The sequence below is a fragment of the Odontesthes bonariensis genome, chromosome 4 (genome assembly GCF_027942865.1).
Source record: "Odontesthes bonariensis isolate fOdoBon6 chromosome 4, fOdoBon6.hap1, whole genome shotgun sequence".
Lineage (NCBI taxonomy): Eukaryota > Metazoa > Chordata > Actinopteri > Atheriniformes > Atherinopsidae > Odontesthes > Odontesthes bonariensis.
The window spans coordinates 30,416,439-30,539,601 of NC_134509.1; the positions used below are offsets into that span (position 1 = coordinate 30,416,439).

At 41.1% G+C, this 123,163-nt stretch overlaps 6 protein-coding genes and 1 non-coding gene across 17 annotated transcripts in view; 4 read left to right on the forward strand and 3 right to left on the reverse strand.

Annotated features, from left to right (window-relative positions):
- Positions 1-2,487: 2,487 nt before the first annotated feature.
- On the reverse strand, positions 2,488-10,239 carry LOC142379407 (uncharacterized). The gene is made up of 5 exons (XM_075464561.1): positions 10,147-10,239; positions 9,080-9,724; positions 8,507-8,593; positions 6,469-6,660; positions 2,488-4,069 (listed from the first exon to the last, which is right to left on the reverse strand). The coding sequence occupies exons 1-5, from the start codon at positions 10,217-10,219 to the stop codon at positions 3,882-3,884; spliced, it is 1,185 nt and encodes a 394-aa protein (XP_075320676.1). The 5' UTR covers positions 10,220-10,239; the 3' UTR covers positions 2,488-3,881.
- Positions 10,240-12,759: 2,520 nt separating this feature from the next.
- trnar-ccg (transfer RNA arginine (anticodon CCG)) lies at positions 12,760-12,832 on the reverse strand. The gene has a single exon. It is a non-coding gene; the product is annotated as a tRNA-Arg (tRNA).
- Positions 12,833-13,201: 369 nt separating this feature from the next.
- LOC142378915 (importin subunit alpha-1-like) lies at positions 13,202-30,102 on the forward strand. Its single transcript, XM_075463899.1, has 10 exons — positions 13,202-13,647; positions 13,734-13,874; positions 14,828-14,916; positions 16,943-17,211; positions 17,588-17,682; positions 21,523-21,786; positions 22,414-22,647; positions 22,866-23,048; positions 25,894-26,043; positions 29,721-30,102. Exons 1-10 carry the CDS (start codon positions 13,582-13,584, stop codon positions 29,805-29,807), a joined length of 1,578 nt encoding a protein of 525 aa, XP_075320014.1. The 5' UTR covers positions 13,202-13,581; the 3' UTR covers positions 29,808-30,102.
- A 948-nt stretch (positions 30,103-31,050) lies between these two features.
- On the forward strand, positions 31,051-86,573 carry LOC142378914 (E3 ubiquitin-protein ligase SMURF2-like). 2 transcript variants are annotated; one of them, XM_075463896.1, is made up of 20 exons: positions 31,051-31,457; positions 50,781-50,819; positions 52,203-52,311; positions 58,260-58,393; positions 63,092-63,157; positions 63,537-63,621; positions 63,756-63,839; positions 65,512-65,723; positions 67,948-68,032; positions 68,766-68,924; positions 69,806-69,862; positions 77,018-77,231; positions 79,934-80,037; positions 80,146-80,260; positions 80,618-80,796; positions 81,573-81,710; positions 81,859-81,979; positions 82,118-82,319; positions 82,671-82,746; positions 83,440-86,573. In XM_075463896.1, exons 1-20 carry the CDS (start codon positions 31,406-31,408, stop codon positions 83,537-83,539), a joined length of 2,331 nt encoding a protein of 776 aa, XP_075320011.1. In that variant the 5' UTR covers positions 31,051-31,405; the 3' UTR covers positions 83,540-86,573. The 2 variants fall into 2 exon arrangements, with proteins under 2 accessions (XP_075320011.1, XP_075320012.1); XM_075463897.1 differs by having other exon boundaries at positions 69,809-69,862.
- A 706-nt stretch (positions 86,574-87,279) lies between these two features.
- Positions 87,280-101,683, forward strand: LOC142378916 (uncharacterized). Of its 8 annotated transcripts, XR_012769634.1 has the most exons (8): positions 94,894-95,071; positions 96,433-96,506; positions 96,678-96,765; positions 97,012-97,515; positions 99,899-99,989; positions 100,090-100,165; positions 100,254-100,720; positions 101,371-101,683. XR_012769634.1 is itself a non-coding variant. In XM_075463903.1 (7 exons), exons 4-7 carry the CDS (start codon positions 97,180-97,182, stop codon positions 100,501-100,503), a joined length of 753 nt encoding a protein of 250 aa, XP_075320018.1. In that variant the 5' UTR covers positions 87,280-87,523; positions 96,452-96,506; positions 96,678-96,765; positions 97,012-97,179; the 3' UTR covers positions 100,504-101,333. The 8 variants fall into 8 exon arrangements, 7 of the variants coding, with proteins under 7 accessions (XP_075320018.1, XP_075320017.1, XP_075320021.1 ...); XM_075463903.1 differs by lacking the exons at positions 94,894-95,071; positions 101,371-101,683 and adding an exon at positions 87,280-87,523 and having other exon boundaries at positions 96,452-96,506; positions 100,254-101,333; XM_075463902.1 differs by lacking the exons at positions 94,894-95,071; positions 101,371-101,683 and adding an exon at positions 94,778-94,868 and having other exon boundaries at positions 96,452-96,506; positions 100,254-101,333.
- A 485-nt stretch (positions 101,684-102,168) lies between these two features.
- LOC142379150 (centrosomal protein of 95 kDa-like) lies at positions 102,169-105,890 on the reverse strand. The gene is made up of 8 exons (XM_075464284.1): positions 105,882-105,890; positions 105,552-105,702; positions 104,695-104,864; positions 104,538-104,612; positions 104,232-104,384; positions 103,729-103,875; positions 103,559-103,630; positions 102,169-103,138 (listed from the first exon to the last, which is right to left on the reverse strand). The coding sequence occupies exons 1-8, from the start codon at positions 105,888-105,890 to the stop codon at positions 102,962-102,964; spliced, it is 954 nt and encodes a 317-aa protein (XP_075320399.1). The 3' UTR covers positions 102,169-102,961.
- A 15,420-nt stretch (positions 105,891-121,310) lies between these two features.
- LOC142378917 (uncharacterized) overlaps positions 121,311-123,163 on the forward strand; it is a 4,913-nt gene continuing 3,060 nt past the window's right edge. For 2 of the 3 annotated variants that reach the window (XR_012769635.1, XM_075463907.1), the window contains exons 1-3: positions 121,311-121,834; positions 122,558-122,776; positions 122,879-122,950. Coding sequence is in view for 2 of the 3 variants with exons in the window: in XM_075463907.1 (XP_075320022.1) it covers positions 121,547-121,834; positions 122,558-122,776; positions 122,879-122,950 (579 nt within the window). In the remaining variant the exon portion in view is untranslated. The remainder of the gene's footprint in view (positions 121,835-122,557; positions 122,777-122,878; positions 122,951-123,163) is intronic. The other variant, XM_075463908.1, reaches the window with a different exon arrangement.

Here is a 123,163-nt window from a genome sequence, read left to right on the forward strand (position 1 = left end):
TGAAATCATCTATGAGCAGCCAAATAAAACATAATGGAGGTGGTATGGTGCTGTGCGACCGCTTTGCTGCCTCTGATACCTGATGCTCTGAATATATCAAAGGAACGATGAAATCAGAAAATCACCAGAAGAAATTTAACATCAAATTGCTTCACTCAACAAGTTCAGGAGGGCTGCAGTAGATATTGAACATCGGCAGCTGTGTGGAGCTCTTTTATTTCTTTCTGAATTTGCAGGGAACCAAGTGAGGAAATCTGCATCACAAGAAAGTTTTGTTGATGATTTGGCAAAAATCTTTGGCGCATTATTTTGGATCTCTTGTTTGCAGTCCAGCTTTGTTTTGCAAGTGCTGGTGAGAAAGAATTGCCACAGTCAAAACAGAGTAACACAAAAGAGAGGATCATCTTTGTGTGTCAGTGTGGCTTCTCTGCTCAAAGTGAAAGAATTCATTAAGAACTTTATGTGTACTACAAAGTAACTGCAATCTAAGTGTACACTGGTATGTCAACTGCAAAACAGGAGGACATGACAAAGGCTCCGTCCGTAAAGACTCTTATGTTTCATGGTTGTGTGATGTGATGGGCCCGATTACAGATTTTTGGGCAGGAGGCAGGCAGGTGAAGAAAGAAATAAACTTTCATTCAACTAAAAATAAAACCTTATGTGCAGCAGTTGAAGAGAAACCAAACCACAAAGCACGGCGAGGCAGCGAACAGGACTGGACTCACATGGAAGGAACAAAGTAAACTAAACAAAGGTGCAGAAAGAAAATGGATTTCAAAATGAAAAAGAAAAAAGGAAAGTTGAATAAAGAACATGGAAATCCAAGAAAACACTGAAAGTAAGACATAACAAGAATCACAGACCATGGCACCAGGGGTCTGATGCATAAACAACTGATCGCTGATCGCTTTAATTCAGCAGGTTTTTTTGTTGGCTAAAATGAGTCCAAATCAGCTTCATCCTTGTGCGTATAGTTTGATTGTGATTGACAAAAGTAAACCATAAATGCAGACAGCTTTATAAATCTATTGAAAAGTTGCGCATATGCCTTTCCGCATGCACACAGTTTTAGTCCTGAATCTGCACAGTTTTGTGCATCTGGATCCTGGTTGGTAATAGGTGGTGCTTACGGCTGCTTCTCATTGGGCTGGGAAGTCAGAACTCTGAACAGGGAATAACGTCACACTCGAGTTGACCGAGTTATAGTTGTAATTTGTGAAACGAGTTGGAACTGCTGTCTTTGCCTATGACTTAAGTCAGCTGGGATTAACCACACAAGCTAACAACAAATTATCGTTCTATTTTGTGCAAGCAGAACAGTGGCAGTATGTTAGAGGTTGAACAGTTACTATGTGTGCGACTGATTTTAAAGCAACACAAACTCATAGAAGTCCTAACAAGCAATTTATTGCTGCAGCTCCTCCAACTTTGCAACTTCGTAGGACGTTCCTTTTGATTTTATCCCACTGGGAACTAGAATTTCAACTTCAAAAAGGAACACACTGTACTAACTGAAATACTAGGATCTATTCTGTATCATATGAAACAGTTGCATTACAAAGCAAAGTCTCGCCTTAAGACTTCTAGATCATGATAGAAATGAGCCCATGTTATATGAAGCATTACATTTTGACTGAGCCAAGTTGCAAAAAACGACTTATGAGCTGAAACAATCAGAGACTAGAACAGCATGAGTATGGGGGGGGGAGTGCACTAATTGTTGCTCTGAGGCAGAGTGAGTTAATCTGACCATGCACAACAAGTTTAACCTTCATCTTAACTTCAGTGTCGGTTCAAGTGAAACGATGAGCCCTGAGGGAAAAGGTCATGACCCTTGTACATTCTAAAGCTATTACTGGGATCAAATTACTGAAATGACACCTCCAACATCCTCCAGCTTTGATGTGTCACTCCCCTCTCCCTGACCTCCACCTCTTTAAGTCCCCACTCAAACCGCTAAATGGATCCAGAGATTCACATGGATGCTGAGATGACCACAAGCCCACAGTCGTTTGGGAGCTTTCACACAGGAAGCAACTCTGAGATATTCCCACCTAACCTCCTCCTCCTCCTCCTTTACATCCTCTGCGATGAGGAATGTCCTCCCGCTGCGATAGTGGCCACAGTGTGGAGCGGGCTCCTGTTTCCTGCCCACATGCATCTGTTCCCTCCAGCGCTGATCCCAGATAGAGGCTTCATCGAGCCTGGGAACTGACCAGAGCTGAAAGACACGCACGGGGGAAGAAAGAGGCTCAGCACAGGCCTGTCTGGAGGCCAGGCTCAAAATATGGCAGTGAAACTCTGATTGTAGTGTCCCACTTTGGGGACTTCTTCTCATGCAGTCACTGAGAATGATAACAAAGATAATTGATTCAGTCACTGAGTGGACGCATAGGACTGCGTGAGTAAGCGGGCTGCTTTAAAGTTAAATAAAATCTTCACAGGGCAGTTGAGTACAAAACAAACACATTTTTATTGAGTTCATATTTAGCAAAGCAATACAAATGTTCAGTGCAAATCTTTTCCCTCTCATAAGAAGCATGAGTTCACGGTGGTACTACAATCAAGGCAGGGATTTTAGATCAAGCTATTCCCTTAGACAGACATTGTAGTTCTTGTCCTTATTTTACATAACCTCCTTCATTTGTCCTCCACATTGCTCCCACCTCCCACCTCTCTCTGAGTCTGCCTACATTTTTCAAATACCCACTTCTGAGCGCTGGCCCTCACAGTTTGTGTGTAAGCAAGAAAACAGCAAAAGGAGCTGTGACGGAGGCACTTCTTTTAGAGTCCAGGTGTGTAGAGGATCAGATTCCTGCGATTAGATTCATGGCTCATTCCCAACAAAACCACACCTTTTACTCCTCGTTCATTCAGCAAGGCCCCATTTTAGATGTCAGGCATACATTTCATCATGGACACATGATTAAAGTCAGGAAAAAAAAGGCGCTCTCATGACCAGCAAGGGTCTTTTGCTGCGATTATGTCCCCTTTTTTCTCCCCTCTTCTTTTTCCTTTGCTGTAATTTGTAGCTACTTTTTCAAGCCCTTAATAATGTATTTCCTCCACACTAATATCACCTGCAATGTCACCATGTACGTAACTGTATATCTACTAAAGTGTTCTGGTATCATGTTGTTTAGGAAGCAACACTGATTTTGTAGAGAAATCCGAGGCATATTTAAAACAAATTTAAAAAAATTTAGAAACTAAGTTTACTTAAAAGAAAATAATATTTCCTGGAAAGAAAAATATGTAGGAACAATATTTGTTCCGTTTTTTCAACACAGTGTTACTTTGGATTTAATATTCACATAATTAAAGCATGTTTTATAACTGGCTACTCATATTAAAGAAAAATAAGCCAAAGATCCTCTGTCACTGTGGTAATAAAGAGACTGATTCTGAGACTTATTTCAAATGCACAAGTTACAAAAGAAAGAAGACTAAATGCTTCCTTCTGTAAACTAATTCCATATTTCATGGAAATGTATGTGCTGCAGATGAGCCAAATTTCCTGATGACAGTGTGCCAGTGTGATGACTTCAGGGACTTCGTGAACCAGTCATGAATGAATGAGGAGTTTAAGAGGAGTTGACATGTTTAGAGGAGCCTCAGATGTTACATCATCATCATCATAAACAATCCTTTCAGCTGAAGCTGCTTTTATCAAAAAGGTCACAATTCAGCACTTTGGGAACCTGGATGAAAGTTGAGCCAATATTATGATACATAACGGGAGTCCACATGAGAGAACATCCATGGCTTCTGTGACGTGTCCTCTGTCTTGCACAATACTGAGGGGTTAGTTAGGATCAGTTGATGTCAGCTGCAATGTCTCTTCCCCCGCAGCAGGGGGCGGTAGTCCTATCTCTGGTTCACCTACACTTGGACCGAGTGGCCTCCAGAGCTTTCTGGTGTCTCCTTTTGTTAAACCTCTTGACGTAGTTGTTGCTTCGCAGGAGGCCGTCTCCGGGCTTCAGTTTGCTACCCAACAGGCTCAGGAGGTCACTGGGAAGGTGGCGCCTCCGGTGGTAGATCTGACCCATTACAATGTATCTGGTACCTTTGGAACAAAGAGAGAAGGGATGCTGAGGTGAGAGGAAAAAATTAAATGTTGTTGAATTTTTGTCTGAAATAAACTAATCTGAGAGATCTGAGAAATGGAATTCCCACAATTCCTGTTATAGCGTTATGATGCCACTTTGGGGTTCCACATATTTAAGTGACAGTGTGGAAAAATCTGCACTGTGAGCTGCTCACATACTTTAGTGTATGGAAGCCCATTTATGAGTTATCTCAAAATTATGAGATACTAAGAAAAATTATGAGATAGCCAAAGTCAAAGCAAGTCAGTGTCTTAAAGTAAAACTACACTTTGATGTGACACATGGGGGGTCGTAAGTAAGTACAAATGACAAAATGAAACAGTGTTGATTTTACTGTGTTAGGATGAGACATTAGATTAACGTTGTAGATTAACATGTGGCCATTTTCTGTTCCTAAATCGAGTCTGAATGTGGCAGGGAACCCACCAGAATTGATCACAGCATCCATAAAGTAGCCAGCAATGATCTTACGGTCGTTGTAGATTTAACTTACAGACTAAAAATGACGAAGCGAGATGTTTTCTTCAGTTCAGACGTACTTTAGTTATTAACAAAAGGAAAAACATTCAGCGTGCGGTTTTGGCGAGTTACAACATGGCTGCCTACACACCTAATTCCGTCATGTTCACCTTCCTGCTCCTAGAACATCTTGGGTAATGAAGTCCATTTTAATGTAACTCCAAATAAATGAAATCTCCTCTTAACCACATATTCATCACATGAACTGTTTTTTATCAATATTAATGTTTACTTATATTTCAACTTGTATGAACTTATCTATTCTTCTCAAATAATGTCTTTGCAACAAATAAATTCTCAACAGTCGTTGTTTGTTTTGTAAGCTTCCAGCCATATCTTCCAGCCATCTTTCTGGAAAATCCACCGATACATCCACTGATTGCAACTCCATATGGCTTAAGCTTATTGTAGCCATCGATGTGCCAGACATAGTTTGGACCACAGCTGTGGTAAACACGCCTTCACAGCCTGTTTCTTGACCTCAGATCGACACCTTCACCATCCAGTAACTGTAGTAATATTTGCACTGTTTCTCTGTCTGTCACAATTCCATGTAACCAACATTTTTGGTGCATCCACCTGTAGCCATGGCACTGACCAGATGTTTGCAGTTGCTGTTCAATGAAAGTTGCCAACTTACTATCTCATAATTATGAGATGCTGTCTCATAAGATACTATCTCATAATTTCGACTTAGTATCTCATACTTATGAGATAGTATTTCATAATTTTGACTTAGTATATCATAATTATGAGATAGTATCTCATAATTTTGAATAGTATCTCATAATTATGAGATAGTATCTCATAATTTCGACTTACTATCTCATAATTTCGACTTACTATCTCATAATTTTGACTTAGTATTTTTAAATTTCTTTTTATTATGTGGCGGAAATGGGCTTCCGTATTAGTGAGCTTTGTTCTGCTATAAAAAAAGAAGAAGACAGGACTTCTGTCTTAGACAAAGATGTGTTTTGTGATGAAGTAAAACTGTTAGCTTCTGTGCGTCGTTAGCCTTTTGGAGGAGTGCACATTTGTCCACCTGCATTAAAAAGATGGGTGATACCTGTGTGAAGGTATGAAACGGCTCTAAACTACACTTTAATCCTAAAACAACCCATAGCACAATGGATTATATTCCCCTCATGCCGCCAGGAGGGGTGGTTAGTTTAGTGGTCACTCCAATGGGCTGTATTTAGGGAAATACAATCCCATTATACTTCACTCCTATAGGGAGTTATTATTATTCCTGAATAACCAGAGGCTGCAGTTTAAGGACCACAAATTCTAGGACAGCCACTTCAGAGGAGTACGAATTAGAAAGAGGTCACGCTATGAACTACCATGACTTTTAATAAAACAATTTTAATTAGCTTTGATTGGCTTTGGACATTGCCATGTCTTTGTTTGAGTTATAAATAATAATTTTTTCCCTTATACGTAGCTTATTGTTAGCTTTGATGTTAGCTGCATTGTTATATCCTTATTTGTAAGTCGCTTTGGATAAAAGCATCTGCCAAATGCATAAACACATAACCATATTAACAAGGTTAGGGCTTAAAAACATCACACTCAGGACTAAAATACATTCTTTGTGCCACCATCATCTTCACACTTCACATGCAGTTTCTGTCGTGACCACTGGAGGTTGCATGTCCTTTGAACATAATTAAAGGTTTTATAGGCTGTATGGGGTTGTTTTTTGGAGGACGCCACTTTAATTTAGACTGTTGCTTATCTTATTTCCTACTAACCCAAGTCTAAAGGCAGATCTTATGTCTATAAAATAAAATAAAATAAAATAAAAACTTCTGAACGGTGCTTTAGCACTCACCAAGTTTGATATCAGGGCAGGGCTTGCTGCACTTGAAGGTGTCCAAGACCAGAAGGCGTACTTTGAAGAAGAAGCTGTCTGGGGTCACATACAGACGGCTCATCTTGTAGAAGCCGTCACTGCTGACCATAAGTGTAATGAGCCTTATTCCTTTACGCAGCACATCGATGTCATGGACAATCCCATTGACAGCTGTTACACAAGGAGAGAAAAACATGATCCAATGTTATTACTTGAAGATAAAAGGTAAATTTAAGAAGACATACCACTGTCATATCTGTGGAGCTGCTTATCTTAGCTCAGCATGAAAAAACAGGAGACAAAAGGAAACAGCTAGCCTGGCCCTGTTCAAATGTAACAGAAACCATCAACCAACACCTCCAAAACTAATAATTTATATGTTTTTATCTTATTTGTTATTTTCACCATTTACAGCGTGTTTATTTGTGCCTTTTTGCCTCTCAAATAATCCAGCAATTTTAAGTTGTACAGCAGAAATAGTTGTGACTGCTTGTAAACACATTGGCGACCTGTCCAGGGTGTACTCTGCCTCTTTCCCAGTAGCAGCTGGGATAGGCTCCAACCTTCCCACAGCCCTGAACCGAATTAAATGGGTATGGAAAAGGGATGGATGGATGTTTGTAAAAACAACATTAAAACTCAGCACAAACAGAGGGACGTTTCAGCATCAGCAGAACTAATTTCGCTCGTCAATCACGCACCTTAGACCTCAGTGAAAATGTAAAAGACCCTGGACTGGCATAATCTTTCGCCTCCTTGAAAAAAGCCCCTGACCATTTAGGTATTGGATACTTTTAGTAGTTTCAATTGTCATTAGGCTTCAGGTCGGAAGTCATTGCTGGTCAATTTAGAAACGGGCGATTTTCTTTTTCCTTTTTGAACAAATTCTATTCTCTGTTTTATGTGTGCTTTAGGTAGTTATCCCTCTGAAAAACCAAAGACCGTTACCTCAAACCCAGTTTTCCAACACTAGATAACACATTTAGCTTTAAAAAGCTGCTGTAATCCTTTGATTTCACCATTCATTTTATACATTCAGTGCTTCAAGTACCAGTGGCAACAAAGCAGCCTCACAGCATAAATTTCTGGGGATCATCGTGTTGCCTATGAACAAAACTGATGCACCACATTCCCATGGAACAGTATTTTGTTTTCTTCTGTCCATTGAACTAATTGTGTCCAGTGAAAATTTTATGTTTGTAGGTTTCATTGCATGATATAAAAGCCTTTTTTAAATTCTTTTTATGTGATTGTATTCTTCAACTCAACTATTCATACTCTACAATATTTTGATTAATTTGTATTTAACTATTGCTTTATGTGTATCTCACAGATAACTGTGACTGTTTGCCCTGGCTGCTCATTTCAGTCTCATAATATATTTACTATAATATTTACTATGGACTACGTGCATCAGTGCACATGCAGAGTACTTTATCATTCTGAATTTTAAGATTTAAAGAGCCTTGTTTTTCTTTTTTAGTTTTCAGTGCTGAAGAATGCTAACTGTTTGATATAATATGGACCACTCAGCATGCGCGTAATTTGCACGGGGGTTACGGGGGTCATGACCCCCTCAAAAATCAGATCCAGCTAATATACCCCCCCCCATATCATCAAATCAAATCATCAAAAAATATAAAAAAATTCTGTAACTTTTGTTTGTTTTAATTTATTCATTCATTTCATTTCAAGATAGTATCATGTTTTAAATAATCTGTAATGTAACCCCCCCCCCCCCAAACCGACTACTTGGTATTACCCAACCCAATTTCTAAATCAGCCTAAATCAGTAAAAGTATCACAATGTATTTCTAACACAGGAATGGCAAATTAGCGAGCAAGAAAATGATTAAATGAATAAATAAATATGCTGCGAGTTTAACCCCCCCAATGGTAGACCCAAAGTTACGCCCTTGCCACTCAGTACAATAAACAGGACCGATCCACTGGTTAAATCCCTCACAGTTTCTGGTGTGTTTGCGTCTTTGACAAAGTCTGTCTTTGTGCTACGTACCAAACTCGCTGTAGCAGTAATATTCCTTCTCATCCTTCTCCTTCCTGCACTCACTCATGCAGAAGGCCTCGTGCGTGAAGTCGGACTCTGCGGAGAAGAGGAAAAGGATGAAGGGATGAGAAGGACACAGCGCTTTCTCACTCTCATTCCAACCACCACAGAGTTATAGTTGCATTAGACAGTTATTCGACAATCAGGAGGACGAGAAAAGTTTGATTTTACTGTCCCTTACACGTCCACATTTTGGTATGTTGTTGTGCAAACTCATTTCGTCTCTTTGTATCAAACAAATGCAGACTTGTTTTTCTTAAATGTACAGTTGTATTTTATATTCAACAAATCACAAAATGAAAAACTGTCATTCTTATTGTTTAAAGGCCAGAGGCCACATATGCTTTCGGGTTGAAATGATGTAAAACATTCAATATTTTTCCTAATGGCTGAAGTTTATTAACTTTAAGATATATTCCCAAAAGGGAGGTGTATGCAAAGATCCAGTGACAGATTTGTGGTCAGCTCTGTAATGATATTCAAGTCAGAGTTCAGGATCTGGAAACAACACTCCCCCCATACCTCGTCTCAGGATGTCGAACTGGAAAAGCAGGCTGGAGGAGCGCCTGTTGAAGACCACCGGCGGGCGGCTGTTGTTCCATGTTCCTGTGCTGATTCCAGACTGGTACAGGCTGGACTTTCTCGATCGGTTCTCCTCTGGGTCCTGCCTTCGGTTTGGGGGATCTTTCCGCGGGGAGGCGGCGGGTTGTTGCGGCTGAGTCTGGGGCTGTGTGTGGGCTGGAGCCCTGGATCTGGAGTTGGGGTGTCCCTCTGACTCACCCTGCTGAGGGGGGCTGATGTGAGCCTGGGAGTCCTGCTGGGTTTTTTGCGCTGTGCGGTTGGCACCTGCAGCTCCTGTCAGCTGGATTTTGGGCAGCAGACCCGCAGCATCTCCTCTGCTTTTCTCGCTGTTGTGCTCCGTCAACCGGTCGATCTTGGGGCCCTTTTTGCTCTTGTTGTGGTGGCGAGGGATGGGCGCCAGGTCGCTGTGTTTCGGCCACACAGCAGAGGGTAGAGGGTGGAGGTTGAATTTGGACTCAATCTTGCTGCTTTTCTCCAGGAGCTCATTGATGGGCAGCGAAGGCTCTTTAAGCAGCAGCCTGCTCTGGTTGTTTTGAACAGGATCCACAAAGCTGTCCTGACCCTTTTCTAGAACAGTGTACAGCTCTGTAGTTAAAACAGACGGTTGCAGTTCAGTCACACAGTCTGATATAACTCTGCCCCTACAGTGAGCACCAAAAAAATGGGTTTCAGCTACTCTAACCCCAGATCATCCTGAAACTGTGAACCTGTTGCGTGAAAAAAGGGATGAAAAAGTCTTTGATGGTTACTTAAGAAATGTGTATATTATCCCTTTGGAATTAATTTTATAATTAAATTGTTTTTTTTTTGGCGTGAATTATCACCGACTGATCCCCATTTTTGCTAATATGTTTTTGACAAATATCCCCCAGTGTCCAGCAGTTAATTATAAACCGTAACATTGGAGAACGTTGTCTTGATAACCGGATAAAAAACGCACAAAATAGGTGCAAGAAAACAAAATAAGAAGACAACAACAACAACAAAAAAAAACAAACACCACTCACCGTTTACAGCATGCTCCTGTGTGACATGAAGAGGAAAGACCAGAAACAAAAGGATCAGAGTAATCCCTGCCATCCTGGATGCTCGCTGTTGGACGCACTGCACGGTTTGCTGCAGAGTTGGGATTCCTGGTGTTTATATAGGAGCGCCCAGGGAGCGGGTGGGATGGAAAGGGAGGTGGTGGGACGTACCAAACATAAAATAAACACTTTGACATCACTTTCATTCATACGCGAATTATAAAATAATTCAACAATGTCCACTGCGTGAGAGAGATGGAGCTGACATTGTCTGCTGTATCGAAACGGAATCTATCCACCTTTTGGTATCAGGTGTCAAGCTAAACGTTCTCAATCTTCTGTTTTGGCAGCCATGCTTGGATCGTTTGACGTTTAAATAACAGCAAAGCATTTTTACTTCACAGAGCAACAAGTTCTGAGCTGTTCCCAAAGTTTAAAAGGGTAAATTTGGCCAAGCTGCATTTGGAAACGCGAGTCTTTTCTGCCCCCTGGTGGTCAAGAAGGGGAACTTCAGCACAACTCGTATCTGTTTACGCTGTAGGTAAGAAGATTAAATTGTCTCCGATATTGTTATTTACACGTATCTTTTTAATCAACAATATTTGCTTATCTCAAAAAAGACGATTGGGTTTGAATAGTGGTATGTTTGTCTCTTCACTTGACAGTCACAAACAAGGCTCGGTGGGTTTCAGCTTTTTTTTATTTAACATCTCGAACATTTAATGTTAAATTATAACATTCCCTGACGAGCAGCTCTCTGCATATATCCATTCCTTGCGTCCATGCCCCTTGCCCCCAGGCCTCAAGGGAAATGTAGTTCCTAAACAATAACAACACTAGCAATAATCATCCTAATTTCATCAAATCAACAACGAATTTAGATTACAGCAATGTTACAGAAATTATTCTTGTTCAGTAAATTGTAAAACACATTTTTAACTGATACAATGAGACTTCCGGCAAACAAGAACAGAGACAGAAAATGATGAACAAAAATTGGTGCGTAATTATTTCTACAGTGGTCAGGTCTTTTTTTATATAGCACACACAAGAACAATTGTAGAGCTGTAGCTAAAGCTACAAGTACTGTGAAATATCACTGAATTATTCAAATAACAACAACTATTGGTGTTAAACTGTGAGGATATTTAGTAGTTTTTTCACAGTACTCGCTGGATGGTAACTGTCAACTGTCATTTCATTCATGGTTTCAGAAACAGTCTTCAGGAAAAAAAATGCATGTGATAGAGTCACTGATTTGTATTCATTTTTCTCTTTTTGTTGGTGTGCGTGTGGTTTCCTACTTTTTTGGTGATTTTTTTTTAGCTTAATTAGATGTAGGCCTATCTGTTTATTTGTTTTCATTTTACAGAATCAGAATCCTCCGAATCTCTTTATTCGCCAAATATACAACGTAAACAGGAATTTGACCTGGTGAAACAGCGCTACAGAATATTAAATAAAAGTTAACATAGCAGGACGAGTAAAAAAGAAGTTGTGCTTTTGAAAAAAAAAAAATGAATACAGTTGAGGTGGGATGTGTACAGAATGATTTGACCGGAAATATATACAATGTTTACATCACTGTAATGGATGACAGGAGCTTTTTTACAGCATTAAAGACAATCTGAGATTAAAGCTGCAAGCAGCCTTGAGCGGGACCGAGCCTGTGTGCACGTCGAAGCACGCACTGGACGCCGATCATATATATATGAATGCAAGGCGTGGAATTGGTCAAAAAATGCACCAAAACGCACCTCCCATCCAAAATGGCCGCCTTCTTGTGGACGTGGGACTAGGCGGCAAGAGACTTGTGCGTCTGGGCATCATAGACAGGGGGGAGAGGAGACTGAGTCATCTCCCTGAAATGAGTTTTTGGAACTTGGGATGTCTGCCAATGCAAGAGCCATTTTTAAGTATCGTAGGGGGCGCTACAGAGTCAATGAGCGACTCCCCCCCAAAAAAGTCCAGATTTTTTCATGTCGTCGACTGGCAGGTGGTGCTTGCAAAATTTCATGAGTTTTCGAGTACCTTTTGCAAAGACTAATACTGTAATAATAAGAAATAATAACTCCTAAAGATACAATAGGGTCCTTGCAGTTGCACTGCTCGGTCCCTAAAAATAAGAGAAAGATAACAAAGCAGAAAATAGATTTTATGACAGTGGTACAAAATTAGTTATGATTTTAAGTTGCTTGCAAATGGAAATGATAGAGAAATAAATACAGTGATAAAGTACATATATCCATATGTTACATAGAGAGGTGGTAAACTAAACAAACATGTCTTATCATAGGTCCCTTCGAGTCCTTTGATTGTGTTTCATAGAGCAGAAAACAACTTTAGAAGAAATGCAAACCTAAACCAGTTTTCTTCCTCTTTCCCCATTGCTGCTGTTTGTTCTTTCACATGCTTTAGCTACTTTCAGAAACAATATAATGATATTGCTTATGCTTCTGTTATGGGACTCTTTACTTTAAACAGTATATGTAAGGATACTGTGCCCGAATTTGTGTAGTATGTAATCGTACAATTTAGCAGATAAATTTACCCTTGAAACAAGTCGCAGTAGCGTCCTTAAAAAGACGTTAAATGCGACCCAGATGGGACTCGAACCCACAATCCCCAGCTCCGGAGGCTGATGCCTTATCCATTAGGCCACTGGGTCATTACGTAGTGATTAAATACATATCTGTTTTTATATTTTAAGAAAGGAACCACGAAAAGAGGTCTATGAATGCGATTACGAGAAAATTACTCAAACCCAGGACTATTTAATCATTAGTTCATGGAAATTTCGGACGGCAGTAACAGCCCTTAAAGAGAAACAGTAAAAAAAACAGCCAACGAGCACACTTTCTTTATCTCGCGATAATATAGGCAGTTGCCTTTGACAACGGGCTTTTTATTTTTTTTATTTTACCTTGGGCGGGCCTGTAGGCGGGTCTTATGGTCCATTTGACCAATCAATAACCAGGAAAGAGGACGATTTATGGTTAACGTAACAATTTTCTTTTTTCTTTTTTTACAAGAACCCAGTAAGGTAAGAACGTAGCACATGTTTTGTTGCCCTGAGACTTTTAAAAACATATCTGTTGCTATATTTAAGACCACATTTGCTTAACCGCGTGTTATTTAATTGATATACTTTTTTTTTACCATTCATTTGAACGAGTTTTTATTATTTGCGTACTCAGTCAGGTTCCGTTTGGACCACATGGAATTAGATAACCGGCTTGACTAAAGACTCCCGTTCAATTTACTAGCTTACCGCCTGTTAACTAGCATACGTGAAAAAAACAAAACAAGGGAAACTAGTGAAAGCAACCGTTGCTTCAGCCGTTTAAGTCTCGTCGCTTCGGTCAACGGAGATCATTCATAACGTTTGGAATCGACTGACTTGCTCAACGGTCAGGAATGTCAGCTGGCACCGACAGCGGAGCTCGACTCAACAAGTTCAAAAACAAAGGAAAAGATGCCAATGTAGGTTCTGTCAATAAAACAAAAAGCCACATTAGAGAGATAATAGAGTTAAATGCGCTAATTTCTGTGGATATTAACATCTTCAGGAGCTAAGGCGAAGGAGAGCGGAAGTCAACGTAGAGCTCCGAAAAGCAAAGAAAGATGATCAGATCCTGAAGAGGAGAAACGTTGAAAGCTTTCTGGACGAGCCAAGCTCCCCTCTTCAAGAGAAGGATCCCAACGCAAAGGTAGCCCCCTTTCTCGCTGTTTCCTTCATTTGGCTGGGATACGTAACAAGACCCTTCTCAAATAAATACAGCTGTTTTTTTATGTGATTTCCATGTGTGAAACATTTGATGGCTGTGAATGAGACCCCACAGCCTGCCCTGCATGCTAACATGTCTGCACCCACCAAAGCGGGAAAGCAGATATAGGTCAGGCCTTTCTGCACACAGTGGCCAAAGGTCACTTACAATCTTGGTGCAAACTGAAGTGTCTGCCAAATGAAATCTGTGTGGAAGAAACTTACTTAAAGGGATATGCCACCCCCAGGCCAAATTAATCCCCGCATTCCCGAGACATAAATAAGTGTGTGGGAGCGTTTTCCTGGCGACCCAGACATTGTCCGCATCTCACAGCACTGACCACTGCTTGGTTCCTCAACTGCCGACTTCCTCAAACAAACCAGCGTGAAGCAGCCAGGGGGTGGGGATTCCCAATGAGGTAGCGGGGAGTGTGCTTCGGCTGTGTTTTCTGCACCGGAAACTAGTTCCCAAACCGAGATGAGCAAACCAGGCCTTCCGTGTAGATTTACACAGTCATTTGCACTCGATGTGAAAGTACACCACTCACACAGTAATTAGAAGGTAAATCAAGTAAATTAATTCACGTTGGGCGAAATATTTCGATTGGCGACGCTAGCATGGAGGTATTACGCGAAACCAAGCAGTGGTCAGTGCTGTGAGATTCGGACAATGCCTGGGTCGCCAGGAAAACGCTCCCACACACTTATTTATGTCTCGGGAATGCGGGGATACACTTAATTTGGCCTTTTAAGGAATGAAAATTACTGTCACTTTGTTCTATTGATATATATTTGATCTGTACAATCCTGAACATATGCTCCACTCAGTGTTATTTTTAACTACACTTTGACTCAGGTTTTCTATGCAGTAATCACTTTTGATTTATGTTTCCATAGCCTCTTCATCACTGGTCTGTGGAGGATATTGTCGGGGGTGTAAACGGACAGAATCTAGATCTTCAGCTGCAGGCAACACAGACAGCCAGGTAAAGAATAATTTTGTATGTTCTCCAACTTCTTCAAACCTGATGCAACAAATGTGTGCATTTAACTTCGCGCATGCTGCTTAAACACTTTCAAAACCTTAAGTATTTCTTTATATCAATAAACATTAGGATAAAGTCAGCATTTTATAATAACAAAAACAAACAAACAATGGTTACATCTCCCAAACGGTTATTGATTTAAGTTTGTAGCTTCTTCTGAAACTGAGAAATAAAAGGTTTGATTGGACATCTTTGAGTTTTTTTTTCCAGAAAATACTCTGGTTTCAGAAGGCTTATAAAACAAAACAGAAGGCAATATAATGCTATGAATCTTTTCCGTGTTATTTCTCAGGCGTTTTAAGCTACACAGAGCTTAGGAAAATCAGAGACTTAATGTTGACATCTTGCTCATATTCTCACAAAGATCAAGCACATTCTCTTATTTTGTGTTCCTCGATTGATGCCATGGGGTTTCCCAGATGTGTTGTGGGATTTTGCTGATCAAAATTAACTCAAGATGCAACTATAAAAATACTTTTATTTACCATATTAACACTAAATTTCCAAAACAAAGATGCATTTTAAACTTATAGAAATGGATGTAAAACCTTCTCTCCAATACAACTCCAAGTCGTTAATGCAAATGGTTGGAATTTTTTAGGTGACACCTCAAAGATGAGAATTTATAGTTAGGAGGATAACTAAATCCATTAAGGGTAGAATAGACACAAAAAAACACTTTATGAAATTAAGAATAAGTGTTGGTAGACGCTATTGTGAAACTTTAGTGTCTCGAGCCCTGAGCGGACATCAGCTGCCAGCAGAACTTGGCAATACTAACATGATGGGAGGTGAGGAGGCACTTGGAAAAAGAAAACGTCCTTTCCACGTAGTATAAAACTTCTATTCAGAAGAGTCGGCGATGTTAACCAGTGGCAGCAAGATTTTGTTGGATTGTGCGAAATTAGCCGCATTCTTACAGAGCAGTTCTAAGAACGGTCTTCCTCGAATTTCGTTCTGATAACTGTCCTTCCCCAGGGGAACTGTTTTAGTCTGCATTCGCACATGAGTCGGGACCTTGATAGAGACTGATGGGACGCAACCATCTGCGACAGTGACGTGTTACTTTTGCGCCACATTCAACAACAAAACAAAACCCGCGAAAAATAAGTAGAGAAGAAAAAAACACCACAAAGAAGCTAATGTGGAGAGTGGGGAGGCCACCATGTTCATGGTCTGCATGATGGTGATATTAATCATGGACGATCACATCAGGCGTCTAATATCGAGGCTGGAAGAGCACACAGAGAGAGTCAGGATCGAGCGCAGGCCATACTTCTTGGTTTCATGAAGGAAGGAGAGCAGAGCGCCGCAGACAAAGGAGACAATGTGTAAGTTTAACTTATTAAACACGCGCAGGTTGTGTCCGTGTCATATGAGGAAACATTTCAGCTGTGACAACATGACAAGGGGCGTAGCTACCGACCACCAAACACCTCCGTCAGATGTGTTCTATAGAACCCTGAAAAGACCTGATCTCGGAGAAGGAGCTAAATGGTTCTCGGAACTGAGGGCCGTGGTCCCGAGTTCCTGTATGTCCTAGTGTGGGGAAAAAAGGCCCCATTCCTGAAAAGGTTATAGGAACTGCCAAAGGTTCCTACAGTGCGAATGCAGCTATAGTCTGACAGAGGCAAGTAAAAAGCGGAGCTTACTGTAAAATGTAAGAAACCTCAGGCGGTAGGGAGAACACTCATCCTATTGGCTTGTATTTAAAAAAAACAACAAAAAAACCCCAAAAAAAACAAAAAAAATTCAGATGTAATAACAGTAAATGGTGTGCTTTAAAAGTGCCTTTTGTCTGAGAATAAAATCAATAGAAGAATTTAGTATTTACCTATTTATTTAAATAACAAATAGACCTACTGATATAAGTGGGGTTGTACAGCTGCTCCCAAATGTGTTTCATAAAGAAATATTTGACAGTCACTTCTTCAGAGTCTTTTCTTTTCTCTCTCCTCATTTCCAGAAAGCTTCTTTCCAGAGAACAACAACCACCTATTGACAGCATTATTGCTGCTGGCCTCATCCCGAAGTTTGTCAATTTTCTGGGACTGTTTGAATACCCTCCCATCCAGTTTGAGGCAGCTTGGGCCCTAACTAACATCGCTTCAGGTACCTCAGACCAGACCACTGCTGTAGTAGAGGGAGGGGCCATTCCAGCCTTCATCAGATTGGTGACATCACCCCACCAGCACATCAGCGAGCAGGCCATTTGGGCCTTGGGCAACATTGCAGGTATTGTACACTGACAAAACTCAGGATCTCTTTGTAGTTCCTACTAAGTATGAACTCAGAACCATGTCTGCAGAGTTGGGTCAGGACATTGTCTTTCACAGGCAATTACACACCAGGAAATTGTGTAGCCTGAGTACAGTACAGTACAAGGCAGGACATGATGTAAAAGCGTAACCCTGTAATGGGCTGGAAAAATGTATTTTTTCAGTGTTTACACTACCCGTTAAAATCTCAGCCAAATAATGTAATTGCGGTAATCATCTGAAGTCACTCACTGCACTCACAATTTAGTTGCTGTGCACTTTGGTTTATAAGCATTTGTACTGTTGATTAGAGGTAACTTCAAATGTGTTTTTTTTTTTTTCCCCAAATTTAGGTGATGGGCCCAATCACAGAGATTTGGTGATCAAACATGGTGGACTTGAGCCACTCCTGGCCTTGGTGTCAACAGCCGATCTGTCTACATTTCCTGTAGGTGTCTAATAGATATTATTGTGTGTGCTATTGCTTATACACTTTAATATTTCCTGGCCCTACAGCCATGCTATCTGTTCTGTTCAGATGTCCACACTGTCTTCACCCAAAAGACAGATGGCTGCTTAAACCTAACTTTAAAATGCCACAAAGTTTTTGTTGTAGGGAAATGAGTTGGATTTGAATGCTTTGTTAATTCCCCCCAGTGTGTGTATCTGTGGGTGTAATTAGATCTGGGGGGTATTCCTAGAAGCTGGCTTAGCGGAAAGCCTGGCTTGTTTTGCTACTTCTGGCTAAATTTAGCGAGAGTTCCGTTTCATAAACGTGGCTTATTTGAACGCCCGCTGAGTAACCATGGTAACTTATGCCGCTGAACTAGCCTGCTCTCGGGCAGGCTAAAGTTGAAGCTTAGCTTAGCTGCAACTCAAAAAATGTCCGACCAGCTGAAACAGACTCCCGAAAGAAATGTTCACCTAGAATTCTGCGCTCCCGCAACTCATGTCTTGTCTAAAAAACAAAACAAAAACTGTGGTTATCATATCACCACTTTCACTGTCTCGAAAAATCAATCAGTCGGTGCCAGTGCAACTAAAGAAACGCAACTATACACACGTATTGAACATGGAATTAAATGAGAGAGAACATGGTATTCATTCAAACTAATCAATACCTAACAAACATCCAATCTACACCCACGTAGGACCCGATGGGGGACAGGTAATAATGTTAATGATGCAAATTATTGACAGCTCCTTTCAAAACAGTCAAGGACACTGTACAAATAAGATATTAGATAAAACACAGGAATTAAAACATCATACCATATTAAAAATACACAGAACGGAGCAATAAATGGAGGTAAGCAAAGTTAAACGGATGGGTTTTGAGTTAAGACTTGAACAGAGGGAGAGTGTCAATATTGCGAATGTCGGGGGGGGAGACCTCTGTCAGGCTGCTGCTCCACATTTACAGTAGCCGAAAATGTAAAACAACCTACTGGCTGAAGTATTTACATTAAGTGCATCATCTCCCTCAAGCTTCCCTAATGTTATCGGTGCACTACACTGTACCCATGTACGCATCCAAGGCAAGGCAAGGCAAATTTATTTGTAAAGCACAATTCGTACACAAGGCAATTCAAAGTGCTTTACAGCTACATAAAATCACAAGGTGGCAATAAAATCATTCTAAAAAACAAAAAAATCATTGATTAATTAATTTAAAAGTGAAGAGTGCAGATAAAATACTTTCAGGTGTCAGATGCACATCTAAATAGAACTGTTTTCAGCCTGGATTTAAACATTGTCACATTGTCCAGGCCCCTGCTGGACCCGTGGAGGCTGACTATATAAACCGAAAATTTTTCCATATCCTAAATGTACAGGTACACTTGGGGATAATTGTCCATAGACTCTGAACTGGATTTCTCATTTTGAAAAATACCACATCAACCACTTTGAGTAATGCTGAGCAATGTTACATTTATGCCCTGTGAAAGCTCATCATTGACTCCTATCCTCCGAGCATACAGATGATCTGTGATGGAGGTCATTTCATTTCCAACATTGAGGCTAAATGGCCGGGATCAGTTCATGATTCTAGGATGTTCCAAGCATCCTCACTGGCACAGAGGTTTGCACAAGGCGCAAGAATTTTACTTACCCGAAGGAGTGTACTTTTGAAGTAAGGTGTATATAGCATAGACAGAATTTTGGTAATGTAATGAGAGGTCAGGTGTAGAGGTCATCTTAAGGAATTTAAAGTGCTCGTCATACTTTATTATAGATAGCCATATAAGGCACATATTGCATCAAATTGCCAAGTCTTAACACATGTATATCCATCCAACATTTCTCTTATTCTGCAGGAGAGTTCAATGGTGTCCTGCTTGGGGAGAGGCTATGCATGCTGGCCGTACCTCCTCACGCCATATCCTGATCCAGGAACAAGGGCATGCACATGCTACAACAAGGGCATGGATAGAAATGACCTTTGGCCAAATTAAATACAGGTTCATTGCTTAAAGTTCTCAGGCACCATGGCTGACTTCTGACCAAGCCATCTTAAATTTGATAGTTAATATTTTATACATTTTGTCTTGTGGAGAACTTTTCAGGCTGAAGTCTTTTCTTCGTTGAGTCCCTGCAGGTTCCAGTGCCTGAAAGGACTCAGTTTCTCCTGACACAGTGAGGGACCTATACAGGGACACATTTCCTTTGATCCTTATTGTTGTGACCTTTGAGTTAGAACTTCTTTTCATAATTTAGCATCGACACAGTAGCAGTTTAAGTCGGAGCAAGTGTAAGAAGGCTAAATGGACAGAGATGATTTATAACTTTCCACACGTTTAGGTCATGGCACCCCACTGTGAATATAAATGTAAAAAACACATTTCTAACACGTTGCATGAACCGTACAATAATGACAAGTTTGAGTTCAAGTTGTGTTGAATTGTTTAATTATTATTACATGTTTCTCAAGCTGTGGAGAGAAAACAGAATATACAGTTCACAACACGAAATTCTCCTTTATCTGAATTTATACTAACATCCCTCTCCAGTTTCATAATCTCTGGCTTGTTCTTTTTTTATTTTCAGTTTCGTCCATATCTAGTTTGGTGCTCTCTTTATTGGACAAACACATTTCTTCAAAGGCTACTTACCACTCTGAAATACTTTCCTGTACTTTACCTTCACCTGCTGCCAGGTACGCTTTTGGCTGTTAAGATTGATCCTGTTGAGATGTAACAGTGAAAAAATAATATCTGGGTCACACACACAGGATAATATAGTCACAAAGTATGATGATGCGTGTCGATTATTGGGTTATTAATAAAGTGAGCAGGGCCAGTATATTTGTGCTGTACATCTCATACAGAGACAATTCAGCATGCTTTATGTAAACAAATTATAACACAAAGAGGAGAGCATAAATACATGAGGACAGTAAAATAAATGTCTAACAATTGAAACTTTCATAACTTACTCACTTAGTCTGTCCGCAGTTGTTTGCCATGCCGTTTCTTCACTTTATTGATCGCAGCTGAATTACCATTTCTGGTGATGACACTTTTAAAATCCTCATACAGCTCCATCAGCATTATTTGTTCAGCTGCCGAAAAAATAACAGCGCTTGTCTTGCTCTCATTTTCACACAGATCTCCGTTTTTCCACCATCCACTTGTCAGGGCTTCTTACGTTCCTCGTGCACTCGCACTTAGCTAGGCTATGTAAGCCTCGCTTGGATTAGCCTCACCGAGATGCAGCTAAAATGTCTTCGAGGAACGACTTGAGGCTTAAATGGGAGATGGCGCTAGTTCAAGCGACGCTTTCCGGCTATAGCCTGGCTTTCTTTAGCTACTTTCGAGGAATACCCCCCCTGATTCCAGTTCCTCTATTGTTGGAAGGATTGTATTTGTAAATATTGTTATCTGACTTTCAATGCAGAAATTGCTTCTGCATCCTGTGTTATTTTGTAAAAAGATCTGAGGAACAGGTTAATATTTCACTGATTGCTTATTTTGTTTATATAATCAAAAACCTGACCAAAGACTTGGTCTAAGAAATCGTCACAACTTGGTGACATGTTTTAGTGGCGGAGGTGTGAGACTATTGTTAACTCTTCAGAACATATGTAATTTTGCATTGAGTAGGACAGAACAGTTCTTCACGACAGTAATCCTGAATGCACAAGCTGAATTTGAGCTCCAACCCTAAAATGACCTTTAAATCTTTTGGTCATTTCTATTATTAACAGTTCTGAAATGCTGATGTTTGTTGAAAATTGTACTTATTCTGTTTGCTCTAAACTATCACAACTTTTCACGTACTGTATCAGCCTGGCTACCTGCGCAATGTCACCTGGACCCTCTCCAACCTCTGTCGGAACAAGAACCCACCCCCTCCCTTGGCGGCAGTGCGAGAGATGCTTCCTGCACTGATGCACCTACTGCACTACGATGACAGGGAAGTCCTGGCTGATGCCTCTTGGGCTGTGTCCTATCTGACCGATGGCTCTAATGAGAGGATAGAGGTGGTGGTGAATGCTGGCCTGGTGCCCCATCTCGTGCAGCTTCTTGCCTGCGGAGAACTCTCCATCGTGGTATGCCGTTGAGTTTCACAACCCCTTAAGACTGGATGCTATATACGTATGCATGTTTGTTTTCTCTCTTCGTGACAGGATGCAATGCATGAGCCCAATGTAACCTGATCAACTTTAATATGTCACTGTTTTCAAGACCGTGTCTCTAAATAACAGAAGAGTATTTTAAACAAATCTGATGAACTTTGGGGGCTCAGTTGATTTAAAATAAAAGCCAGTGGTTTAGGCTGTCAAATAGATTTTCACATGCTGGGAAATGAAGGGAAGAAGCGATCATTTACATTTCAAAGTTACAGTTTTCAAACATCATTCAGGTTTCAGAAGGATTTCATACATAGAAATTTTGTTGTGAATGGGGTTAGTTTCAGTAAAGGTGACTGAAAATGCAGTTATTTCATTGTTTCCATTGAATTAATTTAAGGTTTTATTAAATATACACCAATTAATTATTCCTGACAGTTATGCCTGTTATTGTGATTGCGTTTAATGAAAGTTTAATACCCGTACATCCAATCATTTTGTGCTGTGTACTTCCAAATATAATGTCTCAGCTTGAATTGCACGTTGTTTAAAATGATATATATATCAAATGCTCAAATAATCAACTTGCTCTTTTCCTCCTCTTAGACTCCCACTCTGAGATCACTTGGCAACATCGTGACAGGAACAGATGAGCAGACCCAGTGTGTCCTAAATGCAGGTGCCCTGGCAATGTTCCCCAGCCTTCTGCGCCACCACAAGTCCCACATCCAGAGAGAAGCCGCCTGGGCCATATCCAACATCACTGCCGGCAAGGACGTCCAAATTCAGGAAGTTATCAATGCTGGCCTGGTACCCATCCTGGTGGAGCTCCTCCAGCAGGTCAGAGCACAGGAGTAGATAGAATACACAGCAGGCTGATTAAAACACATCAAATGAGAAGGCAGACCATAAAAGGTTATTTTATGTCAGTGATAAAAGTGACGTTAATTTGAAATCGTTTCACGGTTCACGAAGGCTCACCTGATGTACCCCCATTATTTATCGTATCCCTCCATACTTTCCTCTCGCCTCAAATCTCAGATATTTTCTTTGTTTAGGGAGATTACAAGACCCAGAAGGAAGCAGTGTGGGCTGTGACCAATTACACTAGTGGAGGAACAGTGGATCAAGTGGCCTACCTGGTCCATTGCAATGTGCTAGAGCCTCTGCTCAAACTATTGACAGTCAAAGACAGCAAGATGCTCCTGGTCATCCTGGATGCAATCTCCAATATTTTACAGGTACGTTGGCAGTTACTGTAGGCTCTTTGCATTCACTTCATTGTATTAAATATGCATGTGTTATAGTAAATGAATGTTGCATGGCATTTGCATTTTGTTATTGTAGTTGGCAGTTTTAATGTAGTTTTAAACTGAAAAAAATGTATATACAGTTTGTAATTAAACTGAAGATGTCCTCATCGCTAACGACCAACCAGAGCTGTGTGGCCTGATTTGTCTTGTTTTGCGATGTACAGATTTTTTTTGGGCAGTAAGTATGCTGCCATCAGCCAGTAAAAGTACCAAACCAGGTTACTTTTGCTGCATGTGGACCAGAAAGTGCAGTTCTCAGGGTTCTTTTGAGTTTAGCTAAGAACAGTGTACCTTCAGGGGCTTTTTCTCTGGTTACATTTGCACATCAGATAGAAACACTGAAGTGACGTGACCGAAGACGTTCATATATTTGACAAATCATCTATGTCATCTGGACCAGTAATTGTACAACTGCGCTGTCTAGATGCATCACTGTATAGTTAGTTCCAAGATAGTTCTCATCGAGTTGGGTAGAATGAACTACTGTTAACCAAAGTTTCTATACTGTGTGCCCAAAAAAAGGAGGAACTGCCTCTTGTCAGGAAGCAGCTATTTCTGACTCTTCCTGTCAATATTAATTAAATGTAACTCTAGTTTGACTATGTGTGGTTAAGCTACATTTGGACCCCAGGAACCTTTTCCAGAAACCCCACAAAACTTCATACAAATGTGTGACATGATGTAAATTGAGGTGAAAAGCGCTTCCTCGTCTCACTGTTTAGTTTCCTGCTGTGGAGACAGTGATTGTGATTTTATAAAAAAAAAAAGAAAAAAAAAAAAAGCAGGGCTTTACAACACTGTAAGATGAATCTTCAGGTGTGTCAGAGTGGTGACACTCTAAGGCAAAAATAAATATACATGCGATCCTTTAGAAATGGATAAGATTAAAAGATTTTCAGTGAATTCCTCCCGGTTTAACTGTCTGTGTAGGCTGCTGACCGGCACAACAATGAGGAGAGATTTTCACACATCAATGGATTTAACTAACCTAATATAGCAATATGTAACTTAGATTTGATTATGTTGTATTTCCATGGAGGTCTGAGTTGAAAAATGTTCCAAGTTAATGGTGCTTTTGTTTGAAATGAGCCTGTAACCTCCCTGACTTTTGGCACATCCACACAGGTTTTGTGCCTTCGAATGCAAACACTGTGGTTTCTGTGGTTTTATTTACTGACTGCCTCTGTGAAATAGGCAATTGGTCTTTTTTTATTTATTTATTTTTATTATTCCAGATTCACTTCTTTGTTCTGTCACCAGGGCACTGCCTTGTATTTGTTTTATTTCCATAACGTTCACTTGAACACCGCTGCTTCCTCCCTTTCTCTTGCTTGTTGAACTGCAAAGAAGGGGAAGTTTGAGTAAAACATTTTGCTTCACATGCATGATGAGAGATGAGTAACTTGGAAAAACATCTGACTGAGAAACGCATTCGTTGGAAAAGTCTAAATATGTTAGTCTTGTAGTTAAAGTATTTGTGTGGTTTTGGAGTACTGGTGTATTCTAAAATATTCAAAACTACTTTGGAAGTCAGCTCAAGAAGGTGGACAACTGTAAAAAAAAAAAATATATATGCAGTTTCAAAGGCAGTTAAATTGAAGTTATACACGGGAGTCTGTCATGCACTAAAGTTTAAGGGCTAATGGACTATTGCCCTCAAATCAAACTGATTTTAACAGATTAAAAGAAGTCCTCCAGTAAACATTCTACTGCAGGCATTTATTGGAAAACAGAGATAAACACTAAGAGTATCTGAGCTGTTTCAGAATTTCATTTCGGTCAGAAATTTAGGGCGTATTCAGACCAGGAAAGTCCGATAGTTCACTTGCTTTGGTCCGAACCTTTTTTTTTTTTTTTCATTTTGGTGCGGTTCGCTTTCAGACTTTACATTTCAGTAAACGGACCAAAATATGTCAACAAAGCCACGCGCCCTGAAGTCGTTCAGCTATTGGTCAGAATCGACACGCGCAACACAAAGTGCTAAGTTCAAAAGTGAATGTAGTCATGGACGCTTTCCGTGCCGTTATTGCTTTTAATATAATCAAAACTATATGTTTATGAGTGCACTCCAACATATATGATATGTGGGCATCTGCCCAAACGTCCACAAGAGCACGGGTCTCCTCTTCGGCCCACGTTTGTCCCCTACTCATTTTCGGTCTAGAAATATTATTTTCGGTCTTTCGTTAGCTTTACCACAGCCGGTCTAGTAATTAGAAGAACGACGCTCTGTTCTGTTACCTAGCAGCAGACAAACGACGGATGCTCCCGAGGTACAAAAAAGCAAAAAGTCTGGGATTAGGTCCGGTCTGCTTTCACACCTCCAAAAGATCCGCACCAGGGTTCGTTTGATCCGGACCGAGTCCGACCTTTCAGCTCGGTCTCGGTCCGCTTGTTTGGTCCGGACCAGAGTTCGGTGGTTTGTATTCAAACCATCCCAAAAGGTCCGGACCAAACGAGGTAGGTGTGAATACGCCCTTAGAGATGGCTCAAGGCAAATTTTTTAAAGATGACTAAAAGTGGTTTACGAGGTTCACACACACACATTGATACAGCACATTAGAGAGTTTGTATACCCACTAAACACACAAGTTTACAGGCCAAGCGATGTGTCAGGGCTGACATGGGGTTCAATGTTTTGTCCAAGGACGCTTCAGCTCGTGGACTGAAGATCCTGATTGGCCCTCTGATTATTGAATCATTGCTCCACCTTACACAGCTGCCAATTTATCATTTGAACTATGGCTCTAACATTATTTTTGCTTTTTTACAGATGGCACAAAACACTGGTGAGATAGAGAAACTGTGTATAGTGATTGAGGAGTTGGGAGGACTGGACAGGATAGAGGCACTACAGTCTCATGACAATGAAGCTGTCTACAAGTCGTCCCTCAACATTATCGACAGATTCTTCTCTGAAGAGGTAAGTTTTTGCTAAGATTATCTGCAAAAATTTGATAACTTTAGTCCAGTTTATGAAAGTTGGCCAATGAAAGAAATTTGAAGAACAGTTTGCATAAAATAATAAAAACTAGATTTAGGAAGAACTTATAAGTCTTGAAATATTGACAGTGATAAAAACTTGAATGTAGAGTCGTTCATATATGTAACGTAAAGTACAAATTGTTGAAGGATTTGTTTGGGGAGGGTCGGAGGTAATACTTTGTTCTTCTCGTGTTCAGAGCCTGGTTGTTCACCTGCAGAAAACGGAACTGATTGGAGAGAGTTGGAGAAGGATTAAACATGTGTTTAGGGTTTAAAGTTTCACAATCCATAGTGCAATACATAACGAACAGGTGACGAGGCATAGATCAGAGCAAGGATGTGAAACCGTTTCTAAAGCTTCAAACTGGTCCATGAAAGAGCCGGTGTGGCTGCAGGTTTTTGTTCCAACCCTGCAGCAGCACAGCTGACTTGTTTCATTCAATCAACTGAACTGTCTGCACTGAAGGTCTTACCAGTTGGTACAAAAACCTGCAGCCACACCGGCCCTTTCAAGGATCAGTTTGACACCGCTGGCTGAGAACGTTTGGAAGAGCACTGACTGATTGCGAATTGGAAGTTTCCGACCTATTAAACTGATATGGCCATCCAGTCAAACTGAGGACAGGAGCTAGAAGGTCTTTGATAAAGAACATGAACCAGGACCTGACAATCTAAACAGAATTGTGTCATAATCAGGGCTCTAAATTAACACCCGCCAACCCGCCAAATGCGGGTGAAAGTTATTTTTGGCGTGTATTAAAAAGAACTCACTAGCCGGCTTTGCCGATGATAAATGAGGAACTTTACCATCTATTTCGCGGGCGCGAGCACAGTTTCTATGGGAACGCATCCACCGAGGCTGCCGTACTAGGGGAGTGGGTCACTCTTGGTTTGGAAATACGATAGACGCCGGTGTTCAGTCGATTTTTTTCCTACTTGTCGAGAATTGCTACTTTGTGCATGTGCCGAGCCGATTTTCTAAGTTTCGTTTTCACGCCCATAATGTTTTGCTACCCTGCGTCTGATTATTTTCTCTTTTGGAAGACATGCAAAGTAATAAAACACTTATCGTATTAACAAGCAGTTAGCTTAACATGCACAAATGGGGTGTCATTCACCATTTGATTTTTGTATTTGGGACACTTCTGTCTTTATTTAGGTGACTCTGCTCCATCATTGTGAATGAATGCATTGGGGGAGCATTATTTGACAGCGTGTAATTGGTACAAATACAGACGCAAACACTAACAAAATGTGGCGATGGTTGGGACAGCCGGCCCAAAAAAAAAGAGAAAAGATATGCCTGCCAAAGGAGGGGAGGAGGAGGATATTTTGAATATATTGAATCTGGCATGGTGACAGTTTGTGCACACGCCGGCCACACTTTGTGAGAAAAGGGAAAAATGGAACTGATTTAGATGGATCCGAAGACAGTTCAGAGAGCTCGGACGATGTTCACAGTATCCATAATTCCATAATTAGTCTCTGCACATAGTTTTGTGTTTACTTTTGTGCATTATCTGCACTAAAACATGGTTAGAAAGTTGTTAAGTACGGTATTTCCATTTTTGTAGATTCAGGGTTCACATGAATCAGTTTTAAAGTTATTTCTTTATTTTTTTTTTTATGTACAAAAAATGTGACCCTGAATAGTATGTGAGGGTTGAGGAGTAATGAAATGTTAGAATAAGTTTTGTATGTACAGTCAATTATTCATACCCCTTGCAAATTTTGACTTAAATGTACTTTTATTCAACCAGCAATTTTATTTTTGACCGGAAATGACACGGGCATCTCCCAGGAGATAATACGATGATGTACAAGAGGCATCATTGTGGAAAAAAATATTCTTCCGCTTTTATTCACATTTGAACAAAAAGTGGCATGTCCAAAATTATTCATACCCTTTGCAAACTGTCACAGTCTATGGGAAAATCCAAAGTTCTATACCATTCCAAATAGTCCAAGCTGTTTTAAAGCATCCTAATTACCCTGATTCATTGGGAACAACTATTTAATCAACTCAACAGGTGAAAAACAGCAGCTCTCTGCAGTTGGCTTGTGGTCATGGCTAAGACAAAGGAGCTCACTAAGGACCTGCGGCTGTGCATTGTGGCCGCTCACAAGTCAGGAAAGGGCTATAAGGCCATATCAAAATGTTTTCAACTTCCAGTGGCTACAGTGCAAAGTATTATTAAAAAATACAAGAAGTTCCGCACTGTGGAAAATCTCAGAAGATGTGGTCGGAAGCCAAAAGTGACACCTGTGCTGGCCAGGAGGATAGTGAGAGAGGTGAAGAAAAATCCAAGGATCACCACCAAGGCCACCCTGGTGAATCTTGGCTCTGCTGGTGGCAACATCTCAAGGCAGACAGTCCAACGGACACTGCACACTGCTGGGTTCCACAGACGCAGACCAAGGAGGACGCCACTTCTCCAGAAAAGGCACACAAAAGCCCACTTGACCTTTGCAAATGCTCATCTGGACAAAGAAGAAGACTTCTGGTGTTCTGTTTTATGGTCAGATGAAACAAAAATTGAATTGTTTGGCCACAATGATGTGTCCTTCATTTGGCGTAAAAAAGGAGAAGCCTTCAACCCTAAGAACACCATCCCCACCGTCAAACATGGTGGTGGGAACCTAATGTTTTGGGGGTGTTTTTCAGCCAATGGACCAGGGAACCTGATCACAGTAAATGGCATCATGAAAAAAGAGCAATACGTCAAGATTCTCAACAACAACATCAGGCAGTCTGCAGAGAAACTTGGCCTTGGGAACCAGTGGACATTTCAGCACGATAACGACCCAAAACGCACAGCAAAAGTGGTGAAGAAATGGTTAGCAGACAAAAACATTAACGTTTTGCAGTAGCCCAGCCAGAGTCCTGACTTGAATCCGATTGAGAATCTGTGGAGGGAGCTGAAGATCAGAGTGATGGCAAGGAGACCCTCCAACCTCAAAGAGTTGGAGCTCATCGCTAAAGATGAATGGGCAAAAATACCAGTGGAGACATGCAAAAAGCTGGTCAGCAATTACAGGAAGCGTTTGATTGCTGTAATAGCCAATAAAGGCTTTTCTATTAATTATTGAGAAGGGTATGAATAATTTTGGACATGCCACTTTTTGTTTAAATGTGAATAAAAGCTGAGGAATATTTTTTTCCACAATGATGCCTCTTGTACATCTTTGTATTATCTCCTGGGAGATGCCTGTGTCGTTTCCGGTCAAAAATAAAATTGCTGGTTGAATAAAAGTACATTTAAGTCAAAATTTGCCAGGGGTATGAATAATTTCGGGCTTGACTGTACATAAGTTTAATTATTTTAATTGGATATACATTCCCAATTTCACTGTAAAATTAATTTAAAGCTTTAGTTAATAAATTTATGAAATGAATTCAGTGGCTCTCATCTGTCTCTTTTGCACGGAAAAATATGTGGCTAGTGGAAATTCTGATTGGCTGGTAACTTCAGAAACTTACTAGCCACATTGGCTGGTGATCAAAAAAGTTAATTTAGAGCCCTGGTTATAATCCATGTTCATGAGGCCATCAACAAAGCACACTGAGTTGTGTAATCCTGAAATGCTTCTCCTCTCACCCCCTTTGTCTTCCAGAATGAAGAGGAGTCTCTGGTTCCTGAGGCTGGTGCAGACTGCTATGCCTTCCACATCCCTGAGGACCAAAGTACTTTCAAGTTTTAACATGTGTAGTTTTCTCTTTGTAACATAAAAGGAATATCCTCACCCGGTTTTTGTTTTCTTCTGTTTTTGTATTTTTTTTCTAGACATTTCAACTATGTACATAACAGTACAAACACAAATATCCATGTTTTAAAGAACTATTTGTAAATAAATTTTATTCATTTATAATGTCTTTGTCCCATGTTGTTTGTGATATAAATAGACTGGAGACAGTGACTCATGTTTAATTTGTTTGGCGAGAACAATCAGTCCTTAATAATGGAGAAATAAAACTTGATTCCATGTCTTTACTGCCACTAGGTGACACTGTGCTCATTCTTTATGTTTGCATGTTCCATTTGAGAGATCCTGTGTCTATAATGGTGTTTGTATATCTGTTTTCTTTAAATAAATGGTAGTTTATACTTTACCAGTCAGGTATAACAGACATTAGATGTTACATGAAGACATGTATCATGGCTGTCAGTCCATTTTACATCGGATAAATTATCCCTAAAGCAAGTTTGATGATAACCTGTTTTGTTTTTAGCTTTAAAGGATTAAGCTAATAGTAATATTAATCAGTAGCTTTTTTTTTTATTTTCCCTACAACAAGCAATACGGTATATCCTCTCAAGGGAAATGTTGCAACCCTAATTTAGCTTTAATTTAATCTGTATTGCTTTTGGATAAATGTTTACAAACCTTGTAAAAATGTCACCAAAAAATGCCACTCTTTGGTATTTAGATGACAGGTTTTAAGAGCCCTTTTGTGACCATACAATTATTGTATATAAATATAAATATATTGCCCAGAGGGTCACACATTTTGATAGCTATAATCCCAAACTAGTGTTAAGGTCTTAATTTTACAGGACCGACAACTTAAATGACAGTAGATGATCAATGGTTCAGTTTCTTTATGTCACAGTCAAGAGGGCCACAAATTCCCCAGATCAATATTTGTGACCATATGGTTAGACCATATGGTTAAACCAAATAAACATGTTGGAAAAACTACCAAAATAAACGCACAAATTACAAATGCAATAATTTCCTGTAACTGGAAATCTTAATGAGGTCACGGCTTCTGTATAGTGACATATAGTGGGTTGTGAAAAAATCATTTCCTTATCATTTAAGTCCTTGTTAGCAACGTAGAAAGCGTAAAGAACAACCGACTCGCGCTTTAATTTGTAACGCCCGTACCGGATGTGCCTTTGTCCCATCTGTCTTCAGTAGCACAGCCTTTACAGTCATCGCGAGCAACTTCAGTTAGAGCAGCACTAGCAGAGCAGACGCCTGTTCGGATGGGGGACAAACCGTTCACTTGGTTTCTGTCCGTTCTCGTGGCACGATTTACACGTGGCAATGTAGTTATGATTTTTTTTTTTTGTGGAAAATGGGCTCATATGGAGAGTGTTTTTTTTCTAGTGATGTGATTATGATACCATCATGTTGCATGCACAGTCAGCGTGATTTGCTATGGTGATACCACAAGCTAACCCCAAGCTAGCACAGGGATTGTTTTGGGAGATACCTTTTTGAAAAGCTCATAACGCTGACACATGAATTAGACACCCATTGTGCATTTTCATCAAGGTGGAATACAATAGGGAATGTCGAACCAAGGAGCTAGGAGAAATGGCCCAGTAAAGCTGCGGTTGACAGGTAAGCAAATTTAAACCCCCTCTTACGCCGCTCAGTTATGCTAGCCCTTTAGCGTGCAAGCTAATCCTTCTCAGTAAAGTCTAGATTGAGAAAGCCAATGTATTGTGCGATTATACTAGTATTTAGCACGTACATTACTGCACCTACATTATAACTGACGTAGATGCTTTGAATCTAACTCAGTACGGCTAAAGCTAACGCACTGAGCAGCACTGAAAGGCATTAAGTGAGCCTTCCTCGTTAGCAGACATTAGCTGTGACAAAACCGCTGTTTATGTTGTTAACTCAGCTGGCCAACCCTTTTGCTAATGATCAATTTCCTTACAACTTAGTGAATATATATCTCTCCATCTAATTAAGACAGAAATCTACATCATTGTTCTGAAAGCAAACGGTAACATGTCAATTGATTTACAGTAAATGTATATTCTCACAGGGCAAACATTTTCCATATTTCCCTGAGGAACTGTGCTATGATATACCAGATTTTTTTCTTATGTGACTTATGTCAAATATAGAATTTGTTGTCTCATTCTTTATGTTTTTAACTCATAACTGATTACAAATCACAGTTAAGTTTGTTTTTATGGCTACAACATTGCTGCATAACTTTTACCTCCCATAAGCAAACTGATGTTCTATCTTAGTTACAAATACTGTAGCCTAACTATTTGAGAGGTAGAGAAATGCTGTAGAGAGAAATCAGTACTCAGAAATCTGCCCAGTTGTCTTTCCTTCTTGCCCGCCTAGGGTGTTTCTCCCCCCCCCCCCCCCCCAAAAAAAAAAACTCCATATGGGGAATGGTTTTAAATGGGCTGCAGTGGTCTTCAGGAGGAATTTCAAGAATGTGAAACCTCAGAGTCTTTTCTGATCATAGACCCATTCAAAGCGAGATTCATATGATTGTTAGAATGACCAGAATTTCTGCTCGCTCTTACAGTGGAAACCAGTGACTTTATGGCAGGCTTTACATTGGTGTTTTGTTGTGGCTGATTTTTATTTGTGTTTGAGCCTGTGTGCATTTGGACCTAACACTGCATACTAGTCCAGTTTCACTCTGTCTGCTTGGTGGTCTCATAATTGCCATGTTTTTTCCTCCCCGTTCCTGTCAGAGAGAATCGGGATTAGCTGAACTCTAAAGATATTAAGGGATTTGGAGTAGTCCTTACGCTTGATAACTGTTTATTTAGTCTTGAACTTTATTTAGTTGTTACCTCAATTTTTGAGACGATATTGGCATGAAAATGATTTACTTGCATTACTTGATGACTATACATTAAAATAATTTTTTTAATGTGCCTGTGGGCTCATTCGTTTACCAGTCTTCTTTCCTGCTTGCCACCATCCTTGCTGTCTGAGCCAGTCAAGCCAAAGTAAAACAGTGGTTTTCAAACATGGTCTTTAAGTTGAAACTCTAGCATAATTTTCCAAGATAATCCTCTCTCAGGGTTGGGTCCAATCTGTCACCAGTAATGTTTAACCCTTTTTTCCAACAGTTGAAAGTCATAAATGCAGAGGCTTTGGCCACAAATTTAACTTATTAGTGATGCATCACAGATGAATGTTTTTCTTTTGTTTTTGTTGTTGAATTATTGAAAATGCTGCTGCAAACTGAAGCTCTGTGTCGGTTCCAGGTCAATTTTAAATCCTCCAAAGTTGTTTTTCTTTTAAAAATTCTCGTCAATCTGTCAGTTGAACTTGATCTAGATTGGAGTCACAAAGTTAGAAATGTGTCCTTCCTTGTGTTACCCAGCATCTCTGGGATCCTCAGCAATGTCAGAATTTGCGTTGGGTGGTCTTGCGCTCACTGCAGGATTTAAGATTTTGATGGGATTCATCTCCTGTTTAGCCAACCGACACCGTTTCTCAGAAAAGCTTTTTGCAGCTCATCCTCATGTTTATCAAGGACAGCTGCTCTTTGATGCTTTAATTGATAATAATGATATAACAAAATGGCAAGAGTTTGTTGATACGAAGGATATGCTCTCCCACAGAGTTTCCTGGCGAGATTAAAAATGAGAGCAATCTTGATTTATGAGAAGCGTTACGCCAACATTGCAGGGTGCAAGTAGAGGCGTCCTTCTCCCCACTCACTTCTCTGTGCTGTATTAGATGGTGTGATTTACTGAAATCGAACAAGGTCGGGTTGTTTCTCATCAGTTTCTTTCACTGGATAGAACATTGAGTTTCCCAGAGATGAGATGTAAAAACATATGTTAAAAAAAAAAAAGGGATGAAACTATCTCTTCCCCCTTAAAATTCATGGCTACACCGTACTGTGAGGAAGGGACTCTATCTGCGTCCATTAGCCTTCAGTTGGCATGTAGCAAGCAAAGAATGAATGGAAGCCTCATTTTAGCATTATCCCTGTTCTGTGTGAGCATGAAACACTCAGCCAGACAAGGAAACCGGCATGTGTATGTATATATTCTTATCTTCTGTCACACTATGCGTGTACATGTCTTTCCTATTCTTATATTTGGGGATGCTAAGACTGGAGCATGCGTGTGCTGAATGGGGGAAAGCCAGGAAGCTGGTGATCAAGATAGAGATCCTGCCTTAGTTCCAGGCACAGCATTGCCACCAGGGCAGAGTGCATTTCAGGGGTGTTATCAGAGACCACTGTCTCAGCATTCCACTGTCAGCTTTTAGAAAAAAACACTTGTGCGTGTCAGCTTGTTTGTATGTGCAAGTTCAGTTTTTGTGTTCTTAAAATAGAAGACAGATGCACACGTTTTCACACACACAAAAAAGGCATTGTCAGCGCCCTTCGATACGAGCGAACAATGTGTCAAAGAGAACGCACCATTGTGACGCAGAGGAACCAACAGGCGTTGTCAACTTTTAAGTTGTAATGTTCATACAGGTGCTCGAGGTAAATCTACGTCATGGATAGGTTGTACGTAAATGAGAATGTGAGTAAAAGTATGATGAAACAAATATCGGTCATTTTAAAGAGCAAATGCTCGTCTATTTTGGGACTGTTTGCTTGATAATGTTAAGCAGCAAGTGGAGGAAAAAAAATACACCTTGCACCTCATCTTTTGGAAATATTTCCGTGTTTTGTTTTTTTATTTTTTTGTACCCAGTTGTGGACATTCTTTCATTGTTAGTTCAGTTTCATTTCTCAAAATCAGTCTTATCGTCTGTTTCTTATTTGTTCATCCTCACCTGAAGTGGATTAACTTGGTGGCATCGATTGTGCTTTATCAACACCCAGTAAGACGTAAGAAAAATGTGGAAAACACATGCACAGCTTTTGTTGATTTTGTTACGTCTAATTTACTCCATTAAGTCCATTGAGTTTTGGCAGTTTAAACGTTGGCCAGAGTTGGTGATTATGATTCACAAGCGCGCAGTAATTGTAAGTCAGACAGTGACGTGTTTGTATCGTTAATCTCTACTTTAGGAGCGAACAACGCTGTGGTTAAAAGTGCAGTTTGACCCTGTCATTCTGATTAATTCTAATTAATGGGCACTGCTCAGCATTTCTGATTATTAAACGAGCTGCCTGTAAGATACTGTGCTGTTCCAAAGATTTTTCACTAAATTAATTTGAGTTTGTGCCTCTCCACATGCATCTAGTGTAAGATGTGCTTTTGCCTACCTGTTCACTTTCATTCTGCTCACCTCTGGCTTTCCTCTTTTTGGAATCAGACTTCCTCATTCACTTGAGTCTCTCCTTTTTTTTTTTTTTTGTCACTAACCTCAACAAGGTGAGATAGTGTATTTGTATCATTGTGAGTGTGTACATTCTTGTCTGTTGTTTTGCATTTCAATATTCAACATTTTCACTTGATCTTTCGAGACAAGCGAGTAGCCCACATGGGCAGTCAGTTTACTGCTGCTTTCAGCTCTTCTGTTCTCATCTCTCTTTCCATTGGTTTGTGTCATGCTCACTTTCCTTTAATACCTCTCATCTCCTTTCTCCTTGGAAACACCTTTCTTTTTCTGTTGAGGTCCTCCTCTCTTATTTCTTTACTCGCATATACCAAACTCTTATTTCATTTAAGTACTTGAACTGTCTGAGCGCCTAAGCAACTAAAACCAGTGTTCCTAGTTAGAAACTATTGACAGTAGTTTCAGTTTCACTTATATGTTGGTCTTGGATTAAAGCTGCAGTCTGCAACTCTTTTTCAAGCATAATGCCTGGAACTGTCCGGGGATTCTGAAAGTAGTACATGAAATACTCCAATACAAAAAAAATGAGTTCTCTAGGTCCCCTATATGTCCCGCTAGGTCCCTCCAAAGCCAGCAGGTTTGTTTACAAAATTGCAGACCGGACCGGTAAAAGGTAACCAATCAGGTTTACGAGCTGGGCTCTGCTGCCTGTCAATCACCGATTGTGCACGCGCGATACAAGGTAGGCTCGTCCCCACGCCTATTTATCTAGACTATTGAACTTCATTACGGGCTAGTCTACTTACTGTGTCTTCCATGATCGCAAATGACAGGTGAGTTGATGAATGAGGAGTCGTGTACGCGCATCTGGCGTGCACGTAGACGTGCACGAGTTCTCATGTGTTTTGATGGGGCGGGACAGGAAGTTGAATAACTTTTTATTTTTCGGTTAAAAAATAAGCATTTCTTGCATTTTGCGACTACGGAGGTCACCGTTTTCAACTTCAAGCGTTCTGATAGATCATGTAAACTCTTAAAATGCCAAAAATTAGGACTTTATGTATGACAACAACAAATCCTGCAGACTGCAGCTTTAACTTCACAACTATGAAGTATTTATGAATTTAGTCTCGAGGTGACTCCTAACATGATTGCACAATTAGTATATTGTCGATATACTGTATGTCCATGTCTTTTGTGCTGGATATTTGGAGCTGACATTTAAAGTTTAAAACGTTTTGAAGTAACTATTCATTTTATAAACTGATTTTATTTGTGTTATTTTAGTGATATATAAACATGCGGATGCAACTACATTACTTCATAAAGGATTATGAAAAGTAAAAAGATACATTTTCAGACAGTTTTTACTCCTCTAGGTTATTAAAAGTGCTGGTAGAAAGGAAAATTCTTAGTTCAGAATAATCTTAAATTAAAGGATGATATTCGCAACTGTAGTTCACTATGTGAGAAGCCCAACAAGAAAGACTCCTGTGCATTAACAGCAATGCCTTATTTGTTTATCTCCAATTATGGGTTTATAAAGCAAAAGTAGTCACTAAGTGTGAACTAGGAGGTGACATCAAGGAGGTTACATGGCTGATTCGATTTGTTTTTGTCTCTTTGTAAGCAGGACAAGAGGTAACTGATTAACTTGGGTCCAAGACTGTTTTATGAATTGTTCTTGTAGTTAGTTCATATAATACATCGAGGCCACTATGTAAAATGCAGCTTGTGTGTCAAGAATAAGGGGTTTAGTTAACAAATTTGGTTTTGTTTGCAGTTATCAACTTGGCTGAGCCAGTTCCCTGTGAACCTTGAGCTAAATTATTCAATAAATGAAATAAAAGAAAGAGAAGGAAAGAGATGGTGCTTCGGTACGTGTCTTTAGCTGCATGTCTGCATGTCTGCTTGATCTTACCTCTAGCGCCTGGGGTCACTGTGTTGTGGTTCGATTTTGTAGTTCAGCACAGAGCTTTGTACCCAAACTTCCTCCAGCTCTGTTTAGTCTGCATCGCTGGCGTATATCTCAGTTGACCGCACACACTACACAGGTTCAGTACACTCATTTAGCGATCACATGTCGTTTGTCATCGTATGGAAATGTTTATCCAGTTCACGCTGCAACTGGTTCAGCGATATTTATCATTTCTGGTATTGGTGAATCTGAAAGGGATGTATAGCAGACAACGGTAGTCACGAAAGAATTGTGACACATTTTGAAAACATATTCTAAAGCATGAAGTAATCACTGTAACTATTGTTCTTTATAGATATGCGTGTAGTTTGATGTTGATGATTTATAAAAAATAAAAAAAAGCAATTGTTTCTAAACTATAGAGTGAAAATAAAGGTAGAGCAGGGTATGCTGCATTTTTTAAATCTTTAATCTACATTTAACTGTTGTTTTATCGTAATCTTTTATCTGCGGGGAGGCTGCAGGCTTCTGGATGCTTGGGAGAGAATGGGAACCAAGTTTCTGCAGAAAAGCTACTTGCGTGTGCTCTGTGAATTTTTAGCTGTGTCACTGCTGGAACGCAGAAATACTGTTATCTTTATTGCCATGTCCAGAATTTTCTCGTCTTAATGGATTTATTGCTTAATGTTTAGGAATGTAGCACACAGTCATGTTTTGGAATCTATGTTGTGACACTCCTAACGACCTGCTGACTTTGTCTCTATTCTTAAATTGAACAATTCAAATAGACGAATTAAGTGTTGTCTAGAATCCCCGTGACTCAGCAGTGCCGTTACTGACAAAGCTGTCTTTATTTAATCTGCAATATTATGCAGGCGATAAACCAGTGCAGTAATCAGTCCAGGGTTTATCTTGCCAATAGTGGCTCAAGTACAGCTTTAGAGTTGCTACAGGGGTAATGCTTAAGCAAAGGTTAGGCTACACAGTTTTCAGCATCATCAGATTGTTGTGCACACAGCGAGGTGTGCTTGTGTTGTGATCGGGAGTTTGGAAGTCTCAGTGGGTTCACACTACACAAAGGATCAGCAGCAGGGCGTCACACTCAATATTTCATTATGCCAGACGTAACCCCCGACTCATCTGACTGATCTCTGTAAAGCAGCTTCTGCTGTCATACAGACTGCTCCCTCTGCCGTCATTCATGTTACAGTAGGATACAAGCGGCTCCGAGCGATGAATCTAAGAGTTCATCTTCACACGTTCGTCTTGAAGTTTAACCAAACGCTGCTCAGTTTCCTGAGTCCAAGCAGATTAAGCTTTATTCACTATGGTTTGTTGTATTCCTCTTCCAAAAAAAAAAAACCTCAACTCAAGATCAGACCAGAATGATTAGATAAATCATTTCCACTGAAAATGACAAATTGAGGCACTCAAGGCATTTTAGGCACTGTCAGCAAAAATATGGCACATGAAATAAGCTCACGAAGAAAGGAAATTTAAAAAACAAACAAAAACAACGCTAACCTATAACAACAAGATATGCACAAGAATGATTATGCCTCGAGCGAAATATCCCATTTTTGGTTATGTCTGTACAAAGCCACTGCACTGCTTTTGATCTAGCCTATTCTTCAAAATAACCTGTAAAACCCTTCTCCTCTTCTGTTGTTAGAGAACCTTTAGTTTAATCTGCTTTTCAAATTACTTTTGAACTTGGTGGTATTGTACTTCTGAGCAGGGAAATGGAAAGACTGAACACCTTGGTGTTGCATAATAGCCTTTGACTGGAGAGAAGGTGGGCTTCAATATGCAGAATACATTAAACTTTCCAAGTGGTTCAAGAGGATTTTCCTGCAGATTATGGAAGAGAAATATCACCCCTCTGTTTTCCTGTGGCTACAGCATGATATTTCTGACAGCCACAGGGAATTATTAAGGGGGTAAAGCGCCGACTCTTTTAAACAAACAAAACTAATTTTGAACATAGAAAAAAGCGGAGTATCGGTCTACAGACACGATGCCTGAATTTTTAACTCTCCAAGTGAGTAACTAACCAGTATTTTTATTATATAGTTTTTATTTTTTATATGGTTTAGTAACCCATTATTTGAGATGATCACACTTATTTGTACAAATCCTCTTCCCAATTTGCCAAACTTGAATGGCACCTACATAAAAACAGACAAAGTATAAAAGTGGTTGTTAAACTATTATTTGCAATTACCTACTTGTCACATGAAATTTCATGATCATACCAGTCTTAATTGTTATTTACCATTTCTTTTTTTTATTTGGTCTTCCATGCTCATATTCAAAGACCTGTACAATGAATTATCAGAGTGGTAGCAATTAGCTAATTGTTGCAGTTTTAAACTGCACACCCTCCTGGTGTTTTCTCTTTAGTCTTTTTTTACTCTTTCTTTCTTTCTTTTAACAGGATGTTCCTCATCTCTCTGTCATTTCTCTCTCTTCCTTCCTCTCCCTCACTCACCCCCGGATCTAGTCCAGACAGCTGTCAGACGACTCTAGCGGTGTGGCTCCAGTTTGGCGTATTTTTTTTCTTTATCTGTTCTCGGCTTGTGATATGTGTGCGCACACACATTCGCATACTTCCTGTAGCGATCCTTCACCACAACAGTGTACTTTATGTTTGTTTAAATTTGTTTGGGGACTCTTAAGGAGTCCGTGAGGGGGGGTTCCAGGAACCCTCAGGGTGATAATAAATCCAGTTTTAATCACTTAAGTGTCTGAAACGTTGCATAAAAATATTGACAGTATAGATCTCACTTTAATAAACGTAAATAGTTTATATACCACTTACAATTGGATCAACTAAAAACATTGTACTACATGTATTTTGACAGTGTGCAGCATCCACAGAACCTATCATTGGAACTGAATGAGGATGGAAGATTAGACTCTATGGATCACACTTTCCTCCCCCTCACTCTCCTCCGGCTACTGTTCCTGAGGTCAGACTGCCCACCTCCATGTGTCTGGTAGACTACTCAACGTGTCCACTGTACAAAGACATGTGCATACTCGCACCCACCGCCTTTCATATTCCATATCCCCCCTCTCTATCTGTGTTTTCATTTTAAATGCGGGTCAAGAAGTCAGTCAGAGGATGTGAATGATGCAGTGGCTTTAATCATGGAGATGAGGATCTACTAACTCTGAATAACAGGTCCAAGTACAAAGATCCTCAGGTAAACGGAGATGATTCAGTCTTTGCTTCAGCACTATGGCTGCATGATATATCATATCAGCATCGTAACTGCTATGTGGAGATGTGCAACAATTACATTTCAGGATGAGGGACGTGACGTAAGCGAAATTAACGTGCAAATGTGTAATGCAACTTTTTCACTACATGTGCCGGAGAACTAAATGCTTTATATTTTCCTCATCCACAGGAGAAGTTTTTCAATGGTTAACGCGGTTCATGTAAGCTAAATATTCTTAATGTCTTTGAGATGTTTTTTTCAGCACCTTCCCTAAGCAGACAACAAAAGGCTGTTCCCATACTCAGTTGGATATTTATGTGTACAAGGAAATGAAATTATTTATTTTTTTTACCGCAACCCAAAGTGACCCCTTCATGTCATTCACAGTCACAGAGACAGAAAAACCGAGCAGGCGCCGCTAAATCTCGTCCTCCATTGCTTTTCCACCTCCATCTTCACAGTTGCTTGTTTCTCACCTCTTTGTCTCACATATTCATTTATTAGACTTCTGATAAGGCTCCAGACTTCCGTCTGAAAAAGAGATTAGCAAACCGAAAGGAGATAAAGGTACAACTTACTATATGTTGGCATATTTCAGACAAAACAGTGTCATGCTAAATGCAGACAACATCTAAGGAAACAGATGTTAACATGCTGTGTATAGGGTGGATATTTAGGATAAATATTTTTACATTTATCTTAATACTACGTGTCTTTGGATGTATCCACAATGTCGACTAAAGGATAAAAAGCAACATACAAATAAACCGAAGAGAGAGAATATGAAGCAGCAGATGTCATCAGGTCATTCATCTCAGGACAATGACCTGCTTTATTCAAACATGGGCCACTGTCCACCCTTTAACCCATTAAGGCCTAAGACACCTGGAAAAGAATGCCTGTAAAACCTATGGGCGATTTCAGAAAGACCCCCTAAAACCTGAAGTTTTTCTGGAAATTCAGCAGTTTTGTCAACGCCTACTAAATGATTGATTTCTCAGCCTCTGTAGCAGATAGAAACTAAATTAAAAAAGTATTTGAGAGCTTACACCTGTGGCTTTCTTTGGAAATTGAGTTTATTTACATACACCTTCACGAAAATGTAAAAAGTAAAGTGCAGGAACGGCACTATTTTCAATTAAAAAAACAGTAATAAAATAAAAAGTCAAGTGCAGGAACAGCGCTATTTTCAATTAGAAAACAGTAATAAAATAAAATTTAATTTTATATTTAAATTATTTATTATATATTTATTTTATCGCCAGTAATCTCTTCGTACTGGCAGCACAAGGAGCCCCATGCCCATACACATTCCAATAAACGTTTTCATCTCTGGCACAGTTACGTGTGACCACCTTGCCATCTTTGCTCGAGCTGGAGTCTGAAGTACCTGGTCACTGTATCTATTCATCTCGGAAACGAGATGCGCCCAAAGCTCCTCAGTAAAAATATGATTAAATGCCTGCAACGGTGTGGCATCTGCAGGTAAACCGACTTTCACCCCTGGTGTGCGGTTGAAATCTCTCCGTCGATTACGGTGGTAATTGTCAGTCTTCCACTCACATTCAAACCCTTCAAAATCATCCTCAAACATATGTGCTAGCCATAAATCTGCATCAATTGGGTCAGCACGTTCTTCAGCATCACCAAAGCCAAGAAACTCCTCAGAATCGCTCCCGTGTGAAATGTCTTCCCACTGAAAGTCCTCCATGCTTGGTCGATGTAACTTAACTTTCTTTTTTTTTTTTTCCGATGTAACTTAACTTCAAAACAATGACACCAGGAACATGACGACACTCTCACGTGTCTATTATAATGCATTTAATTGGCGCAGAGGTCAATAATTGGTGCAAAACAACCTTATACATGAAAAAAGACGCGTACGCTTTCCCGGCCTTAAAGGTAAATTAACGCAACAGCGCCCCCAGCTTTAAAGGTAGAAATGCGGCAATGCTTTCCCGGCCTCAATGGGTTAACTACAGAGCTGGCAGGACAAGGTCTTCACAAAGCCTGAGACTGATCAAGCTGTTTGGGTTCTCCTAATAATGTGGGTTCTGGGCAAAATGGTGACTGGCTACATACGAGTAGTCAAATGCTCATTCGTTTAGTGCACGAGAAGGCAGAATGATCGGTTTCAGACACTATTGATTCAGTTTTTTTTATTTTTTATTTTTTACTCTAGTCAGACTATGAAAAGCCTTTTTGACACTGGATTCATCTGTTTGAGAACTTGTGAGCGGAAGACAACCAAAATCTGCCATATTTATGGTTCACATCCTGATTCATCTCACTCACAAGAGCATCTTGAGGTTTAAATGCAACTTGCGGGTTGATTTTTACCAACTATATTCAGAATATTTTGTGAAAATGGGTGCTGAAACATCACTGATCAATTAGATAAATGCATTTATGGAACTTAAATGCAGAAACACAAGTAGTCTTTCAGAGTAGTCCAGTTTGTCTTCCCCAATGCATAATTTCACATCACACCACAAAATTAATTTATCTCTTCTAATCTTTGTGCTTACTGGTTTCTTTGACACCTTTCAGGCTCATAAATATAAGGGTCTGATGCGTCACATACGTGACATTTTCCATCTCTTTAGAAGAGAAACTTCTGTGTGGACATTTTCTAAATGTTATTGTAGTGGGTATATAGACGCATTTTTTTCAAAAACCTAGTTTCTGCTACATGTTGAGGTTGCAGGGCTCTCTGCATCTGTTATAAAGACAGTTTATGGAAGCTTTAATAAAAGTAAAACAAGCTACAACAATTTAACAGCAATATCCAATAACATGTTGAATAATGAAATGTCTTTGATTAAATGGAACGTGAAAATAACAGATCAGCAAAGTCAAACTTTCATTAGACAACAGGTAAATATCATCTCTGTCACTCCCTGGTCCAAGTGATCTTCTTCCCCACTCTTTCACTTTCTCTACTTTTCCATATCCATGTCTTTTCTCCCCTTTTGTTGTCCGTATTCTGCAGATTTGACTTTTGATACTCCCCCCCCCCCCCAATTCGTCATTCCACCGTAAATTCCTGCCTCCAGATGGATTCGGTCCTAACCTTTTCACCCCTTTCTCTGTAGTGACTATGCTAACTCCAGATTCCTATCCCTGGATTGTTGCGTCTCCTCGGGGAACAGAGAGAAGGGGGAGTGTCAGCTGTAGTCCACTGGCCTTTTAGCTGAATGACATAATTGGCATCCCAAGCATTCACTCGACTGAAGAAGACCCTCTGGGTGGGAGGTTGGGAAAGCGAGCAATTGCTCTAAACAGGTAGTATAATGTAGTTCAAACTGTCTTGATTCAGGAGATCTGTAAATGCTGATTCATACCACAGCATTGTCTTTTGCAATGTGCACTTGCCATAGAAACATAAACTTGGTCACGTACACAAAGAGTAGTTGTGCTTGACAACGAGCCCGCCAGAGAGGCGAGAGGAGGGGAAAAGGAAGTCTTTTGTTTAACTGTTGAACAATACTATGAATGAGACAGCATGGAGCTGTGGCAGGAGTCGTAACAGAAGCAAACATTTGGGGAGTTGTGGGGCCTCTTCTTTTAAATCTGAATGATTTGCTTGTTAATATAAAGGGAAGAAATAAATAAGTTATTTTTTACTGTGCTTGTATCATCTAGAAGTGATGGTGCATGTATACACAACTATAAATTAACTATTTTTCAGACCATGTGAAGCTTGGAACCTGGAACAAATGTACATAAAACACATTTTAAAACACAAGCTATAGCTTCTAGGGCAGGTTCTGTGGATTCGTCACACAGAAATTGTACCCTGAAAAGGAAAGGTATGTCGATCGAAAGCCTTGTGGGAAATGGCTTTATTTAGCTATCTGAGTCATTGCACAGAGACTTCATTGACTGGCATCAGGTGAGGTTTGTTCAAAGGTAAAATGACTCACGATCTGGCTTTGGGCCATATGTGCATTCATTTCATCAGCTGGAAACCTAGATTACAATGAAGTAGGAATCATTCTTCACAGTGTGCGGTTTTCTCAGTTTTATTAATCTTCCTGTTGTGATGGTGTTTTATTATGACAATATTTCTTTGAAGATGTCAACAATGTCAGTATAGCTGCACATATCTGCGTAGGTTTTCAGTCATGGTAATTTTAAGTGATAGAATAGAAGTTGATTTGACTTTTCACCTAGTTTTTTTTATTTTTTTTATTGGTATTAGAGAAACAAGAACCAGGGTTTTTCAAAGAACTGTGAGCAAATAAACCAAGTATACAGTTTTTAGGTCATTGCATGCCTGAAGCAAGCAGCTGTCCCTATAGAAAAGACGATCAGCTTTGTTTCACAGCAGCCCTGAAGGGGAAATGGATTCATAAGTTGCATTAGGTTGGAATGGGTTAACATGTCACAGAGGCTCATGACTTCCATTTTACTTCCTTGAGCTGATGGGGTTGCATTTCATGCAGCACCTACAGGTTCTGTCCCGGTTTTTATTTCACCATATTGACTGCTAGGCCAATAACCTCTCGAGATCTTGTTACAGATTAGCTAAACATTTTTTTATTTGTCTGCCAAAAACTAAGCAATAAAAAAGGAAATCTAGTTGTTGCCCCTCATGGAGGTTACCTGTTGAACTTGAACCTTCTTCTTTTGGAATAAGAAGTCAAACCTGAGCGTATTGTGCATTATCTTTTAACACTGCTCTTTGTGTAGACCGTAAGAATATTTGGTAACATTTATGGAAGTAATTTTGCATAGTATAAATGCCAGCACAGTTGGAAACAAACACTTAAGCATGTCTACAAAATGGGGTTCTTTCTATGAGCATTCAAGCTCAGCAGGATGATGATGCAGCACGGGCTAACTGTGCTGGCCTTGTGGTGCCGCTGGATAAGTAATTGAGCAAATGGACAACAAAATGGCTGTTCTTGAATGTGGAGTTGGCAGTGCACAATCACACAGTCATCAGCTAGAATTGCTGACCACAAACTCTTTGGTGTAGAGCAAAACAGCCTAGCTCTGTGGTTTGATAATAACAGAGTACAAGAAGCGAGAAGCATGTTGGTCACTGGGTGAACTGGACAGTGCAAATTATAAGCTTTGGTGAACTTGAATACAGCTCATGTTCTTTGTATTTTCATCCACAAGTGAGATATTTTCAAGAAAATATTTTACAATGTCAAAGTCTTCACACAGTTTGCTTAGATGTTAAAGGGATACGCCACCCCCAGGCCAAATTAAGTGTATCCCCGCATTCCCGAGACATAAATAAGTGTGTGGGAGCGTTTTCCTGGCGACCCAGGCATTGTCCGAATCTCACAGCACTGACCACTGCTTGGTTTCGCGTAATACCTCCATGCTTGCGTCGCTGATCGAAATATTACTCCGCTCAACCTCTATTTCGAACACAGATGGGACAGTGGGGGGGGGGATTCCCCATGACGTAGCACCGGAAACTAGTTCCCAAACCGACATGAGCAAACCAAGCCTTCCGTGTTGATTTACACATCATTTGCACTCGATGTGAAAGTACACCACTCACACAGTAATTAGAAGGTAAATCAAGTAAATTAATTCACGTTGGGCGAAATATTTCGATTGGCGACGCTAGCATGGAGGTATTACGCGAAACCAAGCAGTTCGGACAATGCCTGGGTCGCCAGGAAAACGCTCCCACACACTTATTTATGTCTCGGGGATACACTTAATTTGGCCTGGGGGTGGCGTATCCCTTTAACATTTTTATTAGCATTGCTACCATTGAGCAGTAAGTGCATAGTCATTTCCCTAAAATTCTATATATTTTTCCAGAATTATACATGATTTGTGATAATTAGCTTGAACTTTTCACAGCTCCCACAGCTCTTTCATTAAGTGAATAATACCAGCATGATTAAATGTGAGAATCCAACCTTTTGTGATCGACTTCATAAAAAAAAAATATATATATATATATATATATATGTATATATGTATACTCCAATTTTGATTTATTCTGCTGCTCTTATTAAAGCACAGCATCGCGTTAAATAACTTGATTATCAGTGTTTGGTTCAGTTTCCAGAGAAACCATCCTTTTTAAGGGCGTATTCACACCTACCTCGTTTGGTCCGGACCAAACGACCAAACGGACCAGATTTTCGTTGGTTCGGACCTTTTGGGATGGTCTGAATACAAACCACCGAACTCTGGTCCGGACCAAACAAGCGGACCGAGACCGAGCTGAAAGGTCGGACTCGGTCCGGATCAAACAAACCCTGGTGCGGATCTTTTGGAGGTGTGAAAGCAGACCGGACCTAATCCCAGACTTTTTGCTTTTTTGTACCTCGGGAGCATCCGTCGTTTGTCTGCTGCTAGGTAACAGAACAGAGCGTCGTTCTTCTAATTACTAGACCGGCTGTGGTAAAGCTAACGAAAGACCGAATCAGCGTTATCCTCCGTAGCCGCCTTGCCCTTTGTCGTCGTTGTTGATAAATTACTTGTACAGCAGCATAGTAATTACACAGTTGTGAAAATAGCAAAATGTTGAAAAAAAACATATAGTTTTGATTATATTAAAAGCAATAACGGCACGGAAAGCGTCCATGACTACATTCACTTTTGAACTTAGCACTTTGTGTTGCGCGTGTCGATTCTGACCAATAGCCGAACGACTTCAGGGCGCGTGGCTTTGTTGACATTATTTGGTCCGTTTACTGAAATGTAAAGTCTGAAAGCGAACCGCACCAAAATGGAAAAAAAAAAGGTTCGGACCAAAGCAAGTGAACTATCGGACTTTCCTGGTCTGAATACGCCCTAAGTTCCCATTGGAATTGTAATTTCAGTATCATATACACCAACAACTATTAGGCTATCTTGTTGCTTCAGGGATAAAAGCATCTGTTTCATTATACATGCCTTTTCCCCCAACAAAAGTGAGCTGGGTTTGAAGCAACAAATGCAAATGGCAACTTGTTGAGACTCCCTTGAGAAAACAAGCAGGAATCCCCTGGAGTCTGCCTGCTCATGCCTGTTTACAACCTTTGACCTTGTGACCAGAACTAATAGTAACCTTCAGCCAGACGTTTTTATTCAGACAGATGGAGACGCTGCAGAGCTCCAGCTCTTCTAACGGCCTCACTTTGTCATCAGAGACTCACTGTGTATACTTTGTAATGAATACAAATGGGTTCGCTTTGCCCACAATCAATAATTATAATCCCCATATATTGTTATGGAGTGATTTAAATCTCAGCTCCTCATTGCAGGGACTGTGTTTTTGTTTTACAAAGTAAGGATTGAACCTTTATACATTGTGTTTAAACAAATTTTGACTTAACCTAACTGTGTTCTGGCACATAAAAGCCCTCATCACAACAATGAATTATTCATCCAGTTTACTGTGTAGTGGTAATGATAGGTCAATATTTGTAAGCATTTAACTGTTGGCTTTTTATTGTCACAAACTCATCAAATGGCACCGATTTTATACCTTGCTGGTGACAGAACAGATTCGAAGGCACTGAGACTTCAAAAAAGCTACTTTTCGTGCACTTTTAAAAGGTTCTGGCGCTAAATAAATGCTTAGATTTTAATTGTCCACTATCAGTTCCCTTAGGGATTGGTGTTTACCGTTGACTTCTGAAAAAGGTCAAAGGACATATTGTCTGGGTCAGCCTCAGGGCACCGTTTGTCTCCACGCCCCTTGGCTAACAGACAGTGGTAAAACAATATCCTTGTGTGTTAACCACTTAAGATTGTTAAGCGTGGTTTGGTGTTTAAAGCCCTTTTCACACTGCCTGCTTAAGGCAAGACTGATGCACATACTTCCATTTAGTCACTCTCGCTCTGTCCTGTAACCTGGTGCATTTTGGATACTTATTTAAAGAATACTACATTTAATTCTTAATGTAGGCCCGTCTGTTTCCTGTCAGTAGCACTGTCAGAGGTAACGTCTCTGTTGAATCACCATTCATGTTTTTTTTGGTGAGACACGGTTGTCATTTGCTCCATCACTTCTCGTTTGCAGTATTCAGCAGTTTATCCAGATTTTGTATTTTTCCTTTTTGTATTATTAAAATCAGGGTTGATTTTGTGTAAGATGACCCAGAGACCACACAGATGACAGCCTCACCCCAGAGCTTTCTGGTGGTTTACTATTTCCCAGTTGACCCAGCTTTCTATGTTACAATCTGAATGAATCTGGTCTTCTGCCAGCTCTGGGTCACCATGGCTCGCCTGCTCACGTGGCAGCTATTAGGTCAACTATTGCTGGATTTCCAGTGGGGAAGCAGTATGAGATTTGACTCAATTGATGAGAAAGCCGACAGTGATACTGTTAAACAACTCGGACAAGATGATCTACACATATTCATGTGGCACTACTGTAAATTGATTTTAGTTATGTGGGGGTACGTAAAATAATTGAAGGCACTCTTGTTCTAAAAAGTGCAAACTGTTACAGCCCAAAAATCTGTAACTTTGTATTATAAATGACTTTTTATTCACGTTGGGGATTGAAATAGAGCTGCAAGGAGGATTAGTCCGTTTGTCACTAGCCAGCTTACAATTTTGACATTTGTGTCTTTGTACTTTTTATAAATCTGTTTTCTTCGCTCTAGTTGTGACGACTCAGCTCTGTCTATAGGAGCCCACGCTGCTGCTTTGTTGGCTGACCGTTTAAACAGAAATTCTATGACACTTGTATCCAAGGAGCCATTTAGAAGATTTAGGCTGCGGCTACACGGAAACGTTTTTCACTGTAAACGATACTTTTTCTTATCGTTTCACTGTCGCGGCCACACGGAGCCGGCGTTCCCACTACCCCAAAACGATAGTTTTTGAAAACGGGTTCCAGAGTGGGAAAGTTTGAAAACGGCCTTGTTTCGTTTCCATTGTTACAGCTAAAACGTTTTTGCGTCAGTCACACGTTGACGCTGGGAGCCAATTTTAACACTTCTCTATTGTCTCACAGCGTGGCGTGACACAGTGGCGTGTGTACTGCCTCGTTTCATCGTTTTCGTCTGGACAGCAGCGCGTTTCCGTGTGGTCGCAAGAATTTTCGAACCCGTTTTCAAAAAAAACCTCGTTTCGTTTTCGTGTAGCCGTAGCCTTAGCTTTCCCCAGATTTCATGGATAAGAAGTCCATTAGCTAATCACTGATGCAGACCTTTTGTGTAAAGAGCATTTAACACAAGCACACAATCATAATGGATTAGCCAGAACACTCTGCTCTTGCGTGAATCGTCATTGTAGTCTCAGCATCTTATTAGACAGGCGATGGTGTTACAGTTTTCTTTAGAAAATCTACACTTAGAACCTGGTGTAACATCACACTTTGTTCGTGTCAGTTTTTTCTCTTTTTTTCTTTTTTATGATTTTTGAACCTCCATGAGTCATACCAATCTTGCTGGTATTTCGTTCAGGTTAAAGTTTTAGAAGCTCACTTATTGCTGGATTGTGTACTTTGTGGCCCCATTTGAAGGTATTTATCACTATCAGTAACATTAGCCTGTTGTGCCTGGCGGCACAGTCGATGAGAGGCCATTGATAACAATGAGGGTGGCTTTTCTTTCTGTGGTAACTGTGGCTGAGACAGTGGAGCCGTGTGCAAGTTAATCCCTTAATCTTCCTCTTAGCACAGTTTGGTAACTGGAGAACCAAGAACACTCAGTGTAACCTGGTAGCTACCAATCTGTTTTTGCCTCTTCACACAAAGTAAACTTCAATTGGGCCTTTATTGTTCAGACTTGGAGTGTTGGAGTACTTTACCTACTTTCTGACTTAAATTACTGACTATATCAGCAGTTTGCCTACTAGAATACTTAAATGCACAAAGATGATATTGTATAGTACTTCACAATAAATATTAGCTAAAACATCAATTCATTTTTACATATAAATCCACTGGTTTAGTTTATTATTAATGAAATATCTCACAAACTGGTTCTTTCAAGTATACAGTATTTAAGGTAAGATTTGCTTAAGGTGATGACCCATATAAGATTTGTTGGTTATCTCTTTCTTTGCATTCTCTATCCACAAATGATTTCAGTCCTTTATTTCTTCTATTTGTCACTTTTCTACAGACAACATGATGTCCATTTTGTCCCATGGAAGACTTTTCTGTCAGCCTATGATTTGGCACAAAGCCTTACTCTCTTTTTGTTGAAAGCTATTGTATGTTGTCAGTGAAGTAAAGCCCTGTGGACTGGCTTCGTACAGGACAGAGTACTTGTCTTATCAATATTTTATAATGAGAAACTTTTAACTGGTGTTCCTGCCTTTTTGAAGGGCCCATGAGGGCACACAAACCATACCCAGAAATAGAATGAGTTTGCTAAGAAATATTGCCACTAACTGTCATTTTAAAATGATCTTTAAAAGTATAGAAAAGCTTATAGCTGGGATACAGTGGAGATTCATGCTTTATATCACATTATGTTTGTATCTTAAATTTCAAAAGTTGTAAAAGAAGTTCCACTTCAAACTGACTGTATGTCCTCAAAGTGTTTCTCTTAATTTTCTTTGAATAATTTATCTGCATCTAACCAGTTTTTAACCTGTTCTAACATAAGTCTGTCTTCCTTTTTCTAGTCCTGTGTGCAAAGAATCTGGCAAAGAAAGACTTCTTTCGTAAGTAAAGACTATTTTTATATATTGCTATTCTTGTATCTTTGCTTCAGAATGGATTTTGTCAGCATTAGGAGCTTGCTTCTTTTTGAAGCTGTGCTGTAAATGAAGCCTCTTAGAAGCCGTCTGTCTGTTATGCACACCAGGAGCCCGGACCTGGACAGGGACCCGCTGCTAACCTAGATTCTAGTAAAAAGCATAATGCAGACTGGTACAGATGCACAAGACTGAAATGGTTTAATTGAACTGGATGGAAATGGCTCCTTCTTTTTTTAGTCCACACATGGCATATACAGATTCTGAATAATGCCACACAACGGTGGCCACATTTACATGCACAGCAGTATTCCAGGTTTAAGCCTGTTTTGAATGTTGGTCCAAATAAGACACTGCCATGTAAACAACATTTTTATTAAGTTAAAATGACCAGAATAAGGTCATGTTTGGAGTAAGCATTAACTGAAATTACCTATGTGGAGTGTGCTGCTCTTATTCACATTATGTATACATTTATACACCTTAATCGTAATAGGGTTTTCAGTTAATCTGCTGCTTTACAGCACACGGTCCAGGCTCTAGAAGCTGCCAGATCTGCTTATTTGAGTGACTTTGGCTTCTTTTCTAAGAACACTATGACTTGCTTTGGAGCCTGTTTTCATACATTGAGTTGCTTGTTTCTGTCACAAGAAGAAGAAAAAAAAAAAAAAAAAAAAAGCAACTCTGGCTGAGTTCAGTGCACAATATGAAGGCTGTGGTACAAAAAATACAAGGGAGAAACCCCAGTGAGCTTTACTGAAAACATCACTGTTTTGTAGGGGGACATAGGATGTGAAAGGAATATGAATGGAAAATCCAATTGGCAATTTATGTAAACACCATAAGTGTAATATTGTCATATTTATAATAAGTTGAATAAGGTGTATAGAGGGCATTTAAGGGACAAATGTATGTACATTTTATGTGATATAGTATTTCCTTTATACTTTTAATTTAAGGGGGTGTTTTTCGTGTGTTTTTCAAATGTGTATTTTCAAAAAATGTTTTTATCGAGCTGCTTTGTCCTACATACAATAGATGTAAGCAATTTTTTTTTTATTAGTTTATGAAAAACAAGTGACCGCAAACAATGAGTGTTGTTGATGTGACATTAATACGTAGTTGTGAGAGTTAAGTGCATGCAGCCATTGCTGCACCTTGAGTCGCTGTGAATGGTGACATTGGCAGATAAAGTTGGTAGTCTAATTTCATTTTGATGGTTCAAATGGTGCTTGTAAATGCTGTCACACTTCTTTCCTCTAGGTAAGGATATGAGATAAGATACGGATATGGGATGTTAGTCCACTTTCTGAGAAAATCCTTTTAATTTGTCCATGTCTGCTTCTACAGGGTTGCCAGATCCCTTTGCCAAAGTGGTGGTGGACGGTTCAGGACAATGCCACTCTACAGACACTGTGAGAAATACTCTTGACCCAAAGTGGAATCAACATTATGATCTGTAAGTCCATTAGAGAGCTGTATAACAACATGTTACGTTATGGCTTTCCACATTTTAATATTTCAATGTGATTTTAAATGGATTTTGTTCATTTCTTTGCTCTTTGGTATGCACAAGATAATCAACAATGACAAAGCAAACATTTTTTTTGGGAGTGTTTTGTAAATTTATTCAAACTGAAACATCAAAAAGGTCCCGTTTAAACAAATATTCAACTGAGTTTGGCTTGGAAATGGCCTCAAGCAGCCTCTATGATACTCAGATAGAAGGAGTTTTGAGCCACCTGCATCAGCATCAACAGCATTTCACTAAAAAAGCCCTTTATGGTAGAGTGTGCTCCCCAGATGGTCTGTCTAGGATGTACTCTGCCTTTTGTCCAGTGGCAGCTGGAATAGGCTTGGGTCCCCCCACGTTCATGAGTAGGATAAACAAGGTATAAAGATTGGATGAATGAATGAATGTCCACACAGGAGCATTTCCTCATTATAAGGCACATGACAGTTAAGCCACAATGTGCTAACCAGGCAGAGTAAATGCTGTTCCCCAAGTCAAACGCTGGCAGCATCATAATGTATGTTTTTTTTTTTTTTTTTTTTTTTTTTCCTGTATCAGGGTAGGGCGACTAGTTTGGATAGAATGAAAGAAGAAATACATGAGGGCTTTTCGCACATGCCTGCAAAGACACAACTGATGTGCCTTTGTCCAATATGTGTGAAAGTGCAGAGGCATTATTGGGGGTCAATTTTGATCTGCCACTGATATGCTTCTACAGTAACAAGGCAGGAGGTAATAGAGGCGAAACAGACCTGCGTCATTGTGTGCTCACACACATCAAGCCGGCATCATGGAATTTGCCACTCTGACCAACAATGCTGTCATCACTCAGGTGATTCTGCCAGCTTGATGTGTGTAAACACACACCAATGTGGGTTTGAAACTCCTCTGTCTGGTTTGTGTGAATTACCAAGGATGAACAGCAGCGGGTTAACACGGACATCTTTTTGTGTTGATAAGCCAACCGATATGCGAGTAATCGAGCCCGAGTTAAAACCTTGTTCTGAGTGCTCAGGGTATGAAGGGGAGCAGAGATTTATAATTAAACAAGAAAAGAAGTCCTCAAGCATGCCATTAAGAAAACACATGCCCTCCTAGAGTGGTCAACCAACAACTGGAACCTGGTGTTGCATCTCTGGAGAGGCACAAAAATAGCTCTGGATTGATGCTACTTATTTATCCTGGATGAACATGAACAGTTCTTCCAAGAAAGATGAGAGAAACTTCCAAAAGAAAGGTGTGCAAAACTTGTAGGTGCATTAATTAAGATTCAAATAAAAGTTCTGAATAATTATGTCAATATTTCATCTGTGTTTTTATTCTATAATGTAGAAAGTTAAAGAAAACTACAAAAAAATCATTTTTTTCTTGGTTATTTAGGAGTCTTGTTTGCAGACTGATGAGAAAAAGAAAACTGAATCCATTTCAAGACTAATTTAAAACACGATAAAACTGTCTAATAAGAGTCTAATAATGTTGCCTAGGGAATGTATTTGAAGTCATGTGTCACCCAAAACCCGAAACTATGAAGAACTATTTCTGAAGAAATGCTGCATGCTTGTTTTGCACATTCGTATCTCTGGAAGTGCTATGACAGGTGTCTCAGGAATGAAGATTCAATTGCGTCTTTTGTGTGTGAAAGAAACACCCTTAATAATCTCGATGATCAGTTTTGCATGAAAACCAAATATCCTGTTGGGTGACATTGCAGACATTCTGTGCTACACACCGACTCCAGACATATTCATGTCAGATTTCATGAGGAAACGCCTACCTCATGCTTATGGGAATTTATTCTAGCTCAAATAACAGATTTCATCCCTTTTTTGGATATAAGGAAATTGTATTTATGAAATAGTTTTGTGCTCTTGAAATGCATATATTTTCCCAAAAATGACCCCACAGGTTTGATTTGAGCTCGAAATTATGACCAATAACTACATTTAAAGAATACGCAATGGTCTTCTTCTGTGAAATGACAGAGGAAACCAATTTTCTCAAGAATTTCAGTTATTATTAAAATATTTGGTTAATAATGGATGGCAGCTGGTATCTTTGCATACTTTGTTCTTGGGATCTAAAAACATTTTCTTTTTACAATTTTCTGGAATTTGTTGGCTGAATGAGCTAATAAATCAATATTGGTCATAATTAACTGACAGCTTGGCTTAATTCTGAGGAGTGCCATTATTCTGAGGGAACCATGCTTATGACAACCTTTTGCCTTTCACATTTTCCTGCAGCTACTGATACAGCTGGCATTTTTGGGCACACACTTTCATTTTCAAATGCGTCTTTTAACCTTAGATCTCCACCCTCTTTACATAATTCTCTTTCCCCTTTTAGACCCCCACCCACTCAGAGAAGCATTTTCCCCACCAGCGACCCTTGGCCTCTTCCTCTGGTTCAGGAAATGGCTAACATGCCACAGAAAGCAGATGGGAGTGTGGGCTTGGCAGATTGCCATCTCACCACACCCCCATCTGCACTCTACAGTTTTAGGGGCGGGGTCTTTTTTCCATATGACACTGATGCTGACGATGGTTCTCATGCCTCATATGACATATCATAAACACTTTGCAAACTTTTGTTTCCAGCTAAACACAAAATATGTTTTTCTAACAGATTGACGCTCTGTAATTAACATTGATGTCCTGTGCAGATAATGCTTTTAGGGGACAAATGAGCCCTTTAAGAGTGTTGCAACTTCAGGAACTTGGAGTGTTTTGTGGGTCTGATTTTTGGGAGGTTTCCCCATGCTTATCCTCCAGTTTCCAGCCTTTTCATTACAACCAGTCATGTTGGATGGAATACGTTGTTCTGTGCCTGTCCTGTTCATTCTTGTAAAGGCCTGTGTTGCTCTAAAAATCTTGCCTGAGTAATAGCTCATTTGTCCCCAATACTAAAATACTGTTTCATTCTACTTTTCTTGCACATCCGCATTTAAAATAAGCTGGTATAAACAACAGATTCAGCCCAGTTCATTAAAGTCTGCTTACTGCAACCCTGGTGTCTGTGCTACTTAGTTTAGTAAAAAATAAGCAGCTCTACTCATTGATTGGTGGTGTTTGAATCCTTTTGCAGGAAGTTACCATAATCAAAACCTAGACCGGCGAGAGAGGGAATAATGATATCAGGCAAAGAGTGTCTGGAGCAGGGCAAATCTGTAATTTTAATTATATCCCTCACCAAGCATCCAAACTATTTGGACAGAAAACTCCTCTTCTTGTATTTAAGCTAAACCACCTGCCTGTAGAAATTTAGTTTAATTAAGTAGATTTGGTTGGTACTTAATGAATATCAATAGAAAAGGGAACATGCCAAAAACAAACCCTGCTTCTCTGCTAACATTACTGTTTATTACATATTAATTATGTCTATCACACAGAGGAAGCACATCATCAGGAGTGGCCAGTGCCCAATTTGCAAGAAAATGCCTTTGACCGAGCTCTCAACTAATCTTTAAAAATTCAGTGCGGTAGTTTTTGTGTCATCTCAAGAACTAATGCGGACAGGCAAAGAAATAATAATGATAACATACTCTGTCTGTTCCTCAGCTCTTGTCTTGCTGAGGAATTTAAATCATCTACAGTACTATTAATTTGGATTCTACTCTTGTATACTACTACATGATTTCTCATTTTTTATATAATAATTATTTCTCTCATTTGTTCATTATTAGAAGTTTATGTTTTTCACTCTCTTTATCAAGTTTTATGAAGTTTATTTATACGTGCAGTGTCATGCAAGAGGTTGGAAAAAGATAATCCTGCTGCTCATAGAAGCATTTAACCTTCACAGTGACGATAAACTAAAGAAAAGCTGAGTGGTAGAAACTATGGGAGGTGTTTTCTCAGATATTCTAAGACAACCAACCCCCGGTATGGGTCTGATTTAAAAGAGTTGAGGGAAAGACATTTACATAGAGTTTTAAAAGACACTTCTGCTTCAGATAACACAGACAAAAGCACGATGGTGCAGTGACAGCTGTGGTGGCCATCAGAATATTTGTTTTCAATTATAGCTCCACCTGTCTGCTTTGAAGTCCAACCCTTAATCGACATTATCAATTATTTCCCTTTCAACAAGTTCAGACTACTAAATCTATATGTTTTAGTAGGGATGATCCGCTTGTATCTGGCAACAATGTACAGGACAAGATATCTCTGAGCAGCTTTTTGCTAACTTCATGTAAGTGAGGAGATTTTGTTGTACCTGTCCTCTTATCCTCACTCGTCGTGATCTGTCAGCTATTTCTGTTTTAATATTTTTTTCTTTTACTCCAGACTGTTCTTTGCAGGAAAGAACTTAGTATCACAGCAAATGTTTAAACTCAACCACACGGTAAGAGGGTAAGCATTGAAAATTAGCATCCTCACCAAGGCAGTTTGAATAGCACCACATCACACAGTATGCAGAGGAGCATATCTCACAGAGACAGTGCAGTGATTTGGACATCTGCAGTCTGTTGTTCAAAGATTACTGGTACATCTAATTTCTGATTTCATTTTTCAATGAAAAGGAAAAAGAGCTGCCCAAACTACCAAAGGAAAAAAAACTGTCATCATATGGTAGACGGGCCTTTTTACAAGTTGGTGTGTTAACTGCCGCTTTCTACTGGTTCCCAACCTCCCATTGCAAATTAAACAAGCCCCTTCACTGTCCATTTTTAAAACCCAAAACCCATTTTTATTCCCTGACTTTTAACCCAGCATGAGACTCTGTATCTGTTATTGTTTTAATATTGTTATTGTTTTTACATTGTTCTTGTCTTTTATGCCTTATATTTCGTGTTGTTATTCATGTACAGCACTTTGTTTCAGCCACGGCTGTTATAAACGGCTTTATAAATAAAGTTGAGTTGAGTTGAAATAAACTGTGATTTATTAAGGGAAAAATGTCAGCTGTCATGACGACAAAAAAAAATCCTTCATCTATTTGTGACCAAAGAATGGCTAGGATGAAATTTAAGATAAGATCAGAAATACTTTATTGATCCCAGGCTGGGAAATTTCTGTTACAGCATCAGGAGCATAGTGCAATAGAAAAAATGAGAGTAGAATAAAAGATTTTGAATACAAAAATATATACATAATGTATTAAATATATATGTATATTAAATATAAATATTGAATGATAAAGGTGAACATGAGTGCAGTCCAGGCATTTGTAAACACAGATGAATACTTATTGATGCGGGAAAGCGTAGGCGTCCACACACCAGTGACTATTACGGGAGAAAAGGTGTCATAAGATGCTGCTGCCCTGATCACCAGCTGTAATTCAGTCTCAGAACTTCACTTTGCTAGCTTTTGTTATTTGTTGTATATACCATACCTATGTGTTTTGATACGTTTAGTAGGAAATCCCCTCACATTGTCGCTCACATGCAGATAACAGAGTTGGCATGAGAGCAGACAGCTAGACTGTAATTACATGCATGTCAGCAAGTGTGTGATCGTGCGTTTGAATGTTGTGTGAAATGTGTTTACTCCGAGAGCTGTCTAGGCCTCAGACAGTGGTTGATCGCTTCACGGGGACTTCCTCTGTTCTTCGACCGTGACTAGACTGGCCTCAGCTCTACACACACACACACACAAATACAATACCCTCTAGAAGAGAGGCAAAACAGATTCAAGCTTTTTTGTTTTTCTGTCTATGCATTCAAATTCTTGAGAGCATTTTTTTCTTTTTTAGTTTATCTGTTTGTTTGCTTTGTAAGATTCATATCCTGCGGGTTTAATTTTTTTCCCCCTCACCTTAATGTTTGAGTCTCGAGTACAAACATACATATGCCTCATTGAAAGTGTAATGTCAGGTTTAAATCTACCTTGTCATCATTCTTCCTCTTTTCTGTCATTTTGATGCATTTTTTTTTTCTTCTTCTCTGTCAGTTATATTGGAAAGGCAGACTCCATTACCATCAGTGTATGGAACCACAAGAAGATCCACAAAAAGCAGGGGGCAGGCTTCCTCGGATGTGTCCGCCTCCTGTCCAACGCTATTAACAGACTCAAAGACACAGGCTGTGAGTACCTGTTTGTGTTTTTGCCTACATATGTGTCACTGAGCATTCACTGGAAACAGGTAACTGGTGTCTGGTCCTTTCATGTCCTTTCTGCATGCTAACCTTGACCTTTATTCGAATGGACTTGTCAGGCTTGTTAGTCAAATACTCTGGGGAGGGTCAATGGAGGGGCAGAATGAATAAAAGAATAACCAAACTATTACTGGGTGGTTTTGTGAACCGTGTTAACTACCCTTAGTGCATACTCCACTCAGCTCATCGCACATGGCAAATCTGTGGGCCAGACCAAGTGTCTCCAATGAGAGACACAAACATTGTGTACGTGAACCTCTGATTGTTTGTCCATGTGTCTCTTTCTTAGTTTCAGCAGTTTGATAGCTCACAAGCCCACCACTTCGTCTATTCTACTCATTCATTACCACATAATTCATAGCTACAACACACGTGCAAGTCCTTTAAACAAGACATCAGAAATATTTCTTGCTGCAAACATCTGGTATCTAGGACTCAATCAATGCCCACAGTTAATTTTAAAGCAACATAACTTGCTGTTAGAGGAACAGATGAAAGATGTGAATTCAAGCAACACATGAAAGGACATTTGATACATTTGAACAGATGCACACTTAAAAGAACAGTCTCCCATCTGCATGGCTTACGACTGTCGCCACACTGGATTTAATTTCCGAAATATTCAGACTCTATTTTGTCTTTGTGGTCCATGTGGCTAAATGTTTGTTAGGCCTCCCAGTCTCCTTGGTGCTAACACATATTGAACTAACTGTTCATGCTGTCAAATGAACATTTCTTCACTCACTGTCTTCTTTTCTATTAATCTACCTTCCTTATTGTAAGCAGGCCTAACAAATACCAGACCACATGAAGTTATACTTTTACCCTGTTTGATAATGTATTTAACCTTTTCCTCATTTCATTTGATAGCTTTCTTGGATTTGTTTGTCTGGGAAAAAAAAAAATCATACGTAAGGTTATCATTTTTGTTTTTGATCCAGACTTTAATGTTGGAATCATGACGCATAAATTCCATGAATGCAGACAGATGTAGTTTGCTAGTTCGAGATGTAACCACTTCTTATGAGAGTTTCAAATTGTCGAGCTAAATAGTTCCCATATCCCTTCAGAATAATTCCTGAGAAGTTTTGTATTTGTACTAGAATAGTTTAAAAAATGAAAAATAAAAACAAACAAAAAAAAAAAAAACAGCATGGCATTGTTAAATGCCTCTTAGAGTGACCCCTTAGATTTATCATCAGTGTCCGGGAACAGATAGCGTAGGCTCCAGTTAGGCTTGAGATAATTCACTTCCTGTACAGCCAACGTGGCACAAGTTATACTTAATCTCAGCTACGGGAAGTGGACGGGAAGACATGCTCGATGACAGGTCCTCACATTATCCCTTTGTCCTTGTTTTGTGTGCTGCAGACAGATAAATAGCGCCCAGTCAATGGTCTAAACAAGATGTGTGCACACAAAACCACAAAAGCAAACAAACCACACAAAAAGATTTTTACTGGAACTGACTTGGTTTTCATATGTCTTTCATATATATTACACTTGTTCACCTGATACAAACTGAAACAAAAAACAATTTCTTCTCCCCCACGTACATAGGCTCCTGCACAGTCTTGCAAAAGTGGATCCAGCATGGTTGTCTAGTTTACTAAAAGTGTCTCTGGCTCTATACCAAGCCCTGTTTCCTGCCGCATCACAGACACAAGTCATCTGCCTCACTTCTATACCCACAAGCTCACTAACACGTGTCATTAGCTTGACTTACTACACATATAAGACAGCCTCACTTTAGTCACTTTATTCATCATTTATATTGTTGTAATGGCTGGTTTGTGGATTATGATACAGCAATAAAGCATATGCATAAATATTGCTGAATGTGTGAATGAGCTACATGAAGCCACCTTCAAACTAGGACAGTTCTAGCAGGTGTACATGTGGGCTTGCATTTACATTTATCTAGTTTAGTCTGCCACAGCACACGCTTTTTAGATCTTTGAGGAATCTGTGCGGCGAGTGCTTGTGGTTAAAGGTCTGTAAATGTTCTGTCTCACTGTTTTCCTCCTCTCTTATTTAAGAAAGAAATCTGCTTACTATTCTTGTCATGTAAGGCTTAGACCATCCCCGTTTAGTCTAGACACATTTCCCAAAACAGATGTACGCACACACAAACTTTAGGATTGATCATGCTTTTTATTTAGACAGACACACCATTTCACATGCATATAAAAGTATATAGGACTTAACAAATCCAACCATTTTGGTTTCAGTGTTGGAATTTGGAGAACCGGTGTGTCTTTATCAACTCTTCCTCACTCTCATTCTGCCTCCTCTGCATCCAGTCTTTTCCTTACTACCTTTGCGCACAAACTTTGTTTAACTTTGTTAAAGTTGTTGGATTTGTAATCGTTCCTGTGGTGGTCAGTAGGACTGGTCATGCTCATGTATTTGCTTCGCTGAACAGATATAGAGCTTGTACGTATCCAGAAACGGAAAACCTTTTGCAAACTAGTGTTCAAGGTTAATTATCTTTGCTGTCTTTTTGAGTTTCTCTAAGTGGAGTGCGACACTTTATCTGATACATGATGTTTTTAAACCCTTTTTCGCCCCTTCTGTTAACCCACCACTTTCACTTTTTGGTAATTTACACATGCCAAACAGAGGCAGCTCAGCCTCTGCTTTCACACATCAAGCGGACATTGTGGAACACGATGCCTGCTTGCTATTACACACTGCTTATTTCGCCTCGGTTACCACCTCCCTTGCTGTCTTAGAGGCGTATCAGCGGTGGATCAATTTTGATCCCACCATGTCGCTGTCACTGTTCTTTCACACATGACACCACTGAGCGGCGGGTGCACATTGTCCTGACCGGACAGGCATATGTGAAAAGGCTTTAAAGGTGGGGTCTGAGATCTTGGAAAAACGATTCCTGCAAGCTATATTTTTGAAAATACACAACCTTGCCTCTCTCTTCAGCCCACCCCTCGAAACCACGCCTTCAAAACACATGAACGAGTCACGAGTATCGCAAGCCTAAGCTGCCATATCCACACGTCGAGAGCACACGCTATACATCTTAAAGATCGCGTTCTGTTTTTTTATATCACGCGTGGTATAAGGACACCCGTAAAAAGCGCCCCTTTTCCTCCTTACGGGACGCACTGTATAATGCTTGAGCACGCGTGCCGAAATACACCACGCGTCCTCTAGATGACTAGTTTTTAGCTTCTTGTCTTAAGCCACTGCTTTTAACATCTTTGTGTGCCTAAATTGCCTTGTATGTGTCTTATTATTTTATGCTACATCATTTTACCATGTGTTGGACATTGCTGTCAGTGTTGCAACTGTACACTGCACCTAAATGTCCTGTTTATTTAAATTTGCTGTGTTACCCTTATTATTTTAGGCTACATCTTCTATTACCATGTGTTGGACGATGCTGTCAGTGTTGCAACTGCACACTGCGCCTATGTCTTTGTATATTATATACATTTTGCTTCTTAACACTTTTTTTTAATGCATCTTATTTCTTATGCTAGGCCTACATCTTCTTGTACCTTGCGTCGGACAATGCTGTCAGTGTTGCAACTGTACACTGTGCCTAGATGTCTTACCCTCTTCCTGCTTAGAGGCTTTGGTCAAAGGTGTCTGTGAAATGCAATGTAATGTGGTGTATTTCGGCACGCGTGCTCAAGCATTATACAGCGCGTCCCGTAAGGAGGAAAAGGGGCGCTTTTTACGGGTGTCCTTATACCACGCGTGATATAAAAAAACAGAACGCGATCTTTAAGATGTATAGCGTGTGCTCTCGACGTGTGGATATGGCAGCTTAGGCTTGCGATACACGAGTCTGTGAACGGGGAGGGGGGCTGACGGTTGATTGGCGTGTCAGAATCCAATAGAAGTAACTCTCATCATTACTTCTATTGGTCAGACATTTCCTCTTGCAACACCCTCTACAATGGACTAAAAGATTTAGTTTTTTTTCCAAACATTCTATTTTAGTGGGTGCAATGGGGTTGTGAGGAGGTTTTCAGACAATATGATAAAAAATGCTCCAGAAAACATCACAGACCCCACCTTTAAGTGTCCCTCATTTCAAACTTCAGTCTGGCACCAGCAGGATTGGCTGGTTTGAAGCAAATAATAATCAAGTTTAATGTTTAAACTCAAAGCCACCTGTTCACTTTGTGAGAAATTGTTTTCCTGTGGCACTTGTATTCTGTATTTTCAAAAGAAAAGGAGTAGATGTAGGCTATTAGAAGGAGAGTTGTCTGGTTTACTTTGTCCTCCTGTTTCACACATGCATTGGAAAAACACAACAAAGTAACCTGTTATTGCACAGTTATTTCAAACGCTCTTTGGAGTTGATTTAACATATCAAAACACAAACAATGCGTCAGATGCTGCAGTGACAACTGCACATTCCTGGTTGATATTTTTTTTGGATGATTAGAGTAGGTCTATTGGTAACCTGATGAAAGGATTCTTAATTAACTTTCTTTCAGGTGGTCTTCCTGGTCTACGTGAAGCACCACATCCCTACGTATGCAGGCTCTAGTATTTCCTTAATAGATTGACTTTTTGTTCTCTGCCCAGTGGATGATTGAAAATGTGTAAATGAGGACAAAGGTGGAATAAATGATTGTGTGTTATCTGCAGATCAGAGACTGGATCTTAATAAGCTGGGCCCCAATGACAATGATACTGTGAGAGGACAGATAGTTGGTAAGGACGACACTGTTTCAGTTGCATGTTCTCTTTTTCAGAAAAAACAAAGAATAAAAAGTCATATGTGTATATATATTTTACATCAGTCTTTCTATCTGATAAACTAAACTCCACAATGATGATGCATATATATATTTTATCTTAAAAGGATGACTCTCTGGCATAATCGCCCAGAGCTTTTTATAATATAGGGCATGTATTGAAATGTGAATTGAGAAAAGTCATTTATATCTAACATAAGTGTTTAAGCTAAAGGTTGCCTCAAAGAGATTTTTGGAATTTAGATACATTGAATGGTATTATTCATCATTATTTTGGCCATATTGCTTGTTAAACGTCACTGATCTGCCATCTTTCTCGTCTTTGTCAACTGTAGTAAGTCTTCAGTCCAGAGACCGGATTGGGGCTGGGGGACCAGTGGTAGACTGCAGTCGTCTGTTTGACAATGACTTACCTGATGGGTCGGTATCATGACAGGCTTGCTTTTTATTAATGATCCGCTTTTATTGAAAATCTTTCTTTTTGTTGTTATTGAAGATGTTGATGAGGTTTTTAACAGTTTACCAATAGTTTACTCAATATCTGCCTTAAACAGCTGGGAGGAGAGGAGGACAGCATCTGGAAGGATACAGTACCTGAACCACATCACACGCACCACACAATGGGAAAGGCCCACCAGGTACTTTAGAAAAAAATCCTAAATTCAGCATCCTTGACTGCATGTGAAATATTACATTAAAATGTACTGATGTGAAATTGGGGAACATTCTGCAGCCTTCTTTGATGTACTGCTGGTAGCTGTGCTTTCCCCCCACTTCCCTTTTCAGAAAGGGAAGAAAAAAAAAGAGCACTTCCACTTAAAGCACAACAATAACAGTCTGTTGGTAATGAGTGCTGTCAGTTTCCTTAGTCCCCCACCCCAACATGTTCTTGTGTGCGTACAGCTAAATAAACCAACCAGCCAGTCAGTCAGGCAGCCAGGCTACACTTGGCCCTTACTGCTGCAGGAACAACTGTCGCCTTCCTACTTGGCCCATATCAGTGGAGCCATTAGGGGAGTAAGCAAATAAACCTCTCCGTCCCCTCACCCACTCTTACTATACATCTTTAGTCCCTCTTTGCAGAATGAGGCTGGATAGACACAAAGTGGTACGGAAAAGGTCAAGTTGGGTATTGAGGGAGGTGGAAATGGTAAAGGTAAGGGATATGATTTGCAGGTGGGGACAGTGTAGATGGAATAATGAGCGGCTACCATTTGGACTGTGAGTTTAACACAGACTATGTAAAAGCTGCTCTGGGAAAAGTGGTAGAACATGAATCCAGGACCAATGAAAGTGGAGGCAAAGGTGGGGAAAAATAACACTGAGAAAGAGGAGAAGGGCGGGAGAAAAGTGTGTTGAGGGGTTGCCGTTCCAAGGCTGTAGATAGCCAAGGCGTCAGTAACTCTGGCTAGACAGTGGTTAGACAGTGCTACACATGCGCACACACATACAATACAATAATTGCCAGTAAGTCAGCCAGTTTGTCTCTGCTTATCAGAATATCTGTTTATACGGCCTGATCCTAAGTGAGTGTGCTACCACAGACTGCTGTCTCATCTGGGCTTTCTGTTCTTTTTATATGCAATCTATTATCATTTATATCACTCTGGGCATAACCGCTGTTAAAAAAAAAAAAAAAAAAACTTTTATCTTTTTGCGGGTTTGTGAAACAAGTGGGAGCTGCGCTGCTTTGCACAGTGGCCTCACAGTAAGAGGGTCCCTGATTTGAAGCCCGACTGGAGCCTTTCTGTGTGTCTCTGTGTGCTCTGGCATAAATATGCACGTTAGGTTAATTGGTGATTCTAATTCAATTCTTAGGAGTGAGTGTAAGCGTGCATGGTTGTTTGTCTCATTTATGATGGACTGGCGACCTGCCCAGGACTTACCCCAACCTCTTGCCAGTGGCAGCTGAGATAGGCTCCAGCCAAACCCTGCAACCCTGTGCTGGATCAAGCGGGTATAGAAAATGGATGGATGAAATGCGTGGTTTGCATTACTGACGCTATTCGTGTGTGTTTAGCACACTCATAATGCATCCATTTCAACCAAGTACCTTTTAAGTAGATTCAAAATGGTTCTCATGAACTCACTACAATTGAAACTGTTAATTTCTTATTGCTTTCTTTTAGGTCATGCAGATTTTATGAATGAAAGCAAAGGCATTCTTGTTGTCTTTGCCAGGAGATATCTATCCAGTTTACCGCAGGAAAGAGCTCTATCAATTATGTAGTGATTATGAAACTTGCATTTACAAACAGAGAAGAATACAGCCTTCAGAAACACTAATATGTGCTCTTTGCTCTCTCCCAGACCAGCATCGGAGTACTCCAGCCCATCAGGGCGTCCACTGAGCTGCGTGGTGGATGAGAACACGCCAGTGATGACGCCCGTTAACGGGGCCGTGGCCAGTGGCCCTCAGGGCGAACAGCGGGTCCAGGAGAGACGGGTTCGATCGCAGCGACATCGGAACTACATGAGTCGAACGCACCTGCACACGCCGCCTGACTTGCCCGAGGGTTATGGTGAGAGACCGATCAGAAACGCATTCACAGTGCATAAACACAGTCTCACAGTCTCTTCATTAAGTACATCTACACTTCTCATTATGAGCGTTGAAGATGCAATGGTTCCAAAAGAAATTTTCAGAGACGTCAGATAATGTTTTAATGATGCTGTTAGGTGCTCAGGCCCCAACACAGTGGATGTGGGAGTTACCCCAGCATCTGCTTTGATTCACACGGGTCATCATATCCCCAAATAGCTCAACCGAGGAGTTTGTTGGCTGTCTAACATTTAACTATAAGCATATTGCGTTATTTTTGTATTAAGTGTGATGTATGATATTACGGCCCATGGCGCAGCTTACACAAGTGACATACATGCTTACTTATATTATGAGAACGAACACCAGCTGGATCAAAGGTTTTGTTGTCACTATGCTGAGTTTTTTTGTACACTTCAAACAATGGCCACTGAAATTAGAAATTATAGGTCTTAACTTCAGCTCTCAGTGTGTGGATTGCTTACGATGGAGCTAAGACATGCTGAGCAACATTTGCTTTTACTGAAATTCCTGCCGCAATTCTCTTCGATTACATTGCATACCAAGCGGGCAGATCATAGGTGTTGCAGTTTATGTTCCTGTGGCACATATTTCCATTTCTTGGCAGGTGCATGTCAGTCTATAAAGGTGGTTCACACTTTATATCATAGGTATAAATGCATCCTGACAGACTCTAAAATGCCATTAACATTGGCTACAAAAGTACTGCTTTGTCATTTTTTTTGGGCAGGTACTGATGTATAGAAGACAATTACTGTCTCATTTCTTCTTTTTGTTCTTCCATGCTTTCTGTGCTGCAGACCCCCTTCTTCTCACAGTTACACATCACAACAGCTGCAGTCGTTCTGGCTCTTTACTCATCTCCTTTTCTATTTTCTCCTTTTCTATTTTCTCCTCTTGACACTTCAAGTGTTGGAATGTTTTAACTTTAATTCCTCGAAGAATGCTGCCACGGCAAACAGATGTATTGGAAGTTTTTCATACGTTTTGCTTTAAGATGCCGCTTAAGGTTATTGGCCGCTTTTCTTTATCTGCAATCCATTTGCCGACTTTACTTGTAGCATACAAGCATATTTGGAAAATAAGCTACTCGAGTATATTTAACAGCACTGGAACAATTTCTTTTTTTCTCTTTCTTTAGAAAACAGTATACTTCTCAGAGTCAGCCACAGCGCACCCCACAATACCCGCAGAGTCTGTAAAATAAATTATTATTTTAAGTGTGGCGCTGTATGCCAGTTATTCAGAATGGCGCAGTTGGACCTCTGCCCTCTTTGAAAGATCATGCTGTGTCCACCAAGACTGGTTGAGGTTGGACAAAGTGAGTCACTGATGCCCAACAGCTTAAGAGCTGTCTTCCTTAGCTGAACCCTCTGAACTTATTGCTGGGTGTGGTGAAGGAGAATGAGGGGGAATGTGTGAAGAGAAAAAAAGAGAGTGAGGTGGGTCGGAAATAAGTGATGCCAATAGGAAGTCAGACTGGAGGTGTTGTGATGGATTAGCTTGTTAATATATACACACATGAACACCACACCCACTCTTTGTGCCAACATAGACTTACTCTCTCCAGTAATCCATAACCTGGACGCAACCAAAGACCCATTAAGCCATTGATTTATTACAAATGAGTGTCTTGCCCCTCAGATTGGTCGTGTCCTCAGTTGCCTCCTTTGTTTTCAATGTATTACAACGTATTTATTACTGGGCTTTGCAGTTATAAAGGTCAGCATATTTCTGTATTTCTTTGCTTAATAAGGACTGGGCTCCTTTGGAAACACAAAACTACTTTGTAAATGAAAAAAAGGTCATGAGGCTACATCAGGGCACTCTGTAAGGAAAAACACTCATGGAAGTCTTTGATAAGTTTCCCTCACATTTTATTTTCCTCATCCTCTTGGGATAGGTCTGTTGGAGACTGGACAGGAACTAATTGATAACATTGGCAGGCACACACCTTCAGAAACTCTTAGGTCAACAGTGCCCCAAAGGGTTTGCCTGTCACATAAATTATAAGCAGACTTCCTCCTTTCCAAAATACACAAACTCACCATCCATGCTTGTGCCCATCTGGAGCTAGACTACAAAACAACACTTTTAGCAACAAGTTGAAGACTGCTTTATTTCTGCTTTTTTTTTTTTTTTTTTTTTGTACATGTGTAAGATTACATTTATTTCTGTTTTAGAGCAAAGAACAACCCAGCAAGGCCAGGTCTACTTCCTCCATACACAGACTGGAGTCAGCACCTGGCATGATCCGCGGGTACCAAGGTAAATCCTTTTATTGTGCAGACTTGCAAAGCGTTTTCTGATTAGTTCCTTAGCTTTGTTAATGTAACCATAATTGTTTTAGAATTAACAACACGTTGAATTGCAACACAGTGCTCACTGCCTGTGTGATTTAAATCCCGATACAAAACATCACATTTACTGGCTAAACTGACCAAACTGGGTTTAACTGGATTGGATCAGACCTATTTCTTTTCTTTTCTTTTTTTTCTTTTCTTTTTTTTTTTACTTCATGTGTTGAAAAACAGTCTCCTTAATCAAATTTCAAGCTCAAGTTGTGGTCGGCTAAACTCATGACCTCTTGGTCTGAGCTGGAAGCCCCACGAGCCAATCATATTCTATCACTAGCTCTAAATAGATCTACTTAATTCCCCAAAGATAATAAGCAGGACAGGAGAATAGTCTAGGAAGAAGTGGGAACATTTTTGTCAAAAGGATGTATGCAGTGTTTATATTATTGGTGCACTTGTGATAATTGTGTTTTATGAATGTACAGAAAATAAATGTTAATGTATTTTTTTCATCTAAATCTTAGTATATGAGTATTTTGTCACTTCTTATAGAACAATATAAATCATAATTATCAATCTAAGTAACCAATTAACATTCCCTATTCCTTTTTAAATAAAGTGTTGCAGTTGCCTAACTAATCTTTGAAAGGAGTCAGTTGGAGATGGTTGAATTATTATTTAATGCCTTCAATATTCTTTACCAGGGACTTAAGTAATGTGAACTGTGAGGAGCTGGGCCCACTGCCACCAGGTTGGGAGATCAGAAATACTGCCACCGGTCGTGTCTACTTTGTCGATCACAACAATCGAACAACACAGTTCACAGACCCACGACTGTCTGCTAACCTGCATCGAGTGCTCAAGTGAGTGAATCAATCACTTTTAAAGCCCAAATAACAGAGTTTGTCAGAGAAGTGCCATGGCTGTGTTTTTCGTGCCGTTCCGATATTTATATCCCTTTTGCACACCTGTCTTGTGTTTATTTCAAGTTGTTTTTTGGTATCATTATCTGTGGCCTAAGTACTCTGTCTGTTGGTAAGTGGAACGATTAAAAAAACAGATCATAAAAGTAACCGATTACCACATTCAAAAAGTAATTTAAAAAAGAAAAATTTGTGATGACAATAACTTTGATGAGAAACTGGCACACTTTTCCTGAAGGAAAGGTAACAAAGTGTCTCTGCCTCAGGCTCAGAGATGGTTCACTGTTAGATTTGATCAATTTGAGATGTCTTTTACGTTGTTGTCTCAAATGTGATATTCAGTTATAGGATGAACACTCGTGGCTCTTACCTTAATTAAATCTCACTGTATATTTTTGTTTTCTTCCTCTATTTCACTTCCCCTATCCTCCGTTTGTTTCATGTTTCTGCTGATGGTCTTCTTCCATCTTTCTTCTTCCATCATTCTCACCAATGCTGCTATCTTTCTATTCATGTCCTGTCCTGTCTGGTTTTCTTCTGAACTGTTTTTGTGTCTCCGTCTTCTGCTCTTTTTTTCCCCCCTCGTGTACTTTTTTTCTTGTCAAATTCCCCTTTATTCCGTAATTTGTGTCCTTGTCTTCTCCGTATCTTTTTCTCGTTGTCCCATCTGTCCTCCTTCTGTTCCTTTTTAATCAAATCCCTGTTTTCAATCTTCCAATCCTCTTCCATGTCATTCAATTCTCTGTTATGCCCTTTTCTCCTGCTGTCCCCTTTTGTTTTTCTCGGTCTTCTCTTCCCTTCTCTCCTCCTGTTTTCTCAAGCAGCCCAAGTCCAAATGGTTCCCGTGTGGCCCCGGACAGCCAAAACACTAACCTCAGGTAACCCACACACACGTGCACACACACATTTGTACGAACGGACATGTGAGTTCACATAATTGCATGCAGATAATAAATGATGCATGGCTGGACATGGTCTGTAACGTGCATATGAACAATGCAATCAGATGTTTTCATACTTACCCCAGAAGTCTGTACAAATCAGTTTTAGTTCCCAAGTGCACACCACATACACACACACGCACATACAGAAACACACACACAGTAACAATATTATGAGAGAAATGCTGACTGTCACAGTTTTCCAAATGGGAATATCTATCTGTGACTGTTATTTTAAATACATTCACATTCTTCTCAAGGTTAACTTTCATGTGGATGTCATTCAAGTTCAGCACACACACACACACACACACACACACACACACACACACACACACACACACACACACACGCTCTCTAAGCAGTTGTCCATATCAGGGGCTGTTTGTGCTTTTCATCAACAACCTGCCTTCACTGACGATCAGCTCAGAGGCAGCTGATCTTGTTGAAGCTGCACTTGTAACGCAGACCCCACACAGAGATTTACTAAACATGCGCTAACACAGCTGACGCTACGGTTAGGTTAGCACCAGTTCGTTTATCCTCCCCGAAGGATAAAGTCGGCTTACTTAGAAGTTCAAACAGAGACGATTGTCAAAGATTCTCATGTATATATGAAAGGAAATCACATGAACAAAAATGAAAAGGAGGAGGAAGGAGCCTTGTACCTTCAGTCTCCCAGCATATGTGGCAGGAGATATCAGAAAAAGAGACTGCTATTAGAAGAAGAGACGCATCAAGATTTTTCCGTTATTGTTCTTTTGGTGCAGATTTTTTTGTTGAAACTTCTTGGAATAACAGTGCCTGGCACGATAAACATGTTTGGGAAATCAGCATCAGGTCATTTGGCCAAATAGTATCCATATGTGTCCGAACAGGCTCCGGTTGGGAGTTGAAGCTCAGCTATGTTATCCCCTTAGCGTCATTAACTGCTTGTCTGGCTCCTTATTAGGAGAGATTTGATGGAGTCCAGATGAAGTTTCCGAACTTTGAAAAGGTCAGAATTAATAAGCTCTAATTTGTAATGCAGCTTTTTATCATGTAACACACATGTATTCAAATCAAATTTAAACATTCCTCAGCTGCCCTTCCAGTCACAACATGTGCAATGCATAGCACTGTTTAAATGTTAGTTATATTCATATATAACGGTGTGTTATTGGAAGCCCTTGCCCTATATTTACCTTTATTACGTTTTGAATGGCTGCGATCACAGCAGACAAAGCTAAATCTGGAGAGCCTAGTTGAAAATCAAACCGTTCACTTTCACAAGACTTTGATATGCGATGGTCCACTGGTGTGGTGCACAGTGAAATTATTTTGTTAATCGTGTTATTTTAAGATGTTTAAGATTTAAGGTCAAAGCAAAAAATAAATAGAATAATCTAATTTAAGTTAAAACATTTCAAGTTTTCTAACAGCCACAACCAAAAGCTGTTATCAAAAGCCTCTGCTTGAACACTAATTCACTGCATTAGTGAAGATGTGATCTCTGAGTGGAAGTGGACAGTTTAGAAACTCACGTCCCTCCTTAGGCTCTTAATTTCATTGCTAAATGGAAACAACAATACAGACATAATGCAGGATTGAGAGATGCAACTGAGGGTGTCTACATAAACCGTAGCAGACAGAAATACATAAGTCACAATGGCAGGTGTGTGGATAGCAAGCAGTTTTATTTGACATGTTGCTGTCATGATGTTCATGACTCTGTAAAAAAAATCAGAAAGGTTCGACTTTTTATTGAGGTCCAAAGCCTCTGGTTTAGAAAGAGCAACTAGTACAACCAGTCAAACCACTTCCAGACTGTTGGTTCACAAATCTTCTTTCTTACTAAAATTCTTTTAGTTCACCTCAGGAACACTGAAGGTGGTGACTTTAGAGTCCAGATCCCAGGACCAACAGAGTAAATGTCACCTTGTGCTGGTGTGTGTGTGGTGTAAGCAAAAAGGCCTCTTTGTCTTTCTTCATATTGGAGATTCACTGACATTCTGGGCCAATTCCAACGTTAAAGATGTTAATATGTTAATTTGTCTATAGCTATTTATTTTTTGTTGTTTATTTACCCTTTAATGCCAGGGAGACTATCAAAAACGCATTGGAAGCATTTCAGCCTCCATCACACCATCTTTGAATGAGTACAAGTTAGTTAATAGAAATGTATCAACATTTTTTAAATCATTTTTCACATAAAAAGAAAGACAAAGTTTCAAAGATGAAGAAGATTTAGCTTGTTAAATTCTCAATTTGTAAGTAAATATCTTCATTTTCAGGGCAAAAAAAAAAGTGACACTCCATCAGTTGATGGCCAATAGTTGTGTGAAAGCTAAATTTCTGCCGATACCAATGTTGGAGCTGCATTGATTGTGTTTTGATTGAATTCAGTAAGTTTTAATATACGTTGAGAGAAATTCAGCCAAAAGAAAGAAGAAAAAAAAAAAAAAAAAAACAATGCCAGCTGATAAATAGTAGGTTTTTCATTTGTTAAGGAATATATTTCTTATTGAAATCGCAATCTATACAGATTTGGTGAAAACACCCCCTTTTATACTTACAGATGTAGTTGTGTTCAGAATCAATCAAGTACAAGTATACAGTTTCATGACAAATGGTACTTGCCATCTGTTAAAGACTGAGACTGAGTAAAGGTCAGATGATGCTGGGCATTGATCCTCATAATTTGTCGTTTGCCTCTGACTGCAAAACCAAAGATTTACAAAGAGCTTTCAGATCATGAATAGGATCGGTCAAAATAATATCCAAAGCATTAGATATCCCATGGAGTACTGTGAGCACCAGTATCAACACAAAGAGAACATCTTTTACAAACATGGTGCTACTAGAAACAGGAGAAAGCTGCCAAAAGTCCTTTCGCGACAGTAAAGGAGCAGAAAAATATTTTTTGGAAACTACAGGCTGTTCTCCATGTGTGAAAACAGATATTTTTTCATGTGTCTGAGCCATGGGGTGGAGCAGTAAGACTAAGCTTTTCTCATTTGAAAAAAACATCCAAAAACAGCTAGATTTTGCAACAAAAGAAAATCCAGCCAGTCCCTCAAAACTATGTGAAATATAGTTACATAAAACAAAAAAATGACACTGTGAAACATGTTAATGACAGCATCAAACTCTGGGCCTGCTTTTCTTCAGCTCTGAAATGGTTTCTGATTTGTGGAGAAAAGTTTTTTTTTTTTTTTAAACCTTCCACGTTGACGTGTCTGTGTATACTGTTGCACTCTGTGTAATAGACCAAACAAAGATGTCCACTATAAACACTTAACAGCGACAACATTTTGGCTTCCCTTGATTAAATCAGGAGAGAGACTTAAAAATAAATAAATGTTGACTCACAAATAATGGCAGAAAATAGAAATGGTGGATAGTTTGCTGACAGATGTGATGTACAGGGGAAGGAGCAGGTACATTTTTACAGAAGATATCACAACTGATGGATAAACTAAGTCAGGACCCACAAAAGTCCCTTTAAAACTCTAAACTCCATAAATACCCCCATATCCAAAAGCCTGCATCTTAAAGGTTGGATACATTTAACCTTTGCCATCTGCTCTTGGAGTTAGCAACCAGCTGTGTGTCCCCTCAAATAGGCATGGCATTGTTCTAAAAAATGTGATTTAATTTATTTTCTTTATCACTTTCGCTCTACGTTCCAATGAAGCTGCTCTTATCAAGTTCATCAATGACTTACTCCACTTTTAATCATCCTTCACCTCAGCTTAGTCCTTGAAAAACTTGACCTCAAGGTTTTAAATGGCTTTCCAAAGAAAAGAAAACTTGCTTTTGATTGGCTCTGAACAACTTTTCCCAATTTTTTTTTTGTTCATTGTTTTGTTTATAGTAGTTGCATTTTTACCTTTTTTTTTATTTTTATTTTTTTACCCAGTTTGTGTTTTGTCTGCAAGCTTAGATGCATTGAACAGATTACGCATTTCAACACTGCGTCTCCAGTTTTCACCTCATTTGAATATGACTTAGACAGCCCTGTTACCTTTGACCTCGACTGATGAAGGCCTTGAATTGTCAGACAGTCAGACACAGCTGCATTACTGTGGTGTGCCACACTGTCTTTCACATATTTAGCTTCTTCCCTCACACCAGCACAAACTTTATGTCTGAAAGATTACATCAGTGTTTGCTGAGGGTATTTTTAGGGGCTGCTGGAATTAGATTCAGTGGGCATCAGTAGGTATTTTCCCAACCGAGCTGTAAATCCTCATGACATTTCTTTCAATATTTGCATTTGCATTTGTCAATTAAAAGTCCAGTCAGTGCCAGTTGTCTAAACCGTCTAAACTGTATGTGGTCTATTAAAAGGCAGAATGTATAAAAGCAAACCGAGGAGCATGGATGAAGGGTTAAATTCTTCCCCCATTACAAAAAAAATATAGATATTGTTTTTTCTTCACTAACAAATGTCCTTTTTCATGAACTTTATAGTCAACGTAGACTTTCTTTGAGCCCTCTTATGCTCTATATACGGTTTTATTTCTGCTCTTTGTTGGTTAGGTCATGATATCTGCTCAGAATTCTTATTGAACCATTGTCATCAGTAGTACAACATTTGGCAAATCTTTTATTCTTTGAAAGTGTCTACAAGTGTGACACATTTTTCTCGGTAGTCACTTTCGTTACCGCAATCTGTCTGCATCTGGTTTCCTGTAATTTATGTAGTTTTAAGACAGTGCAGATGTGGGAACTTTGCATTTGGGAAGAATGTTAGAGGTCACGCTTTTACTGGTATTTTTTTTTTGTTTTTTCTCTCGGGTCCCTCTGTATTTTGGGTAAGTGAAAAGAGCAGACTCCTAAAGGACCCTTTGATTCAATGGGCAGGGTGGTGTCGAGGTGGCTGGTGTGGCTTTAACACCACTATACTTAGCAAACACTGATTACACCCCACCTGAGCCAGCTGCCGTGTGAAAGAAGCAAACACACTTTCTCAGCCGCAAACCTGCAGCTTTGCAACCCTGTAAATGCAGTCTTAATGGACACACACAGCAAACACTGAAAGAGTATGGAGGCCTTCACTGAGTCTGGAGGTTCGAGTGTGGGTCGTCCAGCTCTGGCAAATGTTTGCACCTTAATTTTTTTACTTTTTACTGCCTCCTATTCCCTCTGCCTTGGAGTAACAATGATACAATCCCACTCTCTCTGTCTGAATTCAGGTATTTACTCTCGTCTAGTCTTAATATTTCACACAAGTTGTCACTGCAGTATTTCTCTTTTGGTTTGGAAAAGAGTTTCATTCTTTTCTCTTTATGTATTTTCTATATTTACCATCAAATATGTAGAGCTCTTCCCATTTGGAAACTAGAGACGTTTAACTATGTTGAAAAATATTTTTAATTACACTGTACCATCTGAAGAAAGAGTGCGCTAAAATTACTCTTTATTATATGGTTCTTGAGTCTTCTAGCCAACAGGAAATCGTTCCATTTTGTTCTGAGGCATCTTTTCTTGCCATCCTCCTTCCTAAAGTGGTTTTCAAGACTGCTCTGCTGCAGTCTTTCCCTTTCTTTGACATGCTAGGAGCCCCAGTGCCTGCCAGTAAAATAAATAGCAGTGGGCTTGATTATACAGGGATACACTGGCGAAACACTGCACCCGTTTAGTTTGGAGAGCCCAAATGGATAGATAGGCCTTTTTCAACCCACTGAGCCAGTGAACCCAAGCATACAAATGTTGGCACGAGTGGATGGCTATGTGCTGCTGACTTAAAGGCCCCCCCTTTCCTTCATATATTAATTCAGGCCTCTTGGTGTGCTGCCTTTGTCTGGCCTACACCAGCCTTGACACTCCACTCCCAGCAGAGGACAGTAGCCTCTTTTAAAGAAGTCTTCTGCTGGCTCAGCATCTCCTCGAGGGAAAATGAGGGCTGGTGTCCTGCTGAAAAGAAAGATTGTGTTTTTATGAGGCCCACCCAGGCCTTTCACCACCAACACCACAGTGTGGTCTGGAGGAGGCCAGAACTAGAAGGCTCACCTTTGTCCAGATTGTATCTGATTCTTTCTTACAAGCCCAGAAGGGCATGAGCGCAAAATGGGATAAAGGTCAGTCGTTAAATTCATTATATTGAATTGCTTTGCGCACTCGCCCTTTAGTACAAATGGCCGTGTTGTTGTAAAAAGCGAGTTGCTAAAAAAAAAAAAACGAGGCTGCAATACATTTTGTTTCACCTCAAAACACAAGGAAAGGTGGTGGCCCCAGTGGTCAGATGATGGACAGGTGTACCTACAAGGAATTAACCCGGGCTGTGTGCTTCTTTTGCCGTTAGACAGGAAGTATAAATGCCATTGACTGGAGACAGACACAGTCACACAGCTGGAGTAATGATTTAGAGGGAATTAAAAACAAAAAACAAAAAAAAAAACAGTTGCTGAATTTGGAAAATCGTGATGGAGAGAACCAGAAAACACAACTTATCTGTTCAGTTGAGCTAGCCAGAGGCGCCAGCTTTGCTTTTTTGCCTCTCTCCATTGTACATTTTCTCTTCCTCTATGTGTGTTTGTCTCTCTTTCTGTTGACTTAGGGTTTATCTCCCCCTCTGTGTCTTTCCTGGTGGTGATATTTACCAAATGTCTTGTCAAAAGGCCTGTCTGTTCACAGGTCTGGATCAGATTTACTCTGGGCTTAGGGCTCTGTTTAGTACTCTTTGCTTCAAGACCATTGGGGAGTTTGAGGGCTCGAGAGGGAATTTCTTACAAAACTCCCCAGGTCATGTGAGATGGAAGGATTTGGGAATTCCCTTTACAACACACTCTTCTATATTTGTATATCTCTATTGCATTCAACAGAATCAAAGCAGTAAACGAGTGTGGTCACACAGTTGTAATCAGCTTAGATATTTCAGAAGTAAAGAGCAGCTTTGGTCAAACTTTTGTAAGTGTTTAAGTGAGCGATGAGTCACACTGACTGGCAACATTCTCCGGTCTTTTCCCCTGCCCTTTTTTCATGTCCCACATTTACCTTTTCATGCCTTGTTTATCTCCCTCCATCTGTTACACTGCTTCCTCTCCCCTTCATCCATTATTTACTCTTCCTCCTTCATCTGCTCTCGCCCACCCTTTCCCACTGTAGCCATCCGACTCAGCTGAAGGACCAGGGTGGTCCTGGTGCCCCTCAGCAAGCTCTGTCCCCAGCTCAGTTACCTGAAGAGGCGGAGTGCCTGACGGTGCCCAAATACAAGAGAGACTTGGTGCAGAAGCTGAAGATCCTTCGACAGGAACTTTCTCAGCACCAACCGCAGGCTGGCCACTGCCGCATCGAGGTCAGCCGTGAGGAGATCTTTGAGGTAAAAAATGGAGGATGACCCTTTCTCACATACACTCACACGTGATGATAATTCTACAATGTTTTAATAGTCTTGAAACGCAGTTGCACATCTTCAGAAGCAACATAATCATGTCCTGTCTCTCTATGTTCACAAATTACAAGCTGCCATGCACCTTAATGTCAAATGATTTGAAATGTTTCACTTGTGGAGATCAAGCTTTCATCAGAAATTTGTTTGTGATAATAAAAACTGTTGGTGTGCTTTAAACCATGAAAGAAAACATATGTAAGGCATCTAAACATGGCTGAAAGCTAACAAATGAATTGCAACAGCAGAGGATACATTACAATACATTAGAGTAATCCTCACAAACGCAGATCTTTACATTTAAAATGATTTTCTTTTTACTTGTTCGTGACGTGCCTCAGAAATGACCCTGGGCAGCACAGAACCAGTGCTGAGAACTGCCTCACGACTTCCAGAGAAATGCAGAAACAGAGTGGCCTGCACAAACACCACAAAGCTATATTTCTGTTTTTTTCCTCCCCTCTTTTGACTCCTTTTTTGTCTTGCTCTCCCAATCATTTGTTCAGCTGAGGCAAAAGCATTCTTTCTGAGTGATTTCAGCAACTAAAGTAATGGGGGGAGGGGGTGGAGCAGGCAAGAAAAGGAGTGAAGACAGCAGTGGCAAGTATTTGTGGCCAGACATAAGTTCATAACTACAAGCTGAGCAATGAAAAACTATGACTTCATCCTGCTTTGACGTGACAGCTGTGGAAGGAGGAAGTCAAGTGTGAAAACCTGCTCTGCAGATCTACTTGAGGTTTTGGTGCACGAACCATCGCTACAGATTAACACCAGCAGTGACATGTGTGCTGCGAGCTGATATATAATTGCACTTCAAATGACCCCCCCCCCCCCAAATTACTTTTTAATGCTTCTAATGAGTTCATACACACATTGAAGGTGAATCCCTGCTGTCTGAAATAGAGCCAGGCAATCTAATTCAGTATAGTATAACTTTTTGTTGTAATATTTTAATTGTTGTACTGGGTTCTAGTTCATTATTTATGTATTTTTGAATGTTTTTATTATTCTTTTAGTTCAGCAGATAAAGCAGAGCCATGTCTTTGTAAGTGCTCCTGTACTTGTAGATGCTCTTCTTCTGGTTTTTCTTATGCTGGTTTGACGATGCCAGCTTGGCGTGAACGGAACGTTCCGATTTTCACTTCGGCTGCCATGGTTACAGATCAGAGCATCCACACGAGCTGCTTGAAACTCGCGTCTCAGCTGCAGCTTGAGCTGTGCTGCAGCTTCATGCCATCTAGTGGTTCGACATGCTGCCTGTTTTTCTTGCGAGCCAGTTCTCTTTTTACTTAGCTGGTTGGTCATCGGATCGACCTCCAGTAACCTTTCGCTGTCATTTCAGTCTCTGCAAAATGTCGTAGGCATTAAAAATACATTATTACCTGTTATGATGACGATTTTCTTTCATTCCCAGACCAGTCACCAGTGACTGATCTCGAGTTACAATCTTTTTATGTCCAATAGATTAGATTAAAAAAATGTGTATTTATGGCCATCGACAAAGGCATCGGTGTGTAAAAAGATTGTTTAGGCCGTAGCAGAGCTACGCAGCAGAAAGGTGATTCAGTGCGCCAAGCTGCTAGTTTGAAGCTGGACCTAAATGTACGGTTTATGTGCAGTACAGGAGAAAGGGAAAAACATCTTTCAGCTGCTCTCGCTGTTACAAGAAGTAGTCCCTTTAAGCTGGTAATTCAGATTTATTATGCCTTTAATTTAAAATTTCATTTGATTTGGTTCAGATATCAATCAATCAATCAATCAAAATACTTTATTAATCCCCAAGGGGGAAATAACAAGTTTCATCTGGACAGACAACACAAAAACAAAAAAACACAACAAGGGAGATGAGTGACCATGGCAACGCAGCCCAGTAATGAGCGCCGCCAGATAGGAAGAAAAGAACCACATTAGGTGAGAGGAGGAGGAAAAAAAATCATATTTCACACTTTACCCTTTATCAGGATACAGTTTGAGATTGAAAAAAAAAAAAAAAGATTTCTTGTTTTGTAAGGACTTTCCTTCTTGTTACTGACTTCCTTACTATGACCTTTAGTCATGTTTTGACACGTATTAGTTTTCGGTGGCCTGGCTGTGAACTTCTGCCTCCTGTACCTTGAGGCTCAGTAACATGTAGAGGTGTCAGAATGTGTGCATGTTCGGAAGCATCCTCTGAGAGACTCTTCACAGCATGTGCTGTCGATGTGGCAGGAAATCGTTCCCTTGGGGTGGCCTCTGAGTCTCTGCTGTCAGAGGAAAGATGGACAGATGACTCTTGCATTAAGCAGAAAGGAAACTGTATTTTTTTTTTTTTTTTTTTTTAGTGAATCAGTAGGAAACGTGTGATGGAGTGAGACTAGAACAGATCCATTAAGGGCTGAGGTCACCTTTTTTATCTAAAAAAACAAAACAAAGTGCAGAGCCGTTGCAGAGGTCTTCCTAAACATCCTCCACCACCCTGTGTTTCTTTTTGTAGAAGTTACATTAATTTGCACACCAAGTAACACCAAGTAACACACACAGGTACCGGTGCACTACCACTACCCACCTAATGCGAGAGAGACCTTTTGACCCAGATTATAGTTTCATACAAATCATCGAACAATCCTAATTTTCCTGTTTGTACTGAATCGTAGGAGTCATACCGGCAGGTGATGAAGATGCGCCCAAAAGACCTTTGGAAAAGATTGATGATCAAATTCAGAGGAGAAGAAGGATTGGATTATGGAGGGGTAGCAAGGTAATGTGTTTATTATTTATATTTTAAGTGGTTGCAGTGACCATCAAGTGTTCATTTATGCTGATCTGAACCACATTTTCTCACTTAATTCCCGTGTGTGTGTGTTAGGGAGTGGTTATACCTTCTATCGCATGAGATGCTGAACCCCTACTATGGCCTGTTCCAGTACTCCAGAGATGACATCTACACCCTACAGATTAACCCAGACTCTGCTGTCAACCCTGTACGAGTCATTTTGCATTCTATTCATAACTTCTGTGATCACAGATGAAACCTGCCACCTGTTTGTTTATTTAGAAGTTGGAGCATACTGACATCTTGAAATGCTTAAACTAGAGTCCTAAAAGTTTTTTTTTTTTTTTGTTCAGTAAGTTGCCTGACTGTGACTGACTACTTGATATCCATTTCATGTGCTTTAAAAAGGCTTGATTAGAGATTTGTTACCATGCCTTTCTTTGTTCCATTATTTGATTGGGAAATGTTTGTAATTTGAGAGTGTGCGTTGATTTATTTTGACTGATAACTGTGAGGTAAACTGCATAATCTGAGTCCGTCTTAATATCCTCTTTTTAATTCGCAGGAGCACCTGTCATATTTCCATTTTGTGGGTCGCATCATGGGCATGGCGGTGTTTCATGGCCACTACATTGACGGAGGCTTCACTCTGCCCTTCTACAAACAGCTGCTGGGAAAACCAATCACGCTGGATGACATGGAATCTGTCGACCCCGACCTCCACAACAGTCTTGTTTGGATTTTGTAAGACACTTTTTTCTTTAGTAAAATCTCTACAATGGAAACCTGAAGTTTGAGAAATAGAAAAACTATAGAAGACCAGGAATCTTAGTGAGGTGCTGATTGCTCTAATTAGATCATAAGACTTTAAGAAGCATTGATTTTTCTTTTTTTTTTTTTTTTTTTTTTTTTTAAAGACAATGCAAATAGGGGGTTCTGTAGCTCAGGAGGAAGAGCAGTCGCCCACCAATCCGAAGGTCGGTGGTTTGACTCCTTAGGCAAGACACTGAACCCCACGTTGCCTACCGATGCATCCATCGGTGTGTGAATGTGGCATGTAGTGTTGGAAGCTTTGAGTGGTCAGCTAGACTAGAAAAGCGCTATGCAAGTACAGTCCATTTGCCATATAGAGCCTGACTGTGCAACACTTTTTCAAATCTTTTCTAAACCAAATTAGAAAAAAAACACAAAGGTATCCAACTTTGAAAGCAAAATATTTATAGATGCCTCGATGAAATGGGACAATTTAGAGAGACGGGGAAAAAAAATTCATACGTGCTGTTCATGTAGAAAAGAGAAAGCTTGAAACAAAAAGAACGCCCATAAACTTTTTATGTATTTTGTGTAGTTTTTGTGTAGTTTTTGTTTTTTTTTGGCCTTTTTTTGGACCGAATCCTAAGAAAGAGTGCTGCATGCTGGTATTGTCTTTTTACTTATTTCAAGGTTTATTTCATAGGTACACACACACACGGAGTACATAGAAGAAGAAAATAAGCATCTGTCTCCTTCCTTCTGCATAGGGACAACGATATCACCGGCGTCCTGGACCACACTTTCTGTGTCGAGCACAACGCCTACGGTGAAATCATCCCACATGAGCTCAAGCCCAACGGGAAGAGCATCCCTGTGACGGAGGACACCAAGAAGGAGTATGTGAGGTACAGAATGGGATGCACGCACCAAGACAAGGGTGTAGCAACTGCACGGGCGCACCACAGTCCCACTTTTCTGTCGCACTGACAATAATTCAGCATAGAAATGATGTGTTTGTCTCTCCCGTTTCATAAACGCTCGCGCTCTCTGCAGGTTGTATGTGAACTGGCGTTTCCTTCATGGCATTGAGGCTCAGTTTTTAGCTCTGCAGAAAGGCTTCAATGAGGTCATCCCACAGCATCTGCTCAAAGCCTTCGACGAGAAGGAACTGGAGGTACGACACACGTTCCCACTTTAAAGATCACCGACTCAAAAGTCATTTATTGTTTGTCTTTGTTTTCTAAAAACTCGCTCTGAGTTTTTGTTGCGAAATGTTTTCTGAGCTGACCTAAAAGTTTGGCTCTGCTTTCAGCTGATAGTTTGCGGCCTGGGAAAGATCGATATCGCTGACTGGAAGTCAAACACCCGTCTGAAGCACTGCACCCCAGACAGCAACATCGTTAAGTGGTTTTGGAAAGCCGTGGAGTCATTCGACGAGGAGAGGAGGGCCCGGCTGCTGCAGTTTGTCACTGGCTCATCAAGAGTTCCACTGCAAGGCTTCAAGGCTTTACAGGGTACTTCAACTGACTCCTGCTTTTCTTTTCTCACTCAAACATTAGAAAGCTGAGATCCACCCCCACTTCTGGCTTTGTTTCTGTTCCACCAGCCCTGGAGGGATTTATTTTTTTTCTTTTAATCTTTCTTTTTCACTGACCTTTCACTTTTGTTCAAATTCTAATGAAAAACTGGACCCATGAGACTGTCACAACCAATTATGTTTATATATTGATATGTTTGAATGCTTTGAAAGCAATTTACTTAATCTTTGCTGTGATGAAATGGCCCGATCTTAATTAGATACAGTTTTTTATTAGAATGTCAAACTAAGCTGCACCAGATGGATCCTGATTGTCGTGTGGTTACAGGTGCTGCAGGACCCCGACTCTTCACCATTCATCAGATTGATGCCAACACCAATAATCTGCCCAAAGCCCACACCTGGTGCGTTTCAGACACACCAACAGATACATTTGCATACATCATATGAACAAAGGAGGGAATTTTCTTCCTGTCAGCTTTTTGTATAGATATAGTGAGAATTACAGGCCTTGTTGACATAAATTATGGCTCTGTTCTCTTTGAATATCCTAGTAAGCTTTAACAGAATCATGGGAAGCCACCATAAGCAATACTAGTCCTCTGAAACTGAAGCTAAATGGAATTCAGCCATCATTAAGTGTATTAGTTGCATCAAAAATTGATGTTGGTGGGAAAAAAAAAAAACAGTTTGTATAGAAATTAAGATCCAGATTTTTTGAAAACTCAGATTTGATTTTAAAAAAAAAAGAGAAAAATCTAAATACTACATACCTTTTTTCTATCTTTGAGATGGTTAACGGCTCATCTCTTTAGGATTCTGTACTGATGACATATTAATGATTTTGAGGAACTGATTTCTCAGACTGTTGGTGTGTACAGGATCTTTAGCTCCGGACAGATAAGCTGATTCTACTGTAGTGAAATGAGAATAGTGTTGAATCAAATGAGGTAAAACCTAAAGATTCACTGCCTTTAAACACCACTGACTTCCCTGCTGTGACCTGCCCAAATGCTTTTTTGTGAAAAAGGCCCGTCCATGTTACCCGTTTGGCCGGTAAGCTGTTATTTATGTGAACGCTTGCTTTCTTTTTCCAGTTTCAATAGGATCGACATTCCTCCCTACGAGAGCTACGACAAACTATACGACAAGCTACTGACAGCGATTGAGGAGACGTGCGGCTTCGCAGTGGAATGAGAGCTGTGTCGGAGAGAGCGTTTCCATAGCAACACGTGCAGGATCCTGATAAACTTCTTGTCACAGCACCGTGCAGATGGACTTTCTCAGAGCATCGAATCCTCCTCTTCCGTCCCCACTGTCCACGTCTCCCATTCATTAATATCTGTTTGAACAGCTGCTATAGGGTCATCCCATCATTGTTGTTTTTGGTTTAGTTTTACATCTTTATTTTTTTTTTCCTTTTTCTTTCTTCTTACCGTCAGGTTAGAATTTCCCTATTAAATTGAATTAGGAAACATTATCAGTTTACCGTTCAACATGTTACAGAAATTGTTTGCTTAAAAATTCTTCGTAAGTCACTTGACAAACATGATTCACTATTTAGTTTAGAATTTTTTACTGACTGATCCATGTCATGCTACTGAATCGTTAACACTGCAGGTAGCCATATCTTTCCCTCAGTAGCCATCTTAACCTCAACCACAACACCTTCTAGTCGTCGTGGCGGCACAGTTGGTGTTCTTCATCTTGTTAGGAGCAGCATGAATTCATCCTACCTCAGTGTTATGCATTGATATTTGAAGGGTTTCATTCTGAAATGCCATGTATCATCTTTCGAGTGACGATTTAAACTCAAATTCAGAACGTTTTTCAAACCGTGATCCATAATTAGTTTGTTCCCACCAGCAGTCTTTTTGTACCTGTAAAACCATATCGACTGAAAAGTGACCATATCATCTGGAGGTGGAGGTCCTTCACGTTTATTCAGGAGCATCCCTGAGACTTTGTGGTGTTTTTGGGGGACGGACTCTGGTGACACAGAAGGTTTTTATTTTTATTTTCTATAATTAGCCGCATCTCTTGTAAGCATCTATGTCTGTATGTGTCTGCATGTATGTACAAGTGGACATGGTGCAGTTACCCTTCACTTCCATCCACTCAGTTTCCTACATCTCACTGCACAGCTGATTGAACCTCACTGTTTGATCCTGGCTCATAGTCACACCTTTGTATTCAGCACTATGACATCCACTGAGGCTTTACCCTGCACACACAATGTCAGATCAAATGTGAGATGGGCACATCTGTCCGCAGGACGAGGTTTGATTTTTAAAAAAAGATTCAGTGCAGATGACTTTTCTCAGCCACATCAGTTCAAGTTTTCCTTTTTCTTGTGACACTTACGAGCACTTTACAGACTGAGCGGTGATGGCGGGAGTGCTTCCTTTATGTTAGACTAAAATGATTTGCTTGCATACACATTAGAAATACACGGTGTAAAAAGTATCTATAGACTTGTTATTTTCTGAGTACATATGTACAAATACATAGCTATTTTGTATATTGTTGCTTGTTCCCTGTTCAGTTTAAATGAAAGCATGTTGATGTCTGTCACAGACCTCTTAGCATTCTCAGGTGAAGCTGTCCTCTTGTTTCTTGTTGTGTTTTTTTTTTTTTTAATCTGTTTTGGTAAATCTTTTTTAATCCTACATTATGCTCGTACACAATGAAACTATATTTTAGCAATCCCGCCTCCATAATAGTGTAAACCTTTGGCAGTTTAAAGTGACATTTTAATTTGGCTTTTCACTTGTTCACAAAGGCTCAGATTCATGGGTGAACACGATGAGAATTTGCTGCTCTGGGGGAGGAGGAGGAGGAGGAGGAGGAGGGTGGAGGGCGGGTGCCACCGCCACCGAACACCAAATGATATAGATGACGATATTATTGCACACACCAGCTTTCTGTTTCTATCAGCACGAGTTTTAGAGGGGAATAAATGAATCCTCAGAGGGGTTGACTACTGCTGGACTCCTGGATGCTGCACAGTGAAACCAAAATGAAGTGTCACTGAAAACCAGAGGCAGCGGTGAGGAGCTGCTTCCTCTCCATCAACAGAGCCTCCACCCATTATTAGAAACAAAAAAAACATCCACTGCATGAATGGATTCTTGAGAAATAAAGACTATTTATTTGCTTAATTCTTACTGTCGGGAAACTTTTCTTTTTTTTTGACTTGGCAACAAAAATCTATTAAATATTCATTTTACATATATATATACACGAACATATTTACTGCCTGCATTTATTTGCGACCTTGAATCATTTTGTTTGTAGCTGCAGATCATCGTCATCTATTTTTTTTTTTTTTCTTCATGAGACAAAACAAAAGAATACAACTGAATTTTAGTCCTTGTACAGTTGCAGAGAACTTATTTGATCTTTAATAAGTTCACTCTGATATGGAAGAGAAGTGCAGACAAGTGTTGTTCTTCTTTTTTTTGTTGCACACATTATGCATACATGGCCTTGAATTTATAATCCAACACTTCCTTCTATTTACCAAATAGTTATTGGACTGATTTTTTTATTTTTTATTTTATTTTATATTTTTTTTTAATGTAGATTTCATATACAGTATATGTACATACACCCGTAATGCACACACATGTATGTTTGTCCTGAGCACTCGGTTCACTTCTGCTCTTTGTTGCTGTTGTTTCTCTGGCTGGTTCAGTCTTCAGTGCAGACGTTTTCTGCAATTTCTACAAGCTTTCCCCCCCGGTTCCTCAGTTTAAATGCCAAAATGGATCAGTCAAAACAACTTTCCCTTTAAATCAACAAGTCTGTGATATAAAGAGATTTGTATGCTCTGATCGGAATAAACTGAAGGGCGGCTCCGGTGAAAAATTGCAAATGGCCCAAGCTTTGACCCGTTAAAACCTGACGTAACGCGAGTGTACTGCACACGTCTTTATGTAATAGGTGTGTGGACGTGTGTGTTAATGGCTTTTGATTGAATTCAATGCTAAACTTTTTTTTTTTTTTTTTTGAATGGCACCACAATTTCTTTGAACTTCTGTATGTTTTTTGTATTTATTATAACAGTACATTTGGTCATAGTTTCCATATCAGCTGCTCTGTGAGTTTGTAACTGACACTTGTACATATAGACAATAAAGACGCAAAGTGAGAAACTTCTTATAGCCTTGCAGAAAGCTGAGCAATAAAACTATGCTGTTTGGACCTAACAGCAGTATGTTTTATAGAACTTCATGTATTGTCTTTTTGTGCTGCTGCAACACTCAAAGACAGATAGATTTTGTGTGTGTCATGTTGTAAGTAACGGTAGGTACGTCTTCAGTAATTTGGATAAACTCCCATCTCCATGGTAAATTGGCAACCTTCGATGCACATTATGATCAAATCTAAACGGAACAAAGTTCTAAAAATGCTGAAAAGTGACAGCAAAGCAGAATCTTACTACAGTGTTACCCTGTGTTCACTCCCATGGAAGAAACTACAATAATGGCTTCAAATCCAATGCTTGGATGGCTTTATTTCTCATAAACAAGCACATGTGCGACCCAGAGTTGGGTTTAAAGGGAATACAATAGATTGGACATGGAGACAGTGCAATGTCTAAGAGCCTCTAATTACAGGCCAATCCGTCCCGCCATGTTTCTGCTGCTTGTCCCTCCCTCCAGTGTGGTAAAGAAAATATTTTTAACCAAGCAGTTAACGGACAACATGCAGCAAATTAAAATGTATTGAGAATTTGAGGTGTTAGAGTTCTACAAATATATATACACACAAAACAAATAACTTCAGTCAGAGAAACCTTAACTTTATGTGCTTCTGGTGCTTTTTAAAAAAAAACTTTTATGACACACTTACATTCACTGTGCACATTCCCGAGATCAAATCTGCCCTGGAATGTCTGAGATTTAATTACTGTAGTTCACATCTGTGGTTTCCTGTCCGGCAACTGTCTGTTTTACTTTGTAGCTCACACAACAACTACATAGATGGCATGGCAGATGTGTTAAAGCGACCAAAGAAATGGATGTCAGAGGAAGAGAAAAGAAGAAAGAGGGAAAGTGGACGAGTCAGAGACAAGACCAGAATAAACATTGGCCCTGCATTTAATCAATGGAGAAAGATCAGAGCAGAAACAGGATGCCAGACAGATGCCGATTTGGCTATATTGCTCCTGAAATAGTGAGTAATAACCTGTTACTTGACTTATTCTGAGTTTGCTGTTCTTATTTCTTGGTAAAGTTCTTTGCGCCTTGAGTTATAATCATAAAAATATTACAATAATTTCCACAGCATTTAAAGGCATGGTTGATAATCCTGTTCAGAATCACATTTTGTAATATTGGGTGAAATATTCTATCTATCCTGAGAGTAATCTATACATGATGTATTTAGAAAAAGGGCCGGAAATAATCAGACCTCAAAAAGCTGACCAATCCAAACTCCTCGGGCCGAGGACAAAAAACCAATCAGATGCCTTCATGCCCCGCCCCCCTCTGTTGGCTCCCTCCTCCGCCCGCGCACGTGATTTCACCGGTGCCGAAAATAACTTAATGTGGGTGCAATGGCAGAGAAAATGCAGCCAAAACTACCATTGCTTGTAACGGCTCGCCCCGCTAAAAGGGGAAGAAAAAGAAAGCCAGAGGCAGAAACGGCTGCGACAAAAAAGGCTCTGGATAAAGCCAGAAGCAAGACCAGAGTCAACATCGGTACCGCGTTTGAGCGGTGGAGACAACTTAAGGGCCTGCAAAGTGATGCAGAGGTCGCTCTCTTTCCGTTGGACGGGTAATTATTTGTTTTGCTTCGGGGGGGATTTGTTATTTGCATGAAATATGTAAGGTTTACCAACTTGGCTCCTTTTGCAGCTCCTATTAGCCCAATGCTAACATTAGCTTCTTCTCCGTGTTGTTGGATGTTTATGAAAACTTCACATCAAATTACCTAGGCTGGTGTTAGAGATTAACAGGTGTCGGCGTCACAAGCGAGTAGAAGCCTATATCGATGCCTGATCAAAACATTGCAAGCGTAAATAAACCATCTGTTGTGTCACTAATAAAATGTATCACACAGATTGTTATGATCTCATTGTTTGTTTATTTATTATTTTTAATTTTTTTTTTGTGAATAAACACGTCTTTTTAATGTGCTGCGATACAGTTTTCTGGAGTTTTAGTGCAGTGTACTGCACTTATCAGCAGGGGTTGTAGCCGAAACCGTGGTCTGTCCTGGGACCATGGTCTCTGGCACGGACCAGTGGTTAGTGCCACTAGGGGCGCTAGAGACACTGGTCCTGACCAGCTCCTCAGTGGTCTGTCCCGTGTTCCTTGTGGTGTAAATCAGTTAGTGAGTGGTCTGTGAAGCGGCTTTTGTAATCTTAATACATCTTCTCCCTTTTCTGGTCATGGTGGCAGCACTGTTTGATGACTATAAAAATCTATAAAATACAATCTTCTATTATTTACGCAGGTCCATGTGGTCACGACCAGCTGGTCTCTGGCACGGATCAGTGGTCACTACCACTAGGGGCGCTAAAGATACTGGTCCTGCAGCTCCTCAGTGGTCTGTCCTGTGGTCCTTGTGGTGTGAATCAGTGAGTGGTCTGTGAAGCGGTTTTTGTCATTTTAATACACCTTCTCCCTTTTCAGATAGTGGTGGCAGCACTGTTTGATGAATAAATCATAATCTTTTGTCCATAAAATACAAACTTCTATTGTTTGTATTATTTATGCGGGTCCATGTAGCCATGCCCAGCTCCTCAGTGGTAGTGACCAGTGGTCACTTTCTGCAGCAACAGAAAGAGCCTCACAGATAAGAATGAGACTAATAATTAGAGTGGAAATAAACAGCACAACAGGAAACTTGCTGGCTATGATTTAATGACTTCAACTTAATCGAGACACGATGAAATGAACAACAGTTGTCACCATGGAGATTTTGGATTGTTTCGCAGCCAGGCACTCAAGTTCATGCACCTACAGGTCAGAGCTGTTGGTGACCCAACATGGAGTTTTTAGCTTCTGCTGCTGAGTAGCTTTACAAAATAATGTACGAGAGTTTTTTTTATTACTGAAACACATCTTTATTCAAACTGATTGTAGGATAACTTTAAACATTCAGAGAAACACTCAAACACATCCATCCATCATCTTCCGCTTGTCCGGGGGTCGGGTCGCGGGGGCAGCAGCTTGAGCAGAGAAGCCCAGACGTCCCTGTCCCCGGCCACTTCCTCCAGCTCTTCTGGGGGGACCCCGAGGCGTTCCCAGGCCAGCCGAGAAACATAGTCTCTCCAACGTGTCCTGGGTCTTCCCCGGGGCCTCTTCCCAGTGGGACGGGCCCGGAACACCTCAACAGGGAGGCGTCCAGGAGGCATCCTAACCAGATGCCCGAGCCACCTCATCTGACTGTTCTCGATGCGGAGGAGCAGCGGTTCTACTCCGAGCCCCTCCCGGATAACCGAGCTTCTCACCCTATCTCTAAGGGAGAGCCCAGACACCCTGCGGAGGAAACCCATTTCGGCCGCTTGTATTCGCGATCTCGTTCTTTCGGTCACTACCCACAGCTCGTGACCATAGGTGAGGGTAGGAACATAGATTGACCGGTAAATCGAGAGCTTCGCCTTCTGGCTCAGCTCCTTCTTCACCACGACGGGCCGGTGCAGAGCCCGCATCACTGCAGACGCCGCACCGATCCGTCTGTCAATCTCCAGCTCCATTCGTCCCTCACTCGTGAACAAGACCCCCAGATACTTAAACTCCTCCACTTGGGGAAGGATCTTATTCCCGACCCGGAGAGAGCATTCCACCCTTTTCTGGCCGAAGACCATGGTCTCGGATTTGGAGGTGCTGATTCTCATCCCAGCCGCTTCACACTCGGCTGCGAACCGCTCCAGTGAGAGCTGAAGGTCACGGCCTGACGACGCCAACAGAACCACATCGTCCGCAAATAGCAGACCCAATTCTGAGGTCGCCAAAACGGACCCCCTCAACGCCCTGGCTGCGCCTAGAAATTCTGTCCATAAAAATTATGAACAGAATCGGTGACAAAGGGCAGCCCTGACGGAGTCCAACCCTCACAGGAAACATGTCCGACTTACTGCCGGCAATGCGGACCAAACTCTGACACCGGTCATACAGGGACCGAACAGCCCATATCAAGGAGTCCGGCACTCCATACTCCCGGAGCACCCCCCACAAGAGTCCCCGAGGGACACGGTCGAACGCCTTCTCCAAGTCCACAAAACACATGTAGACCGGTTAGGCGAACTCCCATGCACCCTCCAGGATCCTGCGGAGGGTATAGAGCTGGTCCACTGTTCCACGGCCAGGACGAAAACCACACTGCACCTCCTGAATCCGAGATTCGACTATCCGGCGGATCCTCCTCTCCAGTACCCCCGAAAAGACCTTACCAGGGAGGCTGAGGAGTGTGATCCCCCTATAGTTGGAACACACCCTCCGGTCCCCTTTTTAAAGAGGGGGACCACCATCCCGATCTGCCAGTCCAGAGGCACTGCCCCCGATGTCCACGCGATGCTGCAGAGGCATGTCAACCAAGACAGCCCCACAACATCCAGAGCCTTGAGGAACTCAGGACGGACCTCATCCACCCCCGGGGCCTTGCCACAGAGGAGTTTTTTGACCACCTCGGCAACCTCAGCCCCAGAAATGGGAGACTCCACACTCAAACACGTGTAAGGAAAAAATTAATTCCTATATGCATTGTATTGAGTGTTACTGTGTATAACCTGTAATAACCTCCTGCAAGACACCACCTGTTTTTCTCTCTTCCTTTCAATGAGGGCACTGTGTGCTCGTTATATGATTAAACAACTTTAAGGAGGATGGTGGGAAAGATGGTAGGCTACAGTTTCAAGCTAGCCTTGGCTGCAGGAAGGGAGGGAAAATAGATAAAAACGCTTGAACATATCAAAGGAGCGATTACGTAATCTGTATTATAACTGAATTGTTTTTGCCCAAGTGGTCAGAGCAGCTCTGTACTCTGTTGTTCTCTCTTGCAAGATATTATTAAAAGCATCTTATCTCCTCAGAAAATAACTGACTCTGTGCCTTACTAAAATTTCCACCACACACGTGAAATTCAAAGTTTTAAAATGAATGGATAAAAAGACAAACAGGACAATATGAATAAAATATATATATTTTTAAAATTTTATTTAAATTATTGGAGAATAACTTTAAATATTAAGAGACAGACAAAAACATGGCAATAAACACGTTTTAAAATGAGAAGCACAGTCGAAATAAAATATATTCAAGATCTTTATTTTGAAATATATGAAAATACTTTTGAAAAGACAAAAGTAGATCAATATAACTCTGATTGAAATGTTCAATAGAATTTGCCGCCTCCTTCGTCTTCATTTTAAGGTCTTATTAAAAAAACATTTTATCTATTTTCACTCCCTTCCTGCAGCCAAGGCTAGCTTGAAACTGTACCATCTTTCCAAATTTCGCAGCATGTCACAAACGGGGAGGGGGGGGGCTCCGATCCAGGTTTGGATTTGAGTGCCTTGGAGGAGAGGGTGGCTGGCCTGATCGGAGCTATGTCTTTGCGTATGCGCAGTGTTAAAGCGCCTCTCCTGTACGGCTCATAAGCCACTCATCATTTTCTCGAAAGAAATCCTGCCGGTCCCGGAACACTCTCTCGCGCCTGATGCGCGCGTTCAGGTCCTCTAAAGGCTGATTCATACTCGGCGCAAACGCGCAACTGTTCTGGCTCGAGAACCATTAATGACGTCATCGAAAGCGCCAGCCCCTTCACAGTTCCTTCAGCTCATAAGCGCAGTTTGCGCCGAGAATGCGTCACATTTGCAGTTCTCTCCAGACCAGCGGGCGTCACTGTTGAGGAAACAAGCTGAAAAGCATACGAAGAAAGCATACACAATGCCACCTGTGGTGTCACGTCAGCGAGGCTGGCACATCTGATGAGGAATAAATTTACTCTGGGTGTAGAACTGTATATGTATCTCAGAGCTAAGCGGCTGCGGCAAAAACAGAAGAGAAGGTGGGATGTTCGTCCTTTGCAACAAGACGAACTTTGTCAAACGTTGTCCCAGTGTAACTTCATAGACGTGTTGTACAGATGTTTGTAGAGGCGCACCCTCTCGGTCACCGCGGTCTCTGCAGTGTTCATTTTTTCTTTTTCTTGGTCAGCTGTTTCCGGTGGAGCGCGCGCAAAGTCAGAAAAAAAGTTGTGTGCGCGCCCTTGCGCCGCGCGAGGATTTTCTAGCTTGCGACGGGGGGCGTGGCGGAATTTTGGGACACGTGACCGTTTGCGCCATTTGCGACCAGCTAGTATGAGCGAGGTCGCGCCGAGTATGAATCAGCCTCAACAAAGCCAGATCTGCCATCGTTTCGCCATTACCGCGCCGCTAGAATCACCTCTTAAATAGGCGGTTGAATAATGAGCCATCACTCTTCCAATTACGGAGTTGTACTTGTTTAATTTTTTTATTTATTTAATTTGCGTTTATGTTTATATTTATGTTGAAGTCAAATAAAACATTGGCCTTCTTTGAAGTGATAAGTCTGTAATTTTAACCTAGAGATTTGTTGCGACTCATGAGGCACGCACTAGTGACGCTGCTGTTTATGTATGCTATTGCAGTCACCGCAAGTCAAAATGGAAAAGTGCGCACACTGCTTCAGACCTGTCGTGGCGATTTCATCTTTCCTGCGCTCACGATGGATTTGATAAATGCCAACCTTTGCGCAGAAAAGAACGTACACACGACCTACGCACGTTTTTCGTCTTACGCAAGTTTGATAAATGAGGGCCAATGTGTACGCAAGCTTATTCCCAGGAACTTACCAACCTCGGTCAATGCTGTGTTTACAAAGTGTCTGCCATTTTCACTGCTGCTCTTCTCTGGAATGCCCCACCTTGGAATGATTTCAGTCAGCAGTGCTTTAGTGACTGTTTGCATGTTTTGCAGGAAAAACTTCAACCCATTTACTAAACATGTCCACTACTACGAGTGCATATTTCTTTCCTTCAGCTGGTGTGAGTTCAACAAAGTCCATCATTAAATGTTCAAAAAGCCTTTCTGGTGAACCCCGGGAGGGTCAGAAGCCTGAGACTCACTGTTTCCCATTCTCGGACGTGGAATGGGCGGGGGAATATATTCCTTTACTTAAAGGACGTCTCCAATGAGCACCTTAATCTGTACTCACACTTCTTCGGAGTACTTCAGTCACACTTCTTCGGACTGATTTAAGATTCACTTACCCGTGAAATCTTTGTCACACTAATGACACAACCGGGAAACCGCCTTTTTCAATTAATAATAGAAAGCAATCTTACCGCCCCAGATTATTGTGTTTCAAAAGATGATCCCAGCGCTGGTATCCAGGAAACGGACCCATCAGACCTCTCTCTCCGAAAGGCCTTGGAGGTATGAGGTTGGAACTTCAGTCCAGGCTGATCAGGCACTGCGGTCCGGTCCAGGTAAACCAGTCGAGGGATCCTGTTCGTGATGCCAAAATTGTGGTGGAAATTTTAGTAAGGCACAGAGTCAGTTATTTTCTGAGGAGATAAGATGCTTTTAATAATATCTTGCAAGAGAGAACAACATATACAGAGCTGCTCTGACCACTTGGGCAAAAACAATTCAGTTATAATACAGATTACGAAATCGCTCCTTTGATATGTTCAAGCGTTTTTATCTATTTTCTCTCTCTTCCTGCAGCCAAGGCTAGCTTGAAACTGTAGCCTACCATCTTTCCCACCATCCTCCTTAAAGTTGTTTAATCATATAACGAGCACACAATGCCCTCATTGAAAGGAAGAGAGAAAAACTAGTACAGTAAAATTGGTTAGGAGTTTTTTTTCAATTACATGTTTAATTAAGTCTTTGAACATGGTGTGACTGGTGAAATGTATATACAGTACCTTACCAAAACAGGGAATTGTGTGCAAGGGTGTTGGACAAATACTTGGCCCCTCTATGAACACTGTGGCCCCTTAATGGCCCCTTACTCAGAAATATCCTAGATCCGCCACTGTGCATATATAATAGAAGATTGTATTTTATAGACAAAAGATTGTGATCGCTGACATTTATTCATCAAACACGTGCTGCCACCATGACCAGAAAATGGAGAAGATGTATTAAAATGACAAAAGCAGCTTCACAGAGCACCCGCTAACTGATTTACACCAGGACCAGTATCTTTAGCGCCCCTAGTGGCAATAACCACTGGTCCGTGCCAGAGACCATGGTCCCAGGACAGACCACGGTTTCGGCTACAACCCCCTCTCGCACTTATTACACTAATTACAATTGAAGTGTTATTAGATTGTGGGTTTGGGCTGTCATCGTGAAATTAGCATAGTGGTAGAACACGTGTGATGGTGCGTTCTTGGAAGTCGGAATTTCGACAATCCAGTTGAACGAATTTGCTGGAACGCCTCCAGAGGTTGGACTTTGGTTTTCCAGCAGCAGCAGCAGCAGCAGCTTCCAAACGGATGCTTAATGCTCAGTCCCTCTGTTTGTACTTGATAAAAGGTTGGTAACTGCTGCAGCGTGTTGCGTTTCAGGAACCTAAGAGCTGTGATGGTGTTAGCTTGCTGGAGCAGCAGGAGCAGCTGATAATCTCTTCTTCTCTGCACTGAAGCTGCTCAACAGTCTGCAAACCCTTCAACAAAGCTAACCATACAACAGTCCTGCTTGTGCTGTTCGATGTGTTTTTATCGTTCACCTAAAAGCAGGTACGCCAATTAATCGTTTCGATTGGACGCCCAACTGTAAAGGTCGTAGCGTTATTTCCTTAGTTAGCTAAGCTAGAAACTCATCTCAGCCGTGTTGGTTTTCTCTCCGTGTGACTTGAATGCTGTGATTATGTAGTTTCAGCTCTTAATTTTGGCTGATAATGTAGTTTTCAGGACATTGGAGTGTGGCTCCCGGTATTTGTCGGTATCTGAAGGAGGACGGTACTCGAATCCTCATATTTACACTTTAGTGTTACACTTGATTCTGTACCCCAATAGATTTTGTTCCTTGGGAAATTTGCTGGCTGTAGTTATCGCGACATTTACAAGATAAATAACTTTGCGCGTCTTGAACTTGTAATCGCGCTAATTCAACCTCCGTATTTTATATTCACGTGATGGATTCACATGTAGGTTTAGGAGAAATCCAAGAAAAAGCGTAGAAAAGTCAGAATTCCTCATTTTTCAACGCTTCCCCGCCTCCAAAACTAATTTTGGCACATTGTGGCTCATCTGTCCCTTTTTTTTTTTATTGTTGTTGATGACAAGCTCAGGAACATAGCAAGCCTGAAAGCAGCCACATTTGATCCCCACAGTGATGTTAACTGCTGAGAAACGCTAAGACTGTCTTTTGCGTCCCAAAAACCCTGAATTCTTACTTTAGGGTGGTGTTTCAACACTCAAAATGTAATTCTCTATCAACGTATCTCAGTACATTTCAATCCTCATAACCACATTTTAAACAAGTCTATCCATTGCCTGTAAAAAATGAATCGGTTTCAATATTAAAACATACATTTAGTATCAGTAGTGACTCATGATTAAACCTACCATGACTCCATGAAATAAATACATTGCTAAATGTATTATAATTTGTTACCTTAGATAAATTAGCCGTGAAATAAGGGGGTCGGATTTTGCTAGATTTAATAGTGATTTTTAGCCAATCCAGACTAAATCTGACCCGACAACAATGGTTGTAAATGAACGTTTTGGGTGAGCCTGCAGCACTGTGTGATGTACCTTCATATTCTCTGTATGGCTGCCTCCAGGTTTGATTGTGACAACGATGACAGGCGTGTAGAAAGCCTCTCCGTTCACAGACACAAGGCCACACACAAATTCTTGCTCCTTTCTGGTGTTTTTCATGAGATAATAATATGATGATGATGATGGCAGGAAAAGGGAAGGTAAAAAGGCTGCATGTGTCTAAGGTGAACTCGTCTGCCTGAGAGTGAAATTTAGTTGCTCTGCCAAAAATAAGAAATTAAAAGTATAGACCTATGTTTCTGAGAGTTATGTCCATTTCAGCTGTTAAGTCTCCTGTGTGTGTGTGTGTGTGTGTGTTTTTAATTCTTCAGACTGTGTGTGTCGTTGCAGTTATTTTCCGACCAAATCAGCCGAGACTTGAAAGGCCCCCTTCAACTGAAAGCTGGTGAGGGCGCCTGTGTGTAAAAGTTTTATACAGTCCTTCCTCCTTATTTACTGATAAAATTACTGCTTTCTATCTGATAAACAATCACATCCTTTCTTCTATTGTACTTTTATACAATTGAATAATTATGACAAATACTAAAAAAAAGTATTTGTTGTTTTTTTTTTTAAGTAAAAGTGTGCATGAAGACCTGTTTACAATGAGTTCAAACGAAGCTGAGCAGGACACAGCTCCTTCTACACAGCCTTCAACAATTGAGGTAAATCTGAACGTCTGAGCACTCTGAGAGTTGAAAGGATTAGTCCATCAATTAATTACTTTATTTCTTAGTAAAATAAAAACGTATTTTTCCGCTACCTTTAAAGGGACATTCCACCAGTGGAGACATGAATATGTATTGAAAGTGGGCCATATATGTAGTAGAATAGTAGCATAAATTTCTAATTTGGTGCCTTCTTGACCGAGAAAAGGCAGAAAATGACTTTTTTGTGCTTGTGGATTGCAGACAACAATCCCCATAGTGCATTGCAATGCTCAAGATCCGCAGGCCACTCCCCCGAGAGTGTACTAGCTCCACCCGACTCTACGCTACCTGGAAATCATGTCACACAATTTCTAGTGAAGAGTTAGTTTGCAAAATCATTAGTGAATTACTCCTCGTTTGTGTTTCGAAATGGTGTGCACTTGCATGGTACCGGGATGTTCAGCCAGCACAAGGAAAATACACGGAGTAAGTTTTCATAGATTACCCAAAGAGTTGGACTTGTGCAAAAAGTGGCTACGGGCCATCAATAACCCGAAGTTCGGAGAGGACACGGCCATTGAAGCACTAAAAAATCTGACGGTGTGCAGTCTACATTTCAAGCCAGAAGACTTCGAACCCAACCCCTTAGGAGTGAAGAGACCCGCGCTTGTGAAAACCGCAATTCCGTCGATATTGCCAGATGATGTCGACGAACAGCCAGGAACTTCTGGAACTGCTAGCAGTGCTAAACGCATTTGCCTGGAGGTAAGGTTTTTTCTAACTCGACTCTAGCGGCAAGAAAGTGCCGGTAGGCTGTTAGACGAAATTGTCTAGACAAAACATTGATCACAAAGTGAGTGATGGCATTTGAGCCTAGCGTGCCACAGTATCTTGCATAACTGCAAGCTATTTGTGCAATGAACATGCCACGTTAGCGTGTTAGCAAGAGTACTCCTTGACATAGTAACAAAGAAAACAAACTTACTTTACAGAAAGACGTCCATTTGGCCCTGTAGGCTTTGGCTGTCGTTTCCAGTTGACTTTAGGTATTCTAAAGTAGGTCTCCAGGACGCCACTATCCATATGAGGTGCGAAACTCGGGTGATCAGCTTCAGCCGCCTCCTGTTCCTCCATAGCCCTCAGCTGCTCGTCGCTATATTGTGGCTCAAAAAGATAGCCACGAACATCCGTTTCTACCATATCTTCTTCAAAATCCCAGTCCTCCGTATTGCATCCGTCTGAGTATTCGGTACCTTCGACCATGTTAGCTGCAGCTCTCTGCCAGTGACTTCAAAAGCACTGGCACTGATCTGTGATAGGTCTGTTAGCGCATTAGGTCCAACCCCCTATGGGCGGTGTTGAAGGGTGGGAACTAGCGCTTGTAGTCTCAACTGAAATCCACCCCTCTTACTCTTCCTCCTGCAATGACGCAAAATGACGATTTTTGCATCATTGTAGGAGGAAGTGTAAAGAGGTGAATACGGATTTCTCCCGTCTCAGGGGGAAATGAGAGAGTGTTGCATGACCATTCAAAAGTATGACTGGGTTTCTAACAATGCAAAGCCTAATGCAAATGGGTGGAGTGTCCCTTTAAGGGATGGTTCGGAGTAGATTCACCCTAGGGTAATTTGAACCGTGACATCCAGCCAAGTAGCCCACCCGAAGTTTTTCCGATCTTGGCCGAACATCAGCCGAGTTACTGAGTTATCCCGAATAGCTTAGTACAAGCGCTAACGGAGCCTGGCAGTATCTCCAAAATTACCACACTAAAATCGCATGCCATGACACCAAACTTCTACAGTAGTATAAATATGGTCTGTACTCACAAAACGATGCATTTGGAAGTTTGTACATAGTCCAGGAGTTTATTATTATCAACACAAGCCTAATAGCTTCTCTGCTGCTAAAGCTGCGTTGACGTCACTTCCTTGATCTGGGACGAGCCCGTAAAAGTCCTCATCGAAACTCATAATATGCACAAGGAAAAGTGAATTCAGCGTCAGTATTGATAACTAAAATCCTTGTCTAATTGATAGTAGGTAACATTTGAGATATATTTTAAGTGTTGCCTTGAAAATATAAGCCTTTATCACAATTCAGTGAATTTTTTTTTTTTATACTCTCGTCTGGAACTTTGTTGACGGAAACAACCGTGTACACGTGACTGAGGATAGCCAAACACGGTTACTTCAGGCTACTGCAGCGAAAGAAGAAGGCTGTTATTTGCTGCTACAGCGCGAGGTGAAAAGATAGGACAAGATGCCATACTCTTGTATCTATCCCGGCTGCGGACTAAAACGCAAACTGTTCCATCAAGAGAGCTTCCATGAGCTGCCGTATAGACACAATGACCAGGAACTTCTACAGCAGTGGATGGTTGTTCTGAATATGGACATCGCGACGCCGGTCGAGACGCTGAAGAAAAAGCGCTATCGTGTGTGTAGTCGACATTTCGATAAGGACGATTTCATTCATCCTAAAACTGCCAAGGAGTCTAAAAGGGTGCACCGAGTAAGAGTACAGCTAAGAAGAAATGCCATTCCACGAGTGGGGCCACCGGCAACAGACACAGTGGAGGTAAGTTTTAGCAGCAGAGAAGCTATTAGGCTTGTGTTGATTATTATAAACTCCTGGACTATGTACAAACTTCCAAATGCATCGTTTTGTGAGTACAGACCATATTTGTACTACTGTAGAAGTTTGGTGTCATGGCAAGTGATTTTTAGTGTGGTAATTTTGGAGATACTGCCAGGGTCCGATCGGAAAAACTTCGGGTGGGCTACTTGGCTGGATATCACGGTTCAAATGACCCTAGGGTGAATCTACTCCGAACCATCCCTTTAATGTATGAGTACTTTTTTATCTATTGTAAATCATTGTAAACAAACAAAACTATTTGAAGAACTTACTTTACACTTTTTAAATAGTAATTGTGTGGTATTTATATACATTAAATAATGTAAATTTAGGCTGTTTGATTTTATGTTAGAAAACAGAGCAGTTTTTGTTTTCTCTCATGCATATTAAAGTGATGTAATAAGCTCAACATTTCCACTCCCCCCAGAAATCATTATTTTTAATTATAAATGTTAAACAGCAGCCTGTTTCCACTCCACTTTCTGATGGGTTTCTGTTCCTCGTCTTTAAGGAGCTCCAGAAAAAGAACGCCACTTGTCAAAGATTACCACGCCAAGAAGAGCAGACGAGATCAACGCAGTCAGAAAACAAAGAAAATAGAGGTGAGTCAACCTCACACTAGTCCCACTCTGGCAAAAAGAGGCGACTCGCCTACAGGAAAAGTTACTTTTGAAAGTAACTGTTCGAAATGGTTTCACACAGTTCAAGCAGATGAGGATGAAGAATTCAACACCTCACTGAGCGTGGGTGATGGACACTACATGGTGGATTTAGGAAGGTACGTGCATGTAAGTCCTACGATCTTTAACATATAACCTCGATTTGCACAATATTTCCTCCGTTCCTGACAGATTTTTCTCCTTCAGCTCCTCGGAGTTGATCGTCGATGAAGAGTGCATCCTGGAGCTCTTCAAGAAATGCCGGAAATGCAACCGACAGTGCACAGTCAGAAAAAATGTCACAGGACTAAAGCTCGTCGTTAATCAGACGTGCTGCTTCTGTCAGCATCACTTTCGATGGACCAACCTGCCAGACGAGGACTATGACAAAGACGATAGTGACTCCCAGATCAACGGGCAGAATGTGGCGATGTCGCCAAGCAGCAATACAAGTTGAAAGGTTCAAGTTAAACGCAGCGGATGAAGCAGCTGGACTTAAGTTCTGCTGCTTTTCTCTGGATTACAACGGAACCATATAAGTGCCTCATTTGCTGATGAATCCACACAAAGAGGAACCATTCCATGAGTCTTTGAGTGTGGTTACCTCGTTTCATGATGGCTGTCTTAGTCATCACTTGTATACTAAGATCATGGAGGAGGATTCGTGCTGGCAGGTAAAGCAGTTACTTAAGTCACTGAGTGAATTAAAATTTCTCCCGCGTTTCTGGATTTGCTTTGATCTAAACAAGCTTTACTTCTGCCTGATGGTTAAGGAGTGTTTTTACAAAACTACGCTCATACGACATTGACAGATTATTGTAAATGCAAAGAAAGCTTCCAGAAGAAAACAGACTATTTTGCCTCTCCCAGATGTTTCCTCCTTTTATGTAAGATTTTTTTCCTTGAATGTGTTTTTCATCCTTTTCTTTGTCCCAGTTAGCAACACAATGAATAAACTTTAAGCAGTTTTAATAGTTGCTTATGACTGATCATTTCCAGGTTAACAAACGACTCCATCATCATCGTGTGTTGGGCTAAGGTGGCAGTGATTGTATTGACTGCAGTAGATTTCTCACACTTAAAGTGTGGTCCTCATTCTTAAAGACTTTCCCAATTCCCCGTCCTGCTTATGTACGAGTGTAGCAAAAGCTAGGGACGGTAGATTATTTGGATTAAGAGATTCTGAACAGATATGAATATTTTCATGGGCACCCATTACCACCTGTGGAATGAATCTTATACATTTCACAATTTGATAATGATGTAAATGGAACCAGTCACATGAACCATGACCATTTAAAAATAAATTGAATTTGGTTTCCAGATAATCTCTCTTTGGTGGTTGGAACAGCGTTCATCCCCTCATCCCGGCCTGTTCAGGCAGATGGCTGCTTTACCTGGTTCTGCTGGAGGGTTCTTCCTCCTCTAAAGGGAGTGGGATTTTATTTCCCTCCCAGTTAATGCCGAGTGCCTTCTCAAAAGGAAACGTTAGGTTTCTTTGTCAAGTAGTCTTGGTGAACTTTGTGCTGTATGAATAGAACTGTTTTAAGGCCAGCTACAACTTAACTTAAAGGGATAGTTCGCCTCTTTTGACATGAAGCTGTACGACATTCCATATTAGCAACATCATTTATGAACATTGACTTACCCCCCGCTGCGTCCTGTGAGCGGAGTTCCAGCTGAGTTTTGGAGTCCACGAAGCTAGTCCGGCTAGTTGGCTGGGGCTTGAAAAAATAAAGCGTTTTGCTTCTCAAAACAATATGCATTCAAAAGAGTAATACATTTGCATCAAAATCATTTTGCATGAAAAAGTCAGACCTCACTTCGCTTGGCGCTATTTTTGCCTCCCTTGATATCAATGCGTCCAATGTAAAACTGTGCAGACCGAAGAGCAGACCGAGCACTCCCCTGATTACGAGCAGCAAACACCGTAACAGGTGCGGCTATCGCTAGGTGGCTAGGGAGTGCTCAGTCTGCTCTTCGGTCTGCATGTCAAAGGAGGCGAACTATCCCTTTAACTTCCTGGAAGTAAAAATGTATTCTTTTGTTTTGTCAACCATAAATCTTAAAACACTAAATAAATTTGTACGTCATGCAATTCACTGACACATTGAAACTGCAGTAAAGAGTGAGTCGACACATTTAATGGTTGACAGGGCAGATGGATGCTCACAATGTCAGATAGTGTTTAAATGAACCGGACTCTCGGTCTAATGGTCCAAAACTCACATTTTAAGGTCATGTTGGGAGTGGAAAACAATCACAATGAAGCAGGTTAAGGTGAAGTTGCGACGGACTGATTATCATTACTGATTACCCTTGGTGATCAGATCACACCAGCTTAATTAAAAAACATTAAAGGTAAATAAACAATCCACTGGCATGATTAAAACATTAAAGGATGACATCTCGTGGAAAAGTACAAAGTCTAGTAGGTTAAGTTTTGTCAGTGTAACATTCATACAAAGCAACTTTGCATCTGGTCTTTTCTTTTTTTTTTGGCAAGAGAAACGACAATTTACTGTTTTTCCACAATGAGAGCACACATTTCCTGTACAGTCAGGGAGTTAGAATATTCTTAGTTAGTTTCTTCAACCCAAGGAAAAAGGGGGACTTGGTCCAAGGTGTCTTAAGTTCAGGTGTAGCAGCTGAGGTGGGAGGAGGATTTAGCTAAATTAGCAAAAAGCTACATTTTGTTACTGTGTTTAGTTCATTAATAATCAGCAATCAGGATTTGTGAGGTCTCATGTAAATTTCCTGCTCCTGTGCAAAAAACTCTGGAGAAAGACGCCCGAGGAGACTGTTCATGCATCAGATTCTCGTACCCTTAGTTATGAACAGCTGAGGTCCAGTGCAGCTCTTTCCTTCTACGTTAACCAGCCTTTATTTTGAACACAACGTCTGCAGCTTTCCCGTCAGTGCAGATAGCTGGTGTTGTACTGGAAGGAAGCCATGTGGACCCGACTGCGCAGCCTCTGGACCTCCAGATCCTGGAAATGGTCGTCTTCATCGTTCTGGACGATGACTCTCTGCAGTTCACCGATCTCATGCTCCATCCGGGAACGCAGCTCTCGCTTCATCTTTACCAGAGCCTGTAAATATAAAAAGATGGACGTATTTTAAAACTTTCTCAAAGAGGTTCAGGTGACTAAACCTACAAAAAAAAGGGGGATTAACAATAACGGTTTGGTCGCTCTTATGTTTATGTTCCTCAAAGCTTCATTCAGACACAGACTCATGATGTGTGGCAAGGACAATCAGATGAAACTTTAATGTCATTCTATTCTATTCTTTGCTGGTTCTACACTTTGGGTGGCAGGCAAATCCTCAGTTTTTTTTGTCAAAATAGAGTGAGGGGAATCTTAAAAACACTCGCCCTCTGCTGGACTGCAAGGCAAACCACTTGGAATATTCTATTTGACACAGAGGGGTCAGATAAGGCCAGAATGTGTATTTTTTTTCCGCTAGCATTTTGAAAGAAAGACTAAAATTTAAAAATGAAAATGATTTACTTTTTCTTGAGCCTTTTTCCGAACCTGGATCTCTTCCCGCTCCTGTGCAAGTTTTTCTGCTAGTAGTGAAAACTGAAAAAGAGAAAAGCAACGTCATGCAACTCCTGGAAATGAGCAGTCAGTTTGGAAACTACACAAAAGTACGTGCGACTGTTGTGGTTGCGGCTCACTTGGTCTTTGTAGTAGTTCTCCAAGGACTCGATCTGATCCTGGTGTTGTCTCTGATGCACCAGTCGCTGCTCCTTGGCATAAGCCCTCTGTTCTCTTAACCACATCTTCTGTAACTCCAAACCTTCATCAAATAGCTGCCGAAACATCTAAAAATACACACAACCACAACTGGGTCATACTGTCGTCTTTTTAAGACGGGGTGCAAACTTGACAAATGATGTTTGGTTTTAAAAGGAGATGGATGAAATGAATGTTAATGTTCATTAAGTTCCTGTAGTTTGTAGAAACGTTCAGCTTGAGTCTGATAAAAGTGTCTTAGTTCACTTTCTTTCAATACATTTATTTTAATCTGCTTAAGATCTAAGGAAGCATTGAGCATAAATACACACATGAAACACCTCATAAATTTGACAAATGATGAAAACTGTGACTAAGTATTTGTTAGTTGCATGTTTAGTCCAATAACTTTGGTACAAAGTTATGACCGGCCCTTATTACCCACCCTCTCCTCCTTAGTGCGAGCCCTCATCAGGCGGGCGCGGTGCTGAACATGGTACTCGCTGTGATACTTCTTGGCGCGGGCGACCTGCTGCCTCTGTTCCCTCAGCTTGTTCTGTAGCGACTTCTGCTGCTGGATTCGATCCTTAAAATCGCTCTGGAGGAAAAACATTTTAGCTTGTAACTGGTCACCTTAATGAGAAGCACTCCGGTGCAGAGTGTGCCAGGTGAGGGTGTTCCTGCGTGGACTGCACCTCTTGCTAAACAGGTTTTTACATGTGAACGGATCTGTCTGTGTGCTGATGCTCACCAGGCGTCTGCTGTGGTCCTGATCTTTATGGACGAGCTCCACCAGCAGGTCGTATTTCCTCTGGGCTTCTTCCACCTGAAACAGTTTAATGTTTAATGATCCGATTCTAAAGGGATAGATGCAGCAGGCACTGGCACTCTCATTGAATTCGACCTACCTGACTGGAGAGTTTGCTACGAGGCCGACTGTGAGAGGACGACAGTGCATGGAGTCTGTCCACATGCTGCATTTGCTGTTCCCACATCCGACCAAGGGCATGAGGGGAGATGTGAAGGTGAGGCAACTCCTCCCGGAGCATAGGGAGGAGCTCATTCTCCTTCACTTTCACTGGAGAAAGAGAGAGAGAGATGGGAACATTTTATACCAGAGCATCGATATCTGTTTATTCCCCAACTATTTTCCTCGCACAAATAAAAACATTAGAACTAACAAACCCCCCTTTTCTACAACTAGACAGTCCCATTGAGGGACAATGGAAGACAATGACACCAGTAACATGTTCCAGTGAAGCAGGTGACATTAGCCCAGAAAAGGACAGTCCAGTCTTGCCAAAAATCCCAGCTAAAACCAAGGAGCACACAGCTAGTGATACACAGACAGTAGAGCGAAGTACTGGCTAATTAATGCTAGGAGCAACTTTAAGGGCTGGCAAGTGGCTCAGCCAGCCTGAAGCTCTATTTATGGATTTAGGATCATCATTTTGCCACCGAAGGCCATCAGTGTTGACAATAACAGTCTGAAGGGTTATTGTTTTAGCCTCTGGTAAGAATATTGATTTAGGAAAAAAAAGAAAACACATTCAGAAATGGAGAAAAAGACCTTAACAGTAAATTCCTGTAGCTAATGTTGAGAAAAACAGCATGAAAATACAGTATGGGCTCACTGTGATGCATCTAGTACTTTATGGGATGATAGAAATATTACTCAGGTCTGTTCCTAAGTCCAAGTAAAAATCACTGTGAGACGCGTTTAATATGAAGGAACTCCACACAGTAAACACATCTTTGAACTTACTTGGTGCAACTTTCCTGGTGGGTTCCTGGTGTCTCTGTCCTCCTGTCGTGTGTGTGCTCTGATGTGTCCTGTGCTGAGTCTTTGTTTTGACTGGCGACCGCCTCGCCACTAGGGAAACCTCCCCTAGAATGGCCTCTCTGTACTCTTGCTCCTAAGCATACACACACCACCAAGCTTTAGCCCACTAGAACAAATTGTTTAACTCTTGGACGCAAACAGCAGACTTGTAACTTTATAATTGCCACTTTGCAGCAGTTTGAACAGATCGTGAACAGTATGTTTTCTTATCACTTCTTCAGTTATTCTGTATGTCATTGGTTGTCTGGTTACCAGGGACATTCCTCTAAGCCATACGTATCAAACTCAAGGCCCGCGGGCAAAATGTGGCCCGCCACGTCATTTCATGTGGCCCGTGAGAGCTTAATAGGTCTGATTGTCTAAAAATAAATAAGTCAAATACTTGCAGTGACCAAAAACTACAATTCCCACAATGCATGGCAATTATGTCACGCGCAAAGTGACGGTGCGATCGATGCGATTTTCCCAACAAGGGAAATTGAGAAATACAAATAATGATCCCAAAATGTCCAGGAAGAGAAAGTTTGATGCAGATGCCCTTCCATCTGCATCAGTTTTTTCTGTTTCAAGAAAGATTGGAAGGCGAATACGTGTTTGTGCTTCAACGAGAAAAAACGGTGTGTCTTTTGTGTTATGAGGCGGTTGTCAAAGAGTATGATCTACGTCCGCATTCTGAGACGAAACACGGAGCTCAGAGTGCCAACATCAGGCATCAAGAAAAACAACAAAACTGCCCAACAATTAAAAGGCAAACTGCGACCACAGCAGAATGTGTTTGCGGAAGCCACAACCGAAAACAATGCGGCAGTAAATGCTAGCTTTGTTTGATATTTCAAGTAAATGTCATAACTTGTGTTTGATGTTATTTTTCTTTATTCACTTGGATAGTTTGATCGTTGATTTTATGGAGTTGATGTGGGTTTCATAACCTGACAAATTAAAAGGATATATATATATATATATGTAATATTTGTAACTTGAATAAGTAATAAATTAAGAATTATTTAACATTAAAGGAGTAGTTACATTTATTTTACATTGCAATTAGTTACATTTGTTACATCTGGCCCTTTGAGGGCAACGATTATGCTGATGTGGCCCTCGGTGAAAATGAGTTTGACACCCCTGCTCTAAGTGTTCCAGATCTTGGTGTCCAGCCATTATATACAGAGGAAGCTGTGGATCTTGAAGCAAGGTGATCCCTATATGATGTTATACTGACGGACCATAAGATATTATGTGTTTATCAGAGTTCTTTTCTTTACCTGTGATTATTTTGGTATGCCACTTACTTACACTTTGGTGTTTTCCCTGGCTGCAGCATGCACTCTCTAAGCTTAGAAGAACACCCTGAGTGTCCAGAGGAAGAGGTGGTGGAAGACCTGAGGAACACGACGTAAGTGTATCATTCTGTCTTTTGCTGCACCTTTCTGTTTTATGTGAAATACTAATCTGTGTTGCTTTCTGTGTAACCGTTGTCTGCGTTGTGTTAAGCTTTTTTGAAGAAGGACCGACACTCTTAAAGGGGAACTCCGGGGCATTTGAAGCGCATTTCCATTGCTAGAGGTTGTCAAATACTGATAGTAGGACAGAGAGAGGTGCAAATCTGCGCTCCCTGTGTGGAGATAGCGCTGTTCGCTCAGCCTGTCATGCGAGGCTAATACGTGGTGGCTAAGGGGCAAGTGCTAACCCTTCCACGTGTTTGGAAGCTGAAACTTGTGCAACACCCATAGCTTCCTTCAGACTCCGTTTCAGAACCTGAACATACTCATCATAACTCATGATCTCAGGGACGTTCAAGACAGAGCCGAAAGCCAAGTCAACAGGCAGTCTAGGCATCCTCCCAAACATCAGGAGAAACGGGGCATACCCTGTGGTCTCGTGGATGGTGCAGTTGTAAGAAAATGTGAGAGATTTCAGCGCCTGAGGCCACCTCTGCTTTGACCTTGGGGGCAGGCCCCGAATCATGCTACCCAGCGTCCTGTTCATCCTTTCACATGAGCCATTGCCCATCGGATGATATGGCGTCGTGTGGGATTTCTGAACACCGGCAATCCTCAAAAGATCAGCAATAAGGGCACTCTCGAAATTAGCTCCCCTATCTGAATGAATGCGCTTCGGAAACCCATACACACAAAAGAAGTTGTGCCACAACTGGTGGGCTACAGCTTTGGTGGATTGGTTAGGACACAGAAACGCATTAGTCATTTTTGTAAAATGGTCTGTGACTACAAGCACATCTATTGACCGGTTGTTAGAATCTTCCGCACACCAGAAGTCAATACAAACAAGTTCAAGAGGTTCCGATGTCACAATGTTCTCTAGCGGTGGCCTTGCTTCCGGTTTGGGAGTTTTGCTCGGCACACACCGCCTACAAAGTTTCACATGCTCCCTTACGTCCTTCTCCAGGCCTGCCCAGTAGAAGCGTTGTCTCGGAAGGTACAGGGTCCCTTGTTGGCCCTGGTGACCAGCTTCATCGTGAACCCCCTCCAACACTATCGCTTTCAGAGAAGCGGGAACCACATACAAGAAAGACTTGGTCTTTGTAACAGGACACACGATACAACACGCCCTTCTGCATGCAAAGCTTTTCCCAACTCTTTAGTAGATGTAAAACATTAGCTGGTTCTAAAGCACGCTCTCTCCTAGATGGTCTTCGTCCCCTTTCCACAAAGAAGATCACCCTGTTCAGCATTGTGTCGGCTCTCTGCTTATCCATCAGCTGGTCATGAGACAGCACATCAGTTCCAACTAATTCCACCGGTAACACTGCCTGCGGAAGCTGTGGCAGCAACAATGCATGGGATGTCATCGAACCTTCCTGCAACTTATGCGACTGCAGAACAGCTGCCACTTCCTGACAAGACAGAGCCCCAGGCCGGACAACAGCAGCACACTGGCAGGCGACAGAAGGTCCTACCACAGAGGTCCTCTCAAACGGGTGAGTAGACCACCGAAATACATCCTGCACCTGGTCATTACAAACAGCATCAGCTTCGGCCAACAACGTCTTGTAAGCCACTCTTGTCAAACGGTGAAGTGCACTTGCATGAACAAAGGGCTCCCTGCTCAGGGCGTCTACAACAATGTTCTTGGGACCCGGAATGTATTTGATGTCGAACTGGTATGGTGCAAGCTTGGCAACCCATCTCTGTTCGCATGCATCAAGTTTAGCTTTGGACAAAATATATGTTAACGGATTATTATCCGTACACACAGTAAACGGGTGTCCCCTTAGCCAATGATGGAATTTGTCGCAAACTGCCCATTTCATAGCAAAGAACTCTAACCTGTGTGCCGGATACCTTGACTGTGCATATGAAAGTAACTTGCTTGCAAAGGCAATCGGCCGTCCCACTGTCCCCCCGTCTGGCACCTGCGACAAGACAACTCCAAGGCCCTTGCTTGACGCGTCCACTGAAAGAAGAAAAGGCACCCTGAAATTTGAGTGAGCCAAGACAACTTGATCCAGCAGAGCCCGTTTCAACAAAAGAAAGGCCTGTGTACACTCCTCTGTCCAGTCAGCAGCCACCATTGTCCGCTGGAGAGGGCGACACTTTCTTCTCTTTCGGAGAGGAGCCTTAGGTCCAGCAGTCAGGCTGAACAGTGGTTTAGCTATTGAGGATAAACCCTCAATGAACTGTTGGTAGAACACCACCATTCCCAGAAAAGATCGTATCTTCCGCTGTGAAGGGATCCCTGTTCCGTCTTCCATAAGGTCTGTCTCAGATAGGGCAGTAATAGCCCGCACCTTTTCAGGATCAGTGGCAATGCCCTCCGCACTCACAACATGGCCAAGGAACCTCACAGATTTCTGTAAGAAATGACATTTCTTTGGAGCAAGTTTCAAATTGTGCTCCTTAAGACGGTCAAAGACCATTTCGAGACGTTCCAAGGCTATATCCTCTGTCGGAGCAAACACTAGGACATCATCCAAGTAGCAAAGGAGACTCAGAAAATTCTGATCCCCGAAGATCGACAGCATCATCCGCATGAAAGTTGCCGGACTATTGCACAGACCCTGCGGTAGGTGGTTGTATTCATACAACCCAAATGGTGATGTAAAAGCCGTATATCTCTTGTCATCTTCATGAACCTCCACATTGTAGTAACCAGATGTGAGGTCCATGGTAGAGAAAAAGGCGTTGCCACCCAGTGCCGCGAGAGCATCAGCCTGATGGGGTAATGGATGTGCATCCTTAATGGTGTGGGCATTGATCCAACGAAAGTCGGTACAGAGTCTCAGGTCCCCAGACTTTTTCCAAAGGTGAAGCAAAGTCACTACTGGACTTTCTTATGATCTCTCGTTCTTCCATCTCATTCAATACCTGTCTGAGTTTCTCATACTGGGTAGGTGCTACGCGTCGGTATGGCAACCGAAAGGGTCTCTCATCACTGAGTCTAATTCGGTGAACACAGCCCTTAGCCTTTCTACAGTCCAACTTATGCCTGGAAAAGATGGACTCGTACCGAGCTATCAGCTGGACAAGTTTCTCTGTGCAAGCAGAAGACACATCACAAGAATCCACATCAATGTCAGCCAACCCCAGTTCATGTAAAATTGAGGTTGGTCCACCATGAGGCCCACTGGGACCTCCATTCTCGTCACGACAGTCTGGGAGGCTTGAATCCTCAGACGTTAGGCGAGAGTCTTTCCCATCGTCAGTTACAGCATCACCTGGCTCTTGCACCTGTTGCTGGACAACACATTGTGCGCCATCACACATATCAGGGCAGTCAAAGTCTTCCAACTCTACACAAGGATAAACATCTGCAAGCTTGGTATTTCGTTTCAGTGTCACAGGCTTATCAGAAGGATTTATCACTTTAAGGGGCAGCCAACCATCACCATGAAGCAATGCCACAGTCCTCCCGATCAACACAGACTGTGGACGTGATCTAGCAGTAGTAGGCTCGATGATGACAGCACTACCAACTGCTATGTTGCCAACATGCTGAAGCCAAGCCCAAACCTTTAAGGGAATATTTCCCTTAAAGGTTCAAGAGTCACAGACTTTTTTATCTGTACCGTGCCCACCTTTTCGGGGATGTCACTGCCTGACCACACCTCCACGTTAGCCAACAAGTTCAGCAACTTGTGTTGCTCAGCGTCACTGTGTTCAGGGGCAGGCGTGTGGCTTATGCCCCTTTTCCACCGCCAAGCTAGCCCTACTCTACTCGGTTCGATATAGCCCAACACTACACTACACGACACGGCACCAGTAACATTTTCTTTTCCACCCAAACTGTGGCCTGGAAGTGGGCGGAGTCGGCCCGTTCACCACTAACGTGACGTCGGTTTCAGGTGACTACAAAGTGTCACGCCGCGGTTAGTCAAAAGTAAACACAAGATCGAGTGTAATGTGTAATGCAGTTGACAATCCATATTGTTTAGTTAAACCAAGCTCTTTATTAAAAAAGACAGCACAAAAGTAAACAGCAGGAGTTCTCTCAGATACAGGCGACGCCAGTGTTGGTGCCGGTGGAATGCAGATCAGCTGTTGCCTCAGCTGCAGATTGCGATGCCAGTGTCGGTTCTGAAGCCTGCAGGATTGGAGGATCTTCGCTGACCTCAGCAACCGAACACTCATCGGTTGCACAAACCGAGTCTTGAGTGAAAAAAAATAAAAAGTGTGAACATACGAAACGCATACACGTAACCGCATAGGTGAGACACTGTGCTAGCCTTCCAAAACAGCTTTGTTTGCTAGCTCACTCAGAACAACTTATGAGACGTCTGTGTAACTTTTTACACAAGTTAAAGACTGAACATGTATTTGTTACGATATAAAACATGCATTTGTTAAGACATATGCGTTGCACCAATGGGATAAGAACAACTTACCATTTTTCATCGCCTCCAACAAAGACGTCGCCGTATCTATGCCGTTCGCCGGGCTGTGACCGTAAATGCCGTCCATTTGGTCGAACCACTTCCATGTCTTTCGGTTTGACCCACTCCGGCTGTTGTGGTCCTTTACCTGCCGGTAATAGCTCTTCAGCTTGTCTCGGCACTGCTGAGAATTCCGGTGATAGCATGGCTAGCCATCAGCTTGGTTATATCCTGGAACACCTTCTCATTTCATGTCGCTCCGTCCAGTTCCTTCTGCACGCGGTCCTCAGCCACCACACACAGAAAGGTCTGCACCTCGCTCACTGTCCATGGGTTGGCTTTCTTTCTCTGGTCTTCCATCTTCACAATTCTGTTTATTCTCTGGTTCTCTCGCAGTTGTGTTTTCATACATGGCGGGTGTTTCATACATAAAGCTCCCCGAGCTTCGTTGCGTGTATGACGTAATTTCACCTGACCAATCAGTGGACAGCACTGATCATGTGACGTTTTAGCACCGACAAGTACCTACTAGACCCACCTCTGAAGCAGGTACTTTCCGGGGCTCAAAATTGTAACGGGTCCCACCTTCAACCCGCGGTGGAAAAGCTCCCAACCAGGGTAGAGTGGGACCGTGTAGAGCTGTGTTGGTACAAAAATGTTCGGTGGAAAAGGGGCATTAAAGTATCCCTTGAAGATTTCAAACACCGAATCACGTATTTCAGAAGATTACTCCCCACAATGAGATTGTCATTTTGTGTAGCTACCACTAACGTTGGAACAATCACTGGAAAGCCAAACAACTCAATCTCTAGGTCACAAACTCCCAAAGGATTAGTCCGTGACCCTCCACAACCAACCAAGACCACATCTGTGGGTGCCAGAGAGAGGCTCTTCATCACTCCCTCTTGTGACAGTCGCTTCCAAACTCTGGAACTCAAGCTGCATGCCATTGAACCACTGTCGAGCATAGCATCCACCTCCACTTTGTTACCAATCAGTACCTTAGCACGGAAGAGCTCTTCATAAGGGGCAACTCTCTGTGTGTTCTGTAAAATGACTTTACTCTTTAGTTTCAGCTCCTCACATACGCTATCGTAAACAGATTCCAAATCATCATTTGTTGTGCTTGGGGGTTTGATTACTGGCCCAACACTTGCCCCCCCAAAATGTTGGCCCACTAGTTTCCCTCTTGCTGGGTGGTGGTTTTACAGGCAGCCCCACCTGCTGGCTGAGGTATTACTGACTTTGGACAATCAGCACGTGTGTGGCCAGAAGCATAACAGAGGAAACAGAGATGGTTAGACCGACAATGAAAACGAGTATTGTGCCCCCTGTCTCCACACACTTCACATGGCAGCGAGGTTCGCACTCTGTTCCTGGGGCCCCCCTGTGATTGGCGTCCCGGTCTGTCATAGTACTGAGCCTGCTGAGGTCCCTGTCTGAGAATGTTCTCCAACATGCTAAGAATACGGTCCAGAGGCTCTGCAAGCTCCTGAGCCAACTGGCATAAAGCTGGGCCTGTGTTTACATCACTGGCAGGCTTACCAGTAGGTAATGAAGAATGGAGGCCTGGACTAACGTCCTGCCGCAGCACAGCTACAGCAGTGGTGCTCATAGTCTGAGAAAAGTGCCTTTTATCCCGCCAATGTTCAACCAGTTTCTCATGGACCTCAGCAGCAGTCCACTGTTGCAGAGGCTTGCACCTGAAAATCAGGGACAGTTCAGAATCAGGACAGTGTCTGATAAACATAGTAGTGAGTTCACGTGACGGATCATCCATTGTCTTATTCTGTCTTTTCAGACAGTCTTCAGTCACTTCCATAGCCTTGTTCAACCTGAGCCAGTACTCAAAAGGGTCCTCACTAGGGAATGGCAGGGTGGAATAAAAATCAGCCAATGGCATGATGGAGTAAACTGTGTCACTGAAATGTTGTTTTAATATGTCAAAAATGGGACCTGGCCCGTCAGACAGAACAAGAAAGGGGTTACTGCGGACGCCTACTCTAACCACCTCCCTCGCCTTCCCCATTAGCCTGTTCATGACTTCTTCAGCCTGCTCCATTACAGGTATCGCCTGCTTCCTGAGATATGTCATGACCACTGTCTCCCATTCATGGACTGTATAAGCGTCCATGCCGTTCCCCTTAAAGCATACAGGCTCTCTGACATCCGACTTCACTACCCAATTCACGAGAGAAGGGTCTGCCCCCCTCGATCCAGATGCGTTACTAGCAACATTCGTACTTGTGCCACTACTAAGCTGTGATGCAATGCAGGAAGCAATACTCTCTCCTACTGACATTCCAATTTCTTTAGCTATGCTAGCAATAACATGAACTGAAGAATTGCTCACATTTTCGCCAGGTAAATCGTGCCCAACACAGCCAATTTGGGGTGAGGCAGCAAAAGCATCATCAGTATTTGAAATGTCCTCGAGATTCGGCATAGGGGTGGACGTGATGGGTGGAGACCGGAACCTCGCCCTACCCACAGGTGTTATAGGAGTGTACATGGACGCACCTCTCCCCCTACCAACACCAGCACCGAAGTCCATGGTTAGTACGGCAGGCACAGGAAAGACAGAATAAGAAATAAAAATCAAAAGTGTCTGAATATATGCACCTATATATATATATATATATATATATATAAATTAAATCATGTGACAAGCAAAACTTGTAAATGAAACCAACTCAAATAAAGTAACAGAAAATAGCAGTCATATGATCAAAATCACTGATAATGATGACAAAAAAAATTGAGACTGAAGGCACACAGCCAACAATCCAACAAAAACAATTAAAACGCACCAAAATGAGTTGAAATAAACAAAAACAAATAAAATAATGCTCAAATCACTCACAGGTGACAAAATGTCAAAACCTCACTTCAGTATGGGAAAACAGTGAAGAAATTTACCCCTGCTGTCACATGAAAAAAAAAAACTCCCGCCCACCTGCTGGCGAAAGGGTGACACTGCACCAAACAAACAATGGCGCGCTTCAATGACGCAGCTGCAACCATGGTAGTTTTCCCCGGGAAACGATGATCACTCTCCCGACGTGAAGAATCCTGGAGTATGGTCGCGGCACCATTGTAACCGTTGTGTTAAGCTTTTTTGAAGAAGGAACGACACTATTAACTTCAGGACTGGACTTTTATTGCCTGAATAATGATAAAGCATACGACTGGTCAGCTCACGGTCAAGCACAGCACTCGTTCGGCACAGCATGGGCTCAATCCTCGTGCACTGGCTTGTGTACACAACAACAGGTAAAAATAAATATATAAACAAAAACACATGTACCTGAATAATGATAAAGCATACGACTGGTCATCTCACGGTCAAGCACAGCACTCGTTCGGCACAGCTTAATGAGAGAAAGTTAGCAAGTTTAGCTTAGCCTTCGAGCCAAGATCGCTAACAAACATTACATTACAAGATAAAAACACATTTAGTCAAATGCAATGTTGTCGCCATCTTACTGAGCATGATATACAAATAATAATAATGCTAACTGCATTATTACATTAAATACAGTTTCCGTATAACGCTGTGCTTTGTGTAACAACCTTACCATGGGCTCAATCCTCGTGCACTGGCACTGCGCATGTATCGCAGCCCATATTTATGTACTAAGGAGAGCCCTGCCACAGCCCTTTTACAGACAGCCGTTCCACTTCCTATTCGCCCCATTATAAAAAATTTGGCTGCAGTTCAGTTGATTTTCTCTGGGGGCGCTGGCGAGCGAGTGCAGAATGACCATTTTCCATAGGGCTGGCGCTAATAACTAAAAAAATGTCCCCGCTAGCGGCTGAAACCTGAAAATAATACTGTGATTTCTGACAGAGGGATGTGGATTTATATCGAAAGTACAATAACCTGGGAGTTATAGCTTTCTGTTTTCTTACAGGTCTGACATTTGCGAGTCAGTATCCGCTAGCATCTAGCTAATGGAATCTGAAGAACGCACGGCTGATTACGACCGGCTGCTTTACGGCACTCATCCACTGTGCCAGAGTGCTAACCTGGTGCCGCTAACAACAACCAAAGCTAAACCAGAGGCTAGTCAGAGAGTATGTATAAGGGCTGTGCTGAAATCTGTAACTATTTGAGCTAACCCCTCTCTACTAGCTCAGCGCTAGGACTGACCATGCCGTAAAGTGATGCCACATGCGTGACGTCACTCGGGATGCAATACTGACAATAAATGTGTATTTTAAACAAATCTAGTGAGTCTAAAAAATCAAACCAAGTGCCGTTTGAAAGGATAATTTATCCTGCCTTTAGGAAAATTAAAATGAAAAAATATAAAAAATTCTATCAAAAGCAATGGCTGCATCTAAGGTGGATTTCATAGTACCACCATAGAGTTCGGCGTGCTCTGCACTGCTTCGTTGGCGCCCCTAGAGTGCAGTACCACCCGGAAATAGCCGCCAGTTTTCCCTCTCCTCATAATGGAGACTCTCTGGCCCTGCCGACCAGTGAGCATCCAAGATACATGAACAACAGCAAATATGATTGGCAGTCACCGTGGAAGTGGAATCAACACTTTACACCCGTTACATCTGCACAGCATCGAGTTTGATGACTTCGTATCTAGTCCCGCTCAGATGGCTCTGGAAGGAGACAGCTCGGATGAAGATTTTGGGCCTTCTCTTCGTCTGAGGTGTGTTTCTCTTTTTTCTTGGGGAAAAGGCTGCATTGGTTGAAGAACAGTGTCTTGACAAATAGTACTACTACAACAATTATGTGAGTAAATCACACAAGTGTTATATTGAACTGGGACCGATATTTCATGCTAACCAAATGTAAAAATAACGTTATCTAAGAGTATACTTCTGATAGATAATGCTTAAAAATGTAAAAAACGTTTAAAATGCTGTTATTTTATTAACTTACCTGTAATTGTTCTTGACGAGTAATTGAGGTTAACGGAGCTGCGTCTCTTGTTTGGAACTCTGGCGTCTCCGTGACCCACGTGACTTCCGCATTCCTTTCTTTCTATAGAAGTCTATGGGAGTGTCGCCACTCTCTTTTTACACCACTCTGCTGTCACTCATCTGTCTTTTGTCCGTTTCAGTTCCCGTCACAAAAACCGAAGAATAATGCTGTTTTAGAGGAGTGAAATGTACAGTAGTCACCCACATGCAACTTTGTGTATGTGAGAGAGATGTTTTGAACTGACAGCATTTGTGAAAAAGTAAAAAGGTTTTAAAAAAGGAAATAAAATGCTGGATTTTCTCACATGCTGTGTGTGTTTGAGAGCATTTTGTCTATGTACAGTAAAATTGGTTAGGAGTTTTTTTTTTAATTACATGTTTAATTAAGTGTTTGAACATGGTGTGACTGGTGAAATGTATATACAGTACCTTACCAAATCAGGGAATTGTGTGCAAGGGTGTTGGACAAATACTTGGCCCCCCATGAACACTGTGGCCCCTTAATGGCCCCTTACTCAGAAATATCCTAGATCCGCCACTGTGCATAAATAATAGAAGATTGTATTTTATAGACAAAAGATTGTGATTGCTGACATTTATTCATCAAACACGTGCTGCCACCATGACCAGAAAAGGGAGAAGATGTATTAAAATGACAAAAGCAGCTTCACAGAGCACCCGCTAACTAATTTACACCAGGACCAGTATCTTTAGCGCCCCTAGTGGCAATAACCACTGGTCCGTGCCAGAGACCATGGTCCCAGGACAGACCACGGTTTCGGCTACAACCCCCTCTCGCACTTATTACACTAATTACAATTGAAGTGTTATTAGATTGTGGGTTTGGGCTGTCATCGTGAAATTAGCATAGTGGTAGAACACGTGTGTCATGGTGCGTTCTTGGAAGTCGGAATTTCGACAATCCAGTTGAACGAATTTGCTGGAACGCCTCCAGAGGTTGGACTTTGGTTTTCCAGCAGCAGCAGCAGCAGCAGCAGCAGCAGCAGCAGCAGCAGCTTCCAAACGGATGCTTAAAGGACCATTTCGGTCGTCTACAACATCCAGCTGTATTGCCCAATCTACCCATGATTTAGCCATAGCAAAGACGCAAAAAAATGTCATCCGACCCTGACAGTGTTGCTTGCACGGAGATTTCGGACTGACAACATAGCCATGGGGGCATGGATTTATATTGTGTTTTAAACGTCTTAACGTGCTCCAAAAATCACCCCAAAAATATGCAAAATCGACAGACACCTTACAACACTATACTGTAGTGTGAATGACCCAAAACGAGTGAAAAGGTGTTTAAAACATTGTGTAAGTGCTTGCAGCCACATACCGTTTTGTTTACATCTCCGTCTTCCGGAAGTCCAAACAAGTCCATCCGTCGAGCAAGCGCATATCCCTCACGAAAACTTGAGTTTTGCCGACAGAAACGTATTCCAGCATTTTATTTTTTCAATTCATACATTATGGACCATGTAAGATGTAAGGTCATGTGCCCATTAGCTGTACACTTGAAACTTGAATCCTAGCTTGTCTGCGCATGCGCATGATTCTTGCCGAGGCAGAGAGGAGGACCCTGTCATTCAGTGATGATCGAAGAGAGTGACTCCAGACAGCGTGAAAATGGTTCGAGTTTGTGCGATGCCCAATTGTGGCAATCGAATGCGGAAATATAAGGGTCTGAGCTTTCACCGTTTGCCCCTCTACGAGCCCGAAATATTGCCTTTGTGGCTGGTAGTTCTCCAGCTTGACATGCAGACTCCGTTTGTAGAACTGCAATCAAAGGACTACCGAGTGTGTGGCGAACACGTCGACAACGATGACTTCTTTCCAACAACAAGTGAAACATGTCGACTTCGTGTGAAGAAAAATGCTGTTCCAAGACCTGTGGTAATATCATCTGCTAATTTATTTTTTCCGTCTTGGTTTGAGCTTGGAAGGCTTACAGATGTCATGCTAGCAGCTATGGTTTGAATAGGACAGCTAGTTGTGGCTGTGTGTTTCTTTCTATCTCGGCAACTTGTTAGCCTTCCCAGAGGAGAATGTTCGTTGACCCATCGCCCCAACCCAACAGAAATGTGTCTGTGTTTTGTACTATCTGAAGATGGTGGATTTCGTTTTTATTATCTGAAATATGCCACTGCATAAAAAAAATGCGCGAACAGTTGGTCATTTGGGTACTATACGTAATGTTTATAGTTACCTATGACAAATAGCAGCTACTTTGAATTGTTTACGTGTCGTCCTCAACCCTGATTTAGTTAACGTCTAACCTCCTAGCCATACATTTTACTAAATGAAATGCATACGCTGAATTCACTTTTCCTTGTGCATATTATGAGTTTCGATGAGGACTTTTACGGGCTCGTCCCAGATCAAGGAAGTGACGTCAACGCAGCTTTTGCAGCAGAGAAGCTATTAGGCTTGTGTTGATAATAATAAACTCCTGGACTATGTACAAACTTCCAAATGCATGGTTTTGTGAGTACAGACCATATTTGTACTACTGTAGAAGTTTGGTGTCATGGCAAGGGATTTTTAGTGTGGTAATTTTGGAGATACTGCCAGGGTCCGTTAGCGCTTGTAGCCATTCGGGGTAACTCGGCAGATGTTCGGCCAAGATCGGAAAAACTTCGGCTGGGGCTGGATGTCACGGTTCAAATGACCCTAATCTACTCCGAACCATCCCTTTAATGTATGAGTACTTTTTATCTATTTTAAATCATTGTAAACAAACAAAACTATTTGAAGAACTCACTTTACACTTTTTAAATAGTAATTGTGTGGTATTTATATACATTAAATAAAAGGAGAACTCCGGGGCATTTGAAACGCAATCCCATTGCTAGAGGTGGTCAAATACTGACAGTAGGACACAGACTGGTGCAAATCGGCGCTCCCTGTGCGGCGATTGCGCTGTTTGCGCAGCCTGACATGCTAGCCAAATACGTGGTGGCCAAGGGGCAAATTCTAAACCTTCCACGTAAAACAACAACTTGCACACTGCAGAAACGTCACACCACTTTATAAACCATCCGACAATAAAGTCACAAGCCTTACCATCAAAACTATATGCATGGTTCTCACATTACTGGCATGGGGACGTTACAAAACAACTTTATAAACAGCATGTCACTTACCTGTTGTTGGTATGCGCGCGCATGTGAAAGCCCAAAAGAGTCAATAGACGATACTCCCATATACGAAGCAATTATCTTCTCTAGAACAGCCATGATAAACTATTTAAAACATTACAACAATATTACTGGGCATGAAACAACATGAAGTAATGCTAACCTAGCAGTATATGGTATTGTTGTTGCACCACAGATTCTATAATAGTACAGATTCGCCTCTCACGGTGCATTTCCGGTTTCCAACGAGGTGATTTTGGTTGCAGTTCCACCCTCTTTCCACGTGGGGCGCTCAATTTTGGAGACCAGAATGAATGGAGTCCACTGGAGCTATACGCCCTAGCGTGCCCTTATCTCAAGATATAATTTTTTCTCTAGTAATTCGAATGTTGTGTTCAAAAGAGGATGTTTAGAAAATACCCATGGCTGAGTTTTAGATTTTTAGAGCCACTCATTTGCTTAAAAAAAAGGATTTGAAGTGTATATGACGTCATACATAGCTTATGACCGGAGATGCCGCTTTACGGCAACAATCCTGCTTGTTGTTGGTCTCAAAGGCAGCAGCGTTTTCAAGGAAGAGCTGTAGTAAGAGAGAATCTGTGGTAACATCACAGATTCTTAGGCTGTGGTAACATAAGCGGAAAAAATCCATCTTAATTCTGTTGTTACTTGGTATGGAGCCAGCCGTCAAGCGGTGCCTCTGGTCGTAAGTCATTCTTTCGCCGGTCATTAGCACAATGCTAGCGCGTTGTGGACAACAAGAAGCCAACCTGTAAGAAATCAAAGGGATATATGTACTCGTTCAGTAGATTTTTGACTTGAAACCCATGTTGATTTCTCAGAAACTACATTCAAATCTGAGCGCTCTTGAGGAGACTTAGGTGAAACTGACCATTTGTAGCATCTAGCTCTATAGGGCACCATTCATTCTGGTCTCCACCGACGCGCCCAGTGGAATTCTGGTGGAACTGCAGCCAAAAAGCCGGTACAATGGGGCTTAAAGGACAAGACCGTTTTTTTGACATTGGGCCCTTGATTTCACATTATAACATGATGTTCTACTCAACCCTGCTTGTTGTTGGTAATTTGGAGCTGTTCCGAAGATTTTCGAGAGGCGTCTGGCTGCTCTCTTGAGATATTCGGCCATGAAACGGTTTCCTATGGGCAACGTTATACAGGCACAAACTATGCTTTTTATAATTTATTAATTACTGTACACTAGCACTGATAACGTGGAGGTGCGTCGCTTACTTAAAAAAATCCGGGTTACTGTAATTTTGATTTTTTGTCGTAAAGTGGGTGTTACTGACGTCATCGTCGTGCTACTACCACAGACAGCCCACAGACCTGCTGCCTATTTATTCATTCGGCTAAAATTCAAAATTACAGTAACCCGGATTTTTTTAAGTAAGCGACGCACCTCCACGTTATCAGTGCTAGTGTACAGTAATTAATAAATTATAAACAGCGTAGTTTGTGCCTGTATAACGTTGCCCATAGGAAACCGTTTCATGGCCGAATATCTCAAGAGAGCAGCCGCCTCTCGAATATCTTCGGAACAGCTCCAAATTACCAACAACAAGCAGGGGTGAATAGAACATCATGTTATAATATGAAATCAAGGGCCCAATGTAAAAAAAACGGTCTTGTCCTTTAATAGTGAGTGGCAAGGCTGTTAGATATAATGGCTGTGGTTGCACTGATTTGAAAACGAATACAAGTCTCGTTCCGGTTGTGAAATCACGTGAGAGTTTCGTTGCATGGATCCGAGTGTTTCCCAATATAAATGTATATAAAGTTACAGAGGTGTAATTGGTCGGATTTGAGTTGATTAATGACATTTACAATTTTTATGGTACCACAAAATAATTGATATTGATCAATGCTTTCATTTCTGTGGATCTCACAAGTCTTGCGCTGAAGTCACGTGAGTTTAGTTGCAGGAAGTAGGAACTTCACCGGCAGCGAAGCAAAACGGGGGTTGGTAAAGCCACAAAATGGTGCGGGAATGCATTTTCCCACACTGTGGCAACAAAATGCGCAGAAATAGAGGCCTGAGCTTTCACCGGCTGCCTCTCAGGCACGGTGACAATGAGAAGCTGCGAATGTGGATGCTGGTGCTCCATCTCGACATGAATACTTCGCTGGACACCCTCCGAAGCAGAGACTACCGCGTCTGCAGCGAGCATTTCGTGGAGGACGATTTTACCTCGTCAAGTGGCAGTCACAGATTCCTGAAGAGAAACGCTATTCCAAACGCTAAGAGCCTTGGGGACAACGCCATGGTAATGTCAAATGTTTATTGATCTTTGGGTGGGGAAGGCGATGATTGCAAGGTGCTTTTGTTTGCTATTTGACGTGTTCAGTAGGTGATTGTTAGTCAAGTCCTTAGACTGTATGATCATCGAATAAAACCAAACTTTGTGCTCTATTTATAGCATTTTACAGCACAAGCAAAGTGAGTAACAATGCCTTCCAATTTGTAAAACACGTTAGGAGGTATGGTTTTTGGCTTGAGAATGGCTGTAAGTTGTTATCATGGGTGAAATATGTGGGAAATGTGTCGCAAAAAATATTTACACAAGAGAGAACTGAGATATCAGTAGGTTGTTGTGTAGCCCAGGGGTTCCCAAACTTTACCATGACAAGGCCCCCCATATACTGGTAGATTCCAGACACGGCCCCCTGCCCTGACATGGGTTGTTCACCCCCTTTCACAACCATAGTCTGTGTGTCAGTGCCCCACTGGTATATATAAAAATAACAGTAATAGTAGTAATGCTCAGAGATGCTCAGATGCAATATATTATTGTAATGATGAGGATATTTTAGCTTTTTTGTTTATTTTGTTATACATTAATTATTATTTTTTTGTTTTTGTTTTGCCATACTTTTCCTTCCAAATTGCTGCGGCCCCCCTAGCACCCCTTCGCGGCCCCCACTTTGAAAACCACTGGTGTAGCCCACTGTCTTGTCACTCCATCCTCTTTTTTGTTTCTCATCTTTAGAGGAGTGGTGAGTTTCCCACTGTTTCAGGACCAGAATTAGCTGCATGCCCACAGTCTACACCAATGAAGGCTACACACGGGCCCAGGACATCAGGAATATCCAACTTCCAAGACAGTCTGACTCTACTTCTCACAAGTCCGGAACATTCCACTACACAGACTAGGCGATCGCTTTCTGGGATGTACCTAGCAAGACCTCCTTCTTGCAAGCAAACAGTGGTAAGTCTGCCATGGTTTCATCCCGTTTCCAAACCCATAATGTGTAAATGGACTCATTGTCATTGATCTCATAAATAAGCGTGTGTGCATTTTATATTCAAGGATCCCAGTGCCACAACATCAACACAGGGTTTGATGGTCCCCAAGTCCCCAAGACTTGTTTGCCAACATTTGGTTACTTACTTTTCTCTCAATAAAAATTGTGTGTAAAAATGTGTGCAATTTAATTTATGTGTTTCCATTATTGAAGTATTATTTTAAAGATAATGTGTCTTCAGTTTTACACGCAGAGAGACTGAACATTTGGTTCCTTATTTTTTTCTAAAACAGCTTCGTCTTAGTTGGGTTGGAAGGTGAGCGTTTGTGAACAACTATCCTTAGATCTCT

Bases quoted from the DNA above. Each gene is read 5' to 3' on its own strand.
- LOC142379150 (XM_075464284.1), bottom strand. The intron at 104,865-105,551 runs GTAAGTTCAAAG...CTCTTTCTCCAG, and splicing joins CACCAGGAAAGTTGCACCAA to TGAAAGTGAAGGAGAATGAG. The intron at 104,613-104,694 runs GTAGGTCGAATT...AAACTGTTTCAG, and splicing joins GTAGCAAACTCTCCAGTCAG to GTGGAAGAAGCCCAGAGGAA.
- LOC142378915 (XM_075463899.1), top strand. From the start codon at position 13,582: ATGTCAGCTGGCACCGACAGCGGAGCTCGACTCAACAAGTTCAAAAAC. The intron at 13,648-13,733 runs GTAGGTTCTGTC...TAACATCTTCAG, and splicing joins ACAAAGGAAAAGATGCCAAT to GAGCTAAGGCGAAGGAGAGC. The intron at 22,648-22,865 runs GTCAGAGCACAG...TTCTTTGTTTAG, and splicing joins TGGTGGAGCTCCTCCAGCAG to GGAGATTACAAGACCCAGAA.
- LOC142378916 (XM_075463903.1), top strand. From the start codon at position 97,180: ATGGTGTGCACTTGCATGGTACCGGGATGTTCAGCCAGCACAAGGAAA. The intron at 97,516-99,898 runs GTAAGGTTTTTT...CTCGTCTTTAAG, and splicing joins CTAAACGCATTTGCCTGGAG to GAGCTCCAGAAAAAGAACGC. The intron at 99,990-100,089 runs GTGAGTCAACCT...GGTTTCACACAG, and splicing joins AGAAAACAAAGAAAATAGAG to TTCAAGCAGATGAGGATGAA.
- LOC142379407 (XM_075464561.1), bottom strand. From the start codon at position 10,219: ATGGCAGGGATTACTCTGATCCTTTTGTTTCTGGTCTTTCCTCTTCAT. The intron at 6,661-8,506 runs GTACGTAGCACA...CTTGTGTAACAG, and splicing joins TTACTGCTACAGCGAGTTTG to CTGTCAATGGGATTGTCCAT. The intron at 4,070-6,468 runs GTGAGTGCTAAA...TTTGTTCCAAAG, and splicing joins CTGCCCTGATATCAAACTTG to GTACCAGATACATTGTAATG.
- LOC142378914 (XM_075463896.1), top strand. From the start codon at position 31,406: ATGTCGAACCAAGGAGCTAGGAGAAATGGCCCAGTAAAGCTGCGGTTG. The intron at 65,724-67,947 runs GTGAGAGACCGA...TTTCTGTTTTAG, and splicing joins TGACTTGCCCGAGGGTTATG to AGCAAAGAACAACCCAGCAA. The intron at 69,863-77,017 runs GTAACCCACACA...TTCCCACTGTAG, and splicing joins AGCCAAAACACTAACCTCAG to CCATCCGACTCAGCTGAAGG.